Source organism: Corvus cornix, chromosome 2 (genome assembly GCF_000738735.6).
Source record: "Corvus cornix cornix isolate S_Up_H32 chromosome 2, ASM73873v5, whole genome shotgun sequence".
Lineage (NCBI taxonomy): Eukaryota > Metazoa > Chordata > Aves > Passeriformes > Corvidae > Corvus > Corvus cornix.
In genome coordinates, this window is record NC_046333.1 from 68,804,009 (window position 1) to 68,928,730 (window position 124,722).

Here is a 124,722-nt window from a genome sequence, read left to right on the forward strand (position 1 = left end):
CAGCTTCGGGGACCCAATCCGACCTTTTTAGGCATAGAAAGAGAAGCCGAGCTCGGCAGCGAGGAGGGGCAGGCGGGGATCGCTCGAGGACAGGGCTGGCCGACAGGAGATTACACTTTATACCGCATAGCCCGTGCTGAGGGGAAACCCACCCTCTACTCCCCCGTGCCAGGGTAGATAAACCGGGTCAGGGCGCGGGGCTCCTGACGGCCGGTGCGGGCTTGTGCGGAGAGACGGGCGGCAACCACGGGAACCTGGTGATTCCGGCGAGTGCGCGGTGCCCCCACGGGGAAGGGAGTCTCCCGCCGGCACCGTGTGAACGGAGACACGGGCGGGGAGGCGGGGGCAGCCGCGGGATTCCCCCTCCCTCCCCCCCCGACGGCAACGCCCGCCGCTGCGGCAGGGAAGGCTAGGCGTCTCGGGGAACAAAAGGCTGCGGCGGCTGCGGCCGCAGGAGGGCAGAGAGGGTGGACAGCGGCCGCAGGGAGGTTCCGCGGTTCACACGTGGGCGGCCCGGCTCGGCCGCTCCATCGCGGCCCTCGGCGCCTTTGTCCCCGCTGTCAGCGCCGAGCCGGGGCGGCGGTGGCGGCGCGCCCCGGCCGCTCCCGGCGGCCCCGCCCCGGCCCCGCCCCCCGCGCCCGGCCCCGCCCCCGCGCCGGGCACAACGCCGCCGCCGCGCCCCGCCCCCGCGCGCCCATTGGCTGCGCGCCTCGCCCGCATGACGTCACCGGGGGCGGGGCGCGGCGCCCGATTTAAGGGACAGCGAGGGGCGCGGCCGCCGCAGCGGCGAGTGCGGGAGCGGGCGGAGCAGGCGGCAGGAGCAGCGGCGCGGCACCTTCGGACACCGGCACCATGCGTGAGATCGTGCACATCCAAGCCGGGCAGTGCGGCAACCAGATCGGCGCCAAGGTACGGAGCGGCGCCCTACTCGTCCGCACAGGACTCCGCGCGTGGGGCGGCGCCCGCTCAGCGGGGTTCTGCGTGTCCCGGGGAGAGCACTGCCGGGAGGGAGAGACCCGGCTTCCCGCTGCGGAGCACCGTCGGGCTCTCCCGCCCCTGGGAGGGTCCGCGCGGAACGACTCCCGGCTATTGCATCTTAGTGGGGAGCGCAGTGGGGCTTTTACTCCGTGGGCGCGGCGCGCCTTGGGGAAGGAGGGTACGGCGGGGGCTTCAGCTGCCGTCTATCAGCCCCTCGTGGGATGCAGGGGTCCCCCAGGGAGGGCGGGAGAAGAGGCGCCGAGCCGGTGCCACACCCCTCCCGTCGGTGGGGGGGGTGTGACGGGCGCGGTAGCGGCTCCGTCTGGCCGGGGGGCCGCACCCACGCGCGGCGAATCCCCGCCCGCCACGTGGCGGGGATTTGGCCAGGGGGCGAGAGAGGGGCGTGGCGGCACTGACCGCTCTCCGGTCCTCTCAGTTCTGGGAGGTCATCAGCGATGAGCACGGCATCGACCCCACGGGCAGCTACCACGGGGACAGCGACCTGCAGCTGGAGAGGATCAATGTCTACTACAATGAAGCCACAGGTAACGCCCATCTGTAATGAGCTTCCCGGGGGAGGGGGTATAGGATGTGCAGGCAGGGGTCCCCCAGCCCTCCCCGCAGTGGGTGACGCCCCAGCACAGCTTAAATGGCTGCTTTGTTTTCCCGTCCCTGGATCTGTCCAAATTCCCACACACTCCATGTCCTCAGCAGCAAATCATGGGGAAGCGGATGGGAGCACAGCAGGGCTCCTGTGATGCTGGCTGCCGACTGCGAGGCTGTAATGCTGGTGCTGGTTCGTCCCACAGGTAACAAGTATGTCCCCCGTGCCATCCTCGTGGACCTGGAACCCGGCACCATGGACTCCGTGCGCTCTGGCCCCTTTGGACAGATCTTCCGTCCCGACAACTTTGTCTTTGGTGAGTGACTGCGGATGGAGGAGTTCCAGAGCGGGAACTCCACACACAGGAAAGACTTGGAGCGAGCATGCGAGTGACCTTGGGGAACCTGAATCCCCACAGCAGAGTGGGGATGGAAGTGAGGGGAGGAGCCCCTAGGGAAGGGGCAGTGGCATCCTCTCTGTTCGTGCCTGGGGCGCTAATGTGGCACCTGGCTTCTGGTCTGCCCTTAGGTCAGAGCGGGGCTGGCAACAACTGGGCCAAGGGCACTACACGGAAGGCGCTGAGCTGGTGGACTCTGTGCTGGATGTGGTGAGGAAGGAGTCGGAGAGCTGTGACTGCCTCCAGGGCTTCCAGCTGACCCACTCGCTGGGCGGAGGCACGGGCTCCGGCATGGGCACCCTCCTGATCAGCAAGATCCGGGAGGAGTACCCCGACCGCATCATGAACACCTTCAGCGTCATGCCCTCGCCCAAGGTGTCGGACACGGTGGTGGAGCCCTACAATGCCACCCTCTCTGTGCACCAGCTGGTGGAGAACACGGACGAGACCTACTGCATTGACAACGAGGCCCTGTATGACATTTGCTTCCGCACCCTGAAGCTGACCACTCCCACGTACGGAGACCTCAACCACCTGGTGTCGGCCACCATGAGCGGCGTGACCACCTGCCTTCGCTTCCCCGGCCAGCTGAACGCCGACCTGCGCAAGCTGGCGGTCAACATGGTGCCTTTCCCGCGGCTGCACTTCTTCATGCCGGGCTTTGCCCCGCTGACCAGCCGCGGCAGCCAGCAGTACCGCGCCCTGACGGTGCCCGAGCTGACGCAGCAGATGTTCGACTCCAAGAACATGATGGCCGCCTGCGACCCCCGCCACGGCCGCTACCTGACGGTGGCCGCCATCTTCCGGGGCCCGCATGTCCATGAAGGAGGTGGACGAGCAGATGCTCAACGTGCAGAACAAGAACAGCAGCTACTTTGTGGAGTGGATCCCCAACAACGTGAAGACGGCAGTCTGCGACATCCCCCCGCGCGGCCTCAAGATGTCCGCCACCTTCATCGGCAACAGCACGGCCATCCAGGAGCTCTTCAAGAGGATCTCGGAGCAGTTCACGGCCATGTTCCGGCGCAAGGCTTTCTTGCACTGGTACACCGGCGAGGGCATGGATGAAATGGAGTTCACGGAGGCCGAGAGCAACATGAACGACCTGGTCTCCGAATACCAGCAATACCAGGATGCCACTGCTGATGAGCAGGGCGAGTTTGAAGAGGAAGGAGAGGAGGACGAGGCGTAAAGTTGAGATGGGTAGGAGTTAAGTATAGTCTGAGCAGGCAAGTATTCATTGAGAGAAGGAATCTGTGCAGTTGTGCTGAAGCATGCATTTTTTAATTTGGTGCTCTCCACTGTTGCTTCTGTCAGCAGTTTTGTATCCTTGACTGTCCAATGTAACAGTAGTTGCAAAATACTTCAGAGTCTTCTGTTGAAATGGTTAACTTCTCAAACATAAAGGCTTTTTGTGTCCTAAACTGTCTCCTCTACTTTATTTCTCTCTAGATTAAGCAAGTAATTATTGTGTAGTTTTCTGTAACTTCACTTCTCCATTTATTCCTGAACTTCAGTGAAAGGTTAAGCTCAATAAAACAAGAATTTTCAGGCTGTGAATTTAGCACCATGTGGAAACTGTAGTAGCTCAGCTAAAGATGCCAGGTAATTTATGGGAACTCCTGTGTCTAACAGCTTAGCTAATTGTTGGGGCAAAAGCTGCTTTAGCTGATAAAAACAAGACGTTGCACTTGAATCGTGCAATTCCTCTTTATGGACATACATGGTAGAGAGGTCAGAGAGAAGGTATTGAATTCCACATAACAAACTGTCAAAACTGATTTGACAGGATAGCTGCAGGCTTCCCTACTGCCATTCAGCAGCTTATTTATCTTGTTCCAGGGACTATAGTACTATGGGTGGCTGACTGTGATTTAACTTGATGCTGAAGCTCGCTTATCTTCCCCTCAACTCTCCTCTCTAAATACAAAAATTCCATGCAGAGAAGCATAGGTCTGTACTAGCAGGCATCTTGGGAGCTCAAGTAAAAACCAGAGCTTTTTCTCTTCAAGAATAAAATTTGCGTTTCCCAAAAATAGCCACTAACCTGCCCTTAACTGTAAAGGGATTGATTCTACAGGGTCATCAATTCCCCTTTGGAGATATGAGGTGATGGGCAGATTTCTTGGCTCAAAAGGGTGTCCAGAGCATCACATACAATCTTAGGCACCTATAGATACCCTGACAGTAGCTGTCTCCAAGTTACGTGTTTACAGGGCAGTTGTTTGCTCCTGGTCCCCGCATCAGATGAACCTCTACCCGGGCAGGGGAGAGCAGTGCAGCTGCACCCTGCTGTGCATCTTTGCAAAGGTAAGTGTGGTTTCTTTACAATGAGGGAGGGGGCGATTTATGTTTGCGTTCTTATAGGGTGCAAGAACGCTGAATGAATCTACAGTATTGTTAACAGCAGTTAGCAAAGTTTCGTAGACCCTGTTACTCTTACAAAGCAAGAGTGAAATCCCTCGTGGAGTTTAGCAGCTATCCAATATGTATCCTTAGTGCATCCGAACACCACTTAGGGGAATGGTCCTGCACTAAAAAAAGTGTTGCTAGGAGAACCGCTCCCAATGCTACAATTACTGCAGTCCTTACTGCTCTCAAAGAGCTGGTATTCACATGTGTGCAGCCTCTATTGTGATCCTTTACTGAAATGCTTGCAAGGCATTACTGGAATAAAGAATTAAAAGGGAGCTGCTGTGCATAACTAATATCTTGCCTGTTTTGAGTCCGCTGCCTGTGGACACTGCTCTGAGTGTGCCCTGTTCCTTTGCTGATGGGCCTGCTCTGCTGGTGTGTGTGGGACAACAGGCACTTGCTAAAGCTTTTCCTGTCATCTATAGATTTGGTTTCTGGTGTACAGAGGAGTGAGAAGCACTTAAACTGCCTGGGCTGTCAGTAAACAAATACAGCTGTATATATCCACAACAGTACTTGTATTTCTTAACACTTGAGCAGTTCTGGGATTAAACATTAGACAAATTGAGGTTGTTTTAGTAACTCAGTTAATACACGCTGCCTCAGGCCCTTTGAGGAAATAACACTGTATCTGGTTGCCAAAGTAACCTTCCCTTGAAATTACTTAGCTGGGTTGCACTTGAAATTGTTGATCATACAGCTTTGAGGCAGCGAATGAATCTAAACAGTTTCACTAAAAGAGGAGACCATGGTCTTTGATAGTAAAGATCTTCCTTTCAGCTGTGACATTGTAGCAGGTTTCAGTAGTATTCAACATGTCTAGCATCTAATTCTCAGTGTAATTACACTCTGTCTCTAGCTAATCCTTAAATATAGCTACCCAAGTGACACATTTCGCTACAGCTCCCTTACTAGAAAGCAGGACACCATCCTACATGGCTTGCTGTTGTTTGTAGTCTGGTTTTTTTGTTGTTGTTCTAGAGGAAGAAAACCCATAGAAATACTCTAGATAGAAACATGTCCTTTCATAAATCCTACATGTCTTATTTGCCAGTCATAATAACGAAAAAAAAAATCAAACTATCATTTCAGTAGGAGTTGAGAAATATAGAAAAATGGGATACTGAACGACTTGAAGGGAAGGTTCAAAGCTTGGTAGGAACAGTAAGTTGAATATAAGGGAGGGTGAGTCTCATCCTGGGACTGCAGCACCTTTTTTTTTCCCTTTGTATCTTTGATCTTTAGTTGTATTTATTGCCCAGGAGACCTTTCACTATAAAACCTGGAGCTGACTGCTATATGCCAAACAACAGAAGTGTCTTCACAGGTCTTTGTGGTTGCAATTTTTCTGTTTCACAAAGAAAGCAGAACCACTGGAAGGATTTCAGATTAGGTTATCTGACTGCCTTAACCTCTCCTGGGTGTAGATATGTTTGTCCATGTGATGAACAATACATTTAGAGCTAAAGGTCTTGCATGAGGCATCCTGTTTGGAAGAAATGGGGATAGATAATACAAATTTAGTGGTGTGCAGATTAAGGCATTTATAATGACTGATTTGTGTTGAGATATGTTAATAATAAAAAGCAATATATTTTCATTTCAATAGATCAGCTGTGGCCTGAAGGGAAGCATTCTCCTCTGTTGACAATTAGAGCTGATGGTGTTGGGGAAGGGAACAATCTCTTTATTTATGTTTTAAAAAATTCCCTTTGTTAAGTGTGTGGAATTTTTAAGCATGTTAGTAGAATGTCTTGACCAAGGAAATCAGTGCTTGACTGCTGTTAAGTGCAAGAGGGTAAAGATACATAAGGTTGTAAAAACAACTAGGTGCCATGTAGGTTTAATTTAAATAGAAATGGCATGAGTCGTGGTAGCATTGGGATGCCTTCTCTCCTAATTTCTCTTCCCTGTTTATTTCTTGAACCTCAATCCAAACCATTGTACCAACAGTGTTGTGGAAATATAATCCAGTATGTAGTCTGATATCTCAAAACTCTTAAAGGGATTGTAGGTTTGCATCTGTTTTCCAACAGATGTTTTCCAGTCTTTCAGGTGGGAGCAATAATGATTCTCCTTTTCCCAAGATACATGAAGTGCCTATATAAATCAGAAATTGCGTTGCATTAAGCATGCAATGGTCCTGGTGACATGATAGTCTAAGAACCAAACCTGAGGCCCATCCTGTTGGCAGGTGTATCCTTCCAGAAGTTATGAGGTGAAGATCAGAGTAAACCAAAGTAGCAGTAGAATTTATAACCTGAAGAAAGAAGATAATTCAGATGTTTGGGTCTCCTCTCCAGTGAATTCCCTGCAAAAATAGGGCAAACCCCTAATCTGTGCAGGGAAATCTGCTCATGGATGATGATACCATGTGCTAAATAGCTCAAAACAGTGTGGTGCTAGTAGGTTCTTCTACATGTGCAAGCACTGTGTGCTTAAAGAAACTGTGATGGACTGACAGTCCTTATGGGAAGGTGCTGCAATGCACTACTGCAAAGCACAGCTCTAGTGCCTGGAGCAACTCTGGCAAAGGAGTGCAAGAGGGACAAGTTTTCTTGCCCCACTAGAAAAAGTTGGGGCCTCTAACAATACTCCCTGCATTAGAGTGAGTTCTCTTCTTGTTTCCTTTGTCCTTTGTCTTCCCTGTAATCCCCATAACCAAGTTATGTGTAAGATCAGGATAAAACCCAGTAATGGGTTTTGGTAGGGCAAGTTTCATGGTTGTTCCACTGAAATCACTTTCCAAACACCCCCCTCCCTCCCACCCAAAAGAACCCAACACCCCCCCCCCCTCATTATTTTACCTACTACTTTCTTTTTTTTGTTTTTTAAGAAGAGTTGTTAATCTATATTAGATTCTGCCTTACGGTGGGAGGTGCTTTAATTACTACTTTCTGTTTAATGAAGCCTAATATTTTTGTTTGCTATAGCTATGAGGAGATAAAATCTTCTCTGAAGAAATCATGTGACTACCCCCTATTATTTGCTATACAACTTTTCTCCCAAAGGATGTTATTCTACTTTTCCTCTCCACATTAAAGTATAATGAACAAATACTTTTAGGGGCTGTTCAGAAATGGTAGCCTCCACAGGAGTTACAGGTAACACCATTCCCCTGAACCTGTTCATTGTACGGAAGGCACTGTTTTTTGTTTACAAATAATCCCCTTCTCAATCTTCCCATTTGGTTTTTCAGGTGCTTCTGCATTTCCACAGAACAAAGCTTGTGACACTTTTGATGCTTTATATGTGCCTGGGGTAATCTAAGTAAGGTTATTTTTGCCCCCATCCAACCCCTTCAGCTCAAAATAAATTTCTAAAGAGAAGAATGAGCTGATTTTGTGTGTGACTAAAAAAAAAAATATTTTTGAGAATTTTTCACTTTCCAATCTAAAATCCATTCATGCTAAGCACCCACCTTTTGATACTTCAGCAATCACCTGTCCTGGTCTGTTTGTTGTTTATTAAAATGGGAAAGAGCAGTCTGTTTGTTCTCAGATGCCCCCATTTAAATGGGTCTTATCTTTAGCTTGCCTACAAGAAAATTCAAAATGGAAGCATTTGGTCACAGGAAAGTGCCTCAGGACATGATGCATTTTGGAAAAAGACATTTCTTGGCCCTGAGTCTCCTGGACACTTGTCCAGCTGGAGCCCTCTGAGCATTGGAAACCAAGGCAAAGGGAGGGTGTGAGGGAAGCTGTGAAAGCCTGCCCATCCCCAGACATTCTGCCAGCAAAGGACACGGTGCAGGTGACAACTCCTCTCCCTGAGCAGTTTAACAAGATGTGAACTGTTCCCCTGCTTCTAGCTTCAGTCCTATTTTAAGTATTTTATTTGTGAATTTACCAGAAAGAAAAATTGTGTCTCTTTGAAGCGTGTGTATAAGAAAGCTATCTATTTACAGTATCTAGGTAAAAAAGAAATAATTTAAGAGTAGGTCATTCCCTCCTCCCCACTCAAAGTCATTTTTCCCTTATGGGCAGAATTCCACTTGTAAGGGAAGAAATCAAGTTAACTCTGTTAAATTCTTGTTTATTATCATTTGGTTCTTGTAGTGTAGAGATTTTCCTACTGGTCTCAATTTACCCATATGTCATCCTTTATAATCAGGTTATTTTTCTCACTTGGCTTCCTTGGAAAGCTTAAGGCATAAGTTGTTTTTTTTCCCCTTTTTGGCAAGAATGCCTCTGTCATTGCAGGGGAAAAAAAAAAAAGTTAATAATAGTCCAGTTTAAGCAGAATATGAAAAAAACACACTTGCTCCAGAGAATGAAGTGGCTACCCTGGCAGAGGTTGTGTAGCTTATTCAGTAAAAGGTTCTGTGTTGTTTTGCAGTGAAAAATGTTTCCACACTTTCCATAAATGTAATAGAAAGATACTGCCTGCCTCCTTGGTGAATAATTAAACACAGGTTTCAAGCAGAATTCAAATGGTCTCACAACAAGCTTTACAAACATTTAATGAAATTCAAGCACTGACTTCTTACATCATGCTTCTCTGCATCCAGCATAATGCTGGTCTTATAATTAATAAATTAATTGTGTGGCTGGGTTTTTTTTAAATTTCAGCTAAGAAATTTCCAGCTCCACCCTAGCAGGCAGGGATTAGAGATTTTTGTTGGCATTGAGAAAACTGCCACTTCCGTAGGCAGGGCTGATTCAGTATCCTCCAGCTGCTAAAAATGATGGTCCTGTTCCCCTGCCCCACTTCAAGTGTTACCTCTGTGTCATTTTTCCTCTGCCAGCTCCAGGGCATGTCTAACCCTTTCACCAGTCTTTTCCTCTCCCTCAACTCCACAGTTAAGGTCAGAAAACTGAGGGGGTGGAAGAAGGTTTTTCTTAAACTAGGTGGTGTGCCAGAGGGAGAACTTGTGCAAAGAAGGGGGGGAAACGTGGGCAGCTGGAAGCAGGAGAGAGCAAAATAAGGTATTTGGTTGATTCAGCCACCTAGTGCAATACCACCCTGAACTCTCCTGCAGAGAACCTGGGCCATTTTAAACAATGTACACTGAATCCCACCACGAACTACTGCATGTCTTAGCAGACCTCACAAGATCTGGTTCAGAGTTTGCCCAGTGTCAGTTTGAGTTACAAGTAACTATCGGATTGCAAGAAAGCAAGCAGGCTAAGGAACAAAAGAAACAGTAACTATCAGATCAAAGTCTCTATCTGTACCTTGTTCTCGGTGACGTGCAGGAAATGAACTGCCCTGGAAAACATTATATTGGCATTTCATTTATATTGATGCTGGAATCTTAGTCTTCTTTTGACTGGAGGACCCAGTTTGTAGGGATATCAGACGTGTTTCATCTGCTGAGCAATCTAAAAAGGTAGATGCAGCCTGGATGGGGGCAGGAGCCATCTGGCTGCTACCCCATCACATCTGGTGTGCCAAGAGGAAATAATGAGAGGCTGCATTGTTTTGCCTTTCTTCTCAGTAAATTGCTGCATGATGATGATGACTACATTTTTCCCTTTTTGGAATCATTTTGTGACATATGATCGTGTTTATTATGGTACCTTTGGAAGGCAGACAAGTGGGGTTCTGTTTACTGTGTCCTGTACAAGCACATTCACAGAAACGCCTGACTCTCAGAGGTTATAATCTAAATTCACAAGAGGAACCATATGGTGTGGAAGAAATATTAGTTTCATGGAGAAACAGTTTTCTGCTCTAAAGGTGCATGGGTTATTTTAGAATTGAGAGTGTCCCAAATTGCTCTGTAATGTGATTTTTTTCTCACGCATTCATCCTCTCTCCTCTTTTGTTCTTGGCCAAACACGCAGACTCAGGTATAATAAACACAAGTTCAGAGGGCTCTACAATGAAACTGCTTTTGCTCATTCATAAAAACATACTCAGCGTTGTTGTACTTAATTGCTTCTAGTGCCTGCAGTGAGCTGTAATATTGAAATAAAATAGATTTCCCTTTTAGGTATTTTATTACTAACATTAAAATCACTTTCACAATTATTCCATCCTTTTGCAGGCAGGATATTCTTCTATCTTAATGCACATTGCAAATGATTAAGCATCAGGTTCCAAAGGTGACCTCAGACAGTCCTCATCAGGTGGGAATGTCATAGTTACCAGGTAGAAGGCAAACAATAAGGTAGTGAACAGAGCCTGCTCATTTGAGTACCAACAGAAAGGCTCAAAAAGCCATGAACAACACATGACATCATCCATCACAAATGAGTGAGAATAAAGCCATGGGCAGACATTTTGTGTGCTTGAGAAGCTTTCATACTTGTACACTTGTGATTCTTTCTCAAACAATGGGAAATCAGGGACAGACATGAAAATGTTGTGGGATCCCTGTTGCCTCCCTTTTACATCCATCGCCAGGCTCCACTGTTGCCTTGGAAACTGGGTAGGCAGGGTTTGATGCAGGCAGGGAGGAGGCTGTGGCAGAGTTTCGGCTGCCGAAGGGCCCATGGGTGTTCCTGGGCACGTGCCCTGCCTTTGTATGAATGGGAGCATTTTGGCTTTCCTCTGTGATTCTGACAACTTAGAATTTATAGAGCTATATTAAAAAAACCCAAAACAACAGGGAGCTCCCATATCTATTTAAGTATCTTTGATGGCTACGATTTGTAGAAGTGTTTGCCATAATGAAAGATTCTGAATTGACATTGAAGTAGTTGACATTTAGTTTGGTTCACTGTGTGTTCATGGATGTTCAACATTGCTGAAGGAACTTGTACACATAAATATGTACTTCCCTTTAGGGACTCCGAATGAAACCTGGAGCTGCATCCCCACCCTGAAAAAAACAGTGGGAATCTACAGAGACCAGTACTATAGTATCTAAGAATTAGTTTCCTAATAAAAGCTCAGAATCCTTAGTGGAATAACTATAAAGGAGGTCACTGTGTGCCCGTGGGAAGAAGACATGTCAGGGAGTGTCCAGGTGTCCTCAAGAGAAGAATCATAATGCTTCAAGCCGGGCCTTTGTGGCTTGTCAGGAATACTTTGGCACCTGAAAAGCTCTTCAGTGTCTGTGTGGATCCCTCAGAGATGCCAGAGAAGCAGTTGTGTTGCAGTTCCACCAGTAGTGAGAAGATGTAACTGCCTGCTGCTGCCCAAAAAGGTGGGTTATGCCTATAGCAAGTACAAATGTATATGTACAAGTTTTATGAATAGTAACAACGGCCGCCTGTGATTAAGTGCTGCTGAAATATGTCAAAGGAAAATACTGACGACAGCTGGGATATAAAGAACACAAACTTCTAAAGAATTTGGTGAAAAGATCTCAGTGCCAGCACAGTCCTGGATAGTTTGTGATTGCAAAAGCCACATGGAATAGCACCACACTTAATTCCCAGTGTCACAAAGCTTAAGCCAATCTGTGCTCATGACATTTCACAGCAGCTGAGGTTTCTGCACTGGGGAAGAAAAAGAGCTACAGTTGATAAGAAAGTCAATTCACTGGAGCACACTGAGAGCCACTTTTGAAAATACAGCCAAAGTACTTTTCCAAGGTCACAGCAGCCAAATTCCAGGCAAAGACATGGTACTTCTTTAGCCACTAGTATTTTCTGCTGTAAATGAAAAAAAAAAAAAAGAGCGAAACTGGTGACATTATGCATTGATTTATATTGTGTTAAGCATAGCTAACCTGAGCATTATGTAAACAATTCTGATCATTTTGACTTTATTTTTGATAGTGGTAATGATTTCCCACATCAATTGTTACCTCACCTTTGAAAAAAATCTTCCTGTTTTGAAAGTGTTGTAATTGCAATATAATGTTATAGTGTACTGTGAAACTGAGATGAATAAACTGTCACTCTGGTGTTGCTGATCACACACAGCCTCCCACTCCTTTCTTTCCCTTTCATACAACCACAGAACTGCTGAGGTTGGACAGAACCTCTGGAATCATTAGTCTAGTCCATTACTTTGCCCAAGAAGGTCAGCTAGAACAGGTTACTCAGGGTTGTCTCCCCTAGCGTTTTGACTGTTTCCGAGACTGGACACTCCACAATCTCTCTGGGCAACCTGTACCAGAGCAAAGTGGTTTCTTTTCTTATGTTTAGATTTCTGTGTTTCAGTCTGTGTCCATCGCTTCTCCTCCTGTCACTGCGCACCTCTGGCTCCATCTTCTTTACAGCTTCCCATCAAGTATTTATACACACTGATAAGAATCCCCTGAGCCTTCTCCAGGAAAATCGGTCCCAGCTGTCAGCCACTCCTTGTATGACAGATGCTTCACTTCCTTAACCACCTTCATGGCCTTTCATTGGACTCACTCCAAAATGTCCATCTCTCTCTCATACTGGGGAGCCCAGAACTGGATGTAAAACTCCAGACGCGTCTCACCACAGCTTATCCCCTTCCCTGACCTGCTGGTAACAATCTTCCTTAAACAAGGATGTTGCTGGACACCCTTGCTGTTAGGGCATGCTGCTGACTCATGTTCAACTTGGTGTCCACCAGGATGCAGGGTCCTTTTTGGCCAAGCTCCTTTCCATGCGGGTGGTCCCCAGCCAACTGGTTTAAGGGGTTGTTCCTTTCCAGGTACAAGACTTCACACTTCCCTTTGTTAAATTGCATGAGGATCCTGTCAGCCCATTTCTCCAGCCTACTGAGGTCACTCTGGATTGGCAGCACAACCCCCCGGTGTATCAGTCCCTCCTCCCAGTTTTGTATCATCAGCAGACTTGCTGAGGGTGTACTCTCTTGCCATTTAACTCATTAACGAAGAAGGTAAATGGTGTTGGCCAAGGATCAGTCAGTGGAGTACAGCACCAGTGGCTGGCTTCTGAATTTCGTGTTGTTGATGTCAAGCCATTCAGCTTGGCAGTTCAGCCAGTTGTCACTCCATCTCACTGTCCATTTATCTAGGCCATACCTCATCAACTGGCCTACAGGGATGTTACAGGAGACAGTTCAAAAGACGTCACAAAATAAACAATGTTAACTATGCTGAGCCTGTTGATACTTGGCAAAAGTTTGAGAGCTTGCATTATCATGCTGTCCCCTTGGCACTACAATGCTGTGCTTAAGGTGAACTCTCTCCAGTTCTATTATGCTGAACACAAGGTACATAATTTTGCATCCTCTTTACCAGCCTATTCCTGGCTTCATGGTGGCTGTCATCTCCCTTCCCTGGTGCAAGTGTAAAGCTGTCCTCAAGGCTGACCAGCTGGGTGGCAAAGCTACTTTAATTTCTCAAAAAAACTTAGAGCTGTGAATCAAGTAATGTTTTATAATCAAGTTCAACAGTTTCTGCCCAATCCATTATAGACCCTGCTGAAATTTGTTTCAGATATTCTCCTTGGTAGCAGTGCAGATACAGGTGTGTATTGCAGCTGGTTCGATTATGTTCTCTTTGCCATCCTTGAACTGTCTCTCCTCCCTTGGACATCCACCATGTGCTTATCTCGTTTTTTTTTTTCCTATGAGAGATCAAGCAGAGATACCACAAGCAGGATTCAAAGTTTTCCAAAATGAGATCTGTGGCAGGTGTCTGGTAACACACAACATAACTTCACTTATAGAAAAGAAAGATATCCCATTCCTGTGGATGTTAAACTGCTATCACTGCTGGGTAACTCCCAGAAGAAAACATTCTTTAGCAGCAGCATAAAATCTCATGCCAACCCTCTGTGTTCCTGAAATTAGAGCCCCACATATACAGATTGAGCAGCACTACCTAAAACAGTTTCGTGCTTGAAAGTAGCTGTGGGCTTTAACATCACTACCCAATCTCTGCTTGTTTCAGGTGCCTGAGCTATAGAAAAATTATGCTTGTGCTTCAAACATACTGAAACATGATCAAGCAGGCCTAAGCTAGAAATACAGGCTTGAGGGTGCTAATGAAACTGAGCAGCATGTGCTTTGCTGCTGTGGCGCAGTAGAGGCGAAGGAAGCAAGAGGAGGAGTTCCAACAGGTGTGCAAAGAAGAGTTAGGCGGTTTTGTTTTCTTTTTCACCTCAAGATGAGCCATGTCGTGTCCGATTCCTGCCTATTCCCCGACGGCTGAAGGCGAGGTTCCCCCGGCACCCCAAGCCAGCGGCATTCAGCCCGTGGAGGGGCCCGTAACTTGCCGCCCCCAGACCGGACCAGCCCGGGGCGCGGGAGACAATGCCCGGGCCGGGCCCGCCCCACGCCGTTCCCGCCGCACGTCACCGGGGGCGGGGCGCGGCGCCCGATTTAAGGGACAGCGAGGGGCGCGGCCGCCGCAGCTGCGAGTGCGGACGGCGAAGGAGGCGGCGGCGGCGGCAGTAGGGGCGGCTTCGGACACCGGCACCATGCGTGAGATCGTGCACATCCAGGCCGGGCAGTGCGGCAACCAGATCGGCGCCAAGGTACGGACGGGCGCGGGCAGCGGGGCGCTCCTGCGGGTGGCACGCAGCTCCGTCCCGAAATGAAAAGCGACCCGGGGTTTGCTGAGGCGCCGTGGCTCCTGCCCCTGTGCCTCTCGGCCCTGCTGGTCTGAGCTGCCGCGGGGCAGGGATATGCCCGCGCTCCCGTCCGGCGTGCCCAGCCTTCCTGCAGGCAGCCGCGGCCATCTCCCGCTGCCTCGCCCCTCTGTGGCCACGGCGCCGGCTCCCGAGGGCGGAGGGAACGGGAGGTGCTTTAGTGCCACGGATTACCCGTCACCACCGAACGTGTGCAGGTGTTACCATCTTGTAGTGACTAAAGGGTCTTAAGCCAGTGCTAGACAATGGGAGGACACCAAATTGACATAGCCAGAGGTGGTCACCCTTTGGATACAAGCTACAAAGGAATTAACTTGCACTTCAGTGCTCTGGCTGCTCGTCTGCCCCCTGCTAGTTCAGCTGCTGTGGTCAGCGAAGCCCTTGTGCACTGACTCACCTTCCCACCCAGCAGCTGCTCTGCCATGCAAGGGAGTGGTCAGGGCCGTGGAATGCATGGGCTGCGCTGGGGGTGTGTGATTGGCACTGGCCAGCTGTTTCCACTGGAACTGGCTAATTGCCGTTTTTCAAAAATTTCCTCTAGTTCTGGGAGGTCATCAGCGATGAGCATGGCATTGATCCCACGGGCAGCTACCATGGGGACAGTGAGCTGCAGCTGGAAAGGATCAATGTCTACTACAATGAAGCTGCCGGTAAGTGTCTGCTTCCTCAGATGTCCTTAAATAAATGAGGCAGGCTCAGTTCAAGGAGGCTAGAAAAATCCCTGAACAAGAGCTGTCATCTGCCAGTGACTCCTCTAAGAGACCTTTGTTCTCAGAAAGGCTCTGATAACATGGTAGTCTTGATTGTGACAGTGCCTCTCCAGAGAAATGCAGGGAGGTGGATGGGAGCACAGCAGGGCTCCTGTGATGCTGGCTGCCGACTGCGAGGCTGTAATGCCGGTGCTGGTTCCTCCCACAGGTAACAAGTATGTCCCCCGTGCCATCCTCGTGGACCTGGAACCTGGCACCATGGACTCCGTGCGCTCTGGCCCCTTTGGACAGATCTTCCGTCCCGACAACTTTGTCTTTGGTGAGTGACTGCGGGATGGAGGAGTTCCAGAGCGGGAACTCCACACACAGGAAAGACTTGGAGCGAGCATGCGAGTGACCTTGGGGAACCTGAATCCCCACAGCAGAGTGGGGATGGAAGTGAGGGGAGGAGCCCTAGGGAAGGGGCAGTGGCATCCTCTCTGTTCGTGCCTGGGGCGCTAATGTGGCACCTGGCTTCTGGTCTGCCCTTAGGTCAGAGCGGGGCTGGCAACAACTGGGCCAAGGGGCACTACACGGAAGGCGCTGAGCTGGTGGACTCTGTGCTGGATGTGGTGAGGAAGGAGTCGGAGAGCTGTGACTGCCTCCAGGGCTTCCAGCTGACCCACTCGCTGGGCGGAGGCACGGGCTCCGGCATGGGCACCCTCCTGATCAGCAAGATCCGGGAGGAGTACCCCGACCGCATCATGAACACCTTCAGCGTCATGCCCTCGCCCAAGGTGTCGGACACGGTGGTGGAGCCCTACAATGCCACCCTCTCTGTGCACCAGCTGGTGGAGAAACACAGACGAGACCTACTGCATTGACAACGAGGCCCTGTATGACATTTGCTTCCGCACCCTGAAGCTGACCACTCCCACGTACGGAGACCTCAACCACCTGGTGTCGGCCACCATGAGCGGCGTGACCACCTGCCTTCGCTTCCCCGGCCAGCTGAACGCCGACCTGCGCAAGCTGGCGGTCAACATGGTGCCTTTCCCGCGGCTGCACTTCTTCATGCCGGGCTTCGCCCCGCTGACCAGCCGCGGGCAGCCAGCAGTACCGCGCCCTGACGGTGCCCGAGCTGACGCAGCAGATGTTCGACTCCAAGAACATGATGGCCGCCTGTGACCCCCGCCACGGCCGCTACCTGACGGTGGCCGCCATCTTCCGGGGCCGCATGTCCATGAAGGAGGTGGACGAGCAGATGCTCAACGTGCAGAACAAGAACAGCAGCTACTTTGTGGAGTGGATCCCCAACAACGTGAAGACGGCAGTCTGCGACATCCCCCCGCGCGGCCTCAAGATGTCCGCCACCTTCATCGGCAACAGCACGGCCATCCAGGAGCTCTTCAAGAGGATCTCGGAGCAGTTCACGGCCATGTTCCGGCGCAAGGCTTTCTTGCACTGGTACACCGGCGAGGGCATGGATGAAATGGAGTTCACGGAGGCCGAGAGCAACATGAACGACCTGGTCTCTGAATACCAGCAATACCAGGATGCCACTGCTGATGAGCAGGGCGAGTTTGAAGAGGAAGGAGAGGAGGATGAGGCTTAAGCCCTCTGGTATCAAAGGAACTTCTGTAAAGCAGGCATGCATCTGAATGACTTCTGATAGTGGTGGTGAAGCATGTTTTCTAGAAATTATGTACCCAATTATCCTCTCAGCATTTGTGACTTTGGCCGGTTTCTCAATGTAACACATCTGAATCCTAATTCTTACAATGTTTTTTGTCCTTTAATATTAAGAGCTCATAAAGGCATGCATTCTAGATCATGTTTTCTGTCTTTCTTAACACCTCTATTGGACAAAGAACAACTGTTCAGCCTGCGTGGCAACAAGTAAGCTTAAGGACACATCAGAAGTCTTGCAGTACAGTGGTATGCTCTGATCACTGAGGCTTACGTGTTCTTAAGACATATCCTTCTCATGCAAACATGTTTAATGTTTTTTCTTACAGGACTCAAACCTACCTATAACTTCATTGAAAATGGAAAGCCAGCTTATATTCCTAAACAAGGCAAAGGCCAAGCACCTCTGACGTGTTTTACAGTCCAAGTCAGCGTAGGAAATTTTCCACTTCTCTGTTGAAGTCCTCCGCAAAACGCAGGTGTAAATTATGCTTTCCTTCTGGCATCAGAAGCAGCCTTAAAAGAGGAGAAAAATCAAACACTGATTATACATTTTATTCTGTGAGTACAGGTAATTCAAATACTTGTTGCATTTTCCTTGCTCTTGGTTACCCAGTAAGTAACTGTAGTAACTCTTATTTTAAGTACTGTCCCTCTACATGTGGTTCAGAATGTGAACCACAGCAACAGTTGAAGCAATAACCATACTACTTGTCCCACTTTGGGGAGGATAAAATATGGCTAAAAGAAATTTTTGTCCTAGACCCAGTTTCTAGAAACCTTTCTGGTGATCTACACAGAAGATAAGATTCCAAAACTTATGTAAGATGCATCTTTGAAAGGTATGTAAAGTACCTGAGCACTTTTGCCTCTTTCAGAGAACAGTAGTTGTGCTGGGCAGTGAAATGCAGAGTCCTTGTCATGACCCAAACTTGGTTATTATTTGTACTTTGTCTCATCTTTTTGCAAAAAGACAATCCAAAACTAAAACCATTGATCCATTAAAATAAGAAGGGAAGTCAGAACTTCTCTGGCTATACCAAAAGCTTAGAAGTAGTACCTGTGAATAAGGTTAAATCTTTGTAATACGAATATGAGTTTGACATGCCTAAAATTCCACTCGCTTTTGCTTTCTATCTGAGACAAACTTTATACATCAAGAATGTACACTTCTTTATATGGGGGTGGGAAATTCTTTAAATTGGTTTGTGCTACCATATACTAAGCAGTTTCAACAGAGCTAAAACCATTCTGACTGATACTTTGTTGCCTTCATGTCAAAGTACCACTATAACAAGAGGGACTGACCTTCTTTTGGTGGTGACAAGTGCTGTTTTGTTTTGGGAAAAGAGCAGCAGCATGTGAACATACCCAGCTTTTCTAGTGAATTGTCTGAATTTTATTAAGTCTGTTTCTTCAAAGACTAAGCAGCACACAGATGCACAAACCTATAGTGCTGTGTATGCTATTTCCTACTGCTGGTAATGCCACCAAATTCCAGCCATACCATGCAAATGCAGAATGATGGCACAGTCTTCCACCATGAGAGAAACAAGCAATGTACCTGCACTATAATCAGAAGAAGCTTTTTCTACTTTACTTCTAGATAAAAATCAGGGCAAGAAAAGCTGATGGTAGAAGCATGTGTTACTGAAAGTAAATTTTAAGCTTTTTCCTTCTACTTCACAATGGAAAATGTCAATTCCAATACAACCAGGGAAGAATGGGACCATGTACCCAAGTGTTATTTTCTGAGAACACCATTAATCTGGTTTCTTTTCTGACAAATATGCATACAGGGGAGCACTTCAGCACAAAGACATGCAAAGAATCACTGTTTTACACTTTATTGGATGGCAATTTCTAACAGTGTTTCCTCTTTGACTTGTCTTCCAAAGAGAAGCTATCAGATCCTTGTCTAGTTTTTTGGGATAATTTGCCTTAGTCAGCATCTGGAGTATTTTGGAGCGCAGTGAAACCAAGCAGGATGATAGGTGTTCTGAGCAGGGCATGTAGGAGTAAGGAACCAGCAGACATGAAATAAAACACCTGCATGTGATTGTTAGGAAGATCTCTTGTTCTCATCTTTCCTGCGGCAGCATGCATTACTATGATCAGTGTGCCTGGCTTTGAGATAATATCATTCATTTTTGCAGTGAGATAACACCAGTGAAACAGTTCCCTACACTTTGTATTCATAAAAACGTGTTGCTTTTTTTTCCCCCCTCACTACTTCTGTTCTCCAGTGCTAATCATCACAGTCTGCTATTAAGTAGTAATAGAACGCTTGCATTTGTGTGCAAATTTATGAGGAGAATTCAGCTGGTAAAATCCCAGCTTTTTATAGGAAGCATTTCTGGAATTTTCAAGTTGTGCTAGTTTTGGCTGGGATAGAGTCAATTTTCTTCACAGTAGCTATTATGGGGCCGTGTTTTGGGTTTGTGCTGAAAACAGTGTTGATAATAGATGTTTCTGTTATTGCTGAGCTGCGCTTGCACAGCATCAAGGCCGCCTGTGCTTCTCGTACTGCCCCACTAGGGAGGAGGCTGGGGGTGCTCAAGGAGTTTGGAGGGGCCACAGCTGGGACAGCTGACCTCAACTGACCAAAGGAATATTCCATACCATATGGCATCATGCTGAGCATACTGAGCCGGGGAAAGAAGGAAGGGGGATGTTTGGAAGGATGACATTTGTCTTCCCAAGTAACTGCTATGTGTGATGGAGCCTGGCATTCCTGGGAATGGCTGAATGCCTGTCTGCCTGTGGGAGCAGTGAGTTAAGTCCTTGTTTTGCTTTGCTTGCATGCGTGGCTTTTGCTTTACCTATTAAACTGTCTTTATCTCAACCCATGAGGGGTTTTTTCATTATTATTCATCTGATTCTGTCCCTGATCCCATGAGTGGGGGAGTGAATGGTACTGAGTTGTCATCTGGGGTTAAATCACATCACACATGAAGCAGATGGTGCCCTGATATTTTTCTTGTTTATATAGTAATATTTCTGAGCACAGCTGTACATCTTTTTCTCATTCTGCTTTTCCTAAAAACACTGAAAATTCACGGGACAGGTGGAAACAGAATCTCTGAGGTTGTTCTTCACATCAGTAGGGCAGAGCAGACAGAAGTAAACTGTGCTTCTCTCTTTAATAACTGGGAATCTCTCTCCATTCATAGCATCTAAATTCTCTGTTGAACTGAATGGGACAGAAATGAGGTCTCTTACAGCAAAAGGAATGCAATGGTCATAAAAACAAGTTTGCTTGCTTCGATAAATCTTAGGGAGTAGTGGTTCTGTTTGTGGAGTGAAAAGAGGAAAATGAACTTCATTTCAGAGGGCTTTAGGAAGGAACTTATTAAAATACTGTACTCTTTGTATTGCAAGAAAGGCCCAGCTACCCTGTTTGCACTGTAATATTCTAGGGAAGTTTAGAATAGCTCTCTGTGTGGCAGAGACAACTTGCCCAAATACCTTTTTTTTTTTTTTTTTTTTTTTCCCAAACACTGTTTGAACTGCTTCATTTCTCCAAAAATGGTATATAAAAACTCCATCATTTAACTTACCGAGAGCCTTTGATGTGCTTATGAATGTATTCTGCATGAGCTTGTGGGACCAAAGGGTCTTTCTCACCATGAATTATAAATGTGGGACATTTAATATCTGGCAGCAACTGTTGGCAGATATTACCTAGGGAGAAAACAAATGAAGGTTACACTTTACTTCAAAATTGTATGACAGATGAAACTGCTTCCGTAAAGGACTCTGAACTCCACTGGGTTCTAGCTACTGCCTCTCCTTGTGGATAGTGTGTGATTAATCTACAGAAGTATGTAAGCAGGACTATAATTAACATTTCTTACTCCAAAATGTTACTTCACTGCTATTGGCTGCATTAATGGATAATAGGACAAAAGGATAGAGAGAATGAAGTACTTCTGTTCTGCATTTCCCCCAGCCTCTCTTTGACTCTTCAAAGCTGATACATGAATCTCCTTCCCAGCTTTGTTCTTTTCAGCTTTAGAGTCCTATGGCCCTCAGGTTAAGCTGCATTTTGTTACAGTGGTTGTCACGTTACACGATTTGCTACTTTTTTTTAACAAATTAACTTAGGCTGTACTGATACCTGTTGCACCTCCCAGGCCCTTTGCTGTCTGCAATGCTCTAATGAATTGACCCTGGCTGAGTGCCAAGCACCCACCTAAGCCTCTCCATCACTCCCCTCTACATGTGGACAGGGAAGAGAAAACAAAACAAAGGGTTCCTGAGTTATAAGGATAGGACCAGGAGAGAGCACTCACCAAATACCATCGTGGGAAAAACAGACTCAATTTGGGGATATTAATTGAATTTGTTACTAACAAGATCAGAGTAGGATAATGAGAAGTAAAATAAATCTTAGAAGCTTCTTCCTGGGTTCTACCTCCTGTGCCCTGTGGTGCAGGGAGATGGGGAGTGGGGGTTATGGTCAGTTCATCACAGGTTGTTCCTGCTGCTTCTCAGGGAGTCCTTCCACTGCTCCAGCGTGGGGTCCCTCCCACAGGAAACAGTTCTCCACTAACTTCTCCAACATGAGTCCACTCCACAAGCAATGGTTCCCCACAAAATGCTGCAACATGGGTCACCTTTCCATGGGGTGCAGTCCTTCAGGTACAGCCTGCTCCAGCATGAGTCCCCCACTGGGTCACAAGTCCTACCAGGAAAACTGCCCTACTGTGAGCTCCTCTCTCCATGGGTCTGCAGGTCCCAGCAGGAGCCTGCTCCAGCACAGGCCTCCCACAGGTACAGAAACCCTCGGGCATACATCTGCTCTGGTATGGGCTCCTCCATGGGCTGTGGGTGGATCTCTGCATCTCTGTGGACCTCCATGGGCTGCAGAGGCACAGCTGCCTCACCAGGGACTGCACCACGGGCTGCAGGGGAACCTCTGCTCTGGAGCACTCCTCCCCCTCCTTCTTCAGTGACCTTGGTGGCTGCTTAGTTGCTCCTCTCACACATTCTCACTCTGCTCTTCTCTGGCTGCAGTAATGTCTGCATAGTAACTTTTCTTTCCTTCTTAAATATGTTTTCACACCGGTGTTACTGCCATCACTGATTGGCTCGGCCTTGGCCAGTGGCATGTCCGTCTTGGAGCAGGCTGGCATTAGCTCTGCTGGACACAGGGGAAGCTTCTAGGCACCCTGCAACCCCCCAGTACCAAAACCTAGCCATGCAAACCCAATACAAATGCATAACAATTTGATAGGAATTGCACTAAAACTATTCAAAGGCTATTTTTCCTGCCCATTCATAATTTTATGCTTACTAGTCATTAATCTCATAAGAAGTAATTTTAATGCTTTTGTTTAAAGACTTCTCTGAATTTTCTCCCCTTTTTTCCCTCATCCCTTAGTAACACAGTTTCTAAACTCGTTGCCTAACTTCTTCCCATGTTCTTGCAAGGGAATCTTTGGGCAAAACATCCTTGATGAGCTTTATGTCCCATTTTTCTTTGAGATAACTTTGTCTATTTGTAGTTGTCACCTTGCAGCTACCAACAGCTGTAAGATTAATGCTCATCCATGCACGCTTTCCTTAGCTCTAAAGTCAGAGGCTGTTTGAGTTTTACCAATTGCTTGGTTATTTATGTAGCCTTTGTTTGCAGTACAACTAGTGAAATATTTACATTTAGAACATTTTACCCATAGTCCTCTAACACCTGCAGAAATGTTGACTGTTTTTCAGAACCAAGTACCAAGTAAATTGAGGTTATTTATCTAGGGAGATAGTTGGCAGTCAAACTATTATTTCCTAGTTTTCAGTCCTAAAACTGTTTTGTAACATAACCACTAAATTGTATTTACTCTAAAAGCACAGAACAGCAAGAAAAATCTTGGCTGTTGAGACTTTATGTAACTTACTCAGTTTCCTTAAGTGTTAGCTCCTTCTAAAAGGTCATTTCTTATCGTATTTCACACTAAAAGCTGTCTCATTCAGGGAAAATAATCTAGTTTTAAAAACAGCTTGAGTTTTTGACCAACATTGGCTTTGCTGTCCTCCTTTTATCTCTGATGGGTTTTATTAACACCTTTCCTTATATCTGCTGTATCTGCGCCTTTGTTGCAATGTCTTGACTTTAATTGCAAGGTGGCCTGTTTGTAATCTAAGTTGGAAAACGGGTTTTTCCCAGCAAAAGAACCTGCAGTCTGATAGCTGCTCATCTCTTGTAGCAAACATTAGGCTTCTTCCAATATCTGACCCAGTTTCAGCATCTAGGTAATTCAGCTCCTTGTTACATGTTTCTAGGTGGCTTCTTTTTCACAGCCACTTAATCTCATAGTGTCTGAGGCACGTGCAGGCAGTGAAAGGATGTCACAGCCACAGATTCACCAGACTGGGCTTTGCATATCCAAAAAAAAAAAAAAAAAAAAAAAAAAAAAATTTAAGGAGAAGCATTCCAGAAAGGGTAAAATAAAATTGGGACATAATTTGTTACATCACTTTACTGGGAGAAATCCTAGTGCTGCATTGATCCTATACAAAAAAATTATGGAAAAAATATGACATGAAGGAACGTTTTCGTTGTAGTACCTGCTGCCTGTTAATGCACATCACCTATCTTTCATTATGGGAGCTACAGGAAAATGTGTATAAGAGTTACAAACTCCTTTTTTCTGCATTATACATTACTGCTTTAGGCAAATTAAAAGCAAATTTCCTCTGAATTAAAATAGAACCACTGATTATTATTCATAATATCCTTGGCTGAAAAGGTCTATGTAGAGTAATTGCAAAAATCTTCAGGGATAAAGAATTATATTGTCTAGTTTACAATTTTTAAAATTATTTTTAAACACCTGAGCTGTTTCAATAGTGTCTTTAAAATGCTTTTTTTAAGTTCTGAGTTCTCAAAATCTGAAGTCCCTTCTTTTTTAACTCACACCATACTAGGTTTGAAAGAGTTTTTCAGCTCCCTTTTGCAAAAACTGGAAAGAGCATGCCTTACTTTTGGTACATCTTAACTATGTCACCAAGAGAGAATCCTTGTACACAGAGACAGAAGAGGAGAAAAACATTCTGCCTGAGCAGAATCCTTTCTGTTTAGCCTGCACAAAAGCAATGACTTAATAATGCAGTTTTGTGGTGGAACAAGAGGAGAGCCTCAACTGCTAATGTTTTCCATAAATGTTTTTCTACTGCACCTTTCTGGTTCTGTGAGCCATCTACAGAGTAATTGTATTACTCCTGAGTGTGAGTCACACCCAGCTTCTAATGCCATATGCAGAGTCCTTCCTTTACTGCTGCTAGAAGTAGTTAGATTTTTTTATCCAGGACTGCCTGCTATTCTAATTGCCTCAGCTCAATGCTGTGAAAGCCTTACCATCTGAATTGTCAGCAAAGCGTGATATTCCATCTACCCAAGCCTCACAGGTTTCTGCGAAGTACTTGTGTCCATACAGCTCTTCCAGTGGTTTCTTGACCTTTTCACTCCATTTTGAAACATCTCGGATGCCTACATAAAATAAAATTGAAATATGTTATGTCCTTTCCAGCAACAAGATAAAAACCCACTCCTAATATAGGGAAGTTTTCAAACCAGACTGCAAATATGTATTTCAAACTTGAAACTGCAATGAGTATTTTAAATAATTCATAGTACAGAAAGGGTATAAAAAAGACAGTTGTGCAATCTCTGCTGTGGTCTTCTGAGTTGTAGAGGAACATCTTGTCATTATGGTCACAAGGAACAACAGGAAAAAAATTAATAACCCAAGGACTCAGAACCATCAGAAGTTTTACAACTTTTTGGAATACTTTCACAGGAGAAGTTCAAGGGGTACTTTGTATATAAAAATGGGAATGTTTCATAACAGACTGCTAGACATGGCAGTTCTTTTTTATATCCTTTAGCCTTTTGCATTGACTCATGGATGGAAGTTCTTCCATGGCTCCTACCAGCTCTCAGAGGAAGGAAGCTCTTACTAAGACATTCCAGCAGGCTGACATCATGGTATATTTGCCATAGTTTTACACAAAAACAAGTGACTCCACTTAGTAGAGTCCTGTGACTCATGGCAGGCTGGCTAAAGCTGTACAAATAATTTGACATTTTAGTTATTTATTTATCAGAGTCTTCTATTTATTTCCCTCTAAAATTTTCAGTACTGCTCACAAACTACGTATCCAAAAGGGTTATTTTCACTAAACTATATTTCAGCTGTACAGCTTTGTGCTGATAAAGTCTGAAACAAAGTTGGCATCGCAGAGAACAGGACAGTACTGAATCATCAAACAGCAATATCTGCCACTAGCAAAGGTTTTAACTGGTTTCAAAAGGGAATTAAGGGAAGAAAGGAGTGAGGTGTTAATTAACAAAGAGAACCTGTCCAGCCAAATGACAAAGGTAGCAGTGACTGAAAGTGTTTTATAACAGCATCTAATTGAAAATGAGTCTGTTCACCCCAGGCTAGGTGCTACTGAACAACTGTTTCCTTTATAGAATCTACTGTTTTATCCATGGGGCTTGCATTAACTTAAAAAGAGAAGGGAGAAGCCAACGTTGAAAGGACCAAATCAACACATGTCACTCCTGCGAAACTCTGCAGCTGAGGTGCACTGATGAGCCAGTTGTAGAAGACTTGTGCTGCTACTCTCAACTCTATCAGCCAGGGAGAGATGTTGAAAGCAACAATCCACAAAGAGGACAAAGGCCAACATTGCAGTGGGTGTTCCATGTAAACAGGACTTCTTTTTGTCGTTTTTTTTAGGGTTTTTTAAAATTTTTCTTTTACATTTTAGCCTGTAGTGCAGGGAGGAGATGTGCATTTCATATATGTACAATAAAAATTTAATAAATATAAAAACATGTAGAGAAAGAAAGCATTTTGTTTTCTGAACTAAAAAATATATTACTACTCCTACCACTTTTAGTGTTAGTATAGGTGAGGTAAATACAGATGGGCAATACCTACACTTGTAATTTTGCTGAAGCCAGACGCATTTCACAGCTGGTATAAATCAAACTCCAGTCACTAAAATGAACTATACCAGGTTACATTTGTTGAGAGCCTACACAGTTAACTCTTTTCATTTCTACGTTCAAAAGGAAAGATGGTCCCTTTCTGAGTACACCAGCCATTCCTTCTTATTTTTCTTTATAGCGAGAAGCGATCTCAGATTCTATTTCACATGAGTGGAATAAGGATCAGAAATCCTATGTTTCTTTACTTTGCAAAGGTTTTCTAATGATAATAATTAACTAAAGGAATGCAAATGGTAAAGACATCTTGGGACATTTACTTGAATTATTCATTTGCTTCCTGAATTTAAACAGTAAGTTATGAAATTGCTTTCTTGCTGTCTATATTATATAGGTTCTAGAAGCAAAAGCTGTTAAGAACTAGCCCAGTGATTATCTGTGGACCTGGTTTAAAAAAGGTTGTGCAAGATATGAGGTAACAAATCAAACCTGGGGTTTGATAGTATTATTTGGAATTTATTTTTAGGAATTTGTTATAACAACAAAAATTTGACTTTCTGAAAACTACTGATAATCTATTATAACTTCTGCTTTTCATCAGGGTAAGTTGGTAAGGGCTTGTCAAAAAATCTGTTATATTGCCCCTAGAGTAACTGTTGGAGAGTTTCTCACTATAAATTTAATCTATCCCTATACCTCGCAACGTAGTGAATTTTGTGTCCTGTCTCTTTAGGTTTGTTATGTCCTCAGCTCTGTCTCCACTTAGCTGTTGCATGACTAAGATTCTTGGGTCAACTAGAAATTAAAATAATTCATTTAGAATACAACATGCAGTTTGTACATACCATTGTAAATTCTCACATCCTCTTGAGTAACGCTGGCATTTGCTCCCCAGACAACCAACTTGTGGATAAGATTTGGGTACTTTGCAGCTGCAATGAGCGCTGTAATTCCACCATCACTCCACCCCAGCAAGGAGAACTTCTTAAACTTTAGTGCCTTGATTCATACAAGAAAGTTACATGCAAATCACCAGCTGGTTTTACAACCAAACATTAAATATTTCTTGAAAATTAACTGTACAGTTTTAGGCACAACACACACAGCTGAACTATAGTTAGCTTTCATAAGAAGATATAATTTTCTTGCTATACATAAAAATACTAAAAACCAGGTCAAATATTTAGAAAACAAGAAATTACTCCTGCCATTTCAATTTTCTATAACTCTTTAATGAAACAGGCAGTAGTCCTATTAGATTCTTGCTGCATTTTAAAAAGCCCTCCAAAAAAAAGAAAAATTGATTGAAAATGGAGGGTAAAGACCTTTTCAGAGAGGCTGATGATATGAAGAATCTGTGGATTCTCTTGGTGCGAGGTGGGCAAAGACTATCACAGGGTGGATGGTATGCAATCCAAGATTAGGCTAAACTTAAGAAAAAGAAAAGTTTAAGACTTGAAAAATGGAAACCAGCTATCTGATTTACTGATACTAGCTGAGCTAAAAAAAAAAATGTGCTCTGTAACAACCAAAAAATACTTAAAGTATTTTCTAAAGGATTGTATCAATTTTTTGTTGCTAATTTACATTTTCTGAAGCTTTTAAGTGTATATTTTAAATGTTACTTCATGGTGAGTTGCAATTCAAAATATTAATAATGAAATTCCTCCTTGAAAAGGAAAGCATAGGGCAAAAAATATGACAACCAAGACCTTAATTAATTCTGACCACTGACAGGACCCAAGGGAATGGCACAAAGCTGAGTTGGGGGAGGTTTAGGTTGGATATCAGGAAAAGGTTTTCACCCAGAGGGTGGCTGGGCACTGGAACAGGCTCCCCAGGGAAGTGGTCACAGCATTGAGCCTCACAAAGTCCAAGAAGCATTTGGACAATGCTCTCAGGCACATGGTGTGACTCTTGGAGTGTCCTGTGCAGGGCCAGGAGTTGGACTCAATGATCCTGATGGGTGCCTTCCAACTCAGCTTACTCTGTGATTCTGTGATAATGCTTTCTACTACAACTTGAAACTCTTGTTTCCTCATAAATGACTATATGTGGTAGGGAGTACTGGCAGTCACAGGAGAGAGGATTTTGTGTGTGTTATGTTATGTTTTCTGTGGGGAAAGAGTGGGGAAGGTAAAGGCACTCATGAGAAAATGCATCTGAAGGTTGTAGAGGAATGATATTCAATGGTTAGGCAATCCTTGCAGTTTTGCATACAGAAACTTTGGTTTGTGAACTCATTCACAAGAAAATATATTTCACAGGGTTTTTTGCTTTTGTTCTGCAGAAATTACAGACTTTTAGATGTAATTAAGGAGGATATTTTACTTTTGGAGGGAAAAGAGCAAGTTAGTTGAATGAATTGCTTTGGTATTTGGTGGTGTTGGAAGTCCAGGCCTGCTTTGTTGTGACAGAAGAAAGGAAAAATGCAGGTAATGAGAAACAACTACAGAGAGAGAAAAAGATGTTTCTACTGTGCTTGTAAACTTGATGCTCAAGTGAGGCATAACTTTACTGATCAACTCGATATTTAGCAGACTTCTATCCCTATTAAGTTTTTGGCTTCATCCTTGGTATTCTGCTCACTGTAGTGTTGACCAATTTTAGATTTCACTCTGCAAAGCTGTAATTACTAAACAGAAAAGAAATAAGGTAGGGGAAAGAAAGGGACGTGTAGTGTAAGAGCTGATAGCAAGAAAAGGAAACTTTGAATTTTTGCAGCCGATCAGAAGTTGGTCCTGGTCTGCTGAAGAGGTAGTTAATCTGTGTCCAACTTTCATTATTGTGCTGCTGAAGTGTTCCTGGTGTCTTGGCAGGTTTTGGGGGTTGGCAGCAGTGCTTGTAGAGGTTAAGTTTTTGATGTTGCTACTGTTCCCCTACTGACAATAGCAAATTATGGAGCTCAAAGTTGGCTGATGGATGGAATAGCTGATTAAAATTTTTATTCTTCATGACAGGTTATTTGAGATCTATTTGCCTCCAGTATTTCTCTTGTTCACTAGCCTTTATCTTGATGAATTCTTTGGGGTATCTTAGGACGCCTTTCTAGCAGGAGAAATTTAATTTATCCTTTGCAGCCTTCAGAAAAACAACGTGATACAGCAGCTGTGCTGGATAAGGTATGCATGTTTGCTTACTTTAATTTTGAACTACAGATTGCTAACCTAACATGGGCAGTAACCTGAAAGCTGGTTGCACAGCACAGTCCTGTGGGTGATTTTGTGCTGCCTTCACCCTGTGAGTGAACAAAATTTACTTTGAAGTCACCTTCTCTGTGCAGGCCTGTGTGAAATGCAATCCAATTACCACATACAACAGTGAGCTGCAATACAACATCACTCAGCACTATATGTATGTTTTTACTGCATCACAGGGAGTGTAGCACAAGCAAAAGTTACAGGTGATCTACAAAAACATAGAGAAGCCCAAGATCATCCTTTTGCTAGGACAGTAGCTTTGAAGAGTAAGAACTTCTTAAATATCAACACAAATTATTTTCCTAATAATTGTTTTAATGCTATTGACTTTGCTAGCTAGACATCGGGGTGGAAGATAGCAAAGAGGACTTAGGTGCATTATACTCCTTCTATTTCAAGCAAACTCCTTCACTGAACACAAAGAGGGATACAGAACAGTGTCTTCTGCATAAAGGTGCTAAATACTCTGCAGAATTTAAGCTTTTGTTATTTCATAGAAACCTTGCATCACTCACAGCTCCAGCAGAGACACCAGAATCTGAAGGAGACTAGAACAAAGGTTCTAGAGGCTCACCCATACGGATGTGTTTTTTGGCTGATTGTAGGCAGGATGATGAATGTAAACCATTATATTCTGGAAATCATAGTTGGAATGATTCCTTGGGATTTGTGCTATCCTTTATAACATCCTAAAATAGAAGCAAGTTACCCACGCTTGGTAACGTTTTAGTAAGTTGTTATTACATGCTTATATTGAGAAACATCTTCAAAAAAACAGGATGCTATGTCTCATTTGCTTTGGCAGCTCTAGAGATTGGTAGGCTGCTGTCCTGTTTGGCTGCAAGCTACATGGTTACACTCCCTTTGAGGAAAGCTCTGTTTAATATTTTGCATTTATTAGTATTTGAACAGAGACAAGAAGGGGGTTACAACCATTTAGACTGCAAGTCTGTCACCTATTCATGGCAGCATCTTTATTTTCTTTGCTAGTGTAGCAGAAAACATTGGAGATTTACAGTGCAGAGAGATTGCTTTTATGGTTAGAGGGCAAATCTGTGTCTTAATCCCGATTCTGCTGTCAGACTTACTTTGGTTCACTGTGCAGAATACACCAGGAAGGCCACATTTCCAGTTTCAGATGGGTTTTCAGCAAGGTTATTGTTTATTACAGAAATACAGTTGGACTGACTGTCTGAATCTTGCCTCATATTTTTTGAATTTTAATGCTCTGCCAACTCTCTTAACATGACTGAAGAGACTGTACATCTTAACATAAAAAAGCCAAAGTATTAGTTAAAACTAAACCAGCAAATAGTGTCAGCAGCTATAGGACAGAATAAAAGAGGAACACAGAAACACAGATTTGAATAAAAAATTCTTCAAGAAGGAGAAATAATAACAGCTTTAGGCCATATTCTTTATAACTGCAACTGCTGTGTTAGTTAGTAAGATTTGGTATGGTCACAGGAAGACTTTGATTTCTCACAATGATTTCAGTAATCTGCTGTAAAATGCAAAGCATCAAATTAATTTTTAGAATCAAATGTTTCCTAAATGGGCTGCTCAAGGCATAACACCAAGATTCTATTCAATAGAAAATTTTCTATGAGCCTTTCAGTATGGCAATCCCTTCAACTAAGCTACTTCGCATAGACTTTGTTTTTTACACACACTTTACCTAAACTTACATAGTTCTTGGCTGCAAACCTCTTAGGGTAGGGTCTTGGAATAAAAGCATATTGCTTTATATTAATTCCCACATTCCCACTGCTGAACCTTTATGCATCTTGCAGAATAGGTGGAAGAAGAAAATATTTTCTGGAACGGTGTGTATATGCTCACTTTTAAGCCTTCATTTGTATGGTCTTTCCATAATCTGCTGTCTGCTGGAAACAACCTTTGTCCTTCTCAAAATTTAAGGAAAACAGCTTTAAAAAAAAAAAATAAATAAAAGGAAGAATAAAAGAATAAAATCTCATAATAGATTTACCTGCATAAGATCCACAGCATCTTTTGCATCCCTCTCAAAGAAATCTGGAGGAAAGTCTCGAGATGGAGGAATGGACTTTCCATATCCTCGAGGATCCCAAGCAACAACTGTGAAAAGTTGCTTATTCATAGACTTAAGCTGCGGCCCAAAATCAGTTTGACCACTCCCTGAAACATTATAATTTTTCAATTTTATTAACCACCATAATGCATACATAGTATACATACTCTAAAGGGAAACTGGGGAAAACTTGTAACTTTATTCCAAATAAGAGATTATACAGCGAGTGAAGTACTCTTTAATTGTAACTATCCATTGCAACTCTTAGACAGGAAGTATCACAACTAAAATCTTTAGAAGCATCTGCAGTATGTTCAGAGCAAACCATTTCTGGTAGGTATGAAAGGTTATCAAGAACAGTGCTCTCACATGTGCTTAAATACATTATCTTAAACTGAGTAGGGATTTATCTTTAACAGATTTAAAGCAGTAGTATGGTCATTGCTGTTTACCTGGACATCACAGGTGAAACTGAAAGGGCAGGAATATTCTGCTAGAAATTTGTAAGTGAAAAGCACCATGTCAGACGGTTGTTATTTGATAAAGCACCTCTATGAGAATATTGGTGCTCAAAGCTGACCTTTAAATACTTTGTTTGCTGAGGGGACGGTGGTGACACAGAAGCGTAAAATTGTATATTTTGATTTTTCTAATATGTAAAAATAAGCCAAATACAGCCAATTTTTCTGAAGCAGAACCATTTATTCTATTAATGACTCAGACCTTCAAAGGATTTAAAAATGAAGTACTCCCATCTATTGCACTAAGCTGTCTACGAATGAAGGTAATCTAGCAGGAAGGTAAGACTGCAGTTTGTCTTGTGTTGTGGTCATGTGGTAACAGTATTAAATGCTATTTAGGTAAAACTCGTTCAAATTTAATGTGCTAAAATATAAAATTGGCTATCCATTGCTATATTAAAAGGGCCATTTAAAGGCATTTAATGTTTTTCTTTCTGTTTACTTGGAGAAATCTGTCCTCAGATACCACAAACAGGTCTAAGTTATACAAGAGGCTGTATACAGCCTTCTGTGATGAACTGATTACATAGTGACATGATCTCTTTCAAAACCAATTAACAGCTCGTCAGAAGCAAAATATCAGGATGTTAGAAAAATGCCAACACAAACTGATTAATCTCATATTCTTACAGAGGCCTTGTGTGACCTCTGCATCGCCATGAGCATGCTTGTTATACTATATTTTTATCACTTAAAAATTACACAAGACTGAGAGCATATATAAATGCTGTGTCCTCTTGGTTTTCTTAGTATTTTTGTAGCTAGAAAGAGATATATCTATTTTGTTTGAATGTAGTCTACAAATAGTCTAGAGACTAATTCTGGTGACCTAAAAGCACTTACCTTGTTGCCACAACAAACTTATTAGTGTGTTAATACTGTAAGTAGCATAAAATAATATTGAAAACTTAGTGTCAGTTTTCTGACAAAGGGAAGAAGGATGCACTGGTCAGAATGTGAAGTTCATTCCCACATGTTGCCCAAAAGCGCTAAACTATAAACTTTATAAGGCTAAAGACACTAAGCCTAAGTTTTACTGTTTGCAATAATGCTAATTGCACAATAGCAATGTACACATAATAACAACAGTAAACAACAACAACAATAATAATATTGTTCACAACTGAAGAAATACATGATTTCTATTTAAAGCGTTTGCACTGGCAACAGGATTGCCAGTTTAAAAAGCTGTTTAAAATCAATAGGTTGAAACATATGACTACTTGAAGGACAACTAGCATTCATTTTTTCCACCCTCCCCTTGAGAATTCTTTGAAAGAAAGAACCACTTCATGAAGACTTGGAAATGTTGCTGCCAAGAAGAACAAATGTTTCCTGCTCTTCAGTTCCTGACATTTTATCATCTTATCCAGCAATTCTAGTAAGCATTAGTCCAACTCTGAGCCCAGTAACAGTCCTACTGACAGCCTGCCATGAACTGTTGGTAAGTCTGATGGGCCCTTTAGAACTGCAAGAACCCAGAAAAAATAGGCTGTGTTAATTTTAAAAGGTTGTTATCAAAAACAGTGGTTTTGATGGACAGACACCACTTAGCTAGCAGAACCTGTTGTCCATCTCAAAAAGCCACTGAGAATCTTAATGATGTTGCCCTGAATAAACAAAATGTGAAAATACATCTTCAAGCAAAAAAAAAAGTTTTAACAGTGACTTTTCCACAATAAACTGCAAGGGTTACATTATGTCTATTAATCCAGTTGGAGTCCATCCAGCTTCTAAAAAGGAATGCATAATTCAGTCTGTGTAACAAATACAGCTGACCTGATTTTTCCCCCCTTCTGCTATTTTCCACCTTGTGTAGCTATTTGCCACCTGTCCTGGACGCCACCTTTGCACAGTTAAATCCAAAAGTGGAAGTGACCACTATGTAAGTCCAGACATTGTATAAAAGGTGCCTGGTGAGATAAATGAAATCCTCTAAAAACTGTTAACTGATGGCAACAACTCTGCCTTTTCCCTTCTGTTTTAAGTATAGCAATTTTTTTTTAAATGAAAACGCTCCATAATCAGGTGTTGAATGCATTACAAAATATTTTTATGCATTCTTGCTTGAGACCAGATGGATAAAGAGGTGGTTGCTCTACAAAGACAAGATAAAATCTCCAAACCTAGCATTCCTGGAAGCAGAAGAACTGCATGGCTTCCTTCTCCTGTTTGCTGATAATGCAGGTGGACTCCGTTCACCTGGATTTTGGCAGATGTTACTGAAGTACTAGGGATAGGGAAAGAGGAAAGAAATAGGAAAACATTCAGACAGTTAATTTTCATTACTACATAGTCACTCCAGGAATACAGAATAATTACTTTTCCTAGATATTAATGACAGTAGTGTGAGATTTTAATGGCTTGCTTGCCTTTCATGGGTGCACAGAAGACTAAAAACAGCTTCTCAGGAGCAGAGAAGTATTCAGTTGTGACCACTATGTAGCATTCATACCCAGGCTAAAGGATAGGGGGAAAAAAAATGTCTTGACGGTACAACCAGGAAAACATAAAGGCAGTTTTACATGGCTACAGAAACATTGAAATAAATACATCAGAGAGGAGAAACCTCATTCTGTCACAGCGTAACTTTCGAAATGGCTGGTGTTCACCTTGCTGTTACTAAACTGAGCCTCTTCATCTGCCAGAGAAACCACAATCTATTGTTGCTGTCCCTCATGAACCACAGGGTCTGCAATGAAAACCACTTTGCACTGAGATGAGAGCAGAGAAGAAGAATGTGATAATAATATTTCTGTCAGTGTAATCTCACTAGGAGATAATGCTTAATTGGAAAATACCACATGAGCAATAAATCCACCTACTAGAAAACCACCACAGAAACCAACTGCACAGGCCATCACTTAAACCCCTACACTAATATTCAGTACAAAGCAAGACACATGTAAGCAGATAAGTGACCTGAGAAACAGGTCTAGATACAAACACCTAATGAGAAAGCAGAAGTAGCATAGATTCAAAGTATCTTCTTAACAGTATAAACCATTGCATCTGCTCTCCCAGGCAAATTTGTGCCCTAATGGTTGCAAAACATCTTTTCAACAGCCTAACACATTTTATTTAAAGGTAATATGATAAAAATCTTCCCATTTGGTTACCTATTGATTAACCCTCATTTTTTCTAGACTAAATATTCTTGCCCTATGAATCCAATCACTGTGGATTTCATGTGCATAGAGACATGTTGTTTTCCAGTCTTAGATGTAACAATAATCTCTATTACATGATATGCATTGGGCAATTCATTAAAAATTCAATTTTAATATATAAAGTCTGAACTACTTACAGTATGTATAGAGTTGAAAGTGGTGGATTACAGGTAAAAACAATCCCACTAATTTAAACCCTTTTCATAAGAAAAATGAACAATAGCTTGCAAACGCAGTGTCCCAATACCTAAGTGGAAGTTAAGCCACAGACCCTGTTCAACACAAAGCCATTTTTGATTTTACATAAAATCTTGTGTCTATGTAACCCATGCCACATGCCTGAATAAAAGCTGTGACTGTGCAGAATAGTATCAGCTCCTTATGTGCAGATCCAATTTAAGAACTGGAGTGCAAATGCAAATCTGTGGCAAGAAATTCATTATGCCATTATAACTTCAGTGAGTTCTGCTGAATTGCTATGCTAATATGATCCAAATTATTAGTTTGACTGTAATGCTAAACCTCCTTGAAGTCTGTGTATCACATTTGATGTGGTTTATACACCTCACAACTCAAATTCTGCATGTAGCACTCAGATTGCTGCCTTACCTCCTTTATGAATACTGACTTTCACTTTCTTCTCTTTATAAGGGTTTTTTTTTATTCTTCATATGCCATCTTTTGGTTTGTCATTAATTTCAACAGGTATTTTATTATAGTTCTCACCACAGCATATCAACACATCACTCTCATTGAATTTTAAGAATTTTGTGATTTTTTTCTTTATAAATAATAACTGCCAAAACCACTTTCAGTTCCTAACAAAACAGAAATAATCAACATTTTGTTACCTTTTTAAAAACAAGTTAGAGATGTACAGTTTAATAGACAGTTACATATTCTGCTTTCCTGACTCAGATTTTTTTTCCACATAGTTCTACGTTTTTAGGATTAATTATTAACATCAGGGGCTTGAGAAAATTGCCGAGTTTGCGATGCTTTTCCATTCTTGGATTGTGCCTCGGTGTGAAGTCCACTGAAATCCACGAGTTTTACACAGAGGGTATTTTCAATACTTTTTGGACTAACAACAAATGAGTTGGGTTTTTTATGCACTGAGAAACTGGCAACACCTAAGGCAGACTTGGTCTTCCCAATATCAAATTGCTGTGAGCCTGAAATCACTTCATAGTGCGCTTGTCAGCAAGAATGTTTTTTCCATTGGTTGATAGAATTGGAAAATGTGGTAAAGAAAAACAAAACAAAAAACCCACCCTGGTATTTTGAATTAGTAATGTCAAGGTGTATAGCTCTTTGAGGAGCATTGGATACATACTGCCTGTGTTTACCAAGGCAGCACAGATGCAGAGTGGGCAGATCTTGTACTTCACCTCGTACTCTGTAGGAATGCAACTTAATCTGGGAACTACCTCTGTTCCAGCTGTGCTACAATACGACCTAGTCTTTATCTGTGCAGGGGAAAAAAAATTACGGTACTATGTCAGTTTTCCTCAACAGGATCTGCGGAATAAGCAGTGTGATACAGATTAGATACATGTGTTCTCTTTGCGACTTCGGCGACCTCCAGGGAGCCCCTTACCAGCAGCAGGTGGCCAAAGGGGCAGGCGGTCAGCGGCACGTCCTGCCTTGCGGGGACCACCAGAGGGGAGGGTGACAGGCACAGGTGACCAGACGGGGCTGCGGAGCCTTCCTGGTACAGATCCTTGCGGCACACGAAAAGCACGAGCAGGCTCCTCGGGATACCGCCTGAGTCCCCACCTTGTCATCCCGCCCTTCCAATCCAGTCCACACCCCCTCTGCTAACACATTGTCCATCCCACCGCCCGTCTGACAAATATCCTCTTCCCCAAGCCGCGGGAGGGGAGGAGGGAGCTGGGGAAAGGAAGAAGGTGGCGGCTGTGGATTTTACCCGTAGCAGGCGGCCGGTCCCCGGGCCATGAGCGGCACTGCCCGGGCGGGCGGCTGCAACTGCAGCAGCACCAGCGCCCGGAGGGCCCGGCCCGCGCTCCGGCCAAACATTCCGCACAGCGAGGCCGGCCCGGCGGGGAGAGAAGGAGACGGAGAGGCCGCCCCGCCTCCCCTCCCATGCCCTGCCCCCGCCGGGGCGGGATGCGGGACCGGCCCGCCTCCCCTCCCATGCCCTGCCCCCGCCGGGGCGGGATGCGGGACCGGCCCGCCTCCCCTCCCATGCCCTGCCCCCGCCGGGGCGGGATGCGGGACCGGCCCGCCTCCCCTCCCATGCCCTGCCCCCGCCGGGGCGGGATGCGGGACCGGCCCGCCTCCCCTCCCGTTCCCTGCCTCCGCCGGGGCGGAATGCGGGGCCGGCCAACTCCGGGATGCGCCGGAGCGTGCGGGAAGAGGGGCGGTCCGCTACCCGTGCTCTGATTGGTGGCCGCCGCTGTCACTCAGGGCAGGGCGGGGAGGGTTTGGCTCCTGGGCTGTGGCCCCGCCCCCCGCGGCTCTGATTGGTCACCCGACGGCGGGAGCTGAGGGGCCGCAGCGGATGTGTTGGTGCCTCCTATCGGGTCGTTTTCTTGGTTCTTGCTCCCGCCTTGGAGCCCCGGAAGGAATAGTGCTGTCCCCGCTTGAGAGCAGGAGGCGAGGCTGGAGGGCTCTGCCCTCTCCAGCCGTGTCCGAGAGTAGAGCAGCGCCCAGCGCCGCTCAGGTGCTCGTCTGCACCGTCGGCCGTGGCGGGGAGCGGGGTACTGTGAGCGCCTTCGTGCTCTCCAAGAGGCGGAGACGCACTGAGATACGGCAGCACCCGGGGTGTCTGCAGGGAGCGAAGATCCCAGCCCTCGGAGACACGTGGGGCTTGAAGCCATGAACTGCCCCTCCAGCACTGCCCGTGGTGCAGAAGCTGCATGGACTGTGAGAACATAGAGGATACGGGGTCATCTGTGGCTCCAGGTCTGCCTGGAGAACTGTTCTCTGGGCAGCTGGGACAGTGAGGGCAGCTCTGGGGGCTGCAGCTCCCGTGTGGTGGTGCCTTCAGCATCCCAGAGTCGAGGCGTTCCCAGGCCCGTGGCAGGAATGATTAACTCTGCCTCACCAATGTTATTTGTAGGGCCTGCTTGTGGGGAACATCTGGCCAAGGGCTTTGGCCTGACAAGTGCCCATACTGATCAGGCCCAGCCACCTCTGGAGCAGCCTGACTGCTTTTGTTTGCTGTAGCACTTAGCCTGGCTTTCTTCTGGATCTTCTTACAATTTGCTCATAAAACAAGAAGGAGACCAACTGCTTTCCTTGGTGTCTGTTTTCCAAGTGTGGAGGAGAATGGATGAGCCTGAGTCACAGCCAGCCAGGGTGGTGGTGGAGAAGGTAGTGAGGAAAATAGCAGAAAGCTGCAGAGCTGGTACAAAGCTTGAAGCAGACCTAGAGTTAAAGGTCTTCTACCTTATACCTGGATGAGAGGAATTTCCTCAAGACAGGTCAGTGTTAAATATTCCAGCCCAGCAGAACCTCGGTGACAGCCTGGAGAGTGAACAGTTGTCAGCCTTCTCACCCCATTGCCATATGTGTGCATGGGACTAACAAGTCTTAGAGGCGAATGACAGTCATAACAAATCCCAGTGCATAAAGAGATTAACTCAACTGTTTCAGCATACTGGTTCAGTTTATCCCCTGAGCAGATCAAACTATTTAAGATTAAGGTCTTTAGTATGGATAATTACAAGCAATCCTTCATCAGGACAAGCTGCCTTCACTCTTGCCTGGTGACATTTACAAGCCCCTGCAGTTTCCTTGGTTCCTAGGCTACTTTCAGAGGCTCATCTTTGTTGTGAGTCTCACCTTCTAAGTTTCTTTCTGGTGGAAAATGACCGGAGGAGATAGATGACTATTCTGTGTTTAGGACAAAGAAGTAGCTTGGTCTACTGCTGTACAAATTTAATTTTTTTTCTGAATTTTGCATTTTCTGTGGATCAAAAGAGGCTCCTATCTCATGTGTCACTATGAGCTTTCAGAGGGAAAGGTCTCCAACTTCATTCAGGTTAAAATGCCTTTCAATCTATTCTTCCTCTATCGACTACCTACTAAGGCTGAAGGAAATGTAGCAAATTCTCAGAATGTGTGCTGAAGGATAGGGTAGAAAGGATTCGTCATACAGTGTAGGGGAACTGGGAAAGTTTCAGATGGGTTAGCTCTGTCGTCAGTGTGACAGAAATTGAGAGGTCCCTCTGTAGAAAAGGCTGTGACAGTCAACCTGTTGCACCGTGTGTCATCTCCATCTGCAATCACAGCTCTGGAGCATAGGAGGCCTGTAAAGTGGCCATGCCTCTCCCAAGTGCCTGGACCATGCAACCTCTTCCACAGGCAATGTCCTGCCTTCTTTGGCCCAAAGAGAGAAAAATAGGTGGCAGTTGGGCAGAAATGGCATTGGCAAAAGACCCTTTTTTTGTGTGTGTGTTAAATGACTGGCATTGTGAGGGGTGACTCAAGGAGAGTTTCTCTCTGGGCCCACAGGGCAATGGCCCCAGGTACAGCTGCAGAAGCAGCACTGTGCCAAGGCTGAATGCAGGTGGTGGATGATCCGAGGACAAGCAGAGTGTAAACTTGCAGATTCAAACTGTGTTCAACCTACTCAGTTCACCAGACCATCCAGTCTTGTTGGTAAAGCAGATTTCCACATGATGGGCACCTGGGAGAATACAGTATTTCAGTTCAACTATTTCCTCAAATATGTTTTCATAAATTACTGGCTGAAAGGGGACAAAAAGCTTTGAGTAAGCCAGACACAGGCTGCTCAAAGCTTTTTGGCTTGCTTTTACACACATGAAAGAGTTGAGAACAACTGGAGCACTAGTTTTCCTGACCACTACCATGAAATATTTTTATTTGTCTGATTACTATTGATGGTTCAGGCTGGAAACTACCTGTTTCTGGCCATTTCATAGAGAAGAAAAAAGAGAAAAGGAGAGAAAAGGAAAGGAAAAAGGAAAGGCAAAAAGAAAAAAAAGGTGATTGGAAGAGGTAGCACTGCTCTGCCAGGGATGTGTCCCTGAGGACAGATTTTCCTTTTAACTGTCCCTGTCATTTTTTTGGTCCCTTTGGTGTTGCCCCATCTCTTCAGTAGGGTCATCTACTACTGGCAGGGTTTCCCTCACATCCAGGTAAGGCTCTGGAGAGCATCACTGCTACACTGTGGGACTTTGTCACCTATGATGAACTATCACAGTCCTTGCAGCCAGGCTGCACTGTTGGTGCTGCATGGATTTGTTCCTTATAGAACTGAACAGCAGGGGAAAGTTTTCCAGAACTTCTTCTAAGGGACAAAACTGCAGGACAGTGAGATTTTCAATGTCTATTAAATTGCAAGGAGGAGTTTTCTGACTCATGGTTGGATAGAAAATATGTATCTACTATTTTTGTACTTCTGCAGGTGGTAGAAAAACTAGAAAAGACCTAGTCAGTTATTGACATAGTGGGTCCCTTGAGATCTGCTGGAACATCAGGGAGAAAGACTAATTCCAGTTCTCAAGAGGCACTATTTTCACCCACACATGGGATTCTCCTATCAGGAGCTCTGATCCCATACAAGACACCGGAATCATTAGGATTATCAGGGATTTAACGGTGGAGTTTTCAAGAAGGAACTCATTTATCAGGGCCATCGGGGCACTAATAGGCTTTAATGGCCATGATCAGCCTCAGCTGGGGCCTCTCCCACACCCTGGCTCATGGGTCCTGGAGCCTAATTTCAGTTCAGCACAGTGCCATCAGTCCCTGCCTCTGTTCCAGCTGTCTTACAGCCGTGTCTGTGACTTGTTGAGGTCTCCAGTGATCCAGGTACTGTTGTAGACTTTGCTTCTTGAGTCTGTGAACACATTCACTGATCATTTTTGCCTCATTTATTTTAGCTGCTTCTATGAGGTGATATATCCTGCTATTTCAGGCCTGTTTTGTTGCTTGGGCTCTTGTGCCTCTGGGATGTTGATTGTTACATTTTCACCTTAGGACAAAATCTTGTTGCTTCAGCTCCACAAAGAGGTAGTGGGGAATTGTCAAATTCAGAACAAGGATGTGAAAGTGCTGATACTTCTGTGATTTGGTATTGACCTTCCAAACAAAACACACTGAATGAATACAGCATGACTTTTGAAGCTGTGAAGTGTGGTGAGTACAGCATGCGGTTTTGTAGCAGGAGGCCTATTTAGGTAGAATATTAGCCAAGATGAGAACAATCAGACTTACATCACAAAGGAAAGGATGCTTTGTCATAAGCAGAATAGCTCATAGAAAAAGATCCCAGATACCTTTACTCAAAGAATATTTCAGACTGATGAAGGATCTAAAACACAGACACAATATTTAATGATTTTCTTTGCTTGCCTGCAGTTTTCTTATGCTAGCAAAGGATAGTGTCTGTCAACTTAAACAGTGTCTGCATATCCTTCATATGTTCATGAACAACTGCATTATAAATCTGACAGGCCTGCACTTGGGCACTTCAGTGGAAGGTGGTGTTGTAATTTCAAAGCTGAATATAATCTCCATCTTGTAAATCCAAGCGTAGTCTTGGTGTAATTTCTGACCGTATTTAGGACATTCTAGACACAGAGACTTGAAATTACTCCAAATACTCTAGTACAAAGGAGGAAACAGCTTGTCTCTTGGAGTAGGCAAGAGTAACATTTAGAAGATGGTTCTTGATTTGTTTATGGAAGAGGTTGTGTGAAGCTGTTTTGATGAACCCGGTGACCAAGGCATCCTTTCCAGTGCTGTATTTAGTTCTCTCAACTGATGAGAGAGGGGTGTGTGTGGGGTGCACAGGAGTTGCAAGCCATCATTCAAAATCCAGCAGTATTACTGGTTTATTAAGGAAATCAGTAGGGGGTTTTGTTTCAAGCAGCTCTTATCAACCATCTCTCTGAGCTCTGTAGGCTGCAATGCTCATTATCAGATCACATCTTAGGTTTGGCAGAAGTTAGTGTCTGTACCAAAGACATGAGGAAACCATGCTGAGGAGAAAGGAAGTGACCTACTTAGAGTCGTAGAGGAGGGGGAAAACCAGCATAAGTCAGAACTCTGGTCTCCTTTGTTTCACTCATAGGCAATACTTCCTCCAGCACAAAGATAGCTTCTAGTCTCTGCAACCTAGACCCTGTTCTGATCCTAGCTTCCCCCTTCCCTTTTTCCCAGGGGCTGTTAAGGAGCTGCACTTTCACTAGCTGCTGTTGTGTGTTGAGGAGCAAATGAGCATGGTTGGCTGACTCCTAATGCTAATTGGTATGCTAGAGGGAAAATCTAGCATGCTGCAAGGAGCACTTTCTGCAGTTTGTAGAGACTGGGATGAGAAAGGGGTAGGAATAAACGCCTGGAGGGCACTAGGATCAGGAGGACAGCCCTCCCAAGTGCTACTTAGCTCTAATGTGTCCCAGCCTGTACTGGATGATCCTTCCTACTTTGTTTCCCTGTCGCTCCTTCTCATTGTGTACATGGCTGGGCGTGTTTTGGAGGCTCAGGGATTCTCACTCTATTTTCCATGTGCCTCCATGCTGAAAGATGGTTTTCATATCAAACAGTGGTGAAAAATCTATCAGAGAAAAGTGACATAGTTTACTTAAAGCTGCTTATCAGTCAGAGGCCAAGTTCTTGAGTGTTGCCTCTCCTTGGAAACTGTCCTCTGAGGAAGAGGAACTGTATGTAGCCAGTTCGGTTCAAAGGTCACATATCAAATACTTGCAACAATGTCCTCTCTGAGTTTTTAATTCAGCATTATTAATTGGTATTATTTAGCAACTATTTTTGAAGGAGTAAAAATTCCTCACATTCCTTAGCTGCTTGTACATGGTTAGTGGGGGCATGGTAACAAAATTAACCAGGTGAATTGCTCTGAATTACATAGACTCAGTGCTCTCTGCATTGAAGAGTTTCAGCACAGATTGACTGCTGTGTGACTACTGGGCAGGGGTTGCACTTGAATAGTATTTGATCTAAAGTCTCCAAGCACTTACTGTCTTAAAATGGGAAAACATAATGTCCTTGTGCATAAGTGGATGAGTTCACCTCCTGTTCTTCAAGGAGAGACCATGAGGAGGAGGTCTGCTGCTGCAACCCCCAGCCTTTTCCTCCCTGTATTGCACCTCACCAATCTTATGAAAAATCTCTGTAAGGCTGCTGCATTACTACTGCCTCTGCCCTTGAGGCTGACAGCTTGCCAGTTTGATGTGAAATTACTCTTCTGTCCTTTCTCTCCTTCGTTTTGCTGTGAAATGTATCAGATCTTTGCCATAATACATGACTCTCTTTAGTCCATGTCCCCATTATTTTCCTGCATTTTTGATCTCTCATGAAAGCCTGCTTTTCAAAAATCAGCTCTATCCTTATCTCTCTCTTCCATACTTAATGGTTCTGTAAATTTTTAGGTCGGGGAGAGCACTAACTCTTTTCCTTGGACCTCTTGTACACCATTTGCTTTTACGTGTCACCTAGATAACCTTGTATTGAGACTTATAGCTTTGATTTCAATTATAGCCATCTTAAGAAACAAGACCAGTCTTAATTGAGATACCAAGAAGATCCACAGAATCCCTAGGTAGTTTATGCCAATAGTTAATCATCCTCATGATTAAATATGTATTCTAATTTGGCATGCCTGGCTGCAGCTTCCAGGCATTGTGTCCTATTATGTGGTTTTCCACAATATGCTAAGGGACTTGTAGTACTTTAGCCTTTCTGCCCAGGAAGCTGAATCTTCTCTGTGATCGAGTTCTGCAAGGGCTGTACTGAAGGAGTTTGTCTCTAGATGAGTTCAGTTGTTTGTTTTCTGTACCATCTACAACGTCACATGAACTATGAGCACTAGTCTAGAGTTGGACTTGACAAGCACCAAAGCTAAAATGACCTTCATCTCCCATATTCTACTTTAAAGATCTAGGACTGCCCTATGCCTAAGTCTTGTTCTAAAATGCTTCATGTTTGTGCTCTACATCTCTGTTCTTGTTGTCTCAGAAAGTAAGGTCCAGACTTGCTTTAATAATGAGCAAGTGAAGCATTTAATGTATGCCCATTAAATAGTCACCACTCATTCTGAGTATCGAATAAGACAAGGATCTTATCAGTGAAGAATTGTGTATTATATAAATAAAGACTGCAGATATGGGAGATTTTAAAAACCAATGAGGGCTCGAATCAATGTAGCAATACAGTGCAACCAAAGTTAACAGAACATAAATCGACTTTGTGATCTGTTCAGGAATCTGTTTCAGGAAGTAACACCGTAGCTGCGGGCTGTAACTCTCTGCAGACTGACATAGAGAAGACACTCCCTACCCCATTTCTCTATCTGCTTAAAGGAGAGTATTTTTTTTTTCCTTGGGAAGTGTATGCTTATTACATTAGATAAACCACATTGTTCTATTATACTCAAGAGTTTATAGAAAATTTAGCATGTTGCTAAAACTGTAAGGCAATGCAATAAACTTTAAGTAGGTTTAAAGATGAAAAATATGTTGATGCTTGCTTTGATACAGTTTCATTTTGCTTCCGCTAAAATGGTGGGTGCTGTATCAAGGAGCAGAAATCCATTCTAACTACACTTCCACTAAGTAATTAGCTTTTTTTGACAATTAAAATGAATAGTTATGAACATTAATCAACACCTAGTGCTTTATGTACAGCATAAACTATTACCTGCTCCAAAACATCTGCTTGAAATATCTGATGGAATAAGTTTGGCATAATTATTCTTTGGGCAAAGGACTTCCAGTAATTCTTCTTTCATAGATACTACACACTGAGATTATGTCAATATTAGGAAGTCAGAGTGAGAAGGAACGTTTCCAGGCACTGGGATACCATCACCTACACTACAGAGCTGTTTCAATGTTCCCCAAAAACAACCTGAGCACTGTGAAATAGTCTTTGCACAACATTCTTGAGGTTTAAAGAATTTGTTTTCCTGGCAGCAGGCTGCAGCATGTCAGTTTAACCTCAGCACCCAATAACATTCCCAGGCACATTTAATCTACTAATATAAATGCAGCCTGAGGGATTCAGAAAGTAGTGACACTCTGAGCCCCCAGAGCGAGTAGGAGAATGGGTCTTCCGTCAAGACGTAATAAGGCACCTTTCCCTTCCCAAAACTCTTGTATTCCTGAGTTTTTACTTTGGATTGCATACTGATTGAACTTATTTTTTCACTATTTCATAAAGCAGATGAGACTCTTACCCTGTAAAATCTTTTCTACCAAACAATGTAAAAATATAATGCAACATTAACCTATAAAATATCAATTGTAGACTTTTAAAGCCAGAAATAGGTTTTGCTTTTATTTATGCTGCTGTTCTGCATAATTTTAGACATCTATATTTAATAAAAATTATAAAAAGATTTGAAAATATTGTTGACTTATACCAGTCACACAATACTGGCATGATAAGTATTGGCACTTCCGGCAAAACGTAAGAGTTGATTTTGGCTTCTATACAAGTTTTTCAAGGAGTAGGTCAATCTTCACATATTATTACTTATTTGTTCAGAACTGAAGAAGAGTACCAACATGTTTAAAGATTATAATGTAGAAATTTTGTGTAATACATTCTCCTTCAATTGACATTTGTCTTGCATTTTATTGTTGTCATCTTTGGACAATCGTTATGTTCGGAAGGAAGATGCTTTTTTTTTTTTATCCTTTGGAAGACCAAATATTTTTGATTTATTGGAGTTCTCAACCACTGAGAACTGGTTGGTGGAAAAAATATGTTCCAAAAGTTTGTGCAAAAAGGAGAACTCCGGAAGGTCTGTTCTCAGTAAACTTATTCTTCTTGGATTTGCATCAAACTAGTAAGGAGATCCAGTCTTTGGCAGCCAAAGAGGGCCTTGGCAAGTTTTCCAACTGTAGCACCTTTGGAGCCTTCCCTCATTACCCACTTGAGCAGCATTTGGTAAACTTTCTCTTTTAGTCCATCTCGTTCATAGTCATGATCAATTTCATCAATCTCGGGATCACCAAAGCCCAGTTTCCGAGCACAGTGCTTCCACTGCTTAGCCAGATTTTCTCTCACTAGATTCAAATGTTTTTGTGTCAGGACAGTAGTATTGTCTGCAAAAAGAAGAAGAGTGTAAGAAAATGGCATAATTCAACAGTTTTTCTGCTCCTTTCACTCTCTCTCCTGTCCTCCCCCAACTATTTATTGGTAGTATATGGAGACAGAATCTTAGTGATGCAATCAGAAGTGGATTTCATGGAGGCAGCATAACCCAGTGATGGCGGGCAAAAAATGTCCAGTCAGAACATGTGTATTCACAGATCAGTTGCTGGACTTGCTCTTTGATCTGAAGCTATCATAAGTTGTTACTTAAACCTGCAAGATTGAAAAAACCCTTCCAAGAGTTCCTAAAGAGTTGTACATGTTTTATATTCTGAGACACAAATGATTTATTTACTGAGGAATACACAAGGATAGTTTAATTCAGTATTGACCAATGAAAATAAATTACATTTCAAAATCTTCCAACTTCTACTGGAATGAAGTTGTTGTGGCTCTTGAATATATGGTTTAACTTTTAGTTTTCCCTGTGTCATGTCAGGCACTGGACTCTATGATCTGCATGGGTCCCTTCCAGCTCAGGATATTCTGTAATTTAAACTAGAAGTCAGGTGAGGCTCTCCAATTCTGACCTTGCTTCTACCAGTTTGAGTGTTTCATACGTTCCAAACCAAATGATTCTCAGATAATTATATGGGGTGAATACATGAAAACTAGGGAGATATTTCTCTTACCAAATATACCCCTTGCTTCATACTGTGTATAAATTGCTTCCATAGCAACAGGACAAGTGCTGACATGCTGATTGTGCTCATCAATCTTCATGTGATTGTAGGATCCAATTTGAATTCCAGAGCTGTTACTTATGTTGTACTTGATTGAATCTTCTGTATAAGGAACTTTAACACAAATTTACAAATATCAGCATAAGGTTCAAATCTCAAGAAGTAGCATAAGGAGGAAGCAGTTCTACTAGTAAGGGAAGTGATATTCATTGCACTGGATGTAGAAATACCCATTTACTGGCAACTGTGCTGAGAGTATTTTCACTATGCAGTGTGACACAAATGTACTTTAGTGAAAGCCCAGTCTATTTTATGACAGAGTGCCACAACCAAGCTGACAGTTACTAGACTGTGAATAATGTTCTCTGTGCCTTGGGAATGCATAGTAGCAGTCTTGCTTTCTGCTGCCTAACAGCTTCAGGAGGTCAGCCTTGACTCGAATGCTCTTTTCGTTTTATCTTAAAGCCTCACTTCTTCCTCTCAGCTTTACTTTTCATAGCTGTAAGTTCGGGTTTACAGTTATGACTTCTAAGTTCTGTGAGACTACAGCAAATCATTTCATGTTGCTCCTAAGATATGGTTAGTTAAACACATAATTTGATCTTTTTCTTACTGTTTGATTTCCACATGTAGTGTGAAACTAAGTCACTATTCATGTTAGGTCATGTCAGTTTTCTGTTCTCTGGACAGTGTTTTCTGAACTCTGCTTGGATAATCATCCACTAAACATTCTAAACCTAGTTTAAATGGTGAATCTCATAACCTGGGTCTAAAATTGAAGTACAGATACTTAAAATGATACACCAAGCTCTGTATTTAATCACCTGAAATCATGATTAGATGTACAAACATCCTTGTTAAACACTCAATTGCAATGTGAAGTGTGAAAATCTAAGTGCACTTAATATATGCTAACCTGAGACTGCAAGTCAGAAATATTTTAAGTATGCACGATTAGATTGTTGAAGTTGTAAAAAAGGAATGCATTTTATCATGTCTCATAACATTTTAACTTCTACTCATAACATTTTGATTCCTGTATCCTTTTTTTTTTTTTTTAAAGAGCCAGAGGACTCAGGAAATATGTTCGTATTTGTAGTTAAAAATATAAAGAAGCTTCATGTTTGCTATGTTATCTGGTAACAAAATGAATTTAGCATAAGATATGAAAATGTATACAAATACTTTGTCAATATTACAGTATTAACAGTAAAACTTACTATGCTTATGAGTCTCCTTTCCCAAGCCTTTACACTTTGCAGCTTGTCAGGTTTGGGTCATCATTTAAGGGATGCAGAGTCAAAAAGACAGATACCTGCTCTTTCAAGTTTTCTTTGCAGTGTAGACCACTTAGAAACTGGACAAGCCTTTGAAAGGGTAATTAAAGAATTCGAGTGCCCCAAGCAACACAACTTGAAAGGAGCATATATTAACAGCTCCTGAAGGACATTACATGATTTTAGGGATTCAAGCCAGTAGAACCTGTGCCCCAATGAAAGCCCATGAAGCCTGCAGCTAGAAATTTGTATTAAAATCTAAAGCAAGATAGGACAAAGTGTCCCAAATGTGTGTGTGTGTGTTCAAGAGCTGGGCAGAGTGACAGCAACTTGAAGTTTAATCTAAGGAAGTGACTAGTTCAGGTGTACAGGAGATCTTGCAATGCTCTCATATTTTAGAAGTTCTTACATAAAAGAATATGTTGTCCTTGATTTATCAAATACACATTTAATGGTGTGTTTAGGTCCTGCTAGAGAATTAGTTTTACATTCTGGTACTGAAAACTTCAGCTGTGGTTAGAGGTATTAAGCAATAACGTAAATTATTTCAAGTTCCTGAAGTTTTTTGCTTTACTGGCCAGGATGCAATGCATAGCCTGTTGGCTACCAGGGCAGATGAAGGCCACAGCACTTACCTGGGCTTACTCTGGGTGCACTAGGATAGTATGCAAATGTTCCCCTTGTGAAAGAAGTGGAATCCCTATTACCTGTACAAAGAGGAAAAAACCCCAAGAAATGTCAAAAGCATTATATAAATAGAAAAGTAGATGTCCTTAACATTGTCCTTAATATTTGTAACAGTGTGAGTATACAGTGCTCTTAAGTACAGAGATGAGAAGCTTTTTAATTAGCAGGGTTGTGTCTCCTTGAATAACTCTAGTTTAAGCAATGATCTTATTGTGGTTTTGCTCAGTTACTAATAGCCTTAACCATCTTTGGATCTCAGTGAGGACAATGGACTTTCATGTGGGTGTAGGAATATCTGGCAGTGTGGAATCACAGCACACTGCAGTTACAGACTGAGCTGCTTTGTATCAAGTATTCAAACTGGCAAATTCCAAACTCCCAAGTGTGAGTTTTTGAATGCTCACAGATGAGCAACTCATACTGGGGCAGCAAGAGCAGCTGGGTTACAGTCACCCAACAAGTCAGTGAGGAGCTGAAATGCAGCTCTTGTGTACCTCAGTCTGGTATCTGCTACACTGCTTCACACAGCCTTCCTATAATAACTGCTTTCTTTATTTTTTTCGAACAGAAGGTTTTCCTTTAGGAGTGATGTTGCCAATTCTAATGCCTGCCTTCTGACATGCCAGCCCTCGGATTCATTTCAGTAAATAAACTCACATAAACAACTAATCACAGCCTCTGCATAAATAATTTAACAGAATAACACTATTCTGGCGTTCTGCCTGTAAAAAGCCAGGGATCTTTGATTTTCTTGTGAGATGACCTGGAAAATAACACCATGCTAAAAATATCCAAGAGTAGGAGCAGACATCTCATGCCATCTCTAGTTCCTCAAAGTTCTATCTTGTAGGTCTCTAGTTACCACTTATTTATGTTTTGTCAATGCCCAATATTCTCTATACCTTTCTACTCCATGGCTTACCAGCAAACACCAACAGCTCTCCCCAGCACCAGGCAGAGCTCTCTGGAGACACCAGTTATGAGCCTTAGCTCCTTGCTGGCGCCCTCTGTTCAGGAGTCTCTCAGCTTGCTGCAAATCAAGTTACAAAATACCCATCTGTTTTCTGAAATGCTGCAAATGTTGTTTCTGCACGAGCAGAACCTATGGTATGAATGTTATGGTTTTGAGAGTCAATGTTCTCCTCAGCTTTCCTAGAATGACTGGTAGCAGCTCCTGGTTTTGGGAGCTGCTTTAGCAGTACTTGCTGTCTGCTCTTCCTTGGCTGGTAGCTGAAGAGTCACGTGTTGGGTCTCGTGCTGTTCTCTTACACTGATGCTTTAGAAATGGTTCATTTGAAATTGACAGCCTGACATCAGTGAAAGCAGCATAGTGAAGTCTAAGCTAGAGTGTTTTAACTTTGAGTAAACAAAGAGAACTTAATGAAATAAATTCATCCTTGCTATATTACAGATCAGCCTGTAGAGACCTGCAAAAAGCAGGTTGTTCCATGAGCTACAAAACTCTCCTGACCACTTCACTGAATAGTGGAAAAGTGTGTTTTCAGAAAGATAGGTGTTGGGGAAAGAGGAATCTCACCTGTATCTGTGTCTGAATTCTTTGAATACCAATTTACGTTGGTCGGTGACTGCAGGTTTTGTCCAGATTCTGGCACAGGAGGTTTACTTAGGCTAAAGTTACTGGCTGAACCCAATCCATAGGCATCCTCTGGGTTTCCTGTTGGAAGACTGTTGGGGTATGGCCCATAAAAAACATCTACATTTCCCCGTTTTGGTGTTGTTGCAGCTGCCCGTGGCCAGAAATTTGGATCAATGCTTGCCCAGAAATATGGATTAGTGTTTGATGCTGTTTTTTCAGCTCTTGGATACAGTTCACTCCGTTGAGAAGTAGGAGATGGCTTTGCAAACGGATCGCAGGAAACTCTCCGTCTCCTTTCCTCCTCTATCATTTCAGGGCTGTATGCAACAGATGGAACTGCTTTATCCATCCGGCTCCCAAATGCGTGGTAGTTGTATTCATGCTGAAGTTTTTTTTCCAGATTATCAGCAGGTCCAAATGAGGTCTCACAGCTCTCAACAGGCTGATTCTCAGGGGAGGCAGCAAACAGGGCTTCATTAACCTGGCTGGTCATGGGACCTTGAGAGCTATGTAGAGAATTAGGCTGATCTGAAGGGAGGAACATTAAATGTTTGAAAACATTTCAAATGCAAGTATTTAACTTGTTGCAATGATACTAAAATCTATTAACCTGCTTTATTGTTATGGTATACTAAAAGGTTTAAATAAAACATTACTTCCAGCATAAGACATTCTATAAAATAAAATACGGCTTTACTGACAAGTAGAACAGATTTTTATCTAGGAAGTACAGGTTTGCTTAAGCTATCAGTGTCAAAATCTCACTCAAGTAGTGTAAGAATTCACTGCATACTCTGCTTATATTGATACCAAGTTTTCAACCATTGAAACAAACATTCCTGAAAGCACTTGCAGGGTCTGATTTACTGGTGTGTCTCTACTGGCATTAACTGGACTTTAATCAGTGCAAAACTGAAGTGTAACAGGATGGAAAATAACACCACTGTAATAATAGGTGTAACTTCATACAGCAAAAATAATTTGTCATTAAAATAATATTTAAAAATGATGATGTAAAGTATCCTGTATGAGTATTTAGTGATGAATACTCTGGTCCCAAAGAATGCGATTTTGCAAGCAATGTCTACCAGATAAAATAGTTTGTGTCATCTACATTTTTCAAACTAATGCTCAGTATCAAAGGAAGCTCTACTTCAGTATTGAACTAGATGGAGTTACAATATGTATGATGCTGTAGCATTACAAGGCTAAACAAGAAACATAAAAATCTGCTTGTTACTACTTGTACTAATATTTTTAAAGGTAGGACTACACATGCTTTCCTAAGGTTCTGAAAGTGTCACACTTTTCTAGAAAATATCGTACATTGCTTGAAGCAAGGGACACTTACAGAGCACCGTAAAACTGGAATAAAGTGTATGTATGTACTTCTATTTAGCTCAGATAATGCCTGTGAACTGAGGGCTTTTTCCCCCACAAATTACATTACTTCAGCCCACACTAGGCAGGACCAAAACAAGTTCCTTTGGATGGCTGTATATTAGTACACCTTCAGTCTGACTTGCTCTGCTTGTTTTGCTACCACTGCTAGAGAGGGAGTGGGAGGAATGGCTGATACAGAAATAACCCCATCCAAAGTGACAGCTCTTAGTAATTCAGTATTAGCATAAACTGTATGGCATCTGTTCTCCAGGGCAAGCTTGAGATGTATGAACAGATCCTGTGGGATGCCTTTCACTGCCACTGTCTGAGTAATGCCCATTGACTAGAGGAAAAAAGCCCTGCCTCTGACAGGCTGTCAAGATGGCATCTTTCTGCAGTGGAGATTCACAACAAAGTCTTTTGTACTTAAAACATGAGAGCTTCTGCAATCTGCAGCAGTCATACATGATTCTTTCTGCTCAGGAAATGCAACTACACTCACTTAAGAATACAGCAGAGAGGTTGCCCTAAGTCCATCAGTTCTACTGAGGAACAGTTGTGGCAAACCTAGCTTTGGGGAAGATTTATTAGTTGCATGTTACAGTTCAACATTATTAATTTAATCGTGTCTTTCAAGTGATGTGATTTAACTTGGCAGCAGTTTATTTCTACTGGGTTTTTTTATTATTTCTTGTAAATCAGTGTTGCAAATAAGATCCTGTGTCCCTTGACATTAAGAAACTTTGTAAGAAAATTCCAGATACACTACTACAAAACTCTATCATCACGTTTTAGAGAGCCAGCTCTATAAAATCACAAAACATGCAACTCATCTAAGATTTGATGGAAGTATGAGGGAAAGGAGAGAAAAAACTATCTACTAGTGTTCCTCAGATTCCTTAGAGAGCGAGGTCATAAACAAAGGAATACTTTACAATTATGTATCCTGGTCATATTCAGATCATTCATAAGAAAGGATGGAGAGGGGAAAGAAATGTCTTAATGAAATTAAAGCCTGCAAACCAAGCAGTTGGCATGATTAAAAAGATGAGAGGAAAGATCAAGTATGAAAAGTAATTATCAAAGTGACCATTGAAAAGCTTAATGTTAAACAAAATTTTTGGCATGGAAGAGGAAAGCAGAAGAGTGTAAAAGGAGATGGGTTTGAACTGTAGATGATAGAAAATTTGAAGTAGTAAGTGTGACTTCTGGGAGCAAACAACATCTCAGTGATTACAATTCTTTCTGAGATGCTGAATAATTGAGTCTCTTAGTAACCCTTAATGGTAAGGTTACTTGCTTTGTACACAATTTTATCTTTGGCAAAATACACAGAATAATTACGTGCTAGTGGCTTACCTACTTGACCAGTGCTGGTATCTTCTGGTACAGCATCTATTTGAAGGGATTCCATCCTATTCAGAAGTTCATTTGACTCAGGCCACATTTTCTGCATGTGGGAAGGAACAAATGATCAAATTATAGGCAAAAGCTTAACCAAAGGGAGTAGAATAGGAAACCTGTAGAATAGGAAACAGCACAGCTTCACTGTGAAGTAACCTGGATGAACAGATTCTGTGTCTCTGGGAAAAAATCCCATACTCTTGAGGAGAGCACAGCCTGATAGAAAATACCCATTGCTTTGCTACAGGTGGGCAAAATCTTTTCTTCAATGAAGGGAGGGAGGACTGCAATGCAACCGCAGTATATAATACTCTGGGTTGGCCAAACAATAGCCTTGCTTCCATGAGTTTGAGCTGAATCCAGAGTGGCTCTGGATTGTCTGACTTCCATTTAATAGCCAGACTTTTGGCAACCAATCGCAGTGAGGGGATGCTGCTGAGGTAAAGGTAGCAAACATGCATCCTGTTCTGTGCATCTGTATTTAGTAAGTTCATTCATCAACAGGGAAGAAGAGGTGAGAAATAATGAACATTCAGGTATAGACACATTGACTTTTATGAAGATAGTAGGAACGAGGAGTTTAGAGGAAATTTTCAAAAAGAAGCAGTCCAATTTCCTTTCTATAACCCTCATCCTCACTTCACCAGAGTGAAGGCAAAGTCTATTCCTGTTCTACTCTTTTGATGTTCTCATTACTAGGCTTTGCTGAAAGTAATTTTTTTTTTTAACCTGGAAAAATTATTTCTTAACTTCATCTGAAGTGCTGCTTACTCATAATTTCCAAAAGTAGAGTTTGTGTGGGTTTTTTTTAATTAATTAAACCCAAGAAGTACTTTCATAGATTAAAAATCAACAATTCCTATCTATCTCTTACCAAAAAATCAACTTCCTTCCAAAAGCAAAAGGTGAATTTCTAGCACACATTACAACCATAGGTCCTTAGAGTTTGAGCGATGGAATTGTTTGAACAGGAGGGTTGGACCAAATGACTTCTGGTCTCTTTCAACCTCAACCATTCTGTGATCCTTTTAGTTAGGAGGCTTCCATGATTGCTGGGGAGGTGGCAGGGAGGTTATGCCCAAATCCTCTAACTCATGTTGCTACTGAAGCTGTACTAGTAATTCACATAAGTGACTTGGCTTGGATCCACTACTCACAGTCTGTGCCCTGATTGTAATGGGTGCTTTCCTTCCTGAGAAAGTAATAAACTCGCAGCCCATTTTCTAAATAGTCATTTTGTCCCTATGGTTTCAGAGGTGCATCTGCAGAAAGCTAATGCACCTAGTAAAATTGGCCATGGTCCTGATTTGGGACTGCTATCATATATTGGACATATATACAGTTCACATTGGGAGTTTGATCAAATCAGTCCAAGAAATCTGTTTCATCAATTTCATTTTGCAAAACTCTGTTGCTTTTTTGAACAGTTACTGGTGCTTTGTAAACATCACATGAAATGAGTAAATTTCATTTCCACAATTGAAAACTTGGTGAGAAGGAAGCACTTTAAAAAAAAATTGTGAAAGAATGGTTTCACAAGGAAGTTTGGTTTGTTTTTTTTTCTTAGTTAAAAATACTGTCTGTATTGTCTGTGAGTGAAGTCTGTATAGTCAAGTGATTAAATTCATAAAAGCTATGATAAAAAGGTTCCATTATCAGCCCAGTTGTTCAAGAAGTTCTTATTTTCAGTCAGGAAATTATTCTTTTTATCATAATTTTTAAACTTACAGCCAGAAAAGTAAGAGAAACCAATTTGGACGCTCAGGAAAACTATCTGAATTTAACTTTTACCTGTTGATATTGCTGTGCTATAGCTTCCTGGTCTCAAGCAGGCTGAGACTCCTTAGACACTGCCTGAAGGCAGGGCAAAAATTACCAAAAATTTACAAAGTTACTTTAAATCAGATTCTGCCACTTTTGAATTGCTAGGAATAACATTTTATTTCATGAGTGAGACTTAATGGATATATGAGGAGCTTTTGCAAAGTATCATCATAGAATCAGTGTGTCACTCAGGTGGAAATAGACCTTGGAGGAATCCTCAGGCCACCTCCTGCTCAAAACACAGTTGCTTATGAAATCAGAGTTGGTAGCTCAGAGCTTCGTGCAGTTGGGTTTGAAAACCTCTGATGAGGTGACTGGACAACCTCTTCAGGTAACTTGTGCCACTGCTCTGCTGTCCACAGAGGGAAAAGTTTTGGGGTTTTTTGTTTCCCTCTTACATCCAGTTTGAGTCTCTCTTATTTCTGTATTTGTCTTTTTTCTCTAGTCCTCACACGATGCGCCGCTGTGAAGAACTTGGCTTTGTCTTCTCAATAAACTCCTCACACATAGGGGCAGGTTGCTATTGGTTTATGTCCCCCAAAGCCATTGCATGTCTGGGCTTAAACAGGCACATCTCCTATGGCAGGACTAACAAGTGCTGAGCAGATCTAGTGCCTGTGACACTGCTGGTGCCAGGCAGGCTGTGGCTGGTGCCCAGGTCACTGCTCACCACCTTCTCAGCAGTGCTGCTCCCTGGCTGGGCAGGCCCTGGTTGGCACTGAAGCCAGAGGTTATTTAATCCGAGGTGCAACATGTTCTACCTGTCCTTTCTGAATTTCACAAGGTTTCTGCTGCCACATTCCTCCAGCCTGCAGCTACGAGCCTTGTCCTTGTGACTGTATTGACTGGTACTTCTAGTTTGGTGTCACGTGCACACCTTATGTGTGCTCTGTCGCTTCTGTCAGGTCACTGAAGGGAAGGTCCCAGACACCTGCACTACTGCAGCTGCTCCTGGCCTGCAGGTGAAGTAGGACCCATCAACTGCTCTCCTCTGGGACTTGCCATCCAACCTGTTTTCATCTGCTCATCCAGACAGTAACGTCTGAACTTTGATACAGGAGTATTTTGGGAGAGAGTCTTGAAAACCTTCCTAAGGTTGAGATAAATGACATGCACTGCTCTCCCCTTGTTCACAAATCCAGCCATTTTATCACAGAAGGAAATCATGTCAGTCAAGCATGATCAGTCTTGAAGTGGCAGAATCTGACCATAATTGGGGTTGGGAAGAGGCAATGTGGGGAACTGACACCTTAAAATGCTTAGAAAGCTACTCACTTTTAAATTCTTCAGGTCTTCTTCAATAGTTTTTCCTAGATTTTCATAGTAAAATGGCTTGTATATTTCACTGATTTCTGCAAAAAGTAAAGAACTAAATGAAAGTGGTTTTCAATGGAAAGAAAAGTGACTTGTACTGTTAATGATCTTGATGGATAAAGATTGAACAAAGACTTCTATGAAGTCAGAAACAGGAAAGTTATATATACATTTGGAATTCACTCACATGGTACGTTTAATCTTAAAGCAGTAGCAAGAACAGGATGACTTCTAGGGATTTGTTGTTGTTGTATTGCTTTTTAGAGTGAAATCTCTGTCTATGATCTGTAGCTGAGAGCATCTTGACTTGCATATGGGAAAATCAGGAGCTAAGACCCAATACAAGCATAAGATTAATCTATTAGCAGTAGATTATGTATGTTAAATATGGAGATAATAGGTGGGTTCCTTCTGGTATACAAATTTCCTCTGAGTATTTAAGTACATGCCTGCTGTATATGAAGCTGTTGATGCCCCTGTCTAAATACAAACCTCAGTTTCCTGTTATATGTTGGGGTCTTCTCTGTGGGTTGGGGTGGTTTGGGTTTTTTTTTTTATTGGCACTCTATATTGAGGCAGAAAGAAGAGACAACGAGATATAGAATTTTGACTTATTTGCTGAATGCTCTTAGTCTCCTTCCCAGACCATTCAGCCAAGACTTCTACTGATTGGAAGTGTTTTGGCATCTGACCATATGAAAAGATTATTAGCTAGTCAAAGTCAGTTGAATTGCTTATGGAAGAATAACTAGGACAGCTTTTGAATCTAGAATATTTTGAATAGGATCCAGTCATGGTCAAGATCTACTGTATCACTTGATGTTAGTTTTTCTGTAGGTTTCAGCAGTAAGATTATACTATGCTGAAGAGAAATTATCAGGTATAAAGTCTTACTAGAATTTCTCAAACCTGTAAATGCTGGATCAGATCCCATTTTTGGTCATAGTACAGAGAGCACGCTTTACAGAATATGTGAATTGCTATTTCAGTTTTCAAAAAACCCCCCACCTTATTTCAAGAGGAAAATACTCAGGTTTGTTTTGCTGCATTATAAAGTATCAACGGACACAAACAAAAACGAATCCCAAAGTAATGCCTTACCTGCAAAGGTTGGGCGTTTCTCTGACTCTTCATCCCAGCATTGCTTCATTAAGTCAATAATTTCCACTGGACATTTACCAGTGATCTCCTTTAAGTCTGGTCTGTTTCCATTTATGATGCCAAAGCAAATCTGGGCTTCATTTATACCATCTGAAAAATAAAATTTCCCATCAGGTTCTGCTCGTGGATTTTGATACCTTTCCATAGGTAAAAGAAACAATGAAGTGGCTCCCTGTGTGTTTGTGGATATGTAAAATATGATTTCAAAGATGTCCAGGTTACAGCTACAAATCTTTCATACTAGTGAATTTGAATCCACTGCCCTGATTTCCATGGATTAGAGAATTATTTTAAGATGAATGGATTTACTTTTGTATGTGAGACATGTGCAGTGTAAGGGTGACAGATGTAGCTCTCTAGAACCTGCATCTCAGGTGCATCAGCTCTGCACTACATATGAACACAAAGATGGCCACACAGGCAACATTTAGCCACTTAATTAGCAAAAAATCCAATCAAAATTATAAACATGTTACTCTGGAATTGCACAGTTGGCTCCTATTGTTCTACATAAGCCCACTGGTGCACGTTGAGAAATCAGCACCACGCAGCTGAGAATCGGTTACTGACTGCGGGATCATTCCCATTTCCACGTGTAACTAGTCCACCTCAGGAAACAGTGTCTGTCAAAGTTTCCATCCTGGCCCACCTGAGGTTTGCCGAATTTCTGGCACCAAGTCTGGTTTGTGCCCACACCATGTAGATGTGAGTAGATTCAGCTCGTGGCTGCATTTCTTTCAGATGTTCTTGTCCATGCTAAGAACTCAGGAATGATGCAACTAATTCCTGTCACTGGCCATGAGGTGCCAAACCGGTGCTATTCTAGGCCACGGATTATTCAATCTACTAATCTTAATTTTATAATGTGAATTGCTTAATATTTGTAACTTATTTTTCTGATAGCATCCTTTGAGAAGTAGCGTACTTTCGTATGGCTCTTTGTTAGCAAAAATTGCCCAGATCACAATGCCAAAGCTGTAAACATCTGATTTCTCCACTGGTTTTGCGTTAACACAGCGTAAATGCTCCGGGGCCATATAGAAAAGAGTCCCAGCATTGTTCTGGCAAGTGCTTTTGATTTGCTTCTGCCGGAGAGTTTCTTCTTGGGTCAGCCTGCTCCAGCTCTTAAAGGAGGCAACTCCGAGATCTGCAATCTGAAAAATGAGACACATCAGAGCTAGTGCTCTAATGAAGAGGAGATAAAGAAGTATTGCATGCAGTGCTCAATTTTATCAAGACTTAATAGTAATCTAGTAACTTATCTAAAAATTAAATATTGAAAAAATACAACTAAAGAAACGGAAACAAACTATTTGATTTTTTTTTTCTTGTTTTTGTTTGTTTGGTTTGGTTTTTGTCCTAAATAAGGTATCACTGCCAATTGCGAGCCATTAGGCTGAACTTCTATTATTGATTGTGGAATACTTGCACAATGCGAGGATAGAAGAAATTTGGTTTCACTCATATTGACAATCATGTTTGTGGTCTGCTGGCAGCACTCATGGAAGAACAGAAGATTCATATGAGAAGAATCTATGAGATAGGCAGATGTGCCTCCTCCCTCACTGCCCTTTCCATTTAGATTCCATTTAACTCAACCTCCTTAGATCTTACTTCAGAAAAGGAGAAGAGGAGGATCTAAAATGATGTGATATGTATACCAAGGAGGCATGGAAAAGAATAGCATGGAAAAAGTTAAAGCAGAGATACCTGGGTACTGTGTGCTTGACAATGTGACATTACTGAAACTTTAATGTTCAGTTTTGCAACTAGACTAATGGTTGCTGGTGAAGAAAGTAATCCTTCCCTCCTTTCTCCTTTTATGTGCTCCCTCTGCTCCTCTTGTTCCAGCACTGACACTTACCTGGGAAGACCCAGTGCAAGGCAGTCAAGCAGATTGCTGAACCAAGTGCTCCCCAACAGAAGGGTAGCACTGCCAACAAGGTAAATGGTAATCTGCTGGTTTGGCTTCCTAAATCAAGGCACGGTGTTCAGATTAGCACCAGTGCTAACACAAGGGAACAGGAGGTCAATAGGAGAGGAAAACTGAAAGAAAATGGGCCTGTCTCTCTTGGCCACAGGCAGCTGTCAAACAGAGTTGTGTAACCCAATTACTTCAGATAAAAGTAAGGTGACATCTTGCCTCACTTGTAACTCACTTTTCTCTCTTATTGCCTCTAACTAGCTTATTGCTCCTCTTGAATTTCTGAAGCCTTGGGCTACATTTAGAGATTGTATATTCAGAGGAAAATGTAGGCGACCTTCTGCTGAGGAAGTAGGAGTCCAGCTTCATGTCTGCAAGTGAGAGGAGGTCTAGGGATAGAGAAGGATATGACATAAATCTTTCTACATTTACAATTTCCTGGAACAACTATTTCCCTTTCTAATTATCAATGTTAGACACATTCAAGCAGATCATACAACAGCTGCCTTAAGTTATACTTTTGATCAAGATGCTTAAGGAAGTCTCATCTGATTCTAAATTTGATCCTGGGCTCCAGATCAGTTTGTCATGAAATATGATGATAGCCTAGTTTGGTCCTGTCCATATAAGCAAGCCAAAACCCAACCCCTCATACAATTTACATTTAAAGCAGATCATTATGGGGTTTTTATTTTTGGAAAATAAATAAATTTATAATTCTTATCTGCAAGGTGCTCATACTTCACTTGCCACTATATTAACCTTGTGAAAGAACTTCTCACTAATTTATGTGTGAGAAGTAGAAAATGACAGAGCTCTCTTCACAGAAATTTATTCTGTAGTTTCAAACTGTAATGGGGTGATTATTTCAACAACTCACCTTGACCAGAGACATGATATTTGATGAGGACTGCTGCAAATTCCCCTCAGGTTTATTCCGCAATAGCCTCTATATCTATGTGTCTTGATCCAAAACCCCACTAAAGTTAATAGAAGGGCTTTGGAATAGGCTTATAAACCATTCTTTGAAGTAGTGTCCTGATGCAGTTTTTTTTGTAGCTCCTGGATGTCATTTTAAAATGATGACTAAGGGAAAAGAGGGATACAAAAGAGGAAAAGATAACAGGCAAAAGAAGGAAAGAGGTGAAGGCAGGAGGAGAAATTACAGCAATAAAGGACAAAAGACATTATCCATAAAATGTTCTATTTTGTTTCAAACTCTGTATTAACATTTGGTTTTATCTTTCTAGTTGTTATTTATAGCTCATTAATTCTCAACAATATATTTTTTTAATGCCTTTTTTTTTTTTTTTCCCACAACTGGGGGAGTACGGTGCAAATCTCAGACTCAGAGGTTGTATAGGCCACCACAATTCAGCGATCCAGGGCTAACACTCTCTTAGTGTTAGCTCGCTAAACTACAAAGGCAGTAATCTACCAGTCCTACCACATTAGGAACTCTAACCAGCATGGCTGAAATGGGTTCTTCAACCCAAATCACCAGCCTTCTCCATTCGCATTCTAACAAGTACCTTAATGTGGAAGTCTTTGTCCACAAGGATGTTTTCTGGTTTTAGGTCTTTGTGTACAAAGCCTTGCTCATGCAGATAAAGCATTCCTTCTGTGATCTCCAGCACGAAACGCCCTCTCACTGACAAAGGTAGTGAGAGCTAAAAGAAATAACAAGAAGTGCCATCTATTAAAAAATGCAACTACAACAATCAAATTAAAACTCAGTCTTTAAAAAAAGCTCCTCAGTCCCAAGAATACCTCTGCTTAAGCTATGGTAAGAAAAACCTGCATCGCCAACAGGTTGAGGGAGGTGATTGTCCCACTCTACTCCATACTGGTGTGGCCTCACCTTGAATACTGTGTGAAGTTTTGGCCACAATTTAAGAGGGATATAAAACCACTAGAGAGTGTCCAAAGGAAGGCACAAAGATGGTGAAGAATCTGGGGGGAAGCCATATGAGGAGGGGCTGAGGTCACTTGGTCTGTTCAGCCTGGAGGAGACTGAGGGAAGACCTCATCATGGTCTACAGCTTCCTCATGATGGGAAGTGGAGGGACTGGCACTGATCTCTTCTCTCTGGTGGTCAGTGATAGGGCCTGTTGGAATGGCATGAAGCTGGATTAGGCGATGTTTAGGTTGGATATTAGGAAGAGGTTCTTCACCCAGAGGGTGCTTGTGTTTTTTGGGGGTGTACTGTGCAAGTTGGACTTGATGATCTTTCAAGGTCCCTTCCAACTAGGAATATTCTATGGTTCTAAGGTCCTTCTTGGATCAAAATTTTGGCATTAGTAATTTTAGAGTCACTCCGTATTTACAAATATTTGCTACATATTTAGCAAATTCTCCATATATCTCAACAGACACTTCTGTAACTTTTTAATCTGTAATTGGTCTGCTCCTCTATGATGCACAGGAAAGCCATTGTCATTTTCTGCTGTCTCTAGAGAAGGCAGTGCTGCCACTGGCTTTTTAATACAAAAAGCAAAAAAAGAAAGACTCCATTCTCTGGCAGTAACATCCTGTCCCTTTCAAGCAGCTCATCAGCCCTAAGGGATGGAAGTAATTGACTGCTCACATTCTGTAGCACTTTCATCATGTTCCCCCGGTCCACATACTCCATCACAAGTGAGTAGTTTCCGTCTTCCAAAATGACACCCAGAAGTTTTACTACACGGTCATGCTGCAGTCTGCGCATAATCCTGCCTTCTTCAAGAAGGGAAATGTTGTACCTGTGAAACAGAAATTACCCTGAATTTAGGTGCCAGCCTAGAGAGAACAAAGGGATGAAAATCCTACTGATTAATGATGAAAACCATGGCCAAAAAATGTCACCATTCCTAGAGCCCCTGCAAAATTAACCATACCTTCAGCTGATTTTGAATTGATACAGCTTTGTTCACGCCAGGTTATATTCTCTAAGATTCTGCTCAAATGCCTTACACAGAGACTGTCTGCTCAACCTGATTAAGGCCTGCTTTTCAGAAATTGCATAAGCATTCTTCTTGTCAGTACCTATGGATGCCCAAATCTTTAAACTGGGGTGAGATCTGGGCAGGGCTTGGAAAGAGCCTTGGAACAAGGAGGATCAAGATCCACTCCACTACTTCTTGTACAGGAAACTTATAGAGTTCTTGTTTCCAAAGGGCTTCTTGTTCAAAATGGATTTATTACAAGGGAACCACACACACACTAAATGATTACAGCATTTACTAACAATTACTGGTTTAGGATGAATTCAGAGCCTACCTCTTTACTTGGGCCTCAGTACAACCCATCAATAATCACAGGTACATAGCTGGGAGCTCACTAAGGGTCTTAAAAAAGAATAGTATCCATTACATAATGAATAGAAGGGGTGGTATTTTTATTATTGTTCCTGTTCTAGTCATCAGACAAAAGGATGTAAGAAAATCTTGAAACTAAACTGCTTGCTAATGCTTTCCTACCCTCTGACTTAAAAGGAAATTGCTTTCTCCATCCGTGTTCATCCACATTTCTAGAGAAGAAACTGGTTGTTTTGTTTGCATTAGGCTCAGTTAAAAAATTTAATAAAGACTTTCGGTTCAATATTTTAAGAAATAACAAAATTATGAGCCTGCGTAGTGAGAAGATGAAAACACAAACCCAAAAATACATTTGGCAGGCTTGTCCATTTTACCTGTGGTCATCTCAAACGGTCATTGCAGGCTACAAACTACTAGAATATCTTAATTTGTGTTCCATCAGCAAAATAAAAACTCAGTTAATTTATTTATCATAACCCAAAGTAAAAAAAACACAGAATTTTGTCTCTCTCTAGTGGATGACTCATGGGAGAGTTTTAGTATTGTTATGGCTGTCAGGTAGTAGAGCTGCAATGTGACCTGAATCCACCGAAATCAACAGTTAATTCAATCTTTGAATTATATCAGTGGGCTTGGCTCACTCTGCTCTTTTTCAAGGGAGGGGGAGTTACATTCCTGGTATTAACACACATGGTGTTGGAGTCCTGCTGATAGTTTATGTGTGTTCCTAGTGGACATCTACAGTTGGATAATTTCATTGAAAACATATCTGCAAGTTTGAAGATACTGTGTGGCCACTGAGTTCCTGCATTTCCATAAGTGTGCAAGAATCCTTTTGATTCTTAACAATTCATGATAGTGCTCACCCTGTAACAAAAACCAGGAACTCCACTGGAACAATGAGTTAAAACTAAAAAAGTTGTCTTAAAAGGGGAAAAAAGTAAAATTTGCAGGACAGCTGTTAGCATTGTCTTATTTCCCGCACATACACATCTCCAGAATCCAAAGACCCAAAGTTATTACACTCTATTTAGGTTTATCTTAGTTGAATTTAGAGGACTTAGACTAACTGAAATAAAAATCAGAACTGAGATCTGTAACTTACTCAGTGCGCTGCGGTCCTGTATACACTTTTTTTAATACTACATATCCATGTTTCTTGTGAAAGCATAAAGAAATTGTTCCAAATCCTCCAGCATCTAATTGTTTTTGTTCAAGCAAATCCTTGGTGTTCATGTGGATGTCTTCCAGAGACATGGCTGCAGTCTTTGTGGCTTAGCAATTAAAACAAAATCAATTTGGGGTTTGTAGCCCTTGTGCTTCTGGACCTGTAGTATAAAGGAGGAAAAAGAAATGTCATTAAAAGCATTTAGCTGTTCCACTAAATAAGTATACATTTAAGGAGTGGGACAGAAACATAAACTCTCACGACCCTTATGAATGCTCAGTTGGAAACCAAAAACGCTGTGGTTCTCACAGAATCACAATGATTTATCCTGTCAACCCACTACAGTTATATTCAGTTGATGTAAAACCATTTCTTCACCTGAGGATCTCAAAGTGCTGTTGATAAATAGTTTTTAGCCATACAATATGCAGTAGATCAGTACTGTTCCTACACTTCATATGTGCAAAATCCAAACCCCAGAAAAATCAAGAGCCACAATCCCAAAGGCAGGTAGTGCCTAATGATTCTGATAGGTATCTTGTTTTCTGAATTGCCTGAACATGGGCCTGTTAGGTGCTCAGATTCTTATACAATTCTAAAGCTACCTTTTAGGCATCTTTGCAAACCTAGCTCTAAAGGTTTTGCTTAAAGCTTAAACCAAACAACCAAATAAAAGGTTCCTCTGGAGGGTGAAATGAAGGACTCAGCTTCTATGGGAAACTTATTTGCACATGAACTCAAGGAGACAAGTGCTAGGAAACAATATGTATGGCAACTTCTCTTCTGCCCGTTAAAGAAGAGGAACAAAGACATTGTGAAAGCTTGTAGTAACTCCTACATGCATCAAGACAAAAAGAGAGTTTGGGGGATCCTACAAAATAAGTAAATAATAGATAAGTAATAGGTAAGTAAACACCAGCAGAAACCAGAATTATGTTAATCCTTTGATAAAGCTGTGGTATTCTCTTGTCTAATATGTTTCCCAGGCCAGCCCCTGCCTTCAGCACATGCCAGCAAGCTCTGCTTTTTTTCCCCCTCACTAAGTTTTTAACTTAAGCACCTTACATCAGGTAAAGAAAGAGTTTGCTGAGAAAAGACAAAGTCCAAGAGACTGGCAGGGCTGTTCATTTTCCACTCATCTTGGATAACAACGACACAGACAGAGCTGGAAGAAAGGCACCGCCTCTAAGTGCCACTATCAGCAACAGCAGATTGGCTCCTTGGAGTAACTAAGAGCTCTAAATAATGTAGCAAAGGGACTCCCAAGTTTTTCCAGACCAACAAATGACTGCTAGCTCCTGTAAACTACTGTGCACCTGTATCATCAAATCTCTAATTGAAAAGATTGCTTAATGTTGTTGTGAACACCAGCTGCAGCCTAATTTTGACTGCCTCATTACCACAGCCTCTTTGGGAAGCCTGGGAACTAAGGAGCTAGTGTGTGGAAAGTAGGTATCTGAGGGAAGAGAGATGTTTCAGTGCTGAGCTGGCAATGGTCTGATCAGTTCAATACTGACAAGTCAAAACAGGGAAGAGTAGATTTAATTTTTAAAAAATAAATAAATTGCGCCTGTAGAAGAGTTAGAGCAACAGCTTTCTTTCTCTTCAAAGTACACATAGAGACTCTAGGGGCTGCTGTGGTACAGATAGGGAACAACCTCTCTACATCCAGAGCAGTGTCCCCTCTTCAGACTTGTCTGCTTTGGCTTTCCTGACTTCAAAAGGATGCAGGCTTTGTTTTGCTGCAGTGCTAGCCTGCATTATGAGCACTAGACTGCAGATATGGCTGTATTCACTTAGTAAGAAGGTAAGTCCTGCTACACCTAAAAATGATTAGAGGAAATTTTTCTTGTGTTTTGTTTGTTGTGGTAGCTGGGTTTTTTTCTTTGTTTTTTTTTGGTTTGTTTTTTGTTTTGGGTTGGTTTCGGTTTTTTGTTTTAATTCCTTAACAGCCTATCAAATAGTAGGCAACAAATGACTCATAGCAGTGTCATTGCTGCTTTCATAGCTGAGATTTTATCTCCCTGAAAGTTTCTGGTGATGGTTCTCTGGATTTCTTGGGGTGGTACTACACACTTTTGTGCAGATGGGGTGGATATCACATGTACAAGGGCCTTAATTCAGTCATGAGAGTCAAAAGTGGCATAAACTAACATCTTGCTTCTTTGTCCGGGTCTCCCTTTCAAGAATTGGTTTGAAGTCACTTATGTATGTTAATTTTTCCATGCTAACAGCAATTATGCATCTAGCTAGTAGTTATAAGACTTCCATGTGCTTTTCTTGTGAATGCAAAGTAGATGTGTATTTTTGAATGGTGAATCTCTAAAGTTGCATTAATACCACTGATAGCTTGGGACTGGCATTCAATACCATATAACCTGACAAAGAACAGCTCTGCCCAAAGCTGCAACAATACAGAACCTTGTTCCTGTTTACATTGTTAATTACCTGTTCCTACCAAGCCGCATGTAGTCACTATAACCAGAAGTCTTGGAAATTCAAAAGAAGTAACATCATAATTATCTAAAATCACATTGTATCTGCTGGAGTGAGCTGGATAACATTCAAGAAGATGGAATTTTCTTATGAGGTGGGAGGGAACCTTCCTCCTTGGGCATGGTAGGATGCTCCTACTTTTTTTGCTGTTCTTATTAAGTGATGAGGTACCCTGAATAGAAGCTCTCTAAGATCTAATGACTTATTTCAAACCCAAAGTTTCTGTTTTGTAGAATGACTATCACAGGAAAACAATCTCTAGCCAGGCTTTAAAGCAAAGACTGCTTATTCTGGTATACTATTTAACATGAGATATTGGCTTAGGATACCTTGAAATGTCAGACGATAAAAAATCAAGGACGGAAGCTCAAACACTCAGGTTCATTCCAACCTTACTGCTTCTTATTGATACGGGGTAATTTATGTGTATCGTCAGTACTTAGGACACACCAGTTCATACTTTATGTATCTGTGGTTAAGAGAACAGAAATTTTGTAGTTTGATTTAGCCTACCCTTAGAGAAGCTATGCATACTTCTAGCGGTTAATTTATGTTCTGTGAAGTAGCCCTCATCTGTATATTTGATTAATTACAAAGCAGGTTTTTTCATATACTACTCTGAACATTTGTATTAGGGTGGGTTCATGTTTACCAAGTGCCAGCATGTACTATGAAAATTTGGAATACTGGTTTCTCAAAGAGAGGGATTTTTGTCCACCAGTATGACTGGTGTTCCTTAGAGAAGGACAGAAGTGCAATAAGTGGGTTTGTGGCATTTTTCTTTTTAACACCATGGTTACGTCCTCTCCTCTAACTCCTAAAGGGCATATAAATTCACAACAGTCACACCCTGGACATTAGGTCATTGGGTCATATTCCCTAATCACTGTTCAAAAGTGCTTTCCTCAGTTCTAATGATTTGTAACTGATCTGATGCAGATCTGATGGGGCCTGCACAGTTAAGGAGGAGTGCTGAGCACATTAGCACAGTAATATGAAAAAACATTTCTTGCAGCCTTTGTAGTCTAATGATGCTCACAGCACATAAGTTCTTCAGAGGTGCTACAAACTTTAATTGGAGATTAGCACATTTACAAGTGCCAAAAATCGTGGCCACTGTGTTATCAGTCAGTAACGGAAAGGAATACAGAAGAGAAGCCAAAGCTGGTATTCCCAAATGAGTAACATGAGAAATAGAAGGGTTGCTTACAGCTGATGACAAAAATACTGCATGTGTGAATGATGTTTCAAAAGCTGTCAGGGCATCTCAGATCTGCTGCTGTAACTGTCATAACCCACTTCATCTAAACCTTTCCCTTCTGCTCCGGTTTTTCAGCTGATGCATCTTTTCACTAAGGAATGATATTTTTTTTTTCTATTTTCCTTTTGGAAATACCAAAGAAAATACCTGTGTCAGATCTTCATCATGTTACAGAAAGGATCACGTGGGAAGGAGAAACCGATACAAGGGAAACAAAGGTGTTATGCAACACAAGTTTTCACACGAGCAGGGGCAGCGTGGGAAGAGGAAAGGATGGGGTCTGTGCAGTGGCCTGCACCCGTGCAAAGGTGTCACAGTCGGTTCTGGTCACAAAGGTGTGCATTCCGTACGGAATCGGGGCAGGCTGTCTCGGCTGCGGCGCCGCGTCGGGCCGTGGCTGTCAGAGACGGGCGCCTGCAGCCGCTGCCGGGCGCTCCCGCTCAGCCCCAGCGCGGCCCCGCCGCAGCCGCGGCGCCGGGAAGCCCTAACGCGGGGCTGCTCCGGCCTAGTTCCTTGTTGGTTGACTTGCCATGTCACCCTTCTCCTCCCGGCGGCTTCCTGCCGCCGCGCCCGCCTCCTCCCGTACGCACCGCTCCCCCGTGCCCAGGAGACCCTCCTCGGTGGGGCGGGATGGGGGGGATGTAGCGCCGCACCCCCGCCGGGCCATCTCGCCCCGCAGCCCGGCAGCCCCCGGGCACCGCCACTCGGACCCGCAGCGGCGCCTTCGCTCGGCAGGGTCGCCGCGGTGCTTTCGGTTTCGGCGCGGCAGCGCGGCCCCCTCCCGCTGCCCCCACTCCCGGCGCTCCTGCCTTACCGCGCCCCGGCCGCTCTCCGTCCTGCCGTCTCCCCGGACGGCCCCGGGGTGCGCATTCACGGTCCCGGAGTAAGCGCCTCAGTCCCGGGGCTGCGGGAGGCGGAGCGAACGAGGCAGCTGGGCAGGCCCGAAGCGGCGCGGGTGCCGCGCGGTGACTGTCCCCGGCTGAGCTCTCTGGGCGCTCCGATCGGTGCCGCGCAGTGCCTCTGTCCTTGGCTGAGCTCTCTGGGCGCTCCGATCGGTGCCGCGCAGTGATTCGGTTACTGGTTGAGTGCTTTGCGCACTATGAATCGTGAAAACCTGGCGGCGTTATCAAGCAGCTGGGATTTTGAGGCGTGTTGGGAATGCCTTTCTCTATGGAAGATTTGGCGCTGGAGATGTGGGGATTTTTTTTGTTCAGGAAGGATGGAGGCAGGCGTTTCTGCTTGTCAACAGAGTCACTGTCACTGATAACAGTCCTGGGGACAGCTGCAGAAATACATAACCAAAAGGATTGCCGTAAACCACCTAGTCCAGCCTCCTCCGGAGGTCAGGCGTGTAGTTAATACAGCTTCTTTACATGAGGGCGATCCTTTTGCCATTCTTCTGTGAAAAAGATGGCGATGATGACTGTCTCACGGTCTTTACCGTGATCTTTCCCATTCTGGTGAACTGTTGCATTCCCCACGGTGCTTTAAATTGGCACTAATAGAAGAGCAGTAGTGGATCAATGTGGTAGGGCAATAGCAACCCACAAATCATGTCTTTCATTTCTCCCTGTGATGGTCAGCAACCCAGTATGTGAACTCCTAAACCATCCATCTACCCTTATCTGCTCTTCCTTTGTGCCTTGGGCTGGCCCACACGTGCATCTGCCCGGAGCAGGGGGCTCCTCCCTTCCAGCTCTCTGAAAGGTGTCTCATGGCAAAGACAGGTGGGACACAGAAGGATGCGGGCGGCTGTGGGTTTGGAGACGTAGGACAGCCTTGCTGATTACTTTCAAGGGGAAGGTTTCTCTCTGGGTATTGAGACTGCCCCGTGTTGGACAACCTGAATAAACAGCTTCCTTCCAAGAACTTGGGGGGGAAAAAAAAGCAAAAAAAAGCTGAGCGCAATCGTTTCTCCTCAAAAAAAAGCTGACAGTGGAACTAGTGGAACTGATGCAATGATGAACAAAACATTCCTGTTTTCCATCCATTCTGGATCAACTGGTATTGAGACAGAACAGGAGTTTAATGCTCTGACAGCTCCCGATGCAAGGGCTGAGCACACCTACTGTAAAGAGGAGACTCAGGACCAAATGCTGAATTGCCACACTGAGCTCACTGTAGTTTGAATGCAGCAATTTTGTGTCCATCCACACTGTGAGGTATCTCAAGGAGAGTATTGTTGAACCTGCAGTCCAGAGAGTCTGGGACATTTGTCAGCTAAATAAAGCAAATGCAAATACATATGTGGTACCTCTGGTGGGCCAATTGTGCAGTTTTGGTCTTCTCCTGCAATCCCAAACATTACAGAAATCTTTTGATAACATTTGACTTCTGAGGTTTTTTTTTCTTTCTTTCTTTGGTTAGTTGGTTTGTCTAGTTTGGTCCTTCTGCTGTTAAGCTTTGCTTTGTGTATGGGTCTGAAGGTGTGGTCTGAAGGCAGGAAGAGAAATGGCTGAATTTATAAGAATTGCTTGGTTAAAAAGGTGTCAGCCTCATTCAGTGGTGATTTGCCAACAAGCACTAGGCAAAGAAAGAAACTGTCATTTATTTGTATGTGCCTAGAGGTCAGTGTTGCCAGTTATGACATTCCTTCATTAAGTGAATAGGGAAAATAAACTGATCCAGAAATGCAATCTGAATTTACAGAGACATGTCTTAATTCTGATTAAGAAGGAAAGGTTATCTTGAAATGGACAAAAAGATCGGTACATTTTTAGTGCTTTTCCCAGTAATGACTTTATCTGAGCAGAAGTCTTCAATTTTAGTATTAATGAAAATTTAATAAACCTATTCATTTTCTTTTAACTTGAACTGAACTTGCATTAATCTCAACCATTCACATACTTTGTATGAAAAATCTCAGCCATCTTATTAAAACAGTGCTACCATGTGTGTGGGAGCTGGCATGTGTCTGCCAGATAGTGTCAAGTACAGGATCCTCAACATACAGGTCAGTCTGGCATTCTTCATCTAATAGTTAACCCCACTAAGCTCTGCAATTGATCCAAAGCAGTAATGTTGGTTTGACAGTTGCAACTTCTGCTTTCACCTCAATTTCCTTCTTTCCTGAATAGTCTGCTAACTGAACACAGTGAATAGAAGGATGATTTCTCTTCTATGCAATTTTAAAATTTGTCATCAAATTTCTCTTGGTAACTTTTAAGTTGTTCTCTTTAAGTCTTTTAGGCACGAATCTGCTTTCCCCGCAACTTAGATGTATAACACTTTCTTCCTTATTCCCTTTCACTTTCCTTTTCCTATAACAGAGCCATTGAGCCAAAGCAAATTTCCTGCTTCTGCAACGTAGACTTTGGCTCACATGCCCTGCAGCAATCTGCAACAGCTTGGGGCAGCTCTGCTTCCTGGGGAATGTCTCTGCTAGAGGTGGCCCCTCATATGGGAGCAAACAGGAACACATGACCCTTTCCCTGTGGTGGCAATTCCCAGTCTGGTGTATCAGCTTACACTGAGCCTCCAGAGTCTGGGCTCAGCACATTTATTATCCAAATAGTCCCTAAGGGACTGTAAAGCTGGGGTGTGACAAGACTGCCGCAAAGCAGGTATGGCAGATGCACAGAGGCCTAGGTGTCGTTTGACAGTGACTCAGGAGACGGATTCTTATTGAGGCCACATTCTTTTAATATCAAGTGCAAAGGCAGCTGTTGAGTGAGCTGGTCAAAGCTAGAAATTCAGTAGCTAAGCAAGAAACCCACCCCTTGCCATATGCACAAACAGGGTTAACAACTCTAGAGCACAAAAATAATCCTGCTACAGTTCCAGGTAAAAATCCTGGCTATTAAGAGCAAGACAATTCATTTGTCCCATAGATCCTGACCCGTAGACAGACAGTGCTCCTGCAGGCTTTCGGGTTGGCACTCTGGCTCACCAACTGCTGGTGCTGGAGATCTCCAAGGAAGCCCATTGATGCTGATGCTGGAGAGGAAGCAAACACCCTCCAGACCCAAACACCAACACTGACTGGTGTGAGAGGGCAGGAAAAAACCAGGATTCCTTTTTCTCTCTACTTTGATTATGGGAAGCTGCATACTTTACAAATGGGAGCTGTAGTCTACAAAGGGAGGCAATTCATGCACATACCATTACATTCATATTTATTTTTTCCCTTTTCTGGTATCTGTCATAGCTTTACTATTGCCTTGTAAGTATGTGTAAAAGCCTAAGGCTGCCCATAAGGGTTTCCAGTTGTTTAAGACACTCTGTAAGGGTACATCCTTTTGCAACACTACTCATTATGTGGTTTTGTTGCTCCAAGGCACAAGTGTAGTGCTCTCACAATCAATCTTGGCCTTTTAAAGGTTGAGTATGGGCACCATATTCCCTGGTAAAGGAAAAAAAGTGGCAACTGGTACAAAAACTGTTAAAATAAACTTGGCCGTGTACTTTGCTGTTTGACAAGCAGCAATGGTATAATCTGCCATGAAATACCACGAGTGTTATCAACCACAAGCAGGCAGGATGGCAATGTGAGCAAGGAGAACTTCACAGAGAGTTTTGCACCCATCCTTGAAGGGAATCCCTTGGGAATCAGTGAAGGTAAATGCTATATTGTCAGTTAAACTGCTAGCTGCAGTATTCAAAATTCTTCAAATGTATTTGAATTAGGACATTAGTGTTCAGGTATTTAGATAGAACATCCAAAAGAATGGAGAAAAAAATCTTCTCTCTGTAGTCTCATATCTGAACACTACTTGAAATACCACTCAGGAGAGCAGTCTATGGGTTTTTCCTTCCAAAGAGTCTTCAGACGCTGGGTCCAGGCAGTCAGCATCTCCTTCCTCTTCTCCTCAGAGACATTCTCTGGAGCATAAGAGATGTGAGGTTCAAGGACTTTGACACCACAGAAGTGCATGATTCCATGCTGGATGCAAAACAAAGAAGGAAATGCCTCAGGAAATATTTACTTTTTTACTTTCATTTGAAGAACATGGAAGATTCAAATCTGTTCTGTTTCTTTGACCCAGTATCAGTCAGGTTCTCTAAACCTGTGCATTTATCAGGAGAAGGAAAATAAATTGCAAAAATTCACTACCTATCCGGGCAGTCACTATTGAAGGCATTCAGCAGAATGGCATAAAAGACACTGAAAGATAAGGGCAGCTTAATTTATTCTGCTCTGTGGAATTTATTTTTAGCTGCTGTTAATTCCACAGAACTGTCCCCTTTGGCAGCTGTTCACTGTTCAGTTTGCAAGGATCACAGGCAGCCAAAAGTTCATTTTCCAGTTTGAAACTCCTCAGATTGGTCTCTAACTGCAGTGTGTTTCACGTCTACTTCTAAGATGGGGGTTTTTTTAACCTCTTGCCTCTGGCTTAGCCAAATGATTCTGTAGGAAGGCTAGTGCCTGTGGAATCAGCTCTATTGGAATGTGCCATTTCCCCTGTGCGTATTTTTGAATTCAGAGTTGTGATTCACGTTTTTGCCATGTTGACCTGCAAACTCTGCAGTTGGACAGCTCTTCAGAAGCAGGCAGCTGGTAACTGTGTGGGGAGGAGACCATGGAATTTTAGCTCATCTGTTGTATTGTATCAGGAAGAAGCTGGCAAAACTTCCCTTACCGCCTGTATTTCCCAAACCATGCTCAGCACTTCTGATAAAAGAGTAGCAATTAGAAGAGGAATGCTAACTTTTGTGTATTGATTGTTACTACCAGGGTAATGTGTGGCTCCCCTCCTGCCTTGCATCCTACATGAATTGGGTAAGCATGGGGAACAGAAATCCTGTATGGCTGAGCTAAAGGAAATCCCGTAACAGCAGGGAAACTGAAAAGGCTGACAGCATAAGCTTTCTCTAGATTCCAAGCTGGAGGAAGAGGGACAAAACAACTTTAAAAGTCAGTGTACTTTTAAAGTAGTCCCAGGATTTTAGGTAACAGTTTATGACCTGCACATCTTTGGAACTGATAACTTGATTATTTCTTATTATATTCCATATAAAACAAAGAATAAATCAATTGTTAAAAATAGTTGGAATAATAAAAATTGACATAAACAACAACAAAGTGTTCATATATTATACCTGCATGGGCCACAGGACATAGCGAATATCACCACTGATACCTTCTTTTGAATAAATCTCTTGGCTTCCTCCCGTGGTGAAAGAAAACAGGGATAATTTGTCCTAGAATTAGGAAAGTGGTGGTTGATTAAGACATGTTTAAAGAAGAGTGGCTGAATGGTTCAAGAGATATTCAGGGAAACCTGGACGGCATAGATTTCTAGGGGAGAGGGTGACCTCTTCTTTCCCAGACCTTACATGAAGTGGAAGTTCTGAGGCAAAGATTGATGTCATACAATTAGACAGTGGACTGTGTGTCTTTGGGAAGAGATAGGTTAAAGAAAATGAATTATATGGCTGACACCCTTCTGTGAAGCAGGGCTGATACACTACTTCAACACAGTGTAAAGTGAGAGCTCTAAACAACTACAATGGAAAAGAAGGACCAAGGCCCCAAAGGACATGGTGCAAAACTTGACCTTAATAAAACAATTCCAAAAACGTACCTGGAGCAAACCACCATCATAAGCCTTTGACAAATCATAAGCAAAGCCTTGGACCAGGACTCTGTCCATCCAGCCCTTCAGGATCGCAGGCATGCTGAACCAAAACAAGGGAAACTAGGCAAAGAGAAAATTTCCTGGTTAGCACAGAGAGTCTGGGCCACCCTTAGGCCTGGTTTCCAGGACAAATCCTGTCCTCTGAACCTGCTCAGATCCCGTACGTGCCTTCTTGCAGCTCTCTGTCAGGAGAGGCAGTAACTCTGCTTGGCAAAAGGAACTGAAGTGCTTGCTGTTTGCAGTAACGTCAGGGCCAGACCTGAGCACCTGCAGCACACCAACACTGTGCTGCATGTGAGGGCTCCCATCCAGATTAAAGTTGGAATTTGATGAAGTAGGAGGGTGCCATTTAGTTCAGATTTACGACTGTACAGAATCATGTCTCCTATGGCTAAAATGCAAAAGGATCTAATATCTTATCAGCAGCATTGACATCTGGTGATCCGTTCTGATCTGACAGTCTGCTGACAAATGCCACGGGATCTTAGGAAAGACTTCTTTTCAAACCCTGCTGACGTCATGACCCCAAATCCCTTTACTGAGAAGAAAAAGACATCTTTAACAGTTGGACCCTTGGTTTCTAGCTCTTCCAGTTAGCCCATGAGACTGCATCCCAAAGCTATCATGTCTTTGTGGCATTATCTTCACTGCTTTATGGGCTCTTATACTAGGCTGCATCACTACTCCTAAACCTTTGTACACACTGCACACAGAGGACAAAATTCTATAAACATGTAACCACACGTGGCTTAATTCAAGGTGGAAACAATGTGGACACAGGGCAAACACCACAGTCACTACAAGTGGTGAGTTTAGTCTGTAGCAAATTTTGAATTCCTTTATGATGTCCCTTAGAGGCTTTTTAAATCTCTTTCTTTTCTTGTTTTTTTTCTGCACCAGAACCCACTCAACTCTTCAGAGCATTCTACAGACAGAAAGTAGCAAGCAACCACTTCCTTCAGGGCATGCCTTACTGTTCTCATCTGGGAAGCAAGAGTGTGAAAATGACAATGACTTACAGTGAAATGCTTCATTGAGATATGGCCCCATCCTAAATTTAATCTAACACTGGACAGAGGAATATATCTAGAGATGTCTAAGGCCAACAGGCACACTAAGAAATGTAAGGCTACTATTTCCCTTCACAGTTCTTTGGGGTTTGCAGACACTGGGGACACTGCTGGCACAGCGGGCAATAGAGATGGGCTGTAAAGATCCATTAGCAATTCCCAGTAGTGCTTCTGCAACTTGGCAACAAATGAGAACAGTCTGCTTGGGAAAGCCCAATTCCCTGACCTTGCTGGCTGCCCCCAGCTCCTTGCCCAGAAAATAATCCTTGCTCTGCTTTCTGCCAGCCTGCCTGACATCCATGGTCACATACGACATTGTGCATTGAGACAGGAAGTTTGGCCCCGTGTTGGGGAGTTCCTGGGGTTGCTGTTGTTTCAACCTGCATCACTTTGCTACTCAGTTACTGGATTTGCTGTAATAGTGACCCAGGTAATTGTACTACTGATCTGTAACTTTTACTGTACTATTACCTAGAGATAAAATGACCATCCCAACTGAATTCTGTTTAAAATAATGACCTGAAAAATCAGCAGGTCTGCTTCCTGCACCTTCTTCTGCTCTTCAACCAGGTCTTTGGACAAACCTCCTCTCTTGTAAGCTTCCCAGGTCTCCACACCGTAATTGAATGCTTCTGAGTTGTGCAGGTGACCTGTGGGTAGAAGTGAACAGTCATTCCTTGCTCCGTATCCAGTATCAGAGCCAGATAAGAGTTAAATACAGGTTGCAATCTACAGTTTATTTTTGGGAGCGGACTTTAAGAAATGCTGATGTCAGGTCAGTAAGTTTCTTATTAATCTCTTGATGATCCAAGGGCTGGAGCACCTCTCCTATTAAGACAGAGTAGTTGGGATTGTATAGCATGGGGAAGATTTCAAGGAGACTTTTTTCAACCTTCTGATATCTGACAAGGGGCTTACAAGTCACTGGTTTTTGGAAAAGGTATATTTTGGCTGGTCTCACCAACAATGTCATTTCTTGTTGCTCTGGGCTCAAACTGCATGGCATATAAATCCGACACAGTGACACTGCAGCCCTGCTTGGTCAATTCTTCCACAGCAATCTTCAACAAAGACCCGTTGAAGGACTTGGGCTCTTGATGTGCATAGACTATCAGAACTTTCTTCCCTGGAGGCAGAAAGAAAACCAGGAGACCATTTGGAATTTAGGAGGCAGATGCAGAAGAGTTTGTAGAGTTGGGGCTTGTTCCTTGCTTTTTCTGTAGTGTCCTTTCCCAGGGGCCCAAAATCAGTGAAAGCAGAGTGACAGTGGCAGCATTTGACTCCTGCTCAGCAGCAGTGACTCCTGAGGCACTAATTGCTGGATGTGCCCAGCCCATCAATTCTGTGCTACACTGGGCTTTCCTAGGTGGAACTCAGTGGACAGAGGGGATATTCCACAGCAGGTCACTCTGCCCTCCACCAGTACAATCCCCCACTTCTCCTGAGACAACATTTCTGTTGGTCTGATTCCACTACTGCCGAAAAACCAGTGCCGGCTTAGATTGCCTCAAAGTGTCACGGAAACAACTTCTGCGAGAACACCTTCCTACTGCAGTGGGGGATGCCGTCATCTTTCAGTTTAGTGCTGTGGAAGTGACAGCCTCGGGATACCTGTTTAAGATGCCTCTGTCCCGCTTCAGCACCATCACAGCGACCTCTATAGACAGCAACGGGATTTTTTTCTCAGAGATTAGACTGCTGTGTGTATCTCGAACTCCTGTCAAAGTCGACTCACGGTAAACTGAGTGGCCAAGCGGGTGTGTTGGGATGGAGCTTCTTAGAGGCATGTAACAAGGTTTTGCTTAAAGCGCTCCATGGTGTGCTCAAAGTTTTATTGCGCCTAGGTAATTCAATTTTAATAATTCTATTAAAAATCATTAATTTGTGAAAACAAAGGAAAGATCTTGTATGGGGTAGTAGTTGTTTGTAGATAACCAGAGAGGGAAATTTACAGGGACTATTGAAAATGACAGGGTCTGCAAAACATGCAGCTCTTGCTTCCTGACTGCCAAGACAAAAAGTCAGGCATGTCCTGAACTCAGTTTCTCTGCAGGACAGCTTCTGGATGTGGGTGCATAGTGTCCATGAAACAAGAGCTACGCAAAAAAGACTATTAAACCTTGCAGGTCAAATGCTGTCATAAAATCAATGTGCATATAAACTCTTTAAACCCCTGCTCTACACCGTACTCTGGAATTTCAGGAGCAGTTACGGCTTTGCTGTTTCTGCCAGGTCTCCATGAACGGAGCTCAGTGACCAGACGTGTCACATGCTCCAAAAGGTGCTAAGTTTGAGTCTGCAAAAATGCTGATTTGTTTCCATTTCGGTGGAGCTGAGGGCACTTGGACACACAGTGTCTGGAGAGGCTGGAGTTTTCTGAGGCATCACTTACTGAGGTAATTTCAGTCGTTTGGAAAACTAAGACCTCAGTGTCCCAAGCAAACACGGCAGAGAGGCCCCATCCCTGAGGTGCCCAGCGCCCAGGCCTGGAGTGAGCAGCATTTTCATTCGCATTTGCTCTTACCTGCCATTGTTGGGGAGCGCTGGGGAGCTTGTCTCCTGATAATGCGGTACTACCTGAGAATTCAAGTGAGAGATTTGCTGGTGAGAAACACCAGGAGCAGGTGCGCGGAGAATCGCTGTGTCAGTGGGAAATGTGCCATGGTGTGAGTACAGGCGCTCACGCACAGAAGGGCACTGGCCAAGCGCGACCCTCCGGACCCGAGCGGGCCGGGCCGTCGGCATTCCTGGGGAGCAGGAGGGAAGCCCCCGGCTCTCGGCCCGAGCCCTGGAGCAGGAATTCTCCTCCGGCCGCCGGACCGGCACTTGGCGGCCGCGGCACGGCCCGGGGCTGCGCCGGGTGCATCGCGCCGCTCCCGGTCCCGTGCCGCCCTCTGGAAGGCGGCTTCGGAACAGCCCCCAGCGCAAGCCGGGTGCCCTTACCTGCTCCTCGGGGCCCGGAGCACACCGGCGCCGGGGCTGGGAGCGCTCCTTCCCGGCGGCCCCGCTGCCCGCCCGCCCCGGGCCCAGGGGCAGCGCCGGGGCGGGATCGGGATCGGCGCCGCCCACGGCTCCGGCTCCGCTCGAGGGCGCGCTCGGCCGGGAGCGCGCCTCCGCTGCTGTGACCGCATGTGAGACCTACATCATCTCTAGGTATTTTTGTTATTCTGGGTTTTCGCTCTTCTCCAAGTACAGAGCTCGTCCTTCATTTCTCCCAGCAACGTAGTATGTGAACTCCTAAACCATCCATCTACCCTTATCTGCTCTTCCAGGGGTGGCACCATCTGCTTTGTGCCTTGGGCTGGCCCACACGTGCATCTGCCCGGAGCAGGGGGCTCCTCCCTTCCAGCTCTCTGAAAGGTGTCTCATGGCAAAGACAGGTGGGACACAGAAGGATGCGGGCGGCTGTGGGTTTGGAGACGTAGGACAGCCTTGCTGATTACTTTCAAGGGGAAGGTTTCTCTCTGGGTATTGAGACTGCCCCGTGTTGGACAACCTGAATAAACAGCTTCCTTCCAAGAACTTGGGGGGAAAAAAAAGCAAAAAAAAGCTGAGCGCAATCGTTTCTCCTCAAAAAAAAGCTGACAGTGGAACTAGTGGAACTGATGCAATGATGAACAAAACATTCCTGTTTTCCATCCATTCTGGATCAACTGGTATTGAGACAGAACAGGAGTTTAATGCTCTGACAGCTCCCGATGCAAGGGCTGAGCACACCTACTGTAAAGAGGAGACTCAGGACCAAATGCTGAATTGCCACACTGAGCTCACTGTAGTTTGAATGCAGCAATTTTGTGTCCATCCACACTGTGAGGTATCTCAAGGAGAGTATTGTTGAACCTGCAGTCCAGAGAGTCTGGGACATTTGTCAGCTAAATAAAGCAAATGCAAATACATATGTGGTACCTCTGGTGGGCCAATTGTGCAGTTTTGGTCTTCTCCTGCAATCCCAAACATTACAGAAATCTTTTTTTAACATTTGACTTCTCAGCTTTTTGTTTTGTTTTGTTTTTTTGTTTTTGTTTGGTTCTTCTACTTTTGAGCTTTGCATTATTTATGGGGCTGACGGAAGGAAGAGAAATGGCTGAATTTATAAGAATTGCTTGGTTCAAAAGGTTTAAGTCTCATTCAGTGGGGTCTTGCCAGCATGTACTAGGCAAATAAAGGGAGAAACTGGCATATCTATTTGCATGTGCTTATAGGTCACACCTTTGATATGTAGCTGTTTTTTTTGCCAGCAGGATGAAAATTGCTGTGTGTGAAATCTGCAGGTTTCATTGCACCACTGGAAAAATTGTAGGGACTGATGAATAAAAAGCATCAAATCTTCACAGTGCCAGACCAACCTAGAATGGTTACCTAGCTCCTTAGTCTTAACTAAAAATCCAGTCACAGTAAGCTTGTGTCATAATGGGAAGGCGACTTTGAATCTGTTTTCCTGGTATTCATTTTAAGGGCTGTATTGTAGTAGTAAGCTTTGCCAACAAAGGTTTAATTTTTAACTCTCCTTCCTCTCCTCCTGTAGTTTGCTGCCAGGTATCTCTAAAGAGACTTTTCCTCCTCCATTTCTCTGATGAATTGTAAGTTCTGTAGGGACCTGAGCGTAATCATTCTCTGGCTCTCCCTGGCTTAACACTCTGCCTGGCCCAGCAAGGATGAGTGTTCTCTCACACAGGAGCTTTCCGGAGATGACTCAATGCTGTAATGTTAATTCTGGGCTCCACACCCTGTCCAGAACTCTGGGGCGGGGGGTCATCAGTGGGCAAAACTCTAAGGAGATACTTGTCTATAATCTTTCTGTAATCTACCTTTTAAATCTAAAAATAAAGCATTATCTGGTCTGATTGATCCCCCTGCTGTCCAACAGCCATCAAGATATTATGCTGTAGAGGTAATTTTAGAGAAAGAAGCCGTGATCTCAGCTAGCTTTGGATCATGCGTGCACCAAAACTTGTGTTGTTTTTCTCTGAGCCCTCAGAGGGCTGCGATGGGAGAAACTGCAGCAACAACAGAGTTGATGCTTGTGGAGAAGGGCTGCATCCCCCTGAGAGTGTGAATGCAGAATGGGAGGCCCAAGGGCCTTAGGAACCACTGTGTTTGGTGACTGACCGCATCCACAATTTTTCACTGCAGTTAAGTTCAGAAGACAACTACCTGACGTTTCCCATAGATGCTGAGCTGTGGCCTAGCAACAGATGACAGAAATACAAGGGTGTATGTGTAGAGTACATTGAGAGGATTTAATTTTCTCTTGGATTCTTACTGAATTCCAGGGAAGAACCACCTTTGCTCTGTGTGTCTCACTGGGGTACAACAGTATTTGCAGCTTTGGCAATCTTTTGTGTGGACAAGCTGGTTAGGTCTTGGTTTATTCTCTCTGTTGGATGTCAACAAAATGCTTTCTCATTTCATCAATTCAGAAACAACTATGGGGTATTTTGACTCCACAGTCCTAGGGATGAGGCTGTTCTTTTGTCTCCTTCCTGAGTTTTTCAAACATACTGGAATTCCTGTGCATTCAGGCGGCATGAAACTGAGCATTTTAATACTCTTAGAATGATGAGACAATTACCCAGCACTAATTCAAGTGCATCCTCAGCTTAAATTCTTTGCATCTCTTCTGTAAAGTGTAGGCTCTTTAGGCTTTAAAATATCTAATAACACAGTAGGATTTTTCTTAAAAAAAAAAAAAGCCGTACTTGCATTATGCATGGTATTTGTTATTGGCTGTTTCTCATTTCAGCACAACCTTTTGATAATTAGTCTATTCCTCTGCAAGCAGTCAGCTCATCTCAGTGATGTTGCTTCAGGAACCAAATATTAAACCACAGAATGAACTATACCTGGCTTTAAATGTCAGGTTTTTTGAAACCTGGATTAAAGGCACCTTACCACAAGATATCAGTCTTGGTTTCTGTAGGCTATGAAGCTTCTTGGTAACACAGTTCAAATGGGGATCTGTTTGCTTTCCTCAATTGTTCTGCAGTTGCAAGCATGTTTGACCTGCCATTTCAGAACATCAAATAAAAGAAATACAGTAATGATTTCTGGAAAAAATTGTCAGAGAAAAAGATCAGAGCATTGCCTAGACATCTGTGGGAGAGGAGGACCACCAGCAACACAAAACCAATCCTCAGACTAAATGGAAGTGGAAAGCATGTTCCTTATACCCTTCTCCCCAGCCTGAAGAGCAGCTACAAGTTACACACCTAATTCTAGTTTCATTCTCATGAAATCAATGCTGGTTTGGCAGGGTAACATTTGACTTTTAGCATAATGTGATTTGGAAGGACAACCATTCTTTAGTTTAAAATGGCTGTAACATTTCCAGTGCTACTAAGAAAGTAATACTTCCTTTGTCTCTCCTTATTAACCACAGACCTGTCTCTGTTGGTTTTCTATGTGGTAAAATTCTCCTGAGTTTTGGAAGGCATGTGTCAGAACACATGTGCAGCCCAGCACAGTGCCCTGCATAGCAGGCACTGAAAGCATGTCAGGACAAGGACAATAACTCTTAGCTCAGCACCCACTGTCACTGCACAGTTGATGGCTTCCAAAGCGTTGCAACAGCAGCATCCTTGTGTGACCTGAAAACTTTGGCTAACATGCCCTGCAACAGACATGGGCTACAGTTTGGGGCAGCTTTGCTTCCTGGGAAATATCTCTGCTAGACGTGGCCCTTCACTTCATATGGGAGCAAACAGGAACACATGACTGGTGTGAGAGGGCAGGAAAAAAACAGGATCCCGTTTTGTCTCTACTAAGGGTAATCAAAATAGAGACGTCCCTTTGATTTTAGGAAGCTGCATACTTTACAAATGGGAGCTGTAGTCTACAAAGGGAGGCAATTCATGCACATATCAATATACAAAATTTGCACTTATTTTTTCCCTTTTCTGGTATCTGTCATAGCTTTACTATTGCCTTGTAAGTATGTGTAAAAGCCTAAGGCTGCCCATAAGGGTTTCCAGTTGTTTAAGACACTCTGTAAGGGTACATCCTTTTGCAACACTACTCATTATGTGGTTTTGTTGCTCCAAGGCACAAGTGTAGTGCTCTCACAATCAATCTTGGCCTTTTAAAGGTTGAGTATGGGCACCATATTCCCTGGTAAAGGAAAAAAGTGGCAACTGGTACAAAAAGTGTTAAAATAAACTTGGCCGTGTACTTTGCTGTTTGACAAGCAGCAATGGTATAATCTGCCATGAAATACCACGAGTGTTATCAACCACAAGCAGGCAGGATGGCAATGTGAGCAAGGAGAACTTCACAGAGAGTTTTGCACCCATCCTTGAAGGGAATCCCTTGGGAATCAGTGAAGGTAAATGCTATATTGTCAGTTAAACTGCTAGCTGCAGTATTCAAAATTCTTCAAATGTATTTGAATTAGGACATTAGTGTTCAGGTATTTAGATAGAACATCCAAAAGAATGGAGAAAAAAATCTTCTCTCTGTAGTCTCATATCTGAACACTACTTGAAATACCACTCAGGAGAGCAGTCTATGGGTTTTTCCTTCCAAAGAGTCTTCAGACGCTGGGTCCAGGCAGTCAGCATCTCCTTCCTCTTCTCCTCAGAGGCATGCTCTGGAGCATAAGAGATGTGAGGTTCAAGGACTTTGACACCACAGAAGTGCATGATTCCATGCTGGATGCAAAACAAAGAAGGAAATCCTCAGGAAATATTTACTTTTTTACTTTCATTTGAAGAACATGGAAGATTCAAATCTGTTCTGTTTCTTTGACCCAATATCAGTCAGGTTCTCTAAATCTATGCATTTATCAGGAGAAGGGAAGGAAATTGCTGCTAATTGCTCTCTTTGGATGCTGTATGCTGTTCAATTTGCAAGGATAAGGGACAGTCAAAAGTTCATTGTCCGGTTTAAACTTTCTCATTCTTCCTGAACTGCAGTGTGTTTCACATCTACTTCTGTGTTGGTTTCTTGGATTGTTTGGTGTTTTTTTTTGTTGCTGTTTTGTTCTGTTTATAAGTTTTTGCCTCTGGCGTAGCCATATGATCCTGTATGAAGGCTTGTGCCTGTGGAAGTTCAGCTTGCCCTTTTCCCTCTGTGTGTTTCTGAATTTAGAATTGTGTTTCATGTTTCTGTCACATTTACTTGTGAGCTCTGAAGTTGGACAGCTCCTCAGGGGTATGGGAGCTTGTATCTGTAGTGGGGAGGAGACTATGTGTGACTCCCCTCCTGTCCCACATCCTACATGAATTGGGTAACCACAGGGAACAGAAATCCTATATGGCTGAGCTAAAGGAAATCCTGTAACACCAGAGACACTGGAAAGGCTGACAGCAGAAGCTTTCCCCAGATTCCAAGCTGGAGGAAGGGGGACAAAACAACTTTAAGACTCTGTGGACTTTTGAAGTAGTCTCAGCATTTTAGGGCCCTGTTTATAACCTGCAGATGCTTGGAGCAGGCAACTTAATTATTTCTTATTATGTTTTGTATAAAATAATCAATAAAAATGTTGTTTATAAATAGCTGGAATAGTAAAAATTATGGCAAACAGTAACCAAATATTCCTGTATTATACCTGCATGGGCCATAAGAGATAGCGAATATCACCTCTGGTTGCATACTTCTCTTTGCTTCCTCCCGTGGTGAAAGAAAACAGGGATAATTTGTCCTAGAATTAGGAAAGCAGTGCTCGAGTTAGACATGTTTTAAGAGGAGTGGCCAAACAGTTCAAGAGATATTCAGGGGAACCTGGACAGCATGAATTTCTAGAGGAAGGGGTGTCCTCTTCCTTCCCAGACATTATAACGATTGGCAGTTGTAAGGCAAAGATCGATGTCATACAATTACATCAATGGACTGAGTGTTCGGGCTTTGGGCAGAGATGGGTTAAAAAGAAAACTAATTATGTGTCTGACACCCTTGTGTGAAGGAGAGCTGATCCTTGTTCTTCCTTATGCAACATTTGGAAAACTGTGGCTGGAAAGCCCTCTGTTACTGTGGAAATCTTTATTCCTGTCCTCTCTGACTGCAGAAATTTTTGCTAAAGTCCCCCTTCAAACTTGGCCTTGCTTAACCACCATGTTTCTTCTGCTTCTGTGACTATGGTATTAGCCACGTACTCAGCTTCTCTCATCTCAGTTTTAGCTTCTGTAATCGAACTAATATTTTCCCAGTGCAGTATCCCAAGTGTCTTGAGCCTGTAATATGCAGCCATATGTAGCCATATGCAGCTGTAATCATTGGGGATTATGCCTATTTATCTCAGCAAGGCTTTTTTTTTTTTTTTTTTTTTTTTTTTTTTAAGATTTTATTTCTTTAATTTTAAATTTCTGACATTTGAAGAAACTGAAATGTTTGGAATTGTTAAGATGATCAGAACTAACAGAGATTAACATGCAGTGAAAGAAATGTGAAACTAATATTGATTGTTTTTTGATGCTCCATTTGTTACCAAATAAGATCTATCAGACACTGGGCCAGAATTTTCCAGGGATATTCCCAGTGCTGTGGAGAATTAAAAATGTATGAATTGACATCAAGAGATACTGCTCTTACCAAATTAAATGCTACAGAGAAGAAAAGGTTCAAAATAGATAGTTCTGACAGAAGCTCATACTCTGGGTATTTTCTGAGTATATTCAGATTTCTGGTTAAGTTTAATAGTTCAACTTTTAACATCTAATCCCAGAACAGGACTTTGATACCTCTTCTATTGTGTCAGTCATTACAGATAAGAGCAGTCCTACGGTGGTAGGAAGAATGATAGGCTGTTGTTATAGGAAATGGATCGACTTAAACAGTTTGCAAGCTGTATGTGATCACAGTGCACTCTGATACTCCTAATAAATGATGAAGCCCATATAGTAGGCCAATAAAGATCTCTAGGAGATCGCTTAAATCTTCAGGAACTGCTGCAGTCTCCTTATTTTCCTATCCTTCAGACAGTGTGAGCAGCCCAGAAAGCTACACAACATGTTACTGAAGCATTATTTCAGAGCAGTGTAAAGTGAGAGCTTTAAATACTACAATGGAAAAGTAGGACCAAGGCCCCAAAGGACATGGTGCAAACCTTGACCTTAATAAAACAATTCCAAAAACGTACCTGGAGCAAACCACCATCATAAGCCTTTGACAAATCGTAAGCAAAGCCTTGGACCAGGACTCTGTCCATCCAGCCCTTCAGGATCGCAGGCATGCTGAACCAAAACAAGGGAAACTAGGCAAAGAGAAAATTTCCTGGTTAGCACAGAGAGTCTGGGCCACCCTTAGGCCTGGTTTCCAGGACAAATCCTGTCCTCTGAACCTGCTCAGATCCCGTACGTGCCTTCTTGCAGCTCTCTGTCAGGAGAGGCAGTAACTCTGCTTGGCAAAAGGAACTGAAGTGCTTGCTGTTTGCAGTAACGTCAGGGCCAGACCTGAGCACCTGCAGCACACCAACACTGTGCTGCATGTGAGGGCTCCCATCCAGATTAAAGTTGGAATTTGATGAAGTAGGAGGGTGCCATTTAGTTCAGATTTACGACTGTACAGAATCATCTCTCCTATGGCTAAAATGCAAAAGGATCTAATATCTTATCAGCAGCATTGACATCTGGTGATCCGTTCTGATCTGACAGTCTGCTGACAAATGCTGCGGGATCTTAGGAAAGACTTCTTTTCAAACCCTGCTGACATCATGACCCCAAATCCCTTTACTGAGAAGAAAAAGACATCTTTAACAGTTGGACCCTTGGTTTCTAGCTCTTCCAGTTAGCCCATGAGACTGCATCCCAAAGCTATCATGTCTTTGTGGCATTATCTTCACTGCTTTATGGGCTCTTATACTAGGCTGCATCACTACTCCTAAACCTTTGTACACACTGCACACAGAGGACAAAATTCTATAAACATGTAACCACACGTGGCTTAATTCAAGGTGGAAACAATGTGGACACAGGGCAAACACCACAGTCACTACAAGTGGTGAGTTTAGTCTGTAGCAAATTTTGAATTCCTTTATGATGTCCCTTAGAGGCTTTTTAAATCTCTTTCTTTTCTTGTTTTTTTTCTGCACCAGAACCCACTCAACTCTTCAGAGCATTCTACAGACAGAAAGTAGCAAGCAACCACTTCCTTCAGGGCATGCCTTACTGTTCTCATCTGGGAAGCAAGAGTGTGAAAATGACAATGACTTACAGTGAAATGCTTCATTGAGATATGGCCCCATCCTAAATTTAATCTAACACTGGACAGAGGAATATATCTAGAGATGTCTAAGGCCAACAGGCACACTAAGAAATGTAAGGCTACTATTTCCCTTCACAGTTCTTTGGGGTTTGCAGACACTGGGGACACTGCTGGCACAGCGGGCAATAGAGATGGGCTGTAAAGATCCATTAGCAATTCCCAGTAGTGCTTCTGCAACTTGGCAACAAATGAGAACAGTCTGCTTGGGAAAGCCCAATTCCCTGACCTTGCTGGCTGCCCCCAGCTCCTTGCCCAGAAAATAATCCTTGCTCTGCTTTCTGCCAGCCTGCCTGACATCCATGGTCACATACGACATTGTGCATTGAGACAGGAAGTTTGGCCCCGTGTTGGGGAGTTCCTGGGGTTGCTGTTTCAACCTGCATCACTTTGCTACTCAGTTACTGGATTTGCTGTAATAGTGACCCAGGTAATTGTACTACTGATCTGTAACTTTTACTGTACTATTACCTAGAGATAAAATGACCATCCCAACTGAATTCTGTTTAAAATAATGACCTGAAAAATCAGCAGGTCTGCTTCCTGCACCTTCTTCTGCTCTTCAACCAGGTCTTTGGACAAACCTCCTCTCTTGTAAGCTTCCCAGGTCTCCACACCGTAATTGAACACTTCTGAGTTGTGCAGGTGACCTGTGGGTAGAAGTGAACAGTCATTCCTTGCTCCGTATCCAGTATCAGAGCCAGATAAGAGTTGAATGCAGGTTGCTATTCACAGTTCTAAACTGAGTTACTGCTTTCTGTTTTTCCCCCTTTCTTGTCTTTGTTGGATATTCAGCATCATCTCAGATGATGGTGACTTGATTTTAAAATGGAGCATGTGGAGGCCGGTGGGCCTATGGATCAAGGGACAAAAAGAGTCCCCTGGTGGGACAGTCCCTAAGACCAAAGATCCTCCCCAGGTTAGGGTGACAGAAAAGGCTTCCGCCAGGATGCATTCTTCTGTTTTGCTAATGTACCCCAGTTCTGCTTCCCTGGTTGGCCATTGGCCTCCCCGCCCATTTGTTACCTCATATGTCCCTGCCCTTGAAGGTTCTTCTCTCCCTGTTCCCCCCATTGGCCCTTGCCCCATCGCGGCTCCCTCAGAGTTTTCCCATTGGCTCCCATTCCCTAGCCCCGCCTGCGTACTGGCCCCATGCCCTCAGACCATTGGTTCCTGATGCTCTCATATGTAAACCTGGATCCTCCAATGTTCTTTGTCTTCGTCCCTGGAACCCTTCACGGGTGTGCCTGCATTAAACTCCTCCCATGGAACCCCATATGAGGACCCTTCCCATCTCTTTGTCGTGGACCCATTTCCTGGAGCTGTCCGTGTGTGTGTATGCATGTGTGAGTGTGTGGTGGTCCTGCCGAGTGGCTTCGCCTTGGAGACGCTTTCGGAAGGTCGCTGCACCTCACCATCTAGCACTGCAAAATGCCACGACAGGAGAGGAATGTAGGATCTCAGAGTTCTGGGCCTTCACTTTCCTGTAGCAACACAGGAAGTGTAATATGAGGACCTAAGGACTCTGGTGATGCAGGGAGAAGATTTAAGAGAATGCTGTTAATTGTTCTGCCTTAGGGTTTACTGAGGCATCATGCACTTGTAAGCATTATGGAGCTGCTTTCCAGCCTCTATAACTGGGAAATTCACCAAGGGATAGGGAACCAGTATTGGCCGGCTCTACTGATTCAACTAGCACATCATCACTCTTAGCAGAAGACAGAGGCAGTAGTAGCCTTGTGAACTAAACTGTAGCAAGTCCCAGAATGTATCTGAAGACATTTCCTCCCCATGAGAAATGGACTTTAGAGACTGATTATGAACTCGTGCTAATGTGTTTTTCCCTGTCAGTAATCTCACTGTGATACAAAGTTCATGTTCAGGAGTGGACTTTTAGAAATGGAGATATTTGGTCATGAATAAGTTTCTTATTAACGAAATAAGTTTCTTATTAATCTCTTGATGATCCAAGAGCTGGAGCACCTCTCCTATCAAGACAGACTGAGAGTTGGGGTTGTATAGCATGGGGAAGATTTCAGGGAGACTTTTTTTTCAACCTTCTGATATCTGACAGGGGGCTTACAAGTCACTGGTTTTTGAAAAAGGTATATTTCGGCTGGTCTCACCAACAATGTCATTTCTTGTTGCTCTGGGCTCAAACTGCATGGCATATAAATCCGACACAGTGACACTGCAGCCCTGCTTGGTCAATTCTTCCACAGCAATCTTCAACAAGGACCCGTTGAAGGACTTGGGCTCTTGATGTGCATAGACTATCAGAACTTTCTTCCCTGGAGGCAGAAAGAAAACCAGGAGACCATTTGGAATTTAGGAGGCAGATGCAGAAGAGTTTGTAGAGTTGGGGCTTGTTCCTTGCTTTTTCTGTAGTGTCCTTTCCCAGGGGCCCAAAATCAGTGAAAGCAGAGTGACAGTGGCAGCATTTGACTCCTGCTCAGCAGCAGTGAGTGACTCCTGAGGCACTAATTGCTGGATGTGCCCAGCCCATCAATTCTGTGCTACACTGGGCTTTCCTAGGTGGAACTCAGTGGACAGAGGGGGTATTCCATAGCAGATCACACTGCCCTACATCAGGAAAACACTGCCCCTCCTATTCAGTCAACAAGGAAAGAGGAAATATTTTGTGTGTGGTAGGAGTTTTTTATAGATAACCAGACAGCTAAAATTATAGGGATTATTGAACATGACAGGGTCTGTAAAACATGCAGCTCTTGCTTTCTGACTGCCAAGACCAAAGCTCAGGCATCTCCTAAGCTCAGTTTCTCTGGGACATAGCTTCTGGATGCACAGCTCAGAACAACACCTGCCGAGTGACAGGCAAATTTACGGTGTCAGGGATATCTAGTAGAAGCCGAGCTGAATATTTGATGAAATAACAGCTCATTTTTAACCTAAATGACAAGGGGTAATTATTTCTCCAGGGTGCATAGTGTCCATGAAACAAGAGCTATGCAAAAAAGACTAATAAAACTTGCAGGTCAAATGCTATCATAAATTCAACACATGTACAAAATTTTTAAACCCCTGTATATATCTTATTCTGGAATACCAGGAGTAGTCACCTCTTTGCTGTTCCTGCCAGCTCCAGCAAACAGGGAGCTCAGTGGCTGGAGATGCAAGCTCCCCAAGTTGCTAAGTTTGATTCTGCAAAGCTGCCAGATTGTTATCCCTTTTGATAGAGCTGAGGGCACTTGGCCACACAGTGTTTGGAGAGGCTGGAGTTTTCCAAGGCATCACTTACTGAGGTAATTTCAGTCGTTTGGAAAACTAAGACCTCAGTGTCCCAAGCAAACACGGCAGAGAGGCCCCATCCCTGAGGTGCCCAGCGCCCAGGCCTGGAGTGAGCAGCATTTTCATTCGCATTTGCTCTTACCTGCCATTGTTGGGGAGCGCTGGGGAGCTTGTCTCCTGATAATCCGGTACTGCCTGAGAACTCAAGTGAGAGATTTGCTGGTGAGAAACACCAGGAGCAGGTGCGCGGAGAATCGCCGGGTGCATCGCGCCGCTCCCGGTCCCGTGCCGCCCTCTGGAAATCGGCTCCGGGGCGGCCCCGGCGCCGCGGTCCCAGCGCAAGCCGGGTGCCCTTACCTGCTGCTTGGGACCCGGAGCACACCTGCGGCGGGGCTGGGAGCGGCCCTTCAGAGAATCACGGAATATCCTGAGCTGGAAGGGACCCATAATGATCATCGAGTCCAACTCTTTCTGGCCCTGGGGCAGCGCCAGCGCGGGGCGGGCTCAGGATCGGCGCAGCCCGCAGGTACGGCTCTGCCTTTTTTTTCTCTGCATCTGGTTTCATTTGATACCCCACAGCTGTAGTTCTTGCACTGTGAGTGGCAGTGGAGGGTCAGTCCCTGCTCTTCCCCTCTGTCCGCTGGTGATTTTGTGGACTTGCAGCGTGTGCCGGCTGAATCACCTCTTCCCAGGACTGTTCTTTGGGGGTGATCTGTGTTCAGAAGCTGCTCTGTACTTTCAGTCCTTCCTAGTGCTCTTCTTTGCCCCTTTCCAGTTCTGCTGTATCATTTCTTGAAGCGAGGGAACCAGGTCTATGTATGGTTTTCACACTGTCGACATGCCTTGGATATGCCCAGTGGACTGATGATTTTCTGCTCTGTGGTCCTAATAATTCCTACTGTAAAATTCGCACCTTTTTGACTGCTATGGAGTGTTGAGCTGATGTCTGTGTGGAATTATCATTCATAAATAGAAGATTTTACTCCTGTGTGGTGATAGTCAGCTCAAAGCCCTTTATCTTAAAAGTGAGGCCAAGCAGGTTGGTTTGTCTCCCGTAAGCATCTCTTAAGGTTCACAGAGACTAAAAATAACTTCCACTTGTCTAACCTCCTGAGCAGCATTCAGAACACTGTGCTGGTCTTAGTTCCCATACAGGTTAGAAACAATCCTGGTGCTCTGTTAACAACCCAGCTATCGGAGGAATTTGGCAGAGGTTTGTGGCTTAAATACTATTCTTCAGATATATTATATGTACACCTCCCTAATGGTATCTAAAATACTTTTACTATTGATTTGTAGCCTCAAACCCTCTAAAGAAGATTAATAACTTTTATTCTCCAAAAATCTAATAAAGAAACTTGATTTTCCTTTGATTTTCTTGGGGTGGGCATTGGACACAGCTGAGGAGGGAAGAAATACTTTTTTTTTTTTTTGTACAGCTGCAGTATTTGCTTATTGGTCCACTTATTTAGAAAGTTCATGAGTTGGATTTAATTCTGTCTTCAGCTTGAGGGAAATCAAACATCCCTTCTTAAAGAATGACCCCCACAACTTCAGGTTGTTTATTCCGGAGTGGGTGCATCATCAGTTCTTGTTGAAGCTGTTTCACTGCAGAAAAATATCTTGTGTTTGGGTGAAGGAAAAGAGAGAAAGCAGTCATCATTTTATTACTTAGACACAGGGATGACCTTGGAACAGGAAGGGTCCAGTCTTTGTGTTAAGAATTGCTGAAACTTTTAACATGCAACAGCAGTTGGGTGGTGCAGTGACCCACTGCACAAGGTCAGGGTAACCCAGGTTTTTGTTACTAAATGCTTTGGGGAGGTTTAGAGGGAAACAACTCTGAATGATTGGTAAAGAAATGCTTCCTAATGTCCAGTCTGAACCTGCCCTGCTGCAGCTTTGAACCATTCCCACTGTCACTGGATCCAGGAGAGCTCAGCACTTCCATCCAAACTACTCTGAAATAGCCAGGCTTGTTTCTTCAAGCCAACAATGAGTTGAGTCATAAACATAATCAAAGCCATTATAGCTGCCACTGTAAAGTACAAACACATACAGCACTTAGGTTGATTGATTTCTTCAGCAAATGAACTAGATGGAAGTTTCCCCCTCCCACTTTATCAGATGACACAGTGGACAATATTGTGATCCATAATAGCTGTTGTATAAATTCATGTGGAAATGCTAGTGTCGTATTTTTGTGTGTGTGTGCATTTTCTTCATACGCATTACATATTGTGGGTTAGAGTGCAAGGTATGGTTGTCTATCTTAGAGAAGAAATTAATTAGAATAAATGAAATATATTAGAATATAACAAGGCAAGAACTGCTTTAACTTTTCTTACTCCTTTTCCTACGATTAATATGCAGTTTATTGTACACATTGCTCCGTCTCTGGAGTAGCATATTAAGGTTTTAAGATACCGTGTATCTACAGGATATTTATTGTGCCCTCTAGCGCCCAGTGCGAGGGTTTACCTTTACAGCAGAAGTGAAGCCTCCGCCAAGGATGAGCATTTAATCGCTAGTGCAAATTCTGTCCCAGACAAAATGTTTTAAGAACCTTCCTTGCCAGCGATAGTAAGCAGCAAGGAAAAACGATGCTAACAAATCGTTAGTGTAAGAGAAATCCTACTTAAGATTAGTTTTCTGTGACTTTTGCAGAGAACACAGCCACTGGAGAATGAGTTCTAATCAGTGACTACTGTGGTTCTGCACTGAAAAGGAAGAAAAAAGGAGAAACAGAAATCATATCCAACAGAAAATAGGTCTGCACCCCCATACATGTCCCAATAACACCGTCGATATTCCTAGGCTTGTTCTGTCAAGTAGTAAAGACAACAGTCGCTCTTGTATCAATCTTTCTCCGTAGAGCAGAAAAGCTGATAGGCTTGTGCAACAGGAAGGAAGGAAGGAAGCAGGAGGACTGTGTGACTAACAGCCTCTCACTGTGACCTGTTTTCTTCTCAGCCTGTCTGTATGGTAATGAGTAACAGAAATTGAAAATGGTAACCTCTGGGGTTAACAAGTCTATAATACAGTCTCTAAATCAAAAGCAAACCAGGAACGGGGTAGTGTCCCAGGAAACAGCTCTTATCAGTTGTTTAGCTTCTTTTTAAACTTTGTGATGTTAAATATTTAACACTATGAAAGTATATAAATGAAATATCTATCTAAGGTTTTTATCTGTTTGAAACTTAATTGCAGCTTCTGCAAGCAGATTTTTGCCAGGTCTAAGAGGACTAGTTCATTCAAGTACAGATTTGTTACTTTCAGATTGTTAATGCCTCCTGTAATTTTTGACTGAGGAGTCTGGCCTGAGATACTCTTTTGAAGAGAGGCTGAAATTTCAAATCTGACTGTGAACTTAGTCTTTGTGGGTAAAGCACAGCAGATCTAGCACACAGACATTATTCAGATGTCTTTGCATCTGAATAATGAGAATCTTTGCTAAATGTGACTGTCTTTCTTTGTCCCGTTTGTGATAGCAAAAGGCAATAGGAAGTGTCTGCACTCTCCCTCAACTACTTGTGGAATATTTAATGTAAACATAGAGTGAAATTAATATTAACTGGTACTTAAAGAGGTAATAAATAAGCAGTTAAATTTCAGGGCAAGGTACGTTATTGAGTGTTTGAACTGAGAGTGGCAATACATTAGCTGTGCTATTAAAAAACTTGAATACATTTGAGCATAGTCTTCTGAGAAGGTACTTTAAAATCTCCTGATATTCTACAGCTCTACCTATTTGACTTTGAACACAGATTCGAAATAGAGTTTTAAAGGTTGTGGTTTTTTTCAGAGAAGAGGTGAAGAAGGGAGTAAGTAGATTTTCCATGCCAGTAATTCTTCCCTTAGATGAAACAAAAACTTGGGACACCTTTTTCAATAGTCATTGTGCATCAAAGTTACTTTCTATCCCTCATGTAAGATTTACATTTGTCTATTGTGGAGAAATGATCATACATCATGGTGGCATTCTTTTTCATATTCAAGATGATGCTTCTTTAGATTTGAAAATTGATGCTGGAAAGGAGCCCGAGTGCTGGCTGAAGTCTGCTGTGGTGGGGGATAACAATTCTGTACAGCTGATGAAGTGTAGAGAGGCAGCAGAAGGTACATAAGGTGCTGCTTCTGGTGAGTCCAGTGATATGTGACATTATGTATTTCAGAAGCAACTAATTTTAGATATTCTCTGTGAAGGAATTTTTACAGGTTCCTCTTGCATGCCAGAGTACTAGTCTGAAACATCTGCTGGCAGATCACTCTGTGCACCTGCAGACCACATGGGGAGAAGAGCCAGGGAAATGAAGAGGGAGCACCCACTTGCTCAGTGTGCCATGACCTTGTCCTGGCAGTTTGTTATGGGGTGTACCCATGACAGTAACTTGGTGATTGCTTCCCAGTTACTGTTGAGCCTATCATTGACTTGGAATCAAGCTATAATATGGGATCAAGTCCTGTACAGGAACACACCATCCTGTGATCTGAGTGCTAGCCATCCTGGTAAAAGAGTAATCAAATGAACATTGTTTTAACACACAGTGTCCTGCCCAGATTAACAACCTGGTGCTGGAAATAGTGAGCAGCTCAGTGAAAATTAGCTAAAAAAAAAAAAAAAAAAAAAATCCAACTACTTAGCCAAAGTTCAAAAGAATAATGTTATGCAGAGGACATAATTCTGGGTGAGGCCTCTCTGAATTTCTGCCAAAACCAGACTCCCTAGGGCTTCAACAGGAGCAAAGCAACGTTTCATTGTCTTCAGTGCCCTGACACCAACTAGTTGAGCCTGCTGTGAACGACAGAGTAGTCAGGACGGCGCTTGTCTTGCCGGAGCCCAGCTGGGGGTGCTGGAGAGCCGAGAACGGCGCCGTGAGATGCTTTAAACGACTTGAGCCGCGCGGAGCAGCAGATCCACCCCCATACTAGCGTGTTTTCTCCCTTACCCGGGTAGTTGCAAAAAGAACTGGGAATTAATCAAAATCTTTCTTGTGTTTGCCGGGAGTGGCTCTGCTGAGAAGCTATTTTATTACCTCCACCATCCTTTCTTGGTCTATTTTATATGTCAGATAAAGAATCTAGATATCTTGAGTTTCACCCGTACATTCAGCAGTTTACCCATAGAACAGATATTGTCATCATAGTATTTGGTACAAATGAAGAATAATGGTTTATATTTGATGGATAGGCAAACTGATGCTTAGAGACTAAGGGAGTCTCAACAAAAAGATACAGCCACCTCCAATCTGCCTATGGGCAAAATTTCAGCCCTTTAAACTGTGCATTTTCCAATCTGTTATGCTCAAAATCCGCCTGGAGCAAACTTTCTGACTTAGGATTTGACCTGGAATTTTGTAGGTAATGATTGTATAGCATGAAACACTGGGAAAGTCCCTGGAGCCAGAACTGGGATCCAAACTTCTCTCTGCCCTACCAGGGCTAGCCAGCAGGCCCCAGTAGTGCTGCTGCAAGAGCTCCCTTCTGCGGTGGGAGTCTCTCGAGCACGGACGTGCCCTGCCTTCCCCCCGTCCTCACCTCCTGCTCTTCTGCAGTTTCGTGGGACTTGGTAGCTGAGGTGCCCTGAAGTGTGAAACCTGTGATAAAATTCTCTCCAGGGGGACAGGGTTTCAATTCCATTCTTAATCACTGGGCTATATCGTAGAAGGGGAAAAATAAAATAATCAGCACGTGCACACTTGGGAAAAGATATGTGCCGACTTCTGTGTATGGGAATGGAGGCCTGTTGGTAGCTGTCCCCTTGGGATATTCCAAAACGTTTGGGGAAGCAGATGATTCAAGACATATTCCTGGTATTACTTGCTTTTGCATTACTGTTGGCTAGCTGCAGATAACCTCTCTCACTGTGGCCCTGTGACTCCTGAGTCCAAAGCCTCTTTGCCTGGATGTCCATGTTGGCTCTTCTCTCTCTGTCAATGGCCCCAGTGCAGGCTGCAGCCAGCAAAGGGGCTGTCCTGGGGGAGCAGCTGGGGTTTGGTTGGTGGCCCTCTGGAAGATGATTGCTTATACCCCAACCTCTCAGCCCCTGCCAGGTCAGGGCCCAAGTGCTGCTGTGGGCTGCTCATGGGCTGTGATTCTCTCGGATAAATACTAGGTGTATAATATTAATATACAATGTAAGCCTTTGCAGGGCTGGAGCATTACTGTATCTGATAGCTACTCCTGCCCTCTTGGGATCCCAGTCATCAAAGGTGTGAAAGGGTAATCTTCACAGAAATGCAATCGATACCCATATATGCCTCCTCCCCATGCACGGAAAGGGGGAAGGCATTCCCGCATAAGGAGGTGTTCTTCCAGCACACGTGCAGAACCCAGCTTGGTAAGCTGCCCTGAAGGGTAGAAGGTTACAGTTTTACAGAACGACCAATACGAGGTTTTGGCAATTGGCAGAGTGGAGGTTAGAGCAATGCAAAATTACATACTCATACAAGTTGTTGTTAATTCAATGCTTTGCCTGTGCTTAGTGTTTTGGGAGTTCTGGTTTGAGAAATACTAAGTTTGTTGCTATAATGTGAACTAAAATGCACACAACTGAGTGTGCCCCTTACTTCAGATTGCTTCTAGCTTGGTCTGCATGATAGAGTTGGCAAAGACTTGTGTATGGCTCAGAGAGGTCTGTCCCATGCACTAAATGGCATTAGTCATACAACTATATACATACTTCTTTTTTTTTCACGTTGCTGTGGGGTATCCCCGTTTTCTCCCAGACCTCCTACGCAAAAGGTACAAGCACAAACTTACTTCCCTGCAGCACCCTAACTAGTCATGCAGATCCACCACTGCTGTCACAGAGCCCTCACATTTGAAAATTACTTCCTTGCCATACATCTGTGCCGCCCAGCCCCTTCCCCTCCCCCTTTCTTCTTTGCTACCTGCAGTATTGCAAGCCCCAAGAGCAATGAGCAGAGCTGAGAAATCCCCCAAACTCAGTTATCCGTGCAGCTACTCAGCATGACTCTCACAGCACTCAACATGTGCATTGCTTCCCCCACTGGGTTTTTTGACCTTTTCTGTGGCCTATTGTCATCTAGCATCCTGTGTTCACGCTACCTCACAAGCCCAAATAGTTTGTTCTGGGATTAATTTCTGTGGTTCAGGGGCTCAACCTAACGAGCAGTGTAGCAGCAGTCAAAGCTGACAGCAAAACCCCAAGTAGAAAATTGAAAGAGAGATTAGTTCCTTTCCCTCTCCTCTCTCTGAAAACTCAAACACTGAACTGAAGGATTCTTCATACATTTTTGGATAAAGAGGCATCATAGCCTTTTTTTCCCCTTTTAATTGCTATGTTCCATAACAGAATCACTCATTACTGCAGTTTTACCTTGGGGGAAGATAGCATAGCAGGATATGTTTGATTTCTTGCCCCCTCTAATGACTGCAATGATAGCACAATTGTTCCTGGAAAAGTGTGCATTAGTGTTTGTGATAGTGAATACAAAAATACGAAAAATTACTGTGGTTTAGAGCCAGGGCAGTCAGGGGAATATGTGCAAGTCTGGGAAGTAAGAACAATTCATTTCTTCCACTGATAATCTCCTTGACCAGGGGAAAGCTGCATAGACTCCTGTTTTGAACAGTCATTCACTTAAGTCAATTTATCTTGATTTTTGGATGTCTATCTTGAAACAGATGGGGTGGGAGTGCCAAAGGGCCACTCAGCCCCTGTCTCAGCATATTCCTTAGAGCACCCTTGGCAGTAGGCACTCATGAGGGCAAACTCAGATTGGGCCCCCAGAAACAAAAAGCTACTTTTGAAAGAAGGGCTTTAAGGCAAAGGTTATGAAAATCCTGGTTATCATGAATGCTTATTTCGAAAGGTAGGTTAGTGCCCAAAATGAGTGTTCCAGGAGAGCGAGGGGAAGAAGGGCGTCTCCCTTGCTGCAGCTGTTTCTCTGGGGAATCATGATCCACAAGTGATATGAAGCCTGACAGCATTCTGCCCTCTGGCTTGAGAAGGGGCCAAGGGAGATGAAGCTTGGATGCTCTCTGCTCAAGAATATCTTTGCTGTGACTGAATGTTGCTCCACAGCAGAACTGGAAATTATGATGGTGGTTTAGAGCTGATCTTAGGAGGCCTTGCTGCCACGTAATAGGATTATCTCTTCAACTGAGGTTTTTTTAACTGTAAGAAAGGATATGAAAAAATAAACATAAATATGAGAGAAATGGGAACAAGAACATGCACTACATGTTCCTAGGCTGTGTACATGAGTAATGGAATTGAGTTTAAAAAGATAATAAGGTAATAGAAACCTCTGTGGATAACTCGTCATCTGCTTTATTAGTGATCTGACAGGATTTGAGCAGGAACATTTAGCCTGGGACTAACAGAAACTAATTTCTTCCCTTTTTTCCTACCAAAACCTTTAACCAAGACATGCTTACACCGCTCTCCTTCAAACATCTCTGTTTCATGGCTGACTTCAAACTTTTTACTTCATCTGTTGCAGTACAGGCAGATTTGGATACTATTGAATAAATACCCTGATGGTTTATGGATCACACTTGAATTTCTCTGAGCATTGCTCTAACAATATCATAGAACAAACACTGAGTTGCTTGCATAAGCTCGTAGGTGTTGGTGGTTATGCTGCAGAGGCATTTAGTCAAACCATTCTCCCCAGCAATATCTTCTGAAGCACGGTGGTGTTTTCAGGCCTGCTGGAAACAAGCCAGGCTTTTCCTGAGCCTTACATGTGCTGGGGCATGACTTGGAGTAAGGCTGTGTGAATATATTGCCTGCAGTGTTCACTAATTTTAATGGTTTCATCCCTTGTGATGTAGTGACTAATTCCTTCGTGTGCATGCACATGGCAGGAAATGCTCCTAAAGCTCTTCTTATGATTTCTGATGAGGGCTGATACTTGACTTTCTAATGCCCATGTCTTCTCTTCATGACATTGCTTCTGGAAAGTCTTGTTCTCAAAGAAAAATTTCAGTTTCATTTTGATTGCCGTATCCAGCCTCCTTGCTTGACTTGCCACCCTGGAGGAGTATAAAACCTAAAATCATTCTTTCACTATGTTAAAATGTCTCTGGAGAAGAATGACACCGTAATAGTTCTTTGTGTAGTAAATAGCATTGATTATTTGCTTTCTCACTTCCACAACACAATTGTACTTTGGAAAACTGCCTGCTTACAATTACATGCTGGGATTCATAGAAAAGATTATGAAAATTCCATGTGTTTGGAACAGATGTGGGAATACATGCTTGTCTATGCCTCCAAGATCTGTGTGAGCTAGCACCTTGCTGACAATTCTTTTGTATCCATATCATCCTACTCAGCACTCGTACTGAACAGTTGTACTGTTCACCTTCCTCTAAACCCCACTGCAGGTCTCCTCGTGGGGTGGAGAGTCTGTGTGATGAGAAGGAAATGGCAGTGGTCTAGTCAGATGTCTAGACTGCATCATTTTTTCCTGGCCCCCAGCAGAATTCACAGGTGAGGGCTGTGTAGAAGAATAGTTTTAGACTGAAAGCGTGTTACACAATATTTTAACCCCTCTGTGCTACGGGACGTGTTGTGTAAAGGGTGAGATGGCTCAGAGGCAGAAGCATCTAAAAAATGCAGAAATCATGTTGCAGTAGTGCTGCCATGTGTTAGAGATGCTGCTCAGGATGATTTCTTCTGCCTTCCCCTGGAGTTAGAAAGACATATGCAGAGCCAAGGGTTGAGCTGCAGCTTGCGCAAATTTGGGCTTTGGGTTTTAAAGATTAACTCTCTTTTTCCCAGAGCCCAGGACCGTGCAGTATCACGTGCCAAGTCATAGTAATAATATTGGTTCTTAAATGAAAAATGTGGGTGTGTGGAGAGAAATGATTGTATGTAAGTGATGTCATGCAATGTGGAAGAAGAGAAAGCGAGCCTTTGTTTCCCTCTGTACGTGATTTTCCAAAGAGAGCAATCTTATGCTGCATTCCGAGATAGTGCAGGACTAACAGGAAAACAGCTGTCAGCATGAAAACCAAGGACAAGTCTTCTGTAAGATCCAGAATAAAAACTAAATAACTTGCATGAAACTAAGACTGTGAGTCTTAGTAAATCTTCCCTATTGATAACAAATGAAATAATTGTTTTGTCAACATGGCTCATCCTAACCTGGGTACAAGTCTTTACTTAATCTTAACATCTGTGGGGTACAAGGTTTAAGCACTCAGCTGAGTTACCTCAGTACGTAATGTCAGCTTTTACTGTCTGATAGCCTGTGTTTATAAAGACAACACATGCAGTCCAAGATGCCATTTCTGTTACATGCATAAATATCTTAAATTTTACAGGCAGTTTTTTAATATCAGAAGTATTTATACAGTTTAAGAGGGCCTAGATTAACATTAATTAAAATAGCTATGCAACAGTTACTGCAGAAAGTCTAAGTGCAGCTGCAATTAGAGGCACCTTCTCTATAAAAGAGAAGCCAGAAGATTTTAACTCAGTTTTTAATGGAGTTATGTCTCAGTGTCTGTATTACAAAACTCCACCTTGGAAATTAAGCCATATTCAGAAAAGCTCTCACATCTTTATCTCATATTTGTAATCTGAAAGATGGAAGGATGAGCTGAATTTCTAGGGATTTGAACTGCTACTGTTGCTAAATCTAACAGGAACCTAGTGACAGAACTTCAGTGGACCTAACCTCCCCAGTAGCTGCCTCTGTAGGATTTGATCCATGGAGCACTGTAGTATAATATTCCTAATAAATAATATTGAGACTTAATCTCTGTCAATCAACACTTTTATGGAGGAGCTGTTATGGAGGAGTTGAGCTCAGGTCTGCTCTATAGTGTCCTTCCCATGTAACTACCGGGGGGCAAAAAGAAGCATGCGGCAAAAAGCTTTTCAAAGTGCCCACCTTAATACTGAACCCCATGAGTGGAAATCGTGTGTAGTGAATCGATTGCATCAAACTGCAGCCTGATTCTGCAGCTTCTCAGTTTACAGTGCTGGCTTGCAAGAGCTCTTGCAGGAAGAGCTTGTGAAAAAGGAGAAGTTTTTAAAAAATCCTGTCCTTCCTTCCTTCCTTCCTGCCTTTCTGCCTTCCTGCCTTTCTCCCTCCCTCCTTCCCTTCCTCCCTCCCTCCCTCCCACTGCTGCAGAGGTATCAAAGTCCTGCTGAATACCTGGGTATTTGTTTGACTTTGTATTTGCCTTGCTGAGGGTTATGCTGGAGGCCTGTGAAGAGAATAGACTTTGAGCTCACTTGGAAAATGCAACAAAAATGGTGGAGGCTGCATGAAGGGATTAAAAAGGGACAGAGATCCTGAGGAGTCTGGCAGCCATGTAGAAGCTGGTCCCAGTGTATCAGTAGTGTGGTATCTTAGCACGTGTATTGTACAAGCTTTTGAAAAGGAAGTTGTGAGAGAAAGCAAAGGGACCACATACATAATGAAATTACATTATGAGTAACAAAAGTACCACCGAGCCTGTGGGCCTCCCTTTCTCCAGGATCTGTCTGAGCCTTCATTTCCTTGTATCTGTATTCTGTGACTGGGCATTGTTTCATTTCCATGCCTGTTTAGAAAACCCTTCTCTTTTTGGTGGCCCAGAATGTCTCATACATGAGTAGTGCCACGATGTTCTCTGTGGTGACTTACCAACATGTTGGCCAGGAGCAGCCCAGTGCCAGTGCTAGCCCAAGGATGCCAAGGCTGGGTAGAGGTAGATAAAGATGGACGAACTGGGAGATGAAATGTGGTGGAGCTTAGGAAAGCCTTCAGATGCTCCTGGGGCAACAGAAGAATGGTGGAAGCAATTGCTGCTGTTTCCCTGATGGTTGCTGCCTCTCTGAGTACACCCATCCCTTCATCAGTAACCTGCCTTGCTTTCCAGGGCTTTGAACAAGACAAAATTGGCCATTTGGATATCCATCCTGAACCTTACGCATAACATCTTTCCCTTTAATTCTTCAGAAACCGAGTGAAGCTGTACAGTTCTCATTTTACTATTCTTATATTCCCTACAAGTGCTCCCTGGGCCCAGCATGGTCCTAGCAATGGGATTCTGTATCCGCTTTTCCAGCAGGCAGCGAATTGACCACACTTGTATTGTTGCTTTAATCCAAATTTCTGAGAAGACACCAAGATCCATAATTTTACCTCAAAAATCTGAACAGGTACATCATGCTGTCTTGTATCAATTTCAGTGCCTTTTTGTTGTTCTATTGCTTTAGAAGAGCTTTGCCTGAATACAGAGGTATTTCCTGGTAACTGAGCAAATCTCAAGTTTACTGATGAGTGTAAATTCTTGCTGCCTTGAAACATGAGCCCTCTGGGTTGGAATGGCTGAGTTCTGAGAAGAGAGGAGAAAAGCTAAAAAGCTCATCTCTTAAGAAATTGATTTGGTTTGAAGGAATTCTAGAAGTGTGTGGGGAGATGGACATGGGATGAAGGCTAAACCGAAACTCCAGTAATTTATTTTGAAACCAAATTTAAAAAAGAAAAAAGGTCATAAAATCTCATTATGTCCCTTTATTTTTGTGAATTTTCTAATTGTCCTTTTAAAAAAATTAAACCGGTATGATTTCCTCTTGATCTTTCTTGAGCTCAACTTGCGACTGTTACTAGGAGGAAGTCTGCTGCTGATGTTTCACATGAAGTTATACTGTGTTGCTGATATGTTACAATTTATACAAATTGCACTTCTGCCAATTTCTTCTGTGCTCACCATAAGCAGCTGAAATTTGACATCAAAGACGGATCAGAAATAGGATAGTGGTGTACTGATGGGCTGCCTCTGGTCGGTGGTTGTTTTGTTTTTGGTATTTTTTTTTTGGTTTGGTTTTTTTTTACACAGATGCAGTGTGCTAAGAAATTTTTCATTCAGCTTTCTGTAACTCACTCAGTTTAATGTCAAGGGTCTGATTTGTAGGTGCTACTCTAGTCCCTTTCAGACCTGGCTGGAAAATCACTGTGATAGAGAAGCTAGGGATTTCCCCATTAAGGGAAGACCCCACTTGATGGTGAAGCAAATCTAGACCCTTAAAGACACCTCTTGTTCAGAGTCATGTGAAAAAATTTACCCTCTGGCATATTGGCTCCAGGAAAATCATTATCCCTCCCATTCTTCCTGTGCAGTTAGGGGACTGGGTATGTTACAGATGTTACAGAAGGCACCTCTTCTTGCCTTGTTGCTTCAGGTGTGTGCCAGACAAAGCTTCTTCATACCCCAATCTCCACTGAGATAGTAAGATTAAAACCAGCACATCTCCAGTCACATAAATTTGGCTTAATTTTCTGTGAACTTCTTTTCCTTTTAGTCACTACATATATGTGCATATGCCTGTATTTACATGAAAAGCGTGTACTCTCATATGTAAAAAAGTAAAGGACAGAGTATAAGGCCTGCACAAAAGCACAGAATTATCTTGTTTTTTTTCCAAAGTAGAATTTTTTGCTAAATATTTACATTTAGCAAATGCAGCAAAGATTAGGTAGCCATTTCTCCAAAATTTATATAACACATATTTCCAAAAGGTCCAAAAGCTTGATACGTTGACTGCATATAAAATTAAAAAAACTTGAACTGAAATCAATGCATTTCTACTTGTTCTGTGACCTTGGACCTTTCCTGGCTGCTTGGTAGACTCCCAGATGCTTTTTACAGAGAGGGTTTTTCCTCCATCTAGAACTGTAGTTCTTCAGTTTTTTATTTGTAGGGCTTACACAGTTTCCTTTCTAAACAATTCCTTTACCTCCCTTGCATTATTAGAAAATTTAATTTCATGGAGATCGCTTGGGAGACTCAATAACCACTGTTTTTTGAAATATTGCAAATATACAGTAAGGTCAATTAGTTATGTAAATGTAGGAGTTTCCTGGCAAAGTTGAAAGTAATCATCCCACACTTACGAAGTTCCATTCTTTACCAGGGATCTAATGGCTTGCCAAATATACAGGAAGATGATAAATAATATTTAATGTGGTGAATGATGGTACCCAGTCAGCTAGAGAAGAAAGTCCTGAATGAAATTGCACTTCAATTTTATTTCAAGTTAATTTAAATGGGAATCCGTAAAGAATGGTTTGAATTGACCACCACGCTGACTTTTATGGCCAACATTTGCTAAAACTGACAGAAGATCCCTGACATGTTTTCAGTCCTTCACAGGGCACAAGAGCAGTGTTTTCAGCTCATTGGTCCTGAAGGGAAGCTGACTTGGAGAAAAGAGTGCTCCCATGCAGGTTCCAAACCCTGTACTTGCATTTTGGCTTGCTTGACAATTCCCATGCAGATATGAATGAGGTTCAAGGCTGTGGTATGGAATTGTTCATGAACGGTTGGTTTCACTGTGAACTGTGCTCTCAAGCAAGAGCAACATATTCTACCAACATTTTCTGGTAACCCACAGCACCCACATCCTCTGCAAGTGAGAGGCAATAGGTAACAAGGATGATAAAGGTGCTGCGCATGCTCCCTGCAACTCACAGGTCACAGTGAGGTTATTTAATGATGGAATACTCCTAAATATTACTCGGCCCCCAATGCAGGGCAACGCCTCTTCCCTGCACCTGGACTTTTTCTTTGAAGAGCACATAAAAGGTTGTAAACAGAATTTTATGTTTGTTTTATGGTATCTGAATTACTCCACTAGCACAGTATTTGATATCACTGTACTCTGGTGAAAAATAAATTGTTCTTGCATTCGACTTGGCACAATGATGAAATAAGTTGCCCAGCACTATCCAGAGGAAGTCTATGGCAAAACAGCTTTGGATATCTTGCAAATGCCACAAATTTGAGATAATCTTCAATCATTTTGTGCTTTCCTCCAGGTTTTGAGTGGGAGGTAATAGAATGACAGCAAAATGCAATGTTGTAAAGAGAAGTTTCTCAGGGACCAGTCAACAAACTGATGACAGCAAAGAAAATAGAAGTGGCCCTGCTGTGGAAGGTTTTGTTTTCATTCTGTGTGGTAGGAGGAATCTGCTTCCTGGTTAGTGTGTAGAAATTGTGTGGTGTTTCTTTAAATAGCTGTCATTATCTGGTGCATTTCCTGATCTAAAGTGATTTGAAAATCACTGTGGCCCTGCTACAACAAGTAAATGAACTGGTGTTTGTATCAATAGCAAATAGTTTGTGTGAACCCTAGAGTGCCAATGGAATTTCTTTAGAAGATGTTTGGCTTGGGCATGAAGGAAAGGCATACAGATTAGCTCAAAGGTTTTGGAAAATGTAAGCTGCTTGGTTACCCCCATCTGTATCTGGTAGTTGGTCATTCCCTTCTGTATTTCAGGACCACAAGAGACTGAATGTTCAATGATACCTAAAGTGAGGCTAATTTTGGTTGGAAAAGACTGTGACTTGCTTTTCCAGCAGGCTTTTTTTCCTGATGGTAGTTTCTGGGACTTTCCCTTCCTGGAAAGCTGTTCTCTGTGGCTTGCATCTCATCATAAGCTTTCTCTCCAGTGCCCATCTGGCACTCTCAGGAGCTAAGCCAGCTTTCTGCCTTGTCTCACTACTCCCACTCAGAAAAGTTTTCAGAGCGGAGTAGAGTTGCGCATACAACTGCAAGGGGCTCCCTTTTCTTGACCTAGCACAGCACTGTAGAGATTTCCCACTCTTTTTGTGTGGGCACAAATGCTTTGTAGTCTGGTTGACAGGTCCAGTGTGGCCACTTAGGGGAGAAGGTTGCTGTTTCTTCTGGTTTTGTATTTGAGTTCAAGTGGCAAAAAAACCTGGCAGACTCTTCACTTGCCACATAGCTACTGGTTTCCCAGAGTAAGAGACACATCATGGCTGGTGAAAGAAAGGTTCACCTGTCTGAAGTCTGAAAATAAATCCTTGTTCGTTGGTGACAACTGGCAGATGCCTTCTGGAGGGCATCAGGAATGGGGAAGCAGAGGTCTCTGGGAATTTGTCCTTAGAACAGGGTGACTCGTAGAGGGGGAACAAAGCAGCAGATGGTGGAGAAGAAGAGTCAAATCTGTTGAGGGGTTTTGGCATGGGGGCATTAGACCAGAGGCAGCTGCTGGTTTCACCCGTAACTGTGCTACACATGGCAAAGTTATTTGAAAATATAATGTAAGCATTTTTGAATAAAACTATGCAGCATTTACTCTTGCTATGGCATTTAGTACTCAAACTTGCTGCCTAGCAGTTTGATATGAGTTATGTACTAAAGATTGGTGTGGCAACAGTAAGCTTAGGCTTCATGTCAGGCTAACCAAAAGGTGCATTCTGATGGCTCTTGCAGAGCTTGACTTGGGTCTTTCACTGAGGTAAACTAAGGCATGGCCATTTGGCATGATCACCACCTGGATCTGGGGTGTTTTTTCACTGAGGCTTTTTGGTGTGTTCAAATCCACAATGGAGTTAGACTCTAGGAGAGGGATTACAAACAGATTACAGTTGAAAAGGCTTGACATGAACACCTGCACATTGATCTTGCTGCACTACCTAGTTAAAGAGTCATATTTCTTTGCCATGGGCCTAAATATTCCATTATATTGTTTGTTCACTGCTTACTTCATCAATCTGAAGAGAAGGAGAGCATAATATGAACCCAAATTTCTCTAGGCGAGACTGGTGTGGGTACAGTCATGTTCAGTCTCTAACTGATACTCATTTTACTGCTTTATTGTCTTTGTTAAAAATAAAAATGTTTCTTAGTGCAAAGTAGCAAAATAACTCTTACTCTGACCAGCATTTGTACCTTCTAGGATTTTTGGTTACAAGATTGATTAAAGTTCATTTTTTTCTTGGGTAATTAAGTTGCTATTAAAATATCTGTACATGCAAAAGAAGAGAATATTAAAATTGAGTTATTGAGATTCATGTTCTTCATTTTTAGTTTCTTTAATTTTCATATTTTTCACTTAAAAGTCAGTCCCTGATTTAGACTGTGACAAGATATATTGACAGACACCCACAGGAAACTATTAATACAGATTTTTTTTTTCCCTATGGCTCTTTCTCAGACATTCCTTCTTAAAATAGGGGGAGAAAGTAATAACTTAGCATGGATTAGTATCTGTGGCATAATGATCTAGTAGAAAATTTTTTTCTCAAGATGCAGTATAAAGACAAGAAAGGAAGTGGGATGTCAAGTGTGAAACTTCAGGATCTGATTCAGATATAGAATGTTTGTTATTAATTTCAGTGTTTGTCTGAATCTTCATTTCATCACCAACACAAGAGAAAAGGCAAAACTGGAATTATGGGTAAAAGAATTCATACTATGTAATGTACATCCACTGAATTGCAGCTACAAAGTTTACCCTTAAAAGCAACAATCCAAAGACTATTGGTTGCACTACTTCAGTGTAAACAAAAGATGTCACTGTCAGACACAAAAAGCACTGAGGTAATTAAAGTTTGTTCTGAAACTATTCAGATCTTACCATTAAGCTTTAATAATGATTATTTTTAGTTTCTTTCTTTCTACAAAGGGAAACCACTGAAGACACTGTGTGAAACTAATTAATCTGAAAAAAAACCCAAAAACCCTACCCCAAATTCTGTTTTAAAATGTTCCTTTCTTGATAGGAATGCTTATAGAAATGCTTCCAAGTTCCTGTAAATGCCCCCACGTTTCACACATCATATCATGTGAAACTGTTCTTGACCCCAAAGAAGATGTGGCTGAATCATTAGACCAAAATGAAAGAAGAAGAATATGGAGAATAGAAAGTGTGTGAATTGTGAGGAGAGAACACAGTATAAAGTGGAAAAAAAGGGGAGGTTTCAAAGTAGTAGATATTAGAGAAAAAATTACACCAAATGAAGAGATTTTCTTCTGCCCTCATCCATGTTTCAGTGAGGTTAAACTAAATGCAGTAGAACAATGTCTGGTGTAGCACGGATCTCAATTTTCATGATCCCACTGATGTCAAGCTCCAGTTGACTCTTCCAGAAGTAGGACTGGATTCATGTGTTGTAATCAGGCTAAGCAACAGGGCAGCATTTTCACAAAAGGAGCAACATTAACAAGAAAAATGCATCTGCAGACACAGCCAGACCCTTTCCAAGGTCAGTTGGACTGACATATCCTGCCCTCTTGTTCTGGTTACTTCCTCCAGAGATATCCTGGGCTGGATCTGAAAGCTGTTTCATGGGCCAACTGTCCCTGTTCCAGCTTTCCTGAGAGTTTCATCTCTCCTCTCTGCTTCTCAAGTGTGATAGAGCAGAATGTGGTCCTCAGATCTTCCTCACCCTTTATTGAAGTCAAGCTCCCAGAAGTCCAGGCCATTTTCTCAAAATCAGTATTAGGCGGAAATGTTGTATCTGCATGCACGATCCTTTTAATCCCCGCTTCCACTTCTGATTATGCATGCTCTGCTAGACTATTGTGATTCTTGTACATATTTTTCAGTCTTTGCTTTTTGTGTTGCTTTTTTTTTTTCTTCTATCTGAAATGTGAGCACAAGATTCAGAGAGAAGGTAGTTCATGGGAAGAAAATTGTCCCGCTGTTAGTCCCTTGGGGAATCTTTTCAATGCTCAGTACAACTGGAGACTTGCATTTATTTCTCTGTGAGTCCTGTCTCTTCTGGGGAACTTCCCCATTTTGGGGGAAATCCACATTCAGCCACAGCTGGGGGAGTCCCAGGCAACTGGACAAGAGGCGAGAGGGGTAAAGGACCTAGAAATTGCTTCAGAGAAACTAAGGCATCTCTGTAGGCAATCTTCAGTGCACACCAGTAGATGTAACTGAACTTGGAAGATGTGTAGACTTGAGATCTAAGCCTACTAGTAGTCCCATGGTGAAACAAGCTGGCCGTCTTGGTGCCACTCCCTGGAAATAACGAGTTTGGAAAGTTGGTGAAAGCAAGTTGTGGAAAGTAATGGGAACTTTTGCCTCATAATGCAGCGGGGAAAAGCTAAGTGAACATGTCGAGATTTCATCAGATAAAGAAGAGAGGAAGCTTCTGATATTTGCAGAATTAAAAAATAAAGCTTAGGTTTACTAGTTGGGATGTAGGAATTTCATGTACCAGATTGGGTCACAGACTGGTGAGACATTATGCAGGGAAGATATCTGTATCTATGTATGTGTCAATACATGGGCAGGTACAGTATGACAGGAACCAGGCTGTGTAGCTCAGCTGCTTGTGAATATATCTAGAAATCAAACCCATTCTTTCCATATTTATTTCCAGGTCCAATTATGACAACAGATCACTGCGCCAAGTTAACTGTGGACATCATCCTATGCTGTGTTTAGGGTGACAATCTATATATAAGTTTGTCTCTATTTAAGCAGTTTGTTCTGGGAGAACAACTCAGAAAAAGAAGTAATTTTCAACCTATCCAAACCAAAGGAAGTTTTTCTATTTCTTTCACAAGATCTTTAGACCAAAATATAATTTTCTAGCTGAATGATAATGGAAGTGTTAGTGGTTTGATCTTTCTATAGATGAAGGACTAGAAAAAACACAGTGCTGTTTTTTTCCCATCTTATGAAAACTATAACGTAAATGACAGCAGAAAATGTATTAAGAAATAATTAAATGTTGATAAAAATGTTGATCAATTTTGGACCCTGTAAAAGCTTCCCTGAAAGGTGAAAAGCGCAGGTTTCTTTTATTTCCCTTACCTTGGCACCTCCTTAAACAAATCAGGTATGTCACTCAGCGTGAGTGTAGTGTTACATTAAATATATCACGCCATACAGCATTTAATGAAAGCAAACTCATTAATTTAAATTCAGAAAAAATCTAAAAGTCAAATTACTTCTGCTTCTTAAGAAGTTTGCATAATATGCAGAATTTCTATTTCCTTAAGCTATTTCTATCATTGCCACCTTTTCTTAAATTTTTTACATATGTTTCTGTATAGTAAAGTGGTTACATGGTATATTTATAAATGTTCTTTAGTTACCAATTCACATTTTTATTTTCTAGCAATTTCAGGATATTCCTCTGTAGCAGTTCTTTCCAATTACACTGTTATAAAATTTCAAATATAGATCAAGAATCTTTGCTGTTTAAATAAATCTCTATATGCAAAAAGCCTTTTTTTCCCCTGCTCATGCAACAGCATAGTCACTTCACTTGGCACTCATATCATATTCCAATAGTGGCATATGTAGATATTATCTCTGCAATGCACTGGATGCTGATTTATAAAAAAAGTATTCTAAAATAAATCTGCTCAGGTATAAGTGTTAGGGAGCTCCTCAGAACTCTTAATTTGTACTGTATTTATTAACTGCTTATTCATTTCCCAGGTTTCCAGTCTGAGAATACTTGTTGTATGTACTCATTTTACTGGACTGTTGTGGAATATGGGATGCATCTGCTCTAGTAAGTAAATAGGATTAAACTATAGAATTTGGTACACAATTATTTGAAATGCGCAAGAATTGACAAATCTTCGCCAGGGTACTTTAGAAGTAAATTTTATCTGGAAAATGTGTAATACAATAGTATTTAGGAACTATGTACAGTACCATAGAATAATACAAGGACAAGATATTATTAATTTGCATATATTCTTATTAGAATTAGAATTTTTACTCAGGTACCATAAACCCCTTTGCTGTCAAGGTGGTTCTCTCCTCTTGGGGCTTATAAAGTCAGAGTAAGTCGAAAACAAAACAGTGGAACACTGTCTGGTAAGGAAGAGGGAACTTGAATTATCTCACTGTTAGCATAACTAGGACTCACAACAAAGGAGCATTTTACAGGGAAACATGAAGGCACACCTAAGCAGGGTAAAAGAAAAAAGCAAAGGTGTAGATCTCAAAATGTGACAGGTGGCTGTATCACAAGATATTTGAAAGGACCTCTCATACTCAGCATTTCAATAGCAAACATGCAGTCAAGTAGATTAGGGTCTAGACTGTGATGAGTCCTACAAAGAGAAGACTGGTTGGGTTAAATTTCATATGATTTAAAAAAGCAAGAATAAGAAGTGTCTCAAGAAATGAGATTAAATAAAAAATCTTAATGCAGAAAGTTTGTCTTTGCTGAAACATTGCGTGGTGCAAGACTGTGTTGCCAAAGCTAGGAAAAGAAATTACTAGGGGAGAATGATTAACTATATTAAGCTTACACTGATGATTACACAACCAGAGTGAGCTGTTGGAAAGGCAGGCTGTCTTGTTAGCTTGGCTAGAATGATTCATGCCTGGAGTGGAAATGTGGATCTGTAAGCGATGAGCATGAAGTTGTTAAGTGCACCAGGGGAGCGATTATTCAGAGATAAGGGGCAGAAGAAGAGAAGGGAACCAAACTCAGAGTTTGACAGAACACCCCATCCTCTTTGCAGTGCTGGGGTGGAATGAAGATGCCTCCAAAGAGCTTTGTGAGCTGTTACAGAGGGTGGAAGAGAATCAGGAGAGAATGGAGACCCTGAAGCCAAAGAGTGTGGAATTTTCAGGAATGATGTAGCTGTGCCAAGAACAAGCAGCAGACCAAGAACGGGAAGCCTGCAGTGCTAGAACTGTAAGCTGCAGTTAAGAAGTCACTAGAGACTATGATGAAAGCAGTTTAGTTGAGCTCAGTTGCCAGGAACTGAACTGGGGGAGGCCTGAGATGTAATTAAAAAAGCCAGCTCTAGACAGTATGCTTACAGGTGCCATGTGCAACATACCTGGAGTATCCAAAATTATCAGTTGCATGTGTTTGCTAAGTAGAGACCATGTTACTAAATAATTCTAAAAGAAAGACCTCTTCCATGTTTCAAGTATAAAGCCTGCAAGAAATAGCTGTAGTTAGTTAAGGTAGAACACTGGTAGTGTAGGATGAATTAGCTGAAAGAAATAAAAATGTGTGTAAAGAAAAAACACCTGAGTAGATGCTTTGGAAAAAAAGAAACCCCATGCAACCTGAAAACCTCACTGATGCAATATAAACTAATCAAAACAAACCCAAACAAATAATGGTACATAGTGAAAAGAAAGAAAAATAACAGCGATATTGGAAAGTAACAACTAGAAATAATTTATAGAGTTCAAGAAAAATACATTTTAAAACCAACAGGAAAAGGTATGTTTACACTGCACTGATTTTGAAGAGAAAAATATGCTGCTCACATTTCTATCAATGTCCTGTACGTGAATATTGGCCATAATTTTAGGCATTTTACCTTATGGATAGAAACTGTATTTATCTCCTTCCTAATGAATCTTATTCCAACAGAGATGAGAGAGAAAAATCTGTAGAAGTAGCAGAATTAAGAGTAGAATATAATCAATATTATTTGTGTTGGGATGAGAAACAGACCGACAAGAAAAGGTTAGAAAAAGAGAGGAGGAGAGTTGCAAGGAAGTCCAAAAGAGACCAGGAGCTGGAATAGGAAAGGATCATGATGGCAAGACAAGATGTTAAATGAGGAAAGCAGATGAAAATTTATACTTGTGAGGTGCAAAGAAGGAGAAAGCCAAAGAAAAGGCATGAGCAATTGAAGATAAGCTAAAGTGAGGAGGAAAATCACAGTGTATTTAATCAGTTATCACCAGAAAGAAATTGATGGCTTCTGGTATGATTTAGTACATGTTCTATGACATCCTGAAAGTTCTCAACCAGAAAAGAGACCTGTTATATTAGACACTAAATAGCTGTAAGGACTCATTTTAACAGTTTTTCCTGCTGGGCCTTTTTTGTGTGAAATCAATTTCTTTCCACAAGTATCTTCTTTCTGATCACAAATTCCAGATCCAAGTTTACATTTGCCTTTTTCTTTTATTAATATTTTTTTTCATGTGAGAAAGATGGTTAAAAGCACTTATGTTGTTCTGGATTGTTTGTTCACTCTCCAACTCTCGCTTCATGAACCTACCCTCTTGTATTAGAAAGTTCTGCTGATCACTACTGGAATGAGTGATATTTCTACACAGAAACATAGTGAAGCTGCATTTCATCTTTCCTTTCTAAAATGGTATCAAGAAGCTGCTGTCGCTATAAGTTCAGTTTGCTTCAGTCCTGTTAATTCCGTCTTCATTGCCTGTGGTGAAAGATCAATTTTTTCTTCCTTATTCAGACTAAAAGTCTTCTGGAAATCACCAGATTTGTTTGAATGTGGTCTGTATCTCAGATACAGAGGTAATATTTTAGAGCTAGCTTCACAACAGAAGCCTAAAGGGATAGATCTGAATGGTGAAATGAAACTTGGGAGTACTTGGAACATCTCAAGACAACAAACCAAAATAAAATATTTTAAGTTCTAATTGGAATGCACCCAAAACCAGCAAAAATGTTTCAGTCAGGAGCAAAGGGTGAGAAAGGCTTTGGGAAGTTCCAGCAAAAGCTGAGATTTGATTAAAGCTAATCTTGAAGTTCCCCCACCCACATATGTCACCTGATATTCAAAAATACTCTCAGGAAACAGAAACTGTATGGAAGATTTTAGTTTCAGCTGCATTTCCTAGCCTAACTTATAGGACCAAGATGAAATGACAGAAGTTACTCTTACTGATTTTCTTAGAAAGTAGGAATCTCTTCTGAAAGGCTGAAGCACAAGGAAAGATGCATTTCTTAAAAGGCTGCTGTTTAAAAGCTGAACCAGTTGGTGGTGTTTTGTTGTTTGGTTGTTTTGGTTTTTTGTCTTTTTTTTTTAATTTCCATTTAAATCTCTCCACTCATTCAAAAGAGTAGATATCCAGTTATACCTTGGAAACATATCATAAAATATATTCCTTGCTGGAAAGATGTTAAGATTGTCATACCCAGAAGAAGGTTAAGAGACAGGAAACAGTGTTATCCTCACTTTCCTGAGGTGCAGTTTTTACCTTTTGGTTATGTTTACCCTTTAGACTTCAATAGGTAAATAAACACCAAAGGCAGGCTTAAACAAAGAACTCTGCTTTCAAAATGTAAATTAGATGTCTCAAAGTCTTCATATATTCCAACTGAAGCAGTGCTGTCTAATTTGTATGAAGCTCTGCACTGTGGACCTACTGAAATGCAGGAAACAACACAAAGTTTTAGGAATCTTATATCCACTATCTTTGCTACCACCCTTCCTGTCATCCAATAGTATGGATGTGACATGAGAACTGAAAGGAGAGCTATGACCATGGTATTAATCTTAATTTTAGTTTATAGAAATTACCTTTTTTTAAAAATTTGTCTGAGAAGTCTTTTAACAAAAGAAAAAAACAAATGGAAAGCAAAACGATCTGTGAAACTGTAGAATATCTCAAGTGAGTCACCAAAAAGTGCAGAAAAAACCCCAACCAAATAACCCCCACAAAATGATGTATAGAAGTAGATGGAATACTATAATATAAAGCTCACATCTCTGGAACTCTATTTTAGGTCCCTCATTACTGAAAGGGAGGGATGAGTGTAAGAGATTTGATGTACAAAGAAACTGCAATGTTTAGATACAGCTTGAATATGTAGTCTTACAAAACTGGATAAGTAAACGATGGTACCTAACAGTGAGATTGAACTGAGGATGTTTGTTTTGTCTTGAGGACTGAGAATGAGGAGAAGGTTTTTGGGAGAAAGGCTTGAAGTTCTGTCTGTGTTGCCTTTATGCTGGATGGCTAGACACCATGAGAAAATACTGGAACGGGGTATTTATTAAGAAGGCAGAAGGAAGGTCCAGGAAAAAATTATTGTGAAAGGCCAAGGCTAGCAGGGGACAGCTAGAATAGCTGCATTTTTATGTGAGATCTCCCTTAGCAAGGGGTGATGTATGGGAAAAAGAAGCAAAATCATCAAGTTCAAGACTTAATTGAAGTTGGACGGGATCTCTGGAGGTAACGCAGTCCACAAGCTCCTGCTCAAAACAGGGAGCATGTCACGGACAGATCAGGTTGCTCAGGCCTTGCCCAGTTGGGTTTTGGTTGCACACAATTTCCTTGAGCACCTGTTTGAGTGCTTAACCACCCTCCCTATGACCAGGTGTGGAACTCTAGAAGACCATGTAGGATGCTGGAGAATGCTACCATCATTTAATTTTAAATGGATGATTTCAGCATTAGGTCAAAGTCCCAGAAGTTGTCAGTGAATGAGGTTTCAGACAAGGCAGGTCAAAAGCAATTTTGTATAAGCCTTTGAAGTATGGCACAGAAAGAGTTGAGACTTTTCTAAAACACTCCTATGAGCTCTAGGGATAAGAAAACTTAAAAATTTATTTTCATTGGTAGATAGACAGTTAATTCTTATGTGATTTTTGCAGCTATTAGCCCTTTCAATGGTTGACCTGTCCACATTTCTAAACCAGGTTTTTGCCCCCATTTGTCTGATATGTTCATAGTCAGATACCTTTCTCAATGTTTAAAATATTCTGGGGAATCAGAGACAGAATTAAAAAGAAAGATTTAATTAGCCAAATGCTTTCAGCAGCAGGTCTTCTTTTGGAGGTTCTTTTTGGCCCAATACAAGATGAAATATATTTAGTGCACAAGTGTTTATAATGCACAACCATCACCCAAACTCAAGGGCAATAAAAATACGGTTGATTTTGTTGAAAGCAGAGTTAGGCTGACACTTTGCAGTTTTGAAAATTCTACCCATAGGTGACAATTGAAACACTCAGAATATTAACTGTGGTGGAAAAAAGTATAAGTAATAATATTTGAGACTGAGTTACATTGCACAACTAGTAATGTCATGTACTTGTATAGGTGCCAGATCAACTCAGTTTTCTCACCTCTGTGCCACAGGCAGTGTGACACCCTGACCAAGGCAAGGCAGAACTAGTTTATTATCAAAAGGTGTCTCAGGGGGCCACAAAATAATGAAACAATAGCTTGAATGTCACAGGCACACAGCAAGAATGAAAAGCATGTATCAGACGTATAGCTAAACAGCATCCTGGATGTTTATTCAACTGCTAAGTAAAATTTATAGTAGAAGTAGTACATTTCAGGTCCTAGGGAGAGACATGCACCTTGTCTAAGTTTAGATTACCTGCTGGAGTGTACATTAGCTCCTCACAAGTTTGTGCATCTAGGCTTCACTGCCAAAGTGCCAGTGAGCATAGTTGCGTTTTGGGGTGAGACACCAGTCAAGCTGATGTTTGGATGCAGCTAAGGCTGGTGCTTGGTCTCAGGAACTGGATAGTTTTCTTTTGTTTCTTAATGTTGAAGTAGCTTCAAAGCCTGTCTTTCATTTCCAAGGAGTGTAGTGCTTCTGACTTTGCTGTTGCCCATGCAGCTGTCACCATTTCCCCTGCATTTTTGCTGAAATAGCAGACTTTTCTCTGGTCAGCCACCAAACTAACATCATGAGAGGATCACTGAAGGCTCACTAAAAGAGACCTGTGTCTAAAGCCAAGAAGAGCCAAAGGCCAGTTTAAATCTGACACTGTTCTGAAGTCACCTCGGAAGAATTCCACCTTCTGTAGGAACAGCTGTCATCATCGCTTGCACTGAAGAAGGGGTTTTTCCCCTGATTTTACCTTGGTGCAGCTAGGTGACCAACTAAAGGAGGTGATATTTGATACATTTCTGCATGAAAAGGTCCAGTCTTTTGCAGCAAGGACTTTCACACCTTGACTCAATGTATACAGGAGCACTCCCTTTTTGTCACATTATATTCCAGTCACTCTGAAAGCGATGAGTTTGCATAGAAAATATTAAGGGACATAATATGATAGTCTGGAGAAAAGTTTCAAGAAGGAAAGAAGCCATCACAAACTTTACAGATCTGTTTGGGTTTATGCTATCAGACTGCAGATACAGGGTAATCTTGCTTCCACATAGGCAAAAAACTTCTGTACAAAATACAGAAGCTGTTGTACTGAGTGATGATTCATCAATGCAACAGAAATTGACAAGCAAACAAATTTACACTTTCTCATTTCACAGGGGCAGAGGAAAACAGTTTCTTAATTTTAAGAATTAGCATCAACACTTTCAGTAGAGAATCAAGTATGCACTGAAGGTGCCAGACTGCCAAGTGTGCCAGAAGGTGCACAGAGACTGAAATCCTCCCTGTAACCACAGAAAGGCTCACAGAGGCAGCAGCATGTAGACTTCCCAAACACAAACATACAGCAATCTTGTTCTGAGGCTATTATTCCTTCCATCTCTCCCTGCCTCCTTTCCTAGTACTAGAAATGGTTGAGTGACCTCTTCTATGTCAGCAATTTGTTGTAAACCTTTCAGACTTAGGGGCAAGTGATACAGCTCTGCTGATTGCAGCCAATGTTGCACTTGATGGACTGGAACTGGCTGACTGTAATCTTGTGGTCTCCAATAGAACATAAACTACATTGGGAGTTTTTGAACACAGAGACATACAGTAGTTTGATTTGACTCAGCAAAATAAACCCTTTTTATGAACATTTTATTTTGAATTCCTTTTACAGTCAGAGAGACACTGAATTTGCAGCATGGGCAGCCTGTCATAGCTCCTGTTCCTTAAGAGCTGATGCTTTGCCCTGTTCTGTTTCCTGAACTGCAGAAAAAATTATTTCCTAACATTTGTGCCCTAAAATGATCCCCACTGTTGGAGTGAATAAATCAAAAGAGGTCTGCTTGTTTCAGACAGCATTCTGCTGCTCCATACACTGTCCACCAAAATGTCAAATGGAAACACTTCTGTCGGATCACTCCCATGGGTGTCAGGTGTGTGTAAGTGGAGGAGGATTCAGCAAGGAGAGGACAGAAGAGCCAGGGAGTGGAACAGCTGTTATTTTTTGTGAGAACCTTTTTTCCCTTGAGCTTCTTGGGACTGGTATTTCAACCAGTATAAGACACTGCCACCCAGACTAGCACCAGCTCTGCTGCTCAGCTGCGAGCTGTATCACATGTGACAGAGTCTTGGGAAAGCCAGACCAGCAACTACTCACCCCAAGGAATGTGTAGCTTCCACTACATGTTCCACTAGCCCTCCTCCTTCCTACATCCTTCCTTCTGAGTATGACAACATACAAAGAGACATGGAGAAAAGTTAACTTGCTCATCTTTCTATGTTACTTCTCTCTTTCCTGTATTGAAGGAGGCAACGTATTTGATTAATATAGATGCAAATGCATCTGTCATAAACCTGCTGACCGCAAAGTGTGGAATGAAGGTGAATCTGGTGAAGATGTTTAGATTCGTGCATTGTATGTGTAAACTTCTTCAGATTTAGAAAATCTGTGGTTTTTCTTTAGCTCTGGATTTCCAGGCCTGTTTTCTGGGCACCAAATCTCTGGAAACACTTCCAGGAAAAGGGATCTTGTGGTCCACCTGCCCGAGCTAATTTTTCAAAGCAGTTTTGTTCTAGCAGCTTTTGACTCCACTATTTCTTTCCTACTGTGATATTTTATACTCAACTCTGCAGAAAACCTGATGCCATTAAGCCAGGCCATCCTATTGTTCTGCAGTGCTTCCAATTTGCATGGAAAATTATTCATGTTAATAACTCCCCATTGTTCACATCTTATCTTCCTCAGTCATGTCAGAGAGCTACACAATGCAAGCCCTGCTGTCACAAGGTTTCTGTACATTTAAAGGCATGAAGTGATTTGCCTTCAGTGAATTCAAATGAATTAAAGGATTTTGGGACTTAAGTAAAATCAGACAGAACTCTTAAGATTTTCTTAATTTCTCCTCAGGTCACATTACCTACCTCTGCCTCTGTTTGCAGTCTTTGACCCAAATACTCCTGCCTGTGCTACTGCTGAGCTTTGCATTCCAGAGGATGGCCGCCTGTTGTTCTGCACGGCAATGGGAGGTGCTCAGCTCACAGTGCAAGGGAAAGGTACTTTCGCTGCTGTCATCAAATTAGGATATTGATTACAGGTATCACTTAAATTCGGCAAACAATATTTGGCCTACCCTTGCATTTGCTGCAGAGGGGTTTGCCTGTTTCTACAAACCATAAGGATAATTGCTGGTCAAGTGAAGTTAACAAGGCTTTTAGGTTTATTGTCCTTTTTCCCCATTTGTACATACAAGGTTATGCTCTGGATAAAAAATAATGGGTTTTAGCAGTTAGGTTCATAAGCATGTTTTCTTAATCATCAAAAACTGCTGGCATGCTCATATTACAACAAAATAGGTAATGTTTGATGTGTATAATCCAAACTACAGAACTACAACTGATATAAGATGCAGTGTCTTGTATATAATCACAGAAAACTCGTAACATGTTTTCAGAGTATAGGGGACTGCTTTAAAAAGCATCAAAGCATCTTTTCAGTTGCTGTTTAAAACCACTCTTGTTTCTCAGTTTTTAAGCACTATCACTCAGCACTGGTTTTGCTTCCTAATGTTGATTTGCTTTGAGGTGAGCTTTTGTTTCACAAACTTTGTGAAACACACCTGTTTAAACACTTTGGCAATATGGAGCAAACCTGAAAATGGCTCAGTATCTATTATTTCATAACTGAAACCCAGTCAGGTTTCTTTTGTATTTTAGTATAATATTGTAAGCCACACAGGAAACCTACCTTCATTTCTATAGTGACTTATTGTAGAATATTTGTTCAGATATTATCAACTATATAATATGTTAAAATTACTCAGTGTTGGCACCACTCCTAAATACAAGCCCATGTACACGCATTATAGCTCTATTCGGATATTAAGAGTATAAAATGAGTTTCATTTTCTGACAGATGACAAATAAAGTAACCATCAAAGTAGGTGGAATAATAATCAAATGAAAAAAGACACTGTGAAATTTCCTGAAATGTCTTCTTCTATTATTTACAAAAAGATAGTCAAGTGAATCTTGTATGACAAATGGTGTTCCTTTTCCTACTGAAATCACTGACTAAGCTACTCTAACTTCACTGGGGGCATAAGCTGTTCCTGTTAGGCAGTAAAAAATGCAAACCCTGACTGTGCCTTCATGGACTTCAGTATAAACTTACATTAACCCTACCCAAGTCTAACTGGAGTTTGACTATTGCATTCCCTCCCACTGGCTTTGACTCTTTCTGAACAATTGTTCACTATGAAGAGACAAAAGTATTCTTGCTTACAAAACTGGGTTCAAAGAAATGAGTAAACGAAAAAAACCCTTAGTAATTTCTACTGATAAGCTGAACATTCTGCCCATGTTATCAGCATTGCCGGATGGATTTCAGTGGAAATATGCTGCCTTTTCACAAGTAGTGCTCTGGAACACTACACTATTTTCTCAGGTTAAGGAGAAGTTTAAACCTAAGGAAGACTAAAACTTTCTGGTCTCAGAGAAAAATATATCTCCTTGCTCTCCACCATTCTTCCCACTCCATTTTCCCAATTTTACAATGCATTTGTATAATGGCATTTTTCAGAAATCGTTTCACAGGATCCCAAATCGCAAAAGGTTTGTTAGGCCTTAGTTTGAAGGAAGGTCCTTTTGTGAATTAGTAATGGGTTAGAGGATGAAAAACAAAGGTGGGAGCTACTGATCATTTTTCACAATTAAAGAAATTTGCAAGAGGAGGGCAAGCACAGGGGACCGTGCCAGGTCCTGCATTGTCCAACACATTCACAACTGGGTTGGAAAAGATGGTGGATAGCCAAAGTGGCTAATGATACAAAGTTGTTTCCAACAGTCAAAAACAAAGTCTACCTGAGAAAGTAACACAGGGATCTCACATTATCAACTGACTGGGTAGTAAAATGGCAGAAAAATACAATGCTGATAAATATAAAAGAGTGCCTATGAAAAAAATACAGCCCTAATAAATGCAAACAGTTCTGAATGAGCAGTTGTCACTCAAGAAAGAGATCTTGCAGTCACTGTAAGTGTTACCACAAAAACACCAGCTTAACATTCAGTCCAGGGACTGGGTGTGCCCTTGGCTCACAAACTTGACCTGCTGGTTGCCAGAAACTGGAAGAGATAAAAAGGGAAGGAACCTTCTGTACTCACCCTGTTTCTCATAGGTATCCACTACTTGCCACTGTTGAGAGAAGATGGAGCTGTATGGATCTTTGCTACGGCCTAGAACAGCTGCTCTTATATCCTTATGTCAAATGAACAGTTTGAGAGAGTAGCTCTAACCTGGAGGCACAAAGGAAAGTGAAACCATAGAGGTATACAACCTGAGAACCAACGTCTCAAGTCCCAGACAAAGGACCAAAGCATTCAGAACAAACAAAAAAGCCTCAGAAGAGACCACAAGGAGACCCTGGATTAACCCTTGACAGCTTAGAAGCTTACTGGGTGTTCTGGTGTTTTAGCATGGGGGTTGACTGACAGTCCAAAATACAACAATAAAACATCACAGAAACACCTGAAGAGCTCAGAGACAGACGTAGCAATATCTCCTGGAACTGCAAGGTGTCCAGTAGACGCAGAAAGAGACAGACATCGGCTTAGAGAGCAGAGTGTAAGCAGAGAAGACAGTATCAGCAGTTCTAGTAGTTCTTCCCTTGGAAGGAGGCACTGGTTGAAAAGAAGACCAATGAACTGCCAACCTGAAAGGAAACAATAGCCATCCCAGACTAGTAATGCTTCTGTGACACAACTTCACTGATGACTGTGCCTGTAGCGCCAGACAAGGCATATGGGATATTATAATGTCTGGAAAGATCTTCGGTTTAATGACCATTAATTTACACCATGTGCAGGGGACTACAGATTTACATATCAATATATTTACATATCAGGTGTCCATCTGTACTTAATTGGGTCACATCAGTGGGATGGTTTGTCAGCAGTGGATACTTTCCTCAGGAGACACAGTGCTCAGCAGGAGATGATGTTAGAAGAACAGGTATTTTCAAACAGCAGAATTTGAAGTCCTGGCGTTGTTACTGCTTCCTGAGCTTGACATGATTCACATCCACAAAGGCCCTTACCCATTGCTGAGAGTAATTGCAATCATACTGACCCAGGGTGTCTCAGGTGGCCATATACTCAGAGAGAAAACAAATTTTTAACTATAACTTGCAGAAGGCAGGCAGGCAAAGTGCAGAGTTTGCAGCATAACCTGAGAACATCTTAAGGGTTTACACCTACACACTCCAAGAGGCAGGTTTCCGGGCTGTAAGCATACTCTGTGCTCTGCTTCCCACTCATCTCCTGTTCCTAGCTGTGCTACCGACCACTCCCAGACAGCACAATGAAGTGTCCTGGACATGCTGAATCCCAGATGCACTGGAGCCAGAATTTCTAGGTAACCACATAGCTTGGAAGCAACTTTGGAGCAACTCTGCTGCCACAGTCAGATAACTGCAACAGGCTAAAATAATGAAACCAAGTGAAAATTCTGCAAGAAAAATCAAATATTTAATGCCTGGATGAAAACACTCTTGTATCAAGAGTGAGCCACTAGTAAAAGCAACAGTGCAAGGGCCTCACAGGGTAACTGAATGTTCTTGGAGAATGTGGTCACATTAGTATTTGGATTAGTTTTTCATATGTGGTATTTAAGGGCTATTATCTTAAATTTCGGCCAAGAAAACATAATATGGAATTGAGAACTGTTTTCAATTTTTCCAACACAGGAGATCTTAAGACAAAACCCATTAAAGAGAAGCTATTGGGAAACTGGCATCAAATTAAGATCTCTGCCCAGCATTTTGCCTGGAGGCAGGCCCTGATTACTGAATATCACACTCTACAGTGAGTATCATGTGATGATGGAGGGATGGGGAACTATCTGCTGGCACTGACCACAGCTTTTTGTGCAGTTGATTCAAAGATTCCTGCTGATTTTGGGGGGTCAAGCTCTAATGCCTCTCAATGAATGGATGAACATCTCAATGATGTTCACCAAATTTCAGTGGCCACATCAAAAACTGACCTCTTTCTATTCTGAAGACTTTTCATGGATCTTACCAGAGGAGTCCAATGGCTATAATGGTCTGTGGCCTTCCTCCACAGAGGTGTTGTGAAGGCTTTGTTGTGTTCCTCTAGGATTACATGTATATGGCCTGGAAGCAGAGGTTAGGCTGCTATAACATGATTTTTCCATTTGAGGACGCTTTGACGTGTGCCCAGAGAGAGGAATACATGCTTAACTTATCAAGGGAATGCATTTGGATATTTTCACTCACACTCAGCAAAGAACTATTTTTAGTAACTAATAATATGCATGTGCCTTTCAGCATGCTCTTTGATAGCCTTGTTTCTATTCCTTAGGGATCTAATATTCTACCACATCTCCAAAGAATCCTGGAGTAAAAGAGAATGTCTTATTCTTTTTGTAACATGGCAGTTTCCTGCAGTGAAAAATAAACAGAGCTGCTGCGAAGACCAATTTTTTTCTTACAAACACATTCGAGGTAAAGTTGTAAAGCTGACCTGATAAATATGTGCAGGGCAAAACAGTACAAATGCAGGGTTAAAACTGCCTGCTATGAATGTTAAAGAAATTATGTATTTTTTAGCCACTTACTGAAATCAGAATTTTCAAGGGCTATTATTTTTTTCTATCTCTATTTTCTAAATGTTGAAACCAAGCACCCCACAGCAGTTCCAGTACTTCATTTGCAATCCCTCATAAGTTTTAAGGTGGATTAATTTGTTTTTGAGCCTGAAGTACATACAAACAAAATTAGCTGCTGGCAGGTTTAGAGACACAGAAGTGGAGTAATTTGGTATATGGTTGCCATGGCAGCTAACCTACGTCTAAATTACCCTACAAGCTTTTCTCAGCCATTCTCTGGCATTGTTCCTTCTGTCTGAATTGTTGGTTCCTTTTTTTTTTTTGAGCCCTGCCTTCTGCAAAGCCCTTCTTTGTGCCACTTTGGTCTCATCTGCAGGCTCAGCCCTCACATCCTGGCATGCGCTACAAGCTGCTGAATACCATCCATTAATGGAAAGGGGAAGCAAGAGGAGTACAAGGCAGAATTACAGTCTTCCAGCTACTCTGCCTGTTGATAGCAGCTTCCTGAAAGCTGATTTTCACTGAAGTAAACCACAGTGGTAATTCCCTTCATTATCAGGACTTAAAGCTTGCTGCAAAATCACTGATTTTGATGAAGCTGTTGCAGATTCACAGAGGCATAGTAAAAGCCAAATTTGGCCTTAAGACAGTGAATTTATCAAATGATTCATAAACTTTGATCTTAGGCTATGTGGCAGTAAATCAAGGTGTTATCTCTTCTATCCAGAGAAAACAGGTTTTGACATGCTTTGGCAATGTTTATTACCACGCAGAAATATTAAAAGAGAAGGCAATGAGTCCTCCAAGCTCTTTCCCTACCATTGACCTCCCTCTCAGCACAGTTAGAAAACAAACCCAGTGCTATTTATGAATGTTAAAGTTTCATTATTTATTTTTGGTGAAACAGTTCCTTTCTGTCAAATTGCTCTGTTTCAGAGGAAAACCATCCTACTGGCTATTTCTGACCAATCATCCTTTTTATCTCCCTTCTTGCCACCTCCGAGAACTAAGTTGTGACGCTGCTTCCCAGGAACCCAGCCCAGGTCTTATCAGTCCCTGACATATCACGGATAGCTGACATGCCTTCTGCCTATGGCTGCATGTGACCTTAGGGTTTAGAGAAAGTGAGATCAGAAGATAAGAAGTAGAGAGTATTTACTTACTTATTTTTAACACAGTAAGCTCAACATACTGTCAAAGCAGAAGTTTTGTAGAATTTTTAAGAAGGGTCAGTTTCGTTATCAGTTTGGTTGGGTGTTAGTTTTCAGGCAATTGCCTAGAAGATGGTCGCTGCTGTTGAAGACTTGACATTGCCAGATACATTTGTGCGTGAAGTCAAGAAGTGGGGATTACTCCATTTATGATCCTCATATCACGAAGAAGTAGGAAAATCCCTGGATTTGTGGGATTACAGGCAATGCTAAAGTGATCTCTTTTCAGGGATACTGATTGAAGACTTTGAGATTCAGCAAGGGCTTTTTGCTTTTTTCTGAGTTCATTAATTCAGTCCAGTCATCTCAGGATACCTTGCTTTTTAAAATGAACTTTCAAAATATTAAAAACAGTACAGATACTAAACACAAGGAATAAGATCTTGATAAGTGACAATAAACACTTTAGGAGGATATAGGCCCATTTAGGAGGATTTAGAAAGACCTGCCCCCATAAATGCATTCTGTGATATTTTATTAAACAATTTGCTGAAGAACTAAAACAATCACTTTTTGGAATAACTGGGCAAGAGAGGCAGGTCTGGCAACAGTATCAG

General features: G+C 42.5%; 5 protein-coding genes, 1 long non-coding RNA gene and 1 pseudogene across 8 annotated transcripts; 2 read left to right on the plus strand and 5 right to left on the minus strand.

The window, feature by feature from the left end:
* The first annotated feature begins 774 nt into the window (after window positions 1–774).
* LOC104688225 (tubulin beta-2 chain) lies at window positions 775–3,403 on the plus strand. Its single transcript, XM_039549588.1, is given in 6 exon segments — window positions 775–909; window positions 1,415–1,523; window positions 1,788–1,898; window positions 2,111–2,143; window positions 2,146–2,789; window positions 2,791–3,403. Coding segments are annotated over 6 exon segments (1,335 nt in total). The 5' UTR covers window positions 775–852; the 3' UTR covers window positions 3,172–3,403.
* Window positions 3,404–14,588: 11,185 nt separating this feature from the next.
* Window positions 14,589–17,347, plus strand: LOC120409683 (annotated as a pseudogene). Its single transcript, XR_005601430.1, has 4 exons — window positions 14,589–14,713; window positions 15,369–15,477; window positions 15,746–15,856; window positions 16,069–17,347. The product of XR_005601430.1 is annotated as a tubulin beta-1 chain-like (transcript).
* Window positions 17,298–37,199, minus strand: BPHL (biphenyl hydrolase like). The gene is made up of 7 exons (XM_039549008.1): window positions 37,030–37,199; window positions 34,056–34,159; window positions 31,349–31,515; window positions 27,004–27,157; window positions 24,560–24,691; window positions 20,766–20,889; window positions 17,298–17,721 (listed from the first exon to the last, which is right to left on the minus strand). The coding sequence occupies exons 1-7, from the start codon at window positions 37,137–37,139 to the stop codon at window positions 17,634–17,636; spliced, it is 879 nt and encodes a 292-aa protein (XP_039404942.1). The 5' UTR covers window positions 37,140–37,199; the 3' UTR covers window positions 17,298–17,633.
* An 8,162-nt stretch (window positions 37,200–45,361) lies between these two features.
* Window positions 45,362–68,818, minus strand: RIPK1 (receptor interacting serine/threonine kinase 1). 2 transcript variants are annotated; one of them, XM_039548647.1, is made up of 12 exons: window positions 68,501–68,818; window positions 63,867–64,089; window positions 62,053–62,206; window positions 60,998–61,135; window positions 58,467–58,695; window positions 57,482–57,631; window positions 56,342–56,418; window positions 53,198–53,288; window positions 50,396–50,983; window positions 48,807–48,878; window positions 46,844–47,008; window positions 45,362–46,162 (listed from the first exon to the last, which is right to left on the minus strand). In XM_039548647.1, exons 2-12 carry the CDS (start codon window positions 64,016–64,018, stop codon window positions 45,876–45,878), a joined length of 2,103 nt encoding a protein of 700 aa, XP_039404581.1. In that variant the 5' UTR covers window positions 64,019–64,089; window positions 68,501–68,818; the 3' UTR covers window positions 45,362–45,875. The 2 variants fall into 2 exon arrangements, with proteins under 2 accessions (XP_039404581.1, XP_039404582.1); XM_039548648.1 differs by lacking the exons at window positions 62,053–62,206; window positions 63,867–64,089; window positions 68,501–68,818 and adding an exon at window positions 60,346–60,551 and having other exon boundaries at window positions 60,998–61,086.
* A 2,483-nt stretch (window positions 68,819–71,301) lies between these two features.
* On the minus strand, window positions 71,302–78,368 carry NQO2 (N-ribosyldihydronicotinamide:quinone reductase 2). The gene is made up of 7 exons (XM_039548649.1): window positions 78,278–78,368; window positions 77,859–77,911; window positions 76,296–76,460; window positions 75,854–75,984; window positions 74,211–74,324; window positions 73,726–73,827; window positions 71,302–72,568 (listed from the first exon to the last, which is right to left on the minus strand). Exons 2-7 carry the CDS (start codon window positions 77,863–77,865, stop codon window positions 72,395–72,397), a joined length of 693 nt encoding a protein of 230 aa, XP_039404583.1. The 5' UTR covers window positions 77,866–77,911; window positions 78,278–78,368; the 3' UTR covers window positions 71,302–72,394.
* Window positions 78,369–80,549: 2,181 nt separating this feature from the next.
* On the minus strand, window positions 80,550–90,030 carry LOC104696786 (N-ribosyldihydronicotinamide:quinone reductase 2). The gene is made up of 6 exons (XM_039548650.1): window positions 89,919–90,030; window positions 88,654–88,818; window positions 87,047–87,177; window positions 85,407–85,520; window positions 83,880–83,972; window positions 80,550–82,980 (listed from the first exon to the last, which is right to left on the minus strand). The coding sequence occupies exons 1-6, from the start codon at window positions 89,923–89,925 to the stop codon at window positions 82,807–82,809; spliced, it is 684 nt and encodes a 227-aa protein (XP_039404584.1). The 5' UTR covers window positions 89,926–90,030; the 3' UTR covers window positions 80,550–82,806.
* Window positions 90,031–106,448: 16,418 nt separating this feature from the next.
* Window positions 106,449–120,903, minus strand: LOC109146209. Its single transcript, XR_002048122.3, has 3 exons — window positions 120,491–120,903; window positions 111,330–111,431; window positions 106,449–108,528 (listed from the first exon to the last, which is right to left on the minus strand). It is a non-coding gene; the product is annotated as an uncharacterized LOC109146209 (long non-coding RNA).
* Between the last annotated feature and the right edge of the window lie 3,819 nt (window positions 120,904–124,722).

What these genes read in the sequence shown, in the direction of transcription:
- LOC104696786 (XM_039548650.1), bottom strand. An exon ending in CAGACCTGCTGATTTTTCAG is followed by an intron (nt 85,521 to 87,046) that starts GTCATTATTTTA and finishes CTCTTTGCCTAG; the next exon opens with TTTCCCTTGTTTTGGTTCAG. An exon ending in ATGATGGTGGTTTGCTCCAG is followed by an intron (nt 83,973 to 85,406) that starts GTACGTTTTTGG and finishes TCCTAATTCTAG; the next exon opens with GACAAATTATCCCTGTTTTC.
- BPHL (XM_039549008.1), bottom strand. Translation starts at nt 37,139, where the DNA reads ATGTTTGGCCGGAGCGCGGGCCGGGCCCTCCGGGCGCTGGTGCTGCTG. An exon ending in CTTTGCTGACAATTCAGATG is followed by an intron (nt 20,890 to 24,559) that starts GTAAGGCTTTCA and finishes TTTTCTCCCTAG; the next exon opens with GTAATATCTGCCAACAGTTG. An exon ending in AAGCACATCAAAGGCTCTCG is followed by an intron (nt 17,722 to 20,765) that starts GTAAGTTAAATG and finishes TCCTCTTTTAAG; the next exon opens with GCTGCTTCTGATGCCAGAAG.
- RIPK1 (XM_039548647.1), bottom strand. Translation starts at nt 64,018, where the DNA reads ATGTCTCTGGAAGACATCCACATGAACACCAAGGATTTGCTTGAACAA. An exon ending in ACAGGACCGCAGCGCACTGA is followed by an intron (nt 62,207 to 63,866) that starts GTAAGTTACAGA and finishes TCTGTTTCACAG; the next exon opens with GTACAACATTTCCCTTCTTG. An exon ending in ACAAAGACTTCCACATTAAG is followed by an intron (nt 58,696 to 60,997) that starts GTACTTGTTAGA and finishes CTCATTTTTCAG; the next exon opens with ATTGCAGATCTCGGAGTTGC.
- NQO2 (XM_039548649.1), bottom strand. An exon ending in ATGATGGTGGTTTGCTCCAG is followed by an intron (nt 73,828 to 74,210) that starts GTACGTTTTTGG and finishes TCCTAATTCTAG; the next exon opens with GACAAATTATCCCTGTTTTC. An exon ending in ATGTCCTGTGGCCCATGCAG is followed by an intron (nt 72,569 to 73,725) that starts GTATAATATATG and finishes TTTTGCATCCAG; the next exon opens with CATGGAATCATGCACTTCTG.